The 115,387-nt window shown below is 41.1% G+C and overlaps 5 protein-coding genes across 5 annotated transcripts in view; 2 read left to right on the forward strand and 3 right to left on the reverse strand.

The window, feature by feature from the left end:
* DNMT3L (DNA methyltransferase 3 like) overlaps positions 1–315 on the forward strand; it is a gene marked incomplete at its 5' end in the record, with an annotated part of 25,503 nt that extends 25,188 nt beyond the window's left edge. The window contains one exon of the mRNA XM_083612019.1: positions 1–315. This exon is cut by the window's left edge and continues 563 nt beyond it.
* Positions 316–7,323: 7,008 nt separating this feature from the next.
* Positions 7,324–19,314, forward strand: ICOSLG (inducible T cell costimulator ligand). Its single transcript, XM_083612590.1, has 6 exons — positions 7,324–7,694; positions 10,928–10,965; positions 11,655–12,014; positions 12,954–13,220; positions 13,995–14,156; positions 16,686–19,314. The coding sequence occupies exons 1-6, from the start codon at positions 7,681–7,683 to the stop codon at positions 16,727–16,729; spliced, it is 885 nt and encodes a 294-aa protein (XP_083468716.1). The 5' UTR covers positions 7,324–7,680; the 3' UTR covers positions 16,730–19,314.
* Positions 19,315–26,853: 7,539 nt separating this feature from the next.
* GATD3 (glutamine amidotransferase class 1 domain containing 3) lies at positions 26,854–34,797 on the reverse strand. The gene is given in 9 exon segments (XM_083612600.1): positions 26,854–26,970; positions 27,595–28,116; positions 29,351–29,501; positions 30,650–30,742; positions 33,065–33,184; positions 33,574–33,687; positions 33,916–33,968; positions 34,503–34,653; positions 34,655–34,797. Coding segments are annotated over 8 exon segments (945 nt in total). The 5' UTR covers positions 34,792–34,797; the 3' UTR covers positions 26,854–26,970; positions 27,595–27,990.
* A 1,698-nt stretch (positions 34,798–36,495) lies between these two features.
* Positions 36,496–54,609, reverse strand: PWP2 (PWP2 small subunit processome component). The gene is made up of 21 exons (XM_083612543.1): positions 54,183–54,609; positions 53,002–53,114; positions 52,479–52,573; positions 52,122–52,221; positions 51,579–51,722; positions 50,301–50,436; positions 49,164–49,393; positions 48,288–48,431; positions 47,969–48,039; positions 46,755–46,891; positions 46,104–46,252; positions 45,573–45,720; positions 44,637–44,787; positions 43,715–43,895; positions 42,383–42,530; positions 41,857–41,965; positions 40,537–40,602; positions 39,387–39,605; positions 38,756–38,906; positions 38,382–38,456; positions 36,496–37,413 (listed from the first exon to the last, which is right to left on the reverse strand). Exons 1-21 carry the CDS (start codon positions 54,198–54,200, stop codon positions 37,266–37,268), a joined length of 2,733 nt encoding a protein of 910 aa, XP_083468669.1. The 5' UTR covers positions 54,201–54,609; the 3' UTR covers positions 36,496–37,265.
* Positions 54,610–56,909: 2,300 nt separating this feature from the next.
* On the reverse strand, positions 56,910–101,239 carry TRAPPC10 (trafficking protein particle complex subunit 10). The gene is made up of 23 exons (XM_083612511.1): positions 100,992–101,239; positions 84,927–85,008; positions 84,224–84,359; positions 83,673–83,869; positions 80,502–80,697; positions 79,961–80,072; positions 79,472–79,719; positions 78,572–78,718; positions 77,503–77,617; positions 76,585–76,661; positions 75,846–75,937; positions 73,663–73,803; positions 72,616–72,728; positions 70,677–71,191; positions 67,411–67,552; positions 65,914–66,072; positions 64,544–64,770; positions 63,938–64,038; positions 63,315–63,441; positions 62,076–62,246; positions 61,139–61,316; positions 60,598–60,792; positions 56,910–59,534 (listed from the first exon to the last, which is right to left on the reverse strand). The coding sequence occupies exons 1-23, from the start codon at positions 101,137–101,139 to the stop codon at positions 59,296–59,298; spliced, it is 3,858 nt and encodes a 1,285-aa protein (XP_083468637.1). The 5' UTR covers positions 101,140–101,239; the 3' UTR covers positions 56,910–59,295.
* Positions 101,240–115,387: the final 14,148 nt, after the last annotated feature.

The raw sequence follows: 115,387 nt of genomic DNA on the forward strand, positions 1-115,387 counted from the left end.
ATAATGTAGTGTACATATTTATGCTGTACATATTTAAATAATATTTAAATGCTAGAAATTCATGAATGGTGAGGAATTATCACAATTAATGGCTGCAAAATGTTCCATCAGGAGAATGAAAAAAATAAAATTTGCAGTGTTAAGAGAATCTTAAAAATTACTTGCTTTTGAGTATATTGTACTTGCTTATGCTTTCCAAAGGGTACTTTTAAAACAAATAAATGTTATTTTGTCATAAGAGAAATGCAATGTTAAATTTGATTTGTTCGCCCCCATTTAAAGAAACAATTTATAAAGTTCTTTATCTGAAATTCATATCACATGACAATCTTGATCTCTTTTATGTCTGAACCCCAATGAACCCCTAGTGGCTTAAAATGCAGCAAAGCTAATAGGTTTTAAAAATAAAATTGGTCGGCTTACAAAGTAAAAATAGCTTGGAAGCTGGAGCTAACCCACCATCCATTGTCAGTCTTGTTCACACATCACTAGCATTGCTTAAAAGAGTAAAATAAATTACACAGGAATCTCATTGGTACTGAAAAAACGGTTACCGTATTTTTCGCTCTATAAGACGCACCAGACCACAAGACGCACCTAGTTTTTGGAGGAGGAAAACAAGAAAAAAAATATTCTGAATCTCAGAAGCCAGAACAGCAAGAGGGATCACTGCGCAGTGAAAGCAGCAGTCCCTCTTACTGTTCTGGCTTCTGGGATAGCTGCGCAGCCTGCATTCGCTCCATAAGACGCGCACACATTTCCCTATACTTTTTAGGAGGGAAAAAGTGAGTCTTATAGAGCAAAAAATACGGTACTTCATATTCGCAAGGAGAGAGGAGGTTTCATGGCTGTCTCATGCAGGAGGAGGAGAAAGGGAGGATGATGGAGGAAGGGGTGGAGGTTAGGTGTTAAGTGGAAAACCACAACAGTGTATTTTCCCTGATGATCTGCTCGTCTCAAACCTGCCCTCTACTGACTGGAGTCCTGCAAAGTTGTTTATACCCAACATTTCTGTCCACTGAGTTTTATGTTCCTGTACACAGCAGAGAGAAGGCAGGGATGTCTTCACCCAATGTGTATTGCCTGATTTGTTTCCCTGCGCATTCAGCTCCCCCCTTGCACTCCTATTCAATGCAGCTGTCATCTGCACATGTGCAACAGCTGTCCCAAATATACACACCTCAACTTACCGGTAACCACAGCTTATCTTTCCAAATCAGATGGAAGCTGATTTGAGGAGAAACACTGGAAATGGGGAAATTTCTCAAGGAGCTACAAGAGACCTATGGATTGTGGTTAATGTAGTGTGTGTTCAGCTCAAACACCTGTGCTAGGGGCACACTGGAGCCACCATAAATGTTAATGTATACTACAGCTGTAGTGTCAGTTATTTGAATTAATAATTATATTCCAAAGCACAGTGCTGGGTTGAAAATGTGTATATCAAAACAGAGAGGTAATTAAAAAATGTATGTTTCTATAAAGGTTTCTGTTTACCAGAATTTTAATTTCCTGGAGGACCAAGCTGATCAACAACATCTTCATACCAGAATAATGTGTTCAGGGTTTTAATGTGCCACCACAGTAAGACACTGTGCAGATTTTTGTAGCATGGGGCAGGGGGCAGAAATCTGACCAGCACTGTCTGTCTATGTTTGGAGCAATTTCAAAACTTTTCAAAAAGTTATTTAAACTCTTTAATGTGTGAAATGATGGATACACATGCACTCATGCAGGTTGTTGGGTTTTTAAATTGTGAAATTTCCTTTGTAGGATAAAATTCAACTCAATTCTCCTACTGAAATCTGCCTAGATTCTAGATTATAAATCTGTTCTGTACATTCCAGGGCTCTGAACAAAGGTTTCAGGGTTGGTGAGTCATTTTCACAGGTTTTTAGGTATTTTATTGAATGCTATCCCAGACAAAGGGAAGGCCTAGGGCACGGGTGTCAAACACAAGGCCCGCGGGCCGAATCCGGCCCGCCAGACCTCATCATGTGGCCCGTGTAGCCGCCGCCGGCCTTCACCTTTTATTCTCGCTTCTTTTTTTTTGACACAAGAAAGCCGCCTCTTCAGCGCATGCGCGGCAACCTACAAGCCAGAGAACGTCTGCTCTCTAGCGGCACCGGCCGTTCTACACAGGGAACCTCCACTTTACATGCATTCAGGAAACCTCCACTTGTTTTTATATTGAGCGCATGCCATCCTGTGATGTGACAGATCCAACGGCTGCCTGAACAACCGGCCCTTTGAGGGTGACCAAACTGCTGATGCGGCCCCCGATGAATTTGAGTTTGACACCCCTGGCCTAGGGCAACTTTACCAGGAAACTGAGATATTAACAAGTTCAAGACTCTGACCAAGTATGTCTCAGGAGATCTACACTGTTCAAAAACTCATTCACAGATACCTTAGTCAAGTTAAAAGGAACTCAAGAGACATCATCCCACTCAAATCCAAATGCCAAAAATCTCTTCATGTTATCATTTAGTCATTCATATTGATATGTATAGAATTAGGGAATGCAACTGGAATGAAGACAATTATGGAATCTTGTTTTCCCCCTGCCTCAGTGATACCCCTCCCATCCTTTTGTACAATTATCCAGCTGTAAACCTTTAAATACCAGAACAAGAGCACAGCTATGGAAGCAGTAAGGGGGAAGAGTCTCCACAATAACTATTATATTACTCTTTTTGTTGCTGTTCCACCATAAATATAGTTGTGGTGAGATCAGAACTGAAGCCCCATTTGCTATCAGTGCATCATAAGAAAATATCTAAAAACTAAAATAACATTCTTCACCCTGACATGGCCTGTTGGGAACAAATAAACATTGACACAAGCACTCTCTCTACTTCTGCCAATGTGGGAACAACTTACAAGAGCTAGGTCATTTGTTAACTCTGTATCTGTGTTTAGTGATGGATATGGGTCAATAAATTGAAGCTGAATCTTTTTTTTATATAAGATGTTTTAAAGCTTTTTCATAATAAGATAAAATAAACTAATCTAAATAAAAGCAAAAACAGAGAGAGATAAAACAGTGTCCTTTCTCAAAGGTAGTTCTTAACCCTTGTATAACTAACACAGATTCAGCTTCAATCAATAAATTGAAGCTGAATCCTGATAAAACAGAGATATTGTTTTTCTCAAGTTCTCCAATCTGGGGATAGCTTGTTGTGGTATCATGATTAAAATGAATTGTGTTTCTCTTGTATGTAAGCATAATAATAATAATAATAATTTTGACAATATGTAGCAAAACCCATTAAATAAACTGGCTTGCTTTGAGTACCTTCTTATCTCCATAATGGGGTACTTCTTAAAACAACTGAATATGATGAAACTTCTTTTGTTTATTTTAAGGGATCTAAGGTTTCTTATATATTTTTAGCAGGCCTTCTCACTCCAATGTTAATGGTTCTAATGCATTTAAAATTCAGGACTTCTTTACTTAAGATTCAATTTGGTTTCCCTCAAGGCTAGCCACTTGTTTATTAGGAAAGTCCCCATTTGATGTCTTTAGGAGTTAATTTTTTGGGGAAATCAAATCTAAGCAGCAGCTGCATAATCTGTGAACATGCCAAAAAGCCTGGCAGGGGTTGTTTTTGTTGCTTAGCCTGTTTATAAGTTAAAATGTGAAATTTAAACAACGGGTGAAAGCTGAGAACACTAAAGTAGGAATCTGCATTTCTTAAGGATCGCTCAGTTGGTTAGACTGTGGTGCTGATAATGCCAAGGTTACAGGTTTGATCCCTGTACGGGACAGCTGCATATTCAAGTTGGACTAGATGATCCTCAAGGTCCCTTCTAGGGACAACAGAATGCCTAAACCTATTTTGTCATATGCTGGGCCAATAGTAAAATAGCCACACACATCTTCTGAATTCCATAGGTATGTTTCTGTTTTAACAAGGGCAACAGAAAGAAGAATAAGGACTTTTACTTATGTGTATTCTATATATTATGCTCAGGGTGTTTTAGAATGGAGGTTTTGAGATTTAGCAAACACAACACAGCTGTGATATTAAGGGTACCAAACACAGACACTTCCTTTCCAGTTTCCTGTGTTTGTGCTATGACTGAAGTTTGAAGAAGTTGCTTTCGGGAAGTACCCTGTGTATTGTAATAATGCCATTAAAAATATACAATTATATAAAATATACATAGTACAAGTGACATGTCTAATGGTGTGGGTTGTTAGTCCATATCTTATCTTCTAGAACCTAAATTCTCTTATAGCCTTTTGCGGAGAAATCCTGCTTATTTGAACTGTATTTTAATGAGTACTGCGAATGTATCCTGTCAGTTTGATAGGGGAAGTCTTCTGTCTTGTCAGGTGAAACTTTGTTTAACTGTCACGGGGGAATCTTAGCTGACAGCTAAGAAGCGGTAGGAGACAGAACTCTCAGTTTACAAAAGAAAAACTGTCTAGCTGGTGGTTGTAGGTGTAGAATGAAATAGCTGAGTCTGGGCTAGAGAGGCCTGAAGAAGTAAATATACAGTACAGTGGTACCTCAGGTTACATACGCTTCAGGTTACATACGCTTCAGGTTACAGACTCCGCTAACCCAGAAATAGTACCTTGGGTTAAGAACTTTGCTTCAGGATGAGAACAGAAATCATGCTCCGGTGGCGCAGCAGCAGGAGGAGGCCCCATTAGCTAAAGTGGTGCTTCAGGTTAAGAACAGTTTCAGGTTAAGAACGGACCTCCGGAACGAATTAAGTCCTTAACCTGAGGTACCACTGCATATGGCTAGTCTGTTGTGAGACAGTAACTGTTGGTTGGAGAGAGTCTGTGCTGGTTGGTGCTTTGTTTTCATGGTGGACAGTGGGAAAAGGTTCAAAGAAGGAGGAAGAACATCTGAGAGGAAGGCAGAGTGGCTTGTGAACCAAAGACTTTCTGGGGTTGCCAAATTACTTGGCTCAGGCTTAAGAGAGCCTAGAGAAGCAGTGGGAAGCAGTTTGGAATGCTAGGCAGGAAAGCCAGAGGAAGATTCCAGGACCATCAGGACAGCAAAAACTTCAGTAGGGATTGAAAAAGGCTTCAACAAGAGGCCTCAGTGAAATGTTGGCGAGGCTTAACTGGGGCAGAGTAAATACAACAGCAATCTAGAAAAATGCTTTTAATGAGGTTCCTCAAAGCTGCCTTGATTTTGTAAGAAGTGTAGTGTAACATAAGCTGTATTTAAGGAACAAGTTATAGTGTATATCCGTTTAAGGAGACAGTACTAAGCTATATTGCAATGGCTTTATACCACACCTACATCCCACAGTTTGCAGGGTTATTGTTAAGTTTAGGGTGCGAAGCATGTCAGTGATATTAAATGGTGGCAGTGGTAAGGACTGAGGAAAGCTGAAGTTGGGGTTTGTTAATTAAACAAGTAAGGAAATGACATCACCCTTTTCCCTTCACACTTTTAAGGTCATATTCTTTTAAATACTACAAAGTACATGTTTTAAAAAGAAGAAGAAAGGAACATACAGAATTACTGACTGAATTATCCGAGAGTGGGGGGAGATTCTGTTAAAACAATACACACCTCAACACCAAGTTTATTAGCTCTCTAATGTGAATTCCCCTTGTGACTGCGCCATTCATGGAGGAATAGCTGTTGGTTTGAAAGCTTATTTGGGAGCATGATTTTCACCTACAGAAAGTAACTCACAATGTTCTTACTTTATTATGAGCTTTCTTTGTACAAAATGATCATGTACACACCCAGAGACACACTCCCAAAAGGACCAATAAAGTTTTCTGTATTTGTTTATATGTTAGGGGTGAGTTGACTGAATCATTACAATGAGAAATCCAGGGATCAGTAGGTTCTATGGCTTATAGTTTAAAAATGATTTACTGGACTGATTTGAAACTTGATAGTGTAAGAGAGGCACATTTGTAGATGGCCTATGCTGAATTTGGGGCAGGAAAAAAAATAACTTATATGAATAAAACATTCTGCGAGTGACAGGTAGTATATATTTTTCTTTCATAGACCATGTCTGGATGATTTTTCTGGAAAGATTTATCTGATAGTACCGTTTCTTTTGGGAAACAGGTTGTTGACATAGATCGAGGGAAATGTCTGGTGTGTGCTTGTGAAAAATGTTTGCAGTTTTGATTAAAAAGGCATTGTTGTGGCCAGTGTTAACCAATGGGAATTCATAAGGGTGTTGTGTACACATGCTCTATATGAACCTGCTGCAAGGGAAGGTTCAGTAGAGGTTTAACTGAACCCAGTGGCTGAGTTATAGTCTTTCAGTTGGATGGAATGCCAACATCAGCAACTCCCTGCTCAGTGAGCAAAGGTGGCCGAGAGTTGAGGGAAGGCCAGAGAATGAAAATTAGAATTGGTATCTTTGGCAACCACCATCTTCCCCACTGAAGGCATTTTTGCTAGTTTTTCAATATATCTATGATGTGTACTCAGCATGGTGTTGAGTGTTCGACTATGTCCTGAGTGGTCAGGGTTCAAATCTCCACAGGACCAGCCACTGCCTGCTAGTCTCAGCCTTTACCTCACAGCGTTGCATACCCTTCAACATTTCTCCGATGAAAATAGGGACGTCCTAAGGAAAAGCAGGACATTCCAGGATCAAATCTGAAACCAGGGCAGCTTCTATAAATCTGGGACTGTCCCTGGAAAATAGGGACACTTAGAGGGTCTGGCTTTGTTGTGATGATGGGGAAAGGGTCGTATACAGTGGAACCTTGGTTCTCGAACAGCTTAGTTGACGAACAAATTGGTTCCCGAACACCGAAAACCTGCAAGTGTTCTGTTTTGGGAACGTTTTTGGAAGCTCCTGCAGCCAATCGGAAGCCACGCCTTGGTTTTTGAACAGTTTCAGGAGTCGAACGGATTAAGTTCGAGAACTAAGGTTCCACTGTACACCACCTTGAGCTCCTGGGAGGAAACATGGGGTACAAATGTCATAATAGATAAAACAGTAATATATTACTACTCTCTCTCTTTTGAACGCATTTTGTTTTCACCCAATGATGATTATTCGCATTTATTGAAATGCTGGATAAAAATCCCTCACAATGCAACCCTGCGTGTAAAGTAAAAGGTAAGTCTACTGATAGCTGGGTCTGTAGAGAATGAGACTCTTTAATACAGTATCAGCTTGGCTGGGTTCAAGCCCCACGTTGGGCAAGAAGATTCCTCGTGCTTCCTTCCTTCCCACTCTTCACTTCTGCGGTCCCTGGTGTCCCACTGAATACACGGAACTGACTCCTATCATGCAGATGGGAGCGAGCGCACCGAGGCCTCGAGGCTGAGCCAATGGCGCGCCCACTGTATAGGAAGGCGCGGCGTCACGGCACGTCACGCGCCGCCCGAGCGCCTATTTCAAGCGCCCGGCCTCGGGAATCCCCGCTTTCTTCCCTTCCTTTCCCTCCGCGGGAGGGAGAAGCCTCGGCGAGCTGCGGCGCGAGCTTTGCGGCCGGGAGTTTCCTCAAGGAAGCGGCTGCTCCGGAGAGCCACTGTGCCGCGCCCCTCGGGAGGCGTAGGCGGCCAGCCGCAGCGCGCCACCACCGGCTCTCCATTTGCGGCTGCAAGGCGTCTCCGCGGGGGAATTTCGGGGTCCGGAGATGGCGGCGCGAGGGGCGCCCCGCCGGCGGGTTTAGTTGCCCTCGCGCACTTTGCAGCTGAGGCCGCCGCCGCCGCCGCCACGATGGTGCCGAAAAGGTGAGTGGAGTCTCTAAGCAAAGTCTCGCACTTTGCACGCTCCTTCCTGGAGCTTCTCTCTCAGCTAGTCGTTGCTTTGCTTGCAGGCCAGGTGGAATAAATTTGCTTGCATACGATATTTAAACGCCGAGGCGATTTCCTACACTTGGATGTTGCGCTATTCTGTATGCGGGTCGCTGCTGCTGCTATTGTTATTATTAAAATGTTGCTTGCATTGATATGCTTTTAACAGCAATCAGGCACCGTTGCTGAAACTTAAGTATTACTAAATTGAATGGAAACAACCCTAGTGCAAGCTGGGGTGATCCAGGCTTCATTGATTAAATTGTTTTCGTCTCGAAGGAGCCTAGGGTAGCAAAGAGTAATGCAACCAAAAGTAAAGGCATGTTAACATTACTTTCTGGATATTTGTATTGAATGGCTGCTAGTCAGGACAGGGAAATGAAGCTGATATGCTAGTAGACAGAACTGATTTTTGACTACTTTGTAAGCCAGGCTTTTTTTTGAGAGAGAGAGAGACGGGTCCTGCTCAACTATCAGCTTAAACAACTGAAAAACATAACACAAATGGCTCATCTTTATTGATACTATGGCATTTTTGTAATGTAGTTACAGTTAGCTTGTTGGGATTCTTCTTTGTAAGTTTTGAAAGGTGACAAATAGAAACGTCACAATTGAATTTGTGACTCAAAACACTCTGGCGGTGTTAGCCCAGTGTTGTGGAAGTGGTTAGTGAAACTAACCACAACACAAGCAAACCTGAATACCAAGAGAATGAGACAGGAATAAATAGAACATGAATTGAGTAAACAAACACTTTGAAACAAATTCTGAAGGCTTTTATTTCTCAGTGGCTGGAAACCAGCTGTTCCTGACCATTGTTTGTGAAAGAGCAGGTATACTTCCTGATTCAGAACCAGTGCTTCAAATAAATATAATGCAATCGTGTTAGAAACAGTTGAATAATCTTGATTATTTTGGCAAAATAAGTGCTTAGGGTGGTGCTTTCTTGGCTTGACAGCACAACGTATGCTTCTGGACACATTAATTTTGCAACAGCATTGTCCCAGCATCACAATGCTGAAACAAATGCTTAGGATCACACACTAACAATAATCTATACTGCATTGTAGCTATCGCAGGGATGTTTCTGATACTGATTGACTAATTAACTTGAGTTGGTGTGAAATGGTTGACTGCAGCTCCCCACATGACTAATTGTCTGTCAGGGATTGAGGTGTGTAACCACCAGGGAAAGGCACCCTGGATATTTAGTTATTTTACTTATAAAAATATTTCTGTACAACTATTTCATAAAATATATCAAGGTGGTAATTTTTTAAAAGAAAGATGAACATGAGACATCGATTAACCATTGTGGAAAGGTGTATTCTTAATTGGCTGCATAGAAAAGTTTCCATCAGGCATTTAAAAGTTGAAACAGATGGCAATTACTGAATCTCTATTGGCAGAGTCTTCCACAATACAGGGATATAAGGACTATTGCCTCATTTCTAATGAAAAAGATGGAGCTATTTTCATAGCAGGCTTATTTTGAATGAAGTTTAGCAGTCACATCTATTAATACTGAAGAATCTGTGCATGCACACAAAGCTCATACCAATAACAAACTCAGCTGGTTTCTAAGGTGCTCCTGGAAGGGATTTTTTTATTTTGTTTCAATTACGGCAGACCAACACGGCTACCTACCTGTAACTAGATCTATTAATACTGCTATGTATATAGGTCTGTGTCACATGTAAAAAAATGAGGTTCCAACATTCATACCGGTATATTAAAAGTGCCATGGATAGCAAAGAATAGAGGTGATGCTGCTCCATACCAGTGAGTAAAATCACACAAAAAGCATTTGTTCTAAAATGGCTTAGTTTCTTTCCCCCGAACCTTCAAGAGGCAGAGGTGGAGCTAGCTGCTCTGGCACCCAGAGCGGCATACATGCTGTGCACCTGGGATGGGGCGAGCAGCCCATGGCGGGCTGCTTCCTGGGGGGGGGAGGGAGCTGCACCGCTTTGCCAGCAGCCTTCCTCCCTTCCCTCTTCCTTTTGACAGCTCGGGGAGGCTTCCCTCCCCCCAGGAAGCAGCCCGGGAGCAGGGGGGGGGGGACAACGGCGCACCATCTGCCCATGACTCCCAGCCCTCCCGCAAGCTGTCAAAAACAAAGAGGGAAAAGGGGAAGGCCGCGTCGGCAAGGTGGTGCAGCTCCGCCCCTTCCCCCAACGGCTTGGGGTAGGCTTGGGGGTTGCGGGAGGGCAGCATGCCAAATGTCACCCCCCCCCAGTAATTACACCCGGGGCGGACCACCCCCTTCCTCCGCCCCTGCTTCAAGGACAGCAAATTAATAAATATAAATACAGTCACAAAAGCACAAGCACACATGAGAGTTGGTGTAATGATTCAAAACATAGTCTGGACTGAAGTGAAACCATAGTCTGAACTGAAGAGAGCCACAATCTCCTGGCTTCAGGCCTTTCCCATAAGCAACACAGAGATAAAAATATTGACCTGCCTTCTTAGATTCATACAGTTGGAAGGGAAGTCAAAATGCTGTCTAGTTCAACCCCCAGGCACTAGCAAATGTGCCAAAAGAAAAAAAAACTTACAAAGGAGTCTTTCACCATCTAAGCAGCCTGTTCCACTGTCCCAACAGCTCATACCAACAGAGAATCCTTGTTGATGTTCAGTTAGCATTCCCTTTCTTGCAATTTGAACCTTTGGTTCTGGTCCTATCCTTTAGAGTAACATAAAACAAATTTCCATCACAGTTATTGGGTTATTGTGTACAAAAAGAAGAAATTCTGAAATAATATAGGAATACCAGTGAGGACTGCTGAGAAAAATTCTAAAGTTGCTATTATACAGTTTTTGTATCAATATTTGTTGTTTAGTTGTGTCTTACAAATTCTGAATATGTATTTAGTACAGTCATACCTCGGGCTGAATACGCTTCGAGTTGAGCGCATTCGAGTTGCACTCCGCGGTAACCCAGAAGTAACAGAGCGCGTTACTTCTGGGGTTCGCCACTTGCGCATGCGCAGACGCTCAAAATGACGTCATGCGCAGAAGCGACGAAAAGCAACGCGCGCAGACGTACCATCACTAGTTACGTTTGCTTCCAGATGCGAACGGGGCTCCGGAACTGATCCCATTCGTATCTAGAGGTACCACTGTAGTTTATAAAATTCTTGCCTCATAATGTTTTTATTTTGTTTCAGCTTTGGATTTATGATGTTCCTTTGGGTTCAGACAGCTGGTAAGTTATGAATGCATTGTTTGCTATGCTCAAATATAAAGCAAACCTTTAAATATGCTGATAATGCGGATGATCAGTCCTGTCTTTTCCCTAAAGTTCAGGGTGGACTGCAGATATGCAAAGCCACTTTAAAATATACAGATAACTAAATTAACATTTCAGGTAATAATCATAGTCTTAATACAATTCTCATAATGCTTTCTCTTACCCAGGAGAGCTGCCATGCTAGAATCTCCTGTTTATGTTTCCCCCTCAGAGAGGTTCTGTGTCTTTAGTATGTGCACTGCTGGAAGATAATCAACATACGCATTGCCATATTTGCATGTTAGGAAGAGCTGTATCTGTTCAATGCCTTGTGGCATGGAAGATGTGGCCATGGACTCTTGGAGAAGAGTCTGAGAAGACCCTGAGATTCAGTTAAGTTTCACTTGGACTCAGTTGCTGTGACATAGGTAGAAGGTAATCAACAAGAAATCAGTAATAATAAAGAGAAGTAGATGCCATGAGGGCGTTCCCCATTAGGCCATGGTCACCTTTCCATTAGAGTGTATAACATCAAGTGAACTCAAACTAGTGAATTAAGTTATTCTCTCCAGTGGGAATGAAAAGAAATGTGGCCCCAGTAAAACTGGATTTTAAGGAGACATTCGTAAAAAGCATGTGTTTAATTTCCCATTTTGTCTTTATAGCTAACATATCTGTCACTGGCATAATAGGAAGTACTGTTGAACTGAGATGCGATGAGTTAAATGGCACGTTCATCTTAAATAACTTTCGAGTAACATGGCGAAAAGAAGGGGAAATAAAGTGCTTTGTAGAAACCTATGATTCTGATGAAGATCTGACTTCATACCGCGAGAAAAACCAGTGTGCAGACTTCAGAGATAGGACTCGGTTTAAGGAGGAACTGAAGGAGGGCAAATTTACTCTGCAACTGTTAAGGATCAGTCCTAAAGATGAGTTCACATATACCTGTGTGGTACTGAAGAAGAATGAAGAAGGAAAATTTGAAGTACATAGAGAAGTAAAAACAAACCTCAAAGTGGCAGGTAAAGCAAATGTTTATAAACCATCAATGATAAATTCCTGTTCTTTTGCCAAACTTTGTGTATGTCAGAGAGTGGCATAGAAGAAAGGCGTGTTCAAGTGTGTTTCTGAGTTAACACGGGGAGCGGAGGAGCAATGGTGTTTTAAACAAGAAAATGTGCTTGGCACACCAGGGGCAATCCAGTCCATTGCCATGTCCTTTTTCTCCCACTCTGCATGGCTCCCTGAGCAAGGGTCATAGGAAACTGCCTTGGTCCATCTAGCTCAGTGCTGCCTACACTGGCTGGCAGCAGCTCTCCAGGGTTTCAAATAGGAATCTCTCACAACCCTACCTTGGAGATGCCTAGGACCTTCTGCATGCAGCAAAGCAGATGCTCTACCATGGAAGTAGGGCCTTTCCCCTGGCACTGCCGTGTCAGCACCCCTCCTGTTCATGGAGAGCTTTTCGCAGAGGAGAGCTAAAGGTGTGTAGACCGAAACCTCATTCACCCCAACAGCCCATGAGGTCACAGTCTATACTACAACGCTACTTCCAGTATTTCTGGTTCAACAGTAAGGCATCAACCTGGCAGTACAGTGGTACCTCGGGTTAAGTACTTAATTCATTCCAGAGGTTCATTCTTAACCTGAAACTCTTCTTAACCTTTAGCTAATGGGGCCTCCTGCTGCTGCTGCGCTTCTGGAGCACAATTTCTGTTCTCATCCTGAAGCAAAGTTCTTAACCTGAAGCACTATTTCTGGGTTAGCAGAGTCTGTAACCTGAAGCGTATGTAGTAACCTGAGGTACCACTGTACAAGTTACTTGTGTGTGCAAACAGGACCCTACTCCCACTGCATGTGTTAGTGTAATCCGAGGACTGAAAATCCTTCTCTCAACCTTTTATACTGACAACAGCTCCAGACTGTGTTAAAATATGTCACCCTTACTTCCCCCCCCCCAGCAAATTACAGCGCGCCAGTTCTAACTCACATGCTATCTGGAGAAGAAATGACGTTTAATTGCACTTCTAGCCACGGGTACCCACAACCAAAAGTTTATTGGGTAAATCATACTGACATCAGCCTCTTGAACTCAACTCAACAGTATACTAGAGCGCCTGACGGGACGATCAGTGTTTTCAGTATGTTAACAGTTAAAGCAGCCACTGCTATCAAGTTAGAGTGTACAATTGAGAATGAGCAGCTGCACCAAAATCTAACTGCCAGCAGTAAGTTGATGTTCTTCATTTTATCTCCTCTCAAATATTTTTCATGCATGGTGAAATATTTATAGCGAAGAACAAATTTGTCAAGTAAGCTAAAAAAAAAAACAACAACTACAGTGTAATTCATGTCCAGAACCCCAAAAAAACTTGACTTTCTGATCATTTGTCAGCTAGAACAAAAGCCTTTCGCCTCTTAAATAGAGAGGAAAGCTTCAAATTTAAATTCAGATGCAATAATAAATCATATGGGTTCTAGGGCAGGCTACTTAAAGCCTTCGAACAAATTATTGGCAGGTTAGCTCATATCAGAAGGTGACATTTGGCCCACCTACTCCTGCTGCATCTTGGCTGTTAAACAGACCTACCTTAAATCACAACAACTTTTGTTTCAATTCTGCTAGCTGAAATGCCGTTTTCAAAACTCAGCAGTTGTGAAGTCTGTTATCTGGCTGACCTTCAGGGAAATGGGAGCTGGATGAAAGGCTATAACTCAGCTGGGAGTGTATGTAACTTATTGACTTAGATATGCTTAAGGAAAATCTCTGGGTTATGACCAAAGTTTTCCATCCAGTGTGCAAATTATTAGGATAAAAGTTCCTTTTGCTAAAAGGTGATCCTTAAGTTTCATCGTATTTTAGTAAAATCCAGTTTTTGTGCATGTGTTGTAAAGCATAAAAACAGTTAAGATGTGCAGTTTATGTTGTTTGCAGACCTGTTCTGTCTGAGCCTTTTAAAAAAACCTCTCCTCCTTCTCTCCTTGGCGTTGTTTCTATTTAGTTGACACGAGCAGTCCTGAAAATAGCCCCTCGGTTGATAACAGCCCAAGTAAGACAAAAGGTGCAGTTCTGGCTTCTGTTGCAGCTGTCTCAATAGTCATTCTACTTATTTTGTACATCGGGTGGAAGAAAAGGAGGACTTCTGTTCTAATGACTTACACTGGTAAGTGAACAGTACACCCAATTTAACAAGCCCTAAGGAGTAGGAGTAGAGAAGCAGTGGTTCATCTCCCCCCCCCCAAGACTTCCAGAATGGTTAAACTAGCATTTCTGAGGCAGCAATACAGCTGATAGTTTGTGTAGACAACCAGAGTAGGTTGTCATGTAGAGGATACATCTTCACCCCCGGGTGCTGCCTGGGGAATCTCTTCCCATGATTACCAGTAAGGTTTGCCACAGTCCACATTTCAAGCACACACCAGGTTTAGCAAGGCTGAAGTGGACCCGCTGTTGAGATCACTGGAAGGGTATGTAGCATTATCTCCTTGAGTGGAGGAAGACAGCTGGTGGTGTTAGACTTTCTAATGAAGCGGGATCTATTTTAAGATCTGTTAGCATGCACCCTAGGCCTCAAACCACTTTCTACTTTCACTCCCACCTACTCTCCATTTGCATGCCTGCTTGTGAAAACTGAAATGATAGTGGCCCATCCTACAGCCACAGACTTAGGAAAACAGGCATGTGGAAGGGGAAACTGGGGAGATTAAAAGAAAGACGTGTTGTGCTGCACTTATTATAGTCCATTCTCAAAATATGGGGATACTTCAGAGTCGGCCTTCTCAAGGGAAGCCTGCCACATCTTATTTGTTGTCTCCGTTCATCCTGGCTTGCTCTGGTTGCTGGAACATGTAGGTTTCCCTTTTACAAATAGCCCTTGTTACAATAGGAGCTGAAGAACAAAGTGCTAACTTTGGACAACCTGTGGACAACGTATGGCAAATCTCCCAAAAGGAGGACCAGTTGTGTAATATGCACTTATCATGAAAAGCTACTGGCTAGAAATGCCTTTAGGCTTCCTTCTGTAAACTTCGTTGCTGCTGATGTAGAGCAGAGGTTGGGGAAGCTAGTGTCTTGCAGATGGTGATGGACTCCCATCAGCTTGAGCCAACATGACCAGTGGTTAAGGATGTTGTAGTCCAACAGCCACTGGAGGGGCACATGGGCCTCATCCCTAGTGTAGCCACTCTGCTTCTAACTCAGGATTCTACTAATGCATAATTCAGGATTCCCATTGGGTCAAAGACAATATGCTCCCCTCCCAAAAAGACTCTAGCCACACTTGTACTAAAGAGAACTAATAATGTCAATAAAGAGAGCCAATAATGTCACCGTGGCCAAGTATTCTTGGCTCCCATGCCATTCTTATTGATGTTTATGGCTCAGCTGTGGTTATTTGTTTCGCTGGAAGAATGGCTTCTGCCTCCAAAACATCATCTGGGTCTACCATATGCTAATTGTTACTTAAAACAATGTTGTCATATCAAAGCAATCAGAACAACATTGGCCATAGCAACTTACTCAAATAAGAAAACCACAAAATAAACGAAGCATAGAATCAGTCCCACATCTGCAGAGCATCTGATTAATCATAGATGCCTTCCAGGTCATATCCATCCGTAAATTCCTAAACTTGCTTGCCAACAAATGTTGGCAAGGGTAATGAGACACTCAGAGTTTGTAGACAGTAAACCTTCCATTCATCATGTTGGGGTTTTTCATCTTGTGCACTTTCATGTAATCCTGGCTCAAAAGACAGTTCCTTCTCTTGGTGTCAACTCAAATTAGACTAGCTGTTTCTCTGTAATTCCTATTTAAAATATGCCATTGAACTTCCTTCCCTTTGTGATGTCTTGAGTCCTTGTGTGCCATCTTGAAAGCAGTTTCAATGGTCCTCATTCTATTTAGAATACACAAGCACGTGTAATGCACCTCATTCCAAAAGTTCTATAAATCTTTTTTTCCTATCAATTGGTGTTCATAAAAATGAAGAATCAAACAACACAGTAGTCAGTAGAAAATGGTTCACTTAGCCCAGTAGTGTTTTCCTGAAGAATGCATACGTATTTCGGACCCCTAAACTGAAATTTTGTACTGATAAGAACATACATTTTAACTTGATGCAGAGCTCTGAGCATCTTGTAGCTCCCTTTACAATATTTTTGACATAAGAACTTGCATACTTTTCTGAGCTTGCTCATTTCTTTCTCTTGCAAATAAATGTTGGTCAGTGCTGCAACTGGGCTATTTCTAGCCAATGATTCCTCTTATAAGGATATTGTCCCTTGGCTTCCCACATTTTGGGAGCTCCATTGCTCTGAGCATTCAGAGTGCTTGGATGCTGTCATGTCCCAAAGGAAAGAAATTTAGGGTGGGTCCTAACCAGGGCTATTTTCAGCCAGAACTCAGTTCCAGCACCTCTCAGGTGGACACCGTTGCCATTATAAGAGAACAAGGGTGTTCATGGTGTGTTCCAGCACTGGTCCTAACAAACGAGACACCATTACCTTGATTTGTTAGCCCTTGTTGCTGTGACAGCTGTAGATGGGCAAGACAAGAGGCCTGGGGGGGGGCGGAAATGGAAATTCTCTGGCCGCACCAGGGTTTGATGTTTTAATCCTGTCCTACTACATAACATTTCTGTAATCTGACCCATATAACATTTGTATATTCTGTTGTGTGTGTTTTTTTAAAGCTCCTGCTGAAATAGGAAACACAAATTTTGGACTGCCAGAGTAATGTTGCCTGGAAACATTCCCACAGAGACTGATGGTTGTGAGTTATCTATCTGCAGCAGAGCATGGACTGGAGCAGAACACTTATGTACCGCCAGCAGCTTGCCATGTTTACCCTTCTACTGGTGAAAGGCATAATGCTACCTGGCCCACGTCTGATAGATAAAGGCTATGCTATAAAGTTAGTCCACGAAAAGAAACCCAGAAGGGGCACACTTCTTGGGCATAGCTCAGAACTGATTCTGTGGGGGGGAATCAACATACACCTTTGAGCTTTCCAAGGACTGCTTCACTTGTTAATGACATTTTGGTACTGAATAAATTCACGGAGGAGCATTTTGTCAATGGCTTAATGGAGCTTCTTTGTTCCACAGCAGCATATGCCAGTGACTAGAACTTTCATGCCTTGCTTTTCGGCTTCCTCGAAGCAAATGATTGGCCTCTTTTGGAAGCAGGCTGCCGGACTAGATGGACCTGATCCAGCAAAGGTGGTCATCTTCTGAAGTGTGGCGGCACTTCTGAGCCCAGTCTTCCAGTGGTGGTATAGAACGGAAGATTGACATGGAATCAGTCCCCCAACATTAGACCCAGAGGTCTGGTTGTATAGGACAGACACACAAGGACAGCTGTCTTTTTGGGGGGTATATGCCGTGGACACCACCTCCAGGTAGGTGGGCAGGTCTGTTAATCAGTTGGGAATATGATCCTCTACACCAGACATCACTTTGGGACCAAGTTAGGCCAGAGTTCTTATCTCAGTTTAATGGCTTCATCACAATCTGAATGTCAACATATGCATCTTACCTACGTGGGAACCATATTAACTGCAAGCTCTGCCACTGTTGAAGGCGAAGCAATCTTGGGCAAAAAATGAAAAGGCCTTGGGCTAATTATGATTGCTTTTCCCTGTTAGATACTTCAGCCAGTTAACAGTCGGCCCAGTTGTGTAACAATAGCAAATGGAATGTTTCAAATGCTGGCGTGTGAATGCATTACCATTTGCCAGAGCTTCTTCAAGAGCAGCTTTAGTGGACAGACATCTCATTTCAGTACAGCTGCAAAATCTAAACAAACCGAAGGCTGGGCTTCAGACATACAAGATTGCAAAGACAGGAACTTGTAAATCCTAGTTGTAATATTTCATCCCAAGTATTCTATGCATTTGCAGGGGAAGTGTGATGTGCATTTACAGGTTGAACATTGAAGGAGTACAGACAGCTCTGCTCTGTTCATGCTTCCTCGTGAACAGTGTATGCAGCAGAAGGAATGCAGGGCTCTGGATTTGTGCAAGTGTTCGTATGATTTACTGAGTTGTTGGCTTCATGTTGCCAGTGTGCTAAGTCCGAACTGGAAGATATGATGGCAAGGTAGGCATGTGGAGATAGCAGCACACAGCAAATGGTGATACGTGCATTAATATGGGGTTTTGGCGTGCTAAATCAAAATCTGTTTAGCTCCGTGACATCTGTGTTGATTGGCATGATAAAGTAGACAAATCTTGGGGCACATACTTTAAACAACATACTTTATCAATTCAATCATCATAGATACCAGAAAAGCAATGTAAATTACAGCCTTGATCAAACCAGAAGACTTGAATTGTTTATTAGAGAGCCAGTGGAATTCTATTGATGGTCTTGTTACAACTCAGTCCTAAATACTTGGGAAAGTATTCAATTATTTCCTAAGTAAGCATTGTTGAAAAACCTGCCTTAAAAGCACCATTCTGCATTTATACTCTGCAATTATTGTACATATCGTACAATAGATGAACTGAAAATTTTTATGAAGCTAATACTTTACTTAGTTAATCTCACAGGGATATCATCTATTTGACTTTACCAAAATATATTTTTTTATTTCTTTGTTTATAAATTCTGCAATGTGAATGTGAAACTTTGGTCTGTTTCTTCCCAAACAAATCATGTCCTGGTTGTTGTTTTGTTCTAGTGCACTGTGATAAAATGAGTTTTCACACTGTTCAACACATCAGTGGAAACTTCAGGTTTTACTTATCTCAATGCAGATAACTCATTTTCTCTCATCCCACCCTTCACCTCCTATTCCCTCACCGACAAAAGTCGGATACTTCCACTGCTACCAGCAAAGGAAAAACAAATTGGAATTTTCCAGTTATAAACACTTGTGCCCTGCGTGAAGCATTATCTTTCATTTCTTTAGAAGTTTCCTGAAGACTGATCTTTTAGTGCAGGATCTACCTGATGTATAAGATTGGACCTTGTACACAGTATTTTTGCATGGCATTTTAATTCTGTTTTTATCACATTGTTTCAGTGTTTGTATGTTTTATACTGTTGTACACTGCTTGGAGATCAAGCATGCACCTTCAATGTAATCTTTTTGGCGCCTACTAAAAACATTCTTGTTGTCTACCCTACTCAGATCCTTAGAAAGTTGAGGTAACTTTAATCTGTTTTAGTATTTAAACTTTTGTATGAAGTATGGCTGTGAATTTTTCTTGAACTTAATTGCTTTATCTTTTTGCAAGCTGCTTTGAGGCTTTTTACAATCATGGTGTGTAAATTTTATTAAATAAATGAATACATATTTTTTGAAAATGTTTTTAAACCAATGTAAGCTCAGTTTTACTTTTAACAAAGAGCCAGTTCCTAGATGATGATTCAATTTTATTATCCATCCTCCTACAGATGGTCTCAGGGTGGATTGCAACATTATACAGTGGTACCTCGGGATAAGTACTTAAATTTGTTCCGGAGGTCTGTTCTTAACCTGAAACTGTTCTTAACCTGAAGCACCACTTTAGCTAATGGGGCCTCCTGCTGCTGCTGCGCCGCCAGAGCATGATTTCTGTTCTCATCCTGAAGCAAAGTTCTTAACCCGAGGTACTATTTCTAGGTTAGTGGAGTCTGTAACCTGAAGCGTATGTAACCTGAAGCATATGTAACCCAAGGTACCACTGCAGCAATATAAAATGCAGCATTAAAAGCAGACTTAAAACACTACAATCACAACTAGCACAAGTTATACAGGGTTTTGGATTTGCAGTTCCTCTTTCAATGCCCCTACCCCCAGTTCATTAAAAACCCATCAAATGTTTAAATGAATTGCACCTGGCAACCACCTCCATCCAGTTGCAGCCTGTGCCATGGGTTACAACAGTGAAAACACAATCTTTAAAAAGCAGTTTAGAACAACTGAAAATTGCAGAAATAGGGTGGGTCCTAAAAAACAATAACTATAAAATGTCAAACTATAGAAGTCCTGCTTTTGCCCCCTAGGCAAACCAAGTGGCTATATCAGGAGTGGGGAATTATTTTCCGCCTGAGGGCTTGTGGGAGTTGCATGCCTGTGGTGGGCTGTGCTAGAGGCCAGAGTAGATGGAGCAAATGGGTGTGTCTTATTGCTCCACACAGCCAGCAGGCAGGAGGTTTCTACACACATATACCCTGACTCACTCCATATTTTTTCATTCAGCAAATGAAGGGGCCTGACCACAGTTCAAAGACACATTCCAAGAGAGCATGAGCAAGCCAGATAGAGGTTGCGGCCATGGAAGAGAGTCCCCAGAGCTTGTCAGAGAGGACTAGAGGGTTCACAGACAGAAAGTTTGATATTCCTGAGTTACTTGCATACCATGGTAAGTTGCATTTTAACCAACACTCATCTGCATTCCCTTGATTTTATATTCTAATTCAGTCAACCACTTCTTTTACTGTGTTCCACCCTCGGTGGTCAGAGATTCACTGGACTTCAGGTATAGGAGGAGATTTTATAGCCACTTGCTCAGTTTATTTCCTAGTTAAATGACAAAGAACTATTCACATTTTGGATCTTTAAGTCAATGATCTCAGAATATCCTCCCCCACCCCCAATATCCCCTCAAATTCTAGGTTTATGGGCTTCCCATAGACATTTGGATGTCCCCTTTGGGAACAGAATGAACCTTGGGCCTGATGTGGTGATCTTACCAGTACAGTTAAGGAAAGGAAAGGTTTCTCAAAAGTGTTTATTTTAATATTCTGTATCTCAAACGCTTTAAACACATTTCAGCTCCATTACTCTTAGGTGTCCGATGAATGCTAAACCTGGTACCAAGCCATTAGATTTATAAACATTGGGGAACAAAGCAATATTAAGAAAGAGGAGGCTCTGTCCATATTTCCTTAACACATATATGGTACATTTGCATATGCTGTTGACTAGGCTGAAAAATTGTACTTAAAACTTTTTAGGCAGATCAGAAAGGGGCTGGTTTTATTTTCAAACAGTAGTCTCTTTTACAATCACCACTTGTCCTGTTTTCTTCATAGTTCATGTAAAGTTTAATGTTGAATTCAACTAAATTTGAAGGCAAGTTCACGCAATCCACTGAAGTTGCCATACTTGAGGTTTTCTAAATGTCAATTCTTTCATCATGTGCTAATGGGTCTGCTCTCATTATTGCACATTTGTTTCACTCATGTCCAAGCCCACTTCTTCTTTTGTAGGTGACAGGCTGACACAAGCAAAATAAGTACATTACATGATGGTTTCACACACAAATGCCAAGCTGTTGGTCCATTGCTTATCAGGTTTGCCCATTGATTCAGGCTACCACTTGCCTGAAACTCAATCTAGTATATGCAGCAGATTCTTGAATCTAAAGTACACATCAATAACATGAGCAATGTGGATGTTGATTATAACAGAGTGCAATTATGAGTCATTGTAGTCTTTGATAAACACCCTTGGAATGTTTTGTGAATAGTTGCCTCCCATTTTTCTTTCTTGATACTTCATGAAGCCTTAGCCAGTGTGACTTTGCATATTATGCTTCACTTTGGAAATGTTTAGAGAAGAGAAGCTATAGTGAGGAATGAATGCTAGAAGTACTAGGTGGATTTTGCACTGGCAGTGCAATTGCCTGTCCTCATGCAGTGGATAAGGGGCATAAGTAAGCTTGCTGCAGGAAGGACAGGCTGTTAATGTTCTACCCCCTCTCTTTTAAAAACCGATCAGGATTGCACCTATGTACAAGAGGCAGGGATCACATAGCTCTGTTCCACTAGTCCTAGTTCTCATTTTCATAATATATTTTTAAAGGTAGTGTGTTCTTGAAAACATGCCTGTAACCACTGGATGAGGATAAATCAACCTGACTCAGTCCAGATAGGACAGAGTTTAGAGGGGCCTGCTGTAAATTGGCAAACTCTTACAATGTGTTACAGTGTCAGACAGGCACTCGTAGTTTGGTCTGGCTTGGCTTGCACTGCATGTGAGTTCATAATTTCTTCAGATAGCAGTCTAAGAGGAGATGGTTTGCCTCAACCTGGAAACTGTGTGAAACAAAGGTTCATACTTGAGAGCTAAAAATTTATCACATGGGAGTGCAGTACTGAAAGATGTTAATCAAGTTTCCATTTACCCTCCTAGGAAAGTCCCACCATGTTTCCCTACTCCTACTCTTTTGGCCCTGGTCTAAGAAGATATGAAACTATATTGTGCTGATCCTCTTTTTTAAAACTGACAGTATGTTGAGAAAATTTGAAGCAGTTACAAACTTTGGTTTCTGGAGGGTTAGTCATGTTAGTTTGTTACACTGAAAGCAACAGAGTCTCTTGGCACCTTAAAAACTAACAAATCTACTGTGGCCCAACCTTTCACATGAAACCTAATCAAATACAGTGATACCTTGGGTTACAGATGCTTCAGGTTACAGACTCCGCTAACCCAGAAATAGTACCTTGGGTTAAGAACTTTGCTTCAGGATGAGAACAGAAATCGGGCAGCAGCGGCGCAGCGCCAGCTGGAGGCCCCATTAGCTTAGCTAAAGTGGTGCTTCAGGTTAAGAACAGTTTCAGGTTAAGAACGGACCTCCGGAACGAATTAAGTTCTTAGCCCAAGGTACCACTATACACAAAAAAAGTTAAATTAAATTCTGTCTTCTGCAGAATAATTTGCTATCAAATTTCTTAAATGCTAAAGTTAATAAATCAATGGGGCATTTCTTCCCTATTCTTTTAAAGAAAGATACCATACCATTTGAGATAGATGGTCTTATTTTTATGCAAAAGGGGAATCTTTGCAATAATGAGAAAGAAACTCCGAGGGGGAAGCAAAGGGAATTTGGAGTGGGGGGCTGAGAGAGGAACTGGTTTTACTCCTACCAGCGTAAATGACACTAAGGAAACAGAATTTGATTTCCCTTTGTAAAAGGGAACTATCATATTCCTCAGCAGAGAGGAAATCTGTGTTTAAAAAATTAGGTCATGAGATGCCAGGAGTAACGTATTATTAGCACATACGTTTAACAAAAATGTTCTGAAAATTCCACTTGCAAGTTGCAACTTGGGGAGAGTCCTGGTAGTGCACCAGATGATATCCTTCATAGTTAAGAGCACCAGAAGCGTTTTCAATATAAAGACATTTTACAGCCCCCTCGCCATCTTTTTTGCACAGACCCCAAATGGTTGATGGGTTGTAAAGTGTACAATCAAGTGTGCAGCTTCAGTTAAAGATTTGCAGGTACTGGTGGGCATCATTTTACCTGTCATATTTCTTGGGCGCCATAACTTTCCCACAGGTCCTAATGAGGAAACATCTTTAGCATTGGTACTTAACGGTACAACTTGCCCCTACAGCTGTGCTCCCAGGCACTGACTTTACAATATTTTAGCTGTTATGGGGAGATATTTGTGTTTAGTAGTGTAGTGTTCTGTGCACTTAACCTGAGAAAAAACATAACAGATTGAACATAGTGGGACTAATTTCCAAATAAGCATGCAGAGGAGTACACTGCTATTACCATAATCCAAGGATGGGGAGAACCTACTGTGTTTCAAATATTGTTAGACTCCCATCAGCCCCAGCCCCAAAAGGCAAATGATGGGAGTCCAACTTCATCTGGAAGGTCTCGACTCAGCCAACCCTGCAGTAACAGGGTTACATATTTAGCAATGATCTTTAAAGTTAGATCTAAAGTTGCCCAATTTATTTAATGGTGACTAGCTAGTCTTTTATGTATTGTATGTGTATGGATTATTAATGTATTTGGATGACTTTGTATGATTTTATTGTTTAGGCTTATGCCAATAAAGGCTAATAACAATAGCAACATAAAACTCTTGATTTGTTAAGAAGCTCTATAGTATTTTTGGCTTTTTGCCAATTCTAATCTACAATGTTATTAGGTAGGAGTAGACTCTGTTGTCATGTGGTTTGAGCTAATCAGTATGTGCTTTCAAAAATTAAGCAATTGTTGAAAATGAATTACAGTAAGAAAAGGGCTTTGGCTTAGCCCACCACCACCATGTAGAACCTCAGTGACATAAGCAACTTACTTGACTATGTCCAGATAATATGGAATAAGATACATTTGACTACTTACTTGTGGTGACAGGTTGTCAAGACTGTTAAACAACATCTTCGCAGAGGCTACTTGACAGTGCATCCCAACAGGGCAGAGTAACCTAATTTCTGAGTAAGTAAGCACCAACCTTTGGTTTTGACTTTGTAGCTAAATATACTGTGAGTTTGGCGCAGTGGTGATTGCAGAAGAATTTTGAGTACATTTTGCTGCGGGTGGTTTGGTTCATGAGAGGTTCAGTCACTGGTTTGCACACAGCCTTCAGACTCTCCAGGTACCTTCCCGATACCAAACTTTAATAATTTCAGGGCACTTACCACACACCCAATCATGTTATGTTACACTGAATGAGACCATGCCTAGGCTGATTTCTCTGATTTCTCAAGGGTTATAGAGTGGAACCTTGGTTCCCGAACTTAATCCATTCTGAGAGTCTGTTCGATTCCCGAAACAGTTCGGGAACCAAGGCGTTGCTTCTGATTGGCTGCAGCAGCTTCCTGCAGCCAATCAGAAGCCGTGGAAGCAGTGCCGGGCGTTCGGCTTCCAAAGAACGTTCAAAAACCGGAACAACTGCTTCTGGTTTTTGTTCATCCAGGAGCCGGAACGTTCAGCTCCCAAGGCATTTGGTTGCTGAGGTTCCACTGTAATTGGTTTGAGGAAAGAGAAATTGACCCCAGCAAGTTATGTTTTTTTAAAAAGCTGTGTAAGCTGCTCAGCATCAGTGAGAATCATATATAACCAGAGATTATTGCATTCATGTTCTTAAGATTCACAGAACCAGAGGAAGCTATTTATCCATCTAGCCCAGTATTGCCTGTTCGGACTGGCAACAGCTGCTCTAGGGTCTCAGGTTTTCCCCAGCACCTGCTACCTGAGCCTTTTAAGTGGAGATGCCATGGGTGGAACTTTTCTGCCTAAGTAGCACATTGTACATGTATGTAATGGTGACTGAAAAGCCCGTTCTAACTAGGTCATGATGTAGCTGCTGCAGCCACCAACTATTTTCTAAGATGCATCACGTACGTGTATGTAAAAGGAGTTTAAACATGATATTCTACTTTGGAGATACTGGTCTCCTTGATTTGGACTCTGTCCATGTGTATATACAGTGGCACAGTGTGCAAGGTCTACCTGCTTACCAGCCAGTATCTGACTTTAAAGCATGGAAATCCCCAGAAAATTCCCTTAAGCCTGTTTGCCAAAAGTTCCTCCATGCAATGCACATGGGCAAGTCCCATTTTGTAAAAATTTCCTTTCCAGACAAATTATAATATCCTATATGGGAACAGTGCCAAGTTGTGGCATAAGCAGCTGAACTAGTGAAGAGTTTATCCACATAAAACTAATAAATTGCTGTGTCTTGAGCACTTTCACTTGATTGTGGATATTTCAGAAGTATAGGATCAGGTGCCTCAGTGGAGGAAATTCCTCTATGCCACAGTGGGACTCTAGAAATCCATCCCTCATCTAATAAGTATCATTTTCTTAGAATGGAGCCATTTGCACCATCTTGTGGATGTAATTATTGAGGGCAACTTCACATATTATGCGAAACTGTTTGCATACCAGTGTTATCCACAACAAACCTGTCAAGCGTGGACTTTGTTCATGTCTGCCATATGCACATGACACACAGCCTCGGTGGGCAACACTCCCTAGATACATGAAGGAACGGAGTTGTTTCCCACACATATACGGGAGTGGGGGAATACAGTATACAAACTTAGAGCACATTTATGCAACAATGCGTGGAACTGCTTTGACGAGTGCTTGAACTGGATATTAACAAAGGAAAGCGAGCTCACTATTTCCTGTGACATGTTTAACTATTACCTAACAGACACAGCAACAAATATTGCTTACTTCTTCTGTAGAGGAAAGATGCCAATTTGTTGAAAACACATTAAACTTAGCAGCAGCTCTGCTGGGAAAGGACTCCTATCTTGCAATGACAGCTGGAACCTCTCCCAAATAGGAGGCTGGGACTTAACTTACTCATGAGTAAGGATAATGACCTGCCACAGAAAATGAACAGGGTGGAATGCTTATTTACCATATTTTTTGCTCTATAAGACTCAACTTTTTCACTCCTAAAAAGTAAGGGGAAATGTGTGTGTGTCTTATGGAGTGAATGCAGGCTGCGCAGCTATCCCAGAAGCCAGAACAGCAAGAGGGACTGCTGTTTTCACTGCGCAGTGATCCCTCTTGCTGTTCTGGCTTCTGAGATTCAGAATATTTTTTTCCCCTTGTTTTCCTCCTCCAAAAACTAGGTGCGTCTTGTGGTCTGATAGAGTGAAAAATACGGTAATTGTGGTCAGGGCAGCATGTTTGGAAGGGAATATTAATCGTTAATGGAACTTTATGATCAGCAAACTGATGACTCCCAGTGGTTGCTGAACTTGTGGGTGGAAATACAAGAAGGCTAAACGAATCAGAGAAATAATCCTGTCCTTTTAAAGAACCAAACACATTTTTTTTAAACCATGATGTGACTGAAATCAGCTGGAAAAAAATGTTTCCTTCAAGAAGAAAAAAAAAATTAAGGCAGTAGTGCCACACCAGATACGATTGTATTAAAAGTCATTTCTGGTATATGGAACTTACTGGCAAAGTGAGCAAGATAGTGGTTATGGCAGGGCAAAAACAAAATGTACAATAGGAGACATCTTCTGTTTCCACAATAATCAGTCCAATTAATCATGAGACAAGATATTTGGCTGTCAAATTATGATTTACAGCTAACGTACTTGTTAACTTCAGCTAGCCCTGATAAAATAAACCATGGATTCATTCCAGCAAAATTGTGAGAACATTTATTTCCTTTATTTATTTTATATCATATAACTTAAACAAATCCTTTTTATTTTGTGGTTTCTTTAGTAGTTTTCTCCCCCAATTTCAGAACTCTTGATTACATGCTTTTAATTCCCCCAGTGAATACCTCAAATAGAGCTTCAACATAGCTCCCCCCTTCCCTGATACAGTGGCAAAGATGGGCAACTGCTTTCTGTTGCGCTGACAGTATCTTCTTAGTGCAAAGTGTCATCTTTTCAAAGAGACTCTCCATCCCTACTACTACTACAACAACAAAAGTGAGGTAAGAGTGCTGTCAGTAGAGCAGCCTTTCCTAGACTTGGGTCTCCAGTAGGACTACAGCTCCTGTTATCCACAGCCAGCACGGCAAATGATGAGAGATGATGGGGCTGTAGTGCAACAGCATGTGGGAACCTGAGGTTGAGGAAGGCTGTCAACCATGCAACATAATCTCCAGATTTCACTGCTGCAATGCAGGAGTGACCAAAGACATTTTGCTGACTCAGGAGAAGCGCAAGATGGTGGTGCCTCACCGTATTCCATGTAGAAAAGCCAGCCAGACTGGTAGTCAAATATTTTTTTGGCACTAGCAATGAGACAACATCCTCCATTGTACCTGAATGCAACAGGCTAGCTTTGAAGGCACAGAGCAGGCCATGTGGGGCACACACAGCTCTGTCATTCCCTGACCCCCAGCACTTGACCTAATTATGTCTGTCTCAATCTGCCTAATGATAATGTTCAGGTACACATTTTCAGAAGTAGGAATTTATTTGGAAACATATTTTATGCAATTAGAATAGTCTCTGAAAGGCTTGATAAGCAATTGGAAAGATTTGGAGAGGTTATGATGTAATCGTTTTTATTATTCCATTATCAATTCAGATTTGTTAAGCGGTGACCATCTCCAGAGTAAGTTGTCAAATGTAAGACGATGTGAAGACTGTTGCTGAAATACGGAGGGGATGCATGATTCAACCGGCCTGAGCTTCTTCAGTGATGAAAATTACACACGGCATTCCAATACAATCGTAAGCATTCTTAGAGGCAACTCCTGTGCTAGGTCGGCATTATAAGGGCCATACTTCCTAAAGTTATTGTCACTGCTATTATGGGTATCCACTTCATTTGCCTGTAAGCTTCAACACACTTTTTACCATGGCTCCAATGCCATCATAAATGTGATGCAATTCTGTTTCACACATAAAGGCTGGGGTAGTTACAACCTTGTGGTTTGCGTCCACATGGGCCTCATAGAAGACAGTTAAGGAAAACACAGGGACTAAGCCAAGTGACAGAATAAACAGGAATATGCCTTTCTGCCTCACAAGCCTTTATATAATTATACATAATGCGTGACTTTGCATAACTTTAGAATGAATGACAGAATGATTAAAGGGACAGCAGACTCCGCTCTTTACTGTAAACTTGGTGGCTTCATTCAGGAACAAACCTGGGTGAGCTATGTGGCACAGTCAGAAGGAGATCAGAAACTGCTTAGTTTTTAACTTAATTATGTCTGACTAGCGTTAATATTAACTAGCCCCGTCCCCAAAGTCACATGGCTCTTCCTGCCTCCTTCACATTAGGTCATAACTTTCCAAGTGGGATGCCTGCTCCATGCATGGATAGCATAACCCCGAGAGCTTCCAAAATGTTCCTTGCAGCTGTGCCAGGGAACAGTGCGTGAGCCTGAGGCTCACTTATTTAACACTAAGCCATAATTTAGTATTACATTGGAATGAGGCCACTTACATTGCTAGAAAGCTTTTCCTGGGTTTACAAATTTGTTTCGGGAAATTTAAAAAAAAAAATCAAAAGGCTAACACTGTAACTGAGAATGTGATCTAACTTATGTTCAGGAACTGTATAGAACAGTGCTGAGCAACTTGTGGATCTCAAGATACTGTTGGGACTCCAAACATCACCAGCTGGCACAGCCAATAGTTTGGGATGATGGGAATTATAGACCAGGGCATCTGGTATTCACATTTAAAACAGTCTCTTATGTTAGACTTTAGATAAAAAGTTTAATGATTTTCCTAAAGCAAATGTTATCCTACTTCCAAATTGAATATACTAAGGCTGAAATGCTAACCCTACTTTCCTGGGATTAAGACCCACTAACTTCATTAAGGCTTACTTCTGAGCAGACATGGTTAGTATTGTGCTATATCATAACTAATTATCAGGGTTTTAGAAACCCAAGGAAGATGGTCATGCAGTTTATCAGCTAATAAAAATATATCACAGAATGCTTTCCCGAAAGCTCTTCAATTCTGTACAAAAATGTACATCTCTGATGTCTTATCACACTTAACCTCCTAAACCCATATACACTTAAGGAGAAAGAAAACCTTGTTACTGGTTTCAGTGCAACTTGCTTCCAAACATGTGGCTCTTTGGGAGTAGCGGAGGGTGTGGAGAGGGGTGAGGAAAAGACACTTAAATTCAGCCTTCATCCAGAAAAAAGGATATTGTTACTTCTTTAATACGGTGTTTTCCACCCAGTGCTTTAATGGCCCCAGCAGTTCCAGCATAAGGCCACTTACCACCTTGTTCTTCTTCATGTCCCACAGTGACTTCAGTACCAGGAAGAACCTTTGCAGCCAAAACGGGTGAAATGCAGCACAGACTGAAAAAAAGGTGGACAGAAAACCTTCACTTAGGTTCCTCCATTGAGGATTTATTGTATTTACACCTCCCTGTTCCTTTGCTTATAAATATTTGGCACACCCTCAAAAATAAAAAAGATACTAAACTGAGTAAAATCCTTATTAATCATTACACAGCAATGGTAATTTCAGTCCAACAGAACCAGGAAAAGGCGGCAAGGGTGGAAAACAATCTCAACAAAATCCTAAAAGGAATAAGGTAACTTTAGACTTCTAAAACGCAGCTTAAAAAAAAAAAAAGGTAACAGCTCTTGGGAGAGGCAAAATAGTCCAGGGACAGGATTGCTGAACCTTTTCACCTCTCAAAATTATGCCTTCTCCAGCTGTTTCCTCACACACAGCTGATAACAGGGGGAGGACACTCTTGAGTGGAAAAAAACACCCAGAGGAGAAAGTGTTAGGCAGTTCCATCCCATGCCTCTTTTCTGTTCCTTGTGGCAGCTGCCCAGAATGCTTCTCCATAAGAAAAGGAAAGAAAACAAACACACACAGAGAGAAATCATTAGAAATTCTATGCTGGCTGTTGGAAGATAAAATCTGGTTGCTGGGAGAGCTCATAGGGCCTTAAACTGGAAAAGTTGTGGGCTGTTAGCAGGACAGAAAAACAGAAGCAGAAGTGACAAGGAGTGTGAAAGATAAGAAACATGAGTTTGAAGAAGGCCTGGAGGCAGAAGGAAGGAGGACAGGGAGACAAGAAGGAGGTGAGAACAGGGACCTCAAAGAAAAGTGGGTTGCTACAATGTCTGAAGGAAAGAAGAGGAAGAGAGAAAGGATTGACACTGGACTGGGGAGCATTGGTGTGCTGTACAGGTACAGAAACTAGCACACCTTTTGAGCCATGTCCTGCTTGTGGGATTTCCAAATGCTGCCACTGTGGGAAATGGGATGCCTTGCCCATCAGGGCTCCTCATTCGGCTGATCAGCTGAATAGGCCCTGCCCAAATTGTGATCCATTAGGCCGAAAGCAGCTAACCATCACCTACTGTGTGGACTGCCAATGCTTGACAACTTTGTTGTGCCAGGCAATCAGCCAGCCAAAACATTTGTGGCTGGTGGGCTGAAGGCAGGTCGGTAGTGAACAAATACTCCCATCTTATAACTTACACACCCAATGGGTTTCCCAGCTTTGTTGAAATCCTTTAGCACACGTTCAACTTCTCCATTCACTTTACAGTCTTTTCCATCCACTGCAAACGTAGACCTTAACACAAGAATGAAAGACCCATAAATTGTAATTTTACATTCCCAGAGGTACAACACGCTTTAAATAAGTAAAAGGCCCTTCCGTGTCTCTTGAAATGCAATTTAAACTACTCAAAGAAAGAGAGCAATCCCCATTTCCTTTCAACTTCTGCCCTAGCTCACTGGTAGAACATCATATTCACATGGAGAAAGCCGCAGGTGCAATCCCCAGCATCTCTAGATAAGGCTAGGAACCTCTCCATTCTTAAATTCTGGAGGTCTGCTACGAGTCAGTGTGGACAATGCTCTGACTCAATATAAGGCAGCCTCCAAGATTCCTCCCTTCAACCCCACCTAAAAAAATAGGGCTGTGAGGCAGGAATTATTTATTCATAAAAGCAATTAATATCCTCTGCCTTACTTCAATACAGAAGCCAAGACACTCCTTTGCTTCAGTACTGAAGAAAGAGGTCAATAAATATGGCCACTCCCTCCTCAGGAACACTAAATACAAGCTATATTTTTGATACCTGTTTTAGTGTTGGTGTAAACCAGAGGTGGCTAACCTATGGCCCCTGGAACGCTATTCAACTCCAGCTCCTATCAGTCCCAGCCAGCATGGTCAATAGTGAGGTATGATGGGAGCTGTAGTCCAGCGATATCCGGGGGACGACGATGACGACGACCTTGGTATACATGCACAGCCACCTTGGTATACATGCACAGCCGTCATATGAAGATTGTTAAAATCACCTGTCCTGCCGATCCATTTGCGTGCAGTGATTCACAGAGTTGACTGGGCAATTAAGTAAACACAAACTTCTTTCTATGAGTGTACATAATGGCCCACCACAGAGCAGTTTGAAATTTGGTTCTCAGATTTGTGCTGCTCAATTTCTTTGGCAGATGTACAGCTGGATAACAGCCAAGAGAAGGAAGCACTCCTTCCTTCAGACTTTAAGTAGTTTGCAAACATTTTCCAGAAATGCTACACGTAGAACCTATTGATCATTGTCTGAAATCTCCCCATTACACAGTCCCTCCCTGGTTGCTCCTCTGAGTCTTTTATAACCATTTTGCTCCAAGGTTCCAATCAATTAGTCACAGAGCAAGTGGCAAAGTTTTTGAATACAGCTATCCTTATTGGACCTCTTTAAGATTGCCTGATAGTTTAGTATTTTAAGTCTGCGTTTTTCATCTGTATCAACATGTATTTTTATTAATTTTATCAAGTGTAATTTTCAATTGTTAAAAAATATTTTAATAGTCTATTGACTGCTAGTAAAGAAAGTCAAGTTTAAACTCAGTGGGTGAGTTGGATCGCTTAAATGCAAAACAGATGCAAAGATGAAGCACTAAAAAAAATTCCCAAGGCAAAAGTTAAACAAGGCATCAGCACTATTTCTGTAATACATGAGAACCATTCTAGCACCGATGCTGCCAAGCCAGCTTGAAAACATATTCCTCTCAAGCAGCAATAATGCTATAAAGCTTCCTTGTTTATTTTCTTATTCCATTAGTGATCCACAGATTCAGCCTTAAAAGACCTCTTTAAAATATTTTGACTCCCCCCAAGGGAAAACAGGCATGCAAATAAGTAACAGATTGTTTCAGTCTTCAACAAATGCCTACAGCTGCAATCCATCATGCAGTTCCACTGATTTCAGTGGCCCTTAAACATAAATTGCAGCATGCCAAGAAAACACCACCAGGAAGAATAATTATTACTGCTTAATAATTATTGTACTTATACCATACTGTATACATCGTATGTTTAACATAGTTATCTGAGTGGCTCACAAATATAAAATGGCACATTAAACTAGTTTATAATATTTTTAATGTACCGTATTTTTCGCTCTATAACACGCACCCAACCATAACACGCACATAGTTTTTAGAGGAGGAAAATCCGTAGGCATGCCACCTGTAGGCATTCCCTCCATAACACGCACAGATATTTCCCCTTACTTTTTAGGAGGAAAAAAGTGAGTGTTATGGTGCAAAAATTCGGTATTTTATCTTTAATAGTTTCAGCATCAAGATTTCCATACAATGTGGCATAAAACTTAAGGCATTTTTAAAAAGAAAACTTTTGATTCTGTTTTTCAACATTAGACTGGGGCTTGATTTGGCTGTAAAAACGGTATGTGTATTCTTCTGGGGGATCAACAAACACACAACAATGAAAATATTTGTCCTTATGAAACAAGAAGCCTGAACGAACGCATCTGGAAAAATGGTATTTCTTAATGAACTATAACTTTCCTACAGCATCTCTTAAGAGAGGCTAATTATCTGGAATTTAACAATTGCAATAGCGTATAAATTCAGAACTCACAGATTTTTGGCCGCGCCGAAGCCTCCAGGAAATATCACAGCATCATGATCCTTTACAGTAAGTTTAGCCAAATCTGCAATTTTACCACGAGCGATCCTTGCCGATTCTGCTAAGACATTTCTTAAAGAAAAGAGGTATAAAGTGAAGAGCAAAAGTTGACTACATAGACATATAAGGAGCACTGCTATTAAAGGACCCCAGGAAAGAACAGCCTGAGATTGATAATTTAAAGTTACTGAACTTATTGGTAAAGTATTTAACAAAGTATAGTCATACTCAAATGGTTTGAGGGCAATATACAGAACTGTGATCCAAATACTGGGAACACTATTTACATATAACTGGGTGGGAGAGACAATCTAGAAAACTGAGGTTTAGATGAGACCAATTCAAATAGTGAGGGTAGCCAGCTTCCCACAGAGTATCAATAGATGTATGTGTATATGTGTGCACTGGATAAATATAAATCTAGATACATTCATGTAGCCTGTCTTAAAATTTGTTCTTACCTTGATTCACCCTCAGCTGGCTGTCCTTTGCTATGATCGATAACGTGCATCTGAGAAATATCTGGGGCATACATCTGAACACTGGCTCCTTCACGGCTCAAATGGACCAATATCCTACAAAATACATAGATATAGGAGATGAAGTAGCAAAATAAACAAAACATTAAACTGAAATTTACTTCATATCTTGGTAGAAACTAGGGGGAGGGGATAGGGTATGACTCTCCAAAATACTCAAGAAGCTATCTAAACAAAGAAATACTGCCTGCGTAATTGGACTGTTTATCAATTGATTCAACTGTTGATCATTTGGAGACCCAATGATTACACAAATACACTCACGCTGAGGCTTCATGGATTTCAGTACCATCATAAACACCACATCCTGATAAGACCTGCAAAAAGAAAATCAGTCTAGTGATTTCAACATCACATTTCTTTTCCCAGTTCACATACACAGAGGGAACAGTAGTTTCTTGTCCAACTCAGTTCAGTATTCCAAAAGTGACTCTGTTCATATGCTTTCCTTACTGCAGCATAAACTTTCATGGATGAAGTGTTACTCCTGAAGGTCCCACATAAGAACTCTTTGTTTCTATAGACTATCTAAACTCCCAGGGAACAATAGTAAACTGTATTAAGATTTCCTTCCCCAAACCTCTCAACCCCCCCCCCCCCAAAGTCAGTCACTGACTAGGGCACAGTAGTTTTGTTAATGCTCAACTGTCTGCAACGTTCTCCAAATTCCCCCATCTGTGCCAAATGCTTCACTCGGGACCCTTACATGAACCCGTAACAGAAGTCTGAACTGTTACTCTCCACTCCACTTTTCACTGCAGCTCTAGTAAGCCTTTACGAGCCTGGATATTGTTATATATTTCAGCATGAACACGGAATGTAAGGGGGCTTGCGCTATAAAATATAACTACCGTATAAACAAAGAAAGCCATTACTATACAGTACTGATCTGCGGCCGCAATTCTCGACACTACTGAACCCAGCGAAACTTGCTTCTGAGCTGTAATAATTTTACGTGTAGGGAATTGAGCAGAATTACGATAAGAGCCAAAGAAAGGAAGCAAAACCAAACGAGGTATCTATTTGGGGCAATGCCAGCATTCCTGAAGTGCGCGAGTGAAGGGCTGCAGTGCTCGGAGCTGCAGCTCGACCCCGAACAACTGCTTCCCTTCCAAGGACGCCAACTTTCCACTCCGCCATCTCTTTTTCCTTTAACAGCAAGGCAGGAGGAGGCAGTGCAGCACGTGCAGCTTTGCCCAGGGCTGCAGCTGCCGCCCAACCTGTTGCATTTCTGCCTGTGTGCCGCACAGCCGCCGAGGGGGTGGCAGGGAAAGGTGGTAGTAATTTTCCAAGCTCTCTCGCCTGTGGAGGAGCAGGAGCAGGAGAAGCAGCGGCCGCCGCCCCTTAGGGCGCAACGGGAAAGAAGGCGCTCATCCGCTCACACTCGGCTGGCAGCCGGACTCACCACAGCGACTCTGGCCCCGCGGAGACGCTGCGCCGAGCAATGAAACCCCGCGGCCGGGAGCCCCCTCAGCACCCGGAGCGACGAGAGGGGCGGCCTACAACCCGCTAACCTGGCGGCCAACATCCCCGCACCACTTCGCTTCGAAGGGAACGAGCCGCGGAACGAATGGGGAGGGAGTTATATACACGGCGACACCGGAGCGCTTAGCCCGTTGCACCGGCGTCAATGCGAGTGCGGCATGGGCCCAGGAGGAGCGCAGCAGCGCCACCCTCCGGCAAGGAGGCCTGTCCCGCCGCTGACGTCAGAGGGCTGAGCTCGCCAGGAGGGTCTGACTGAGTAGGTCACTGGGCGAACCGGCTCGGGCTGGCAGGCGCGGCCGGCGCTCTCAGTCGGCCAACGAGGCGCAGCCAACGGAGGGGGCGGCAGTTTTATACAGATTAGTTTCCGTTATCTCTTATAAATTCCTCATCGTATTTTGCTTTTATATTTTGAACGCATTTCCCCAAAGCTCCAACTTAAAATGCCGAGTTTTGATTCAGGCATTGAAAAACATTTCCCTTCAAACCAAATTGCCCCCTTTAGTTAAGGGAGAGGAGGAGTGGGAAAAGATCTGCCCCCCCCCCCAAAAAAGGGGGAAAGGTGGGTATCGCATAGTAATCTAAGAAAAATACATTTCAGCAGTGTCTTTCTTGGGAGCAAACATCCTCAATGGGTACAGGAAACTCAACACCTAATAACTCATTTGTTCTTTCATTCAACTGAAGTCCAATTCATACGACCCTTTTAAATGTTGAGATGTGAACAACCGCTCACTAAACCTACACCCACCCAGTTGGCATTGTTGCTGCATCCTATAGTTAAGGTTAAAGATGTGGTATAAGATATGTCATAGTGGAATAACTGCACCATCACTTCCCCCAGTTCACCAATCTCACCTGTTTCCAAGCATGATTCCAAGTGCTGGTGCTGACATTTAACATGCTATGTGGCTTAGGATCCAAGTAGCTAAAGAAACAACTCTGCCCACAATAACCTGCCCAGGAGAAAGGTTTGAAAAACCTACTGAAGTTAAAATATGCAGCTATTTCTATCTGCTGTTTCGTATGGCTGTTCTTACTGTACTTTTTCTTTGAAAAACAATGGAATTGTTTCGTGAACGATGGTATAGAGATCAATAAAAATAAATATTCCACACTCCCTACACCTAGCTAAAATCCTAGCAATCAACTAATAACACCAAAATACCATTTGGAAAGAACATTGTTCACTTTATCCTGCGATACACGATTCACATTCAGGCTACAACAGCTGAGCATTTGCTGTTGTTTAACGTAGGAGACCACCTTATTACATACAACACTTTCCCACATTTGAGTCAGGGTAATTTTCTAGTACTTCATAAAAGTAACTACATGCCTTAATGCACTCCAGACAATCTGTGAAGCTATGAACATGCCTTTATTACTAGACCATATTCTCATGTTGATATCTGTGAATACATCATGGATTATGAATAGCTGGAATCACTTGTGCATGGCCGGTTTCTAAAAATTGTCAACCAGTTATTTGGGCCATACAATGAGCTGCTTTGTAAGAAATATTTGCCTAGATATTCATTCAGTTGATCTCAGATCCCACCAGTCCTAGTATTTCTCTTTCCCCCATAAACAACTAATAGTTGAATTTTATATCAATGAAATTGTGCTAAAGGTCAATGGACCATTTGCAATATGACTGCAGCACTTTTACGCGTTTACCCTAAAGCCAGAAAAAAAGCCATGGCTAGGATCCATCCCCACTCACATTCCAATACTTCCATGCATGCCAGAAGTCTATGTTTTCTTCTGGTAGCACCCCATGTATTCTTGCAGGATGCCACTCTGAATGACTTCCCAATCCAGAAAGGGCTGTCAATGGAAGGAGGGAGCTTAAAAGTTCCTGTGCAGAAACAGAAGTCAACTGGTGGCAGATGGATCCTGCCCCTCCTCCTAGGCATCTAAAACGTTTGATGACATTGTCTTGCTTAAAATTTAGCAGTATCAAGAATTTACATGCTAGTTTAGAAACAGAGGACAAAAAGGAATAGCCTGCTTACTCCCAATCATGTTGCTGCATCACCTGTACAAAATATGCCTCTATGAGGGCTGCTCAGTTCTCAGTGAATACCACTGTTTAAATTACTTATGTATGAAAAAGCATTCTCAAAAGTTCATGGAAGTGCAGGCAATTCTTCCATGACAGAGTCATTATTGGAGTCTTCCAAATCTTCATTTTCAGACACTTCTGCTGTACGTTTCACACCCCTCTGTTGTGAAATGGCCATAATATATTTCATGTTATAACAGTTCCAGTCACAACTGTAGAGACAAAGACCATGGGGTGGGGGATTAGGTAGATTCAAAGCAGTGCATGTAAGAGCTTTCCTATGTTTATAAAAAGTAGCCAATAATCAGACCACTGTCAGCAACATACTACTTGCATTGGTTCACACATGCCACACTCATAGCTTAATTTCTCAAGGCAAACCTGAGAATGGCTCCAATGAAAAGTATTATGTTTGAGGCAATATGAAAGTTATGTCTGTGGATTTTAATTGATGATGCTTCATTGGCACACGCAACTAATTAACCACGATCTTTCTTACTAGCTGCTTCTGCAAGTAAACTCCATGTTGCAAGATGCTCTAATGTTGAAATAACAAACCATCAGATCTAACATATATGGTGACTCTCTGGCCTGCCAGACTTTCCCCAAGCCCTTTCGCCACCCCAGCTTCACTTTCTCCATGCTCTCCTGCTGATCAGTGCAGACCAGTGAGGAAGGAGCATTTTTCATCCCCACAAAGACACACCGGAAGGGTGGAATTAAGACAATGGGGGGAAAGACCTCTTCCTGAACTAATTGGAACAGGCTAGCTATCGGGGGCTGTTTGTTAAGGGTATGAGATTATGAGTCCGGTATGTACTGTGTGTTTGTGTATGTGTGTGAATGGGGAAAGCATGTGTGTGTTCAATGATGGAGTACAGTAGTATGCAGCCCCCAACTACCTTCCCCGCCCCTGAAGGAATTTGGTGCTGGGAACAAGAGGGGTCCTTAAGGCAACAGGAAGGTCAGTGAGTGAATGGCAAGGCACTTGACAGAACAAAATCACACAAAGCTAGAAGATCCCAGGTAAAATTCTCCCCAATACAATGCAGGATGTTAGGTGGAAGGAAGGGGAAAGGGAATTTTCATTAAGAAATGCTCAATATTCTAGTCAGAGTCATCTCTTTCTACTGGGAAGAGAAATTATTTGAAAGAGAATGCAACTGAACAAAATACGTACAGTTTGGAAACGTCTTCAAAGTGACGCTGAATGCTCTTCTGAAGGAATTGGATGGTGGGCAGCAGTTTCTCTGACCTGCAAAAGCACACAAAAAAGTTAACTCTTGGTTTGTAAAAATCATTCTGTACATTTTAAGAATGAAAAGGGCTAAATTCAAAACTTCAAAGTGTCAAAGAACTGAGACAGCTGTGAATGGTGACTTGCAATGAATTCAAATTCACAGTCTAAAGAATGATATTTAATTTTCTAAAGCTAAGCAGATCTGGGCCCAACCAGTTCTGACGGGAAACCACTCCAAATTTCTTAGATAGGGGCAGGATACCAGTATGTCTTATTCTCTCTCTTCCCACACCCTTATCCCCAAGGTCACTAACCTTGTTTTTAACTTGCATCCGTGTAACATAAGCAACTTCTGAGTCCAGAGTAGATAGAATTCCAAATGACGAGATGTCTCAAAGGAAGAGGCTAAAAATTCTAGCATTTTTTCTATATACACTTCTGGAAGCATTGAGGAGATTACTTCAACTGTGGTTTAAAAAATAACAAGTTATTAGTTTAAATCACATGTGCAAAATCTTAAGCCAAAAAAACCCAGTATATTCTATATGATTCATCACTAAGCTTTCCAGTTCCAAGTTGTTGTTTTTTAATTAAAAAAAGGTATCTCCAGGCAAAGGAAATCCAAATCAATAAGCTGCCATACTGCACGATGCTATTCTTTCCATATTTCCCCCTTTTTCTAGATTTCAGCCATGTTGGTCTGACGCAGATGAAATATAAGTTTGTTCTTAGTTAGTCTCTAAGGTGCTACTGCACTATATATATATATATATTTCCCCTCTTATTCTTGCACACATGTCAAGCACCTGAGATCATATGGGACTTCATATACTTTCCCTTCTCCCTAATATATAGACAAACCAAGTATTGGAGACATCTTATAACTTCAGGAAATCTAGCTTTCTGCAACCACCACATTAGACTGGCAACAGAATTCCAGCTTACTTTCATTGTATGGAACAGTTTCTAGGACCTCCTGAATCAGTTTCTTCTCATTCAGTCGAAAAGACATGACAATCGCCTTGTTGTACTCCTTCTGAGCCAGTACTTTACGAATACTGCTAGGGGTGATGTCAATTTCTAGGTCGTATGGATCAAAGACCAGACTAGAGTCCAAAGAATAGATAAGAAGACCTTCTGTGGTTGTTGCTGCCCAGCTTCGTCCTACAAGAGAAATATTGCTTGTGCTAGTTAAAATTGTTCATGTCTGGAAGGAGTAATATTGGAAAATTATATTAGACAGCTTTTATAAACCAAGATCTTGAAGAATAAATCTACGTGTACAAACAACTTTATTCTTAAACTGTACTGGCTGGCATAAAACACGTACTTTCCACTAGTCAAATCAAAGTGCAAATAAGTGACAAATATCTAGTAATTATGATTAGTTATGCTGTTCTAGGGGTGAACTAAGACAGCCATCTCATTCCAAAGCAAGTAATGGTGGGAACTGTAGTTTAATTCAATTCCCAGTTCCTTTAACAAACTACAGCTTCCGTGACACTTTGGGGGAAGCCCTGTGCTTTAAATGTGTGGTGTGACTCTACCCTGCCCCTGTCACTGCAGATCCTTGTTTCTTCAAGTTTCCTTCACTACTCCTTCCTGCTGCAAATGAAAGGCAGAGGTCTGATTGGTTGCCTCTCAATGCTGATGGCAAGAGATGGATGCGCAAAACAGCATATGAGGAGTGTTAGGGAAAAGACTTAAGGCAGAGGCACAGCATGGGGAGGGCCAGGGGCGAATGATTTTGAGGGAGCACAAGCACACAGGGATCCCCACATGTTTCATATAGGCATCAATTTTGTGTGGATACCTATCTGGACATTTGGAAGGCTTATTAACCTATGTTTAATTTAAGATTTACTTACTAATGGTGGTCTATCTTTCGTATTATTTGTATATGCCAGTTATCATTATTATTTTTCTCTTCCCTCTTTCTCTTCTTTTATTTCCTCTTTTTCCTTGTTCTTCTCATTAAATTCACACACACAAAAAATAGCAATTTTTAAAAAGACAGCCCCTTCATTTCTTTTAAACCACCACAACCTGATCCTAAAAGCAGCACCATTGCCAGTTCCATTCTAAAAGCACCCACCGGTAGGAGAGAAGCGGAGGCAGGTCACTCTTATTTCTGGTTTAAAGGATCGAGAACTCATGTCACCTGAAACCAAGTAAAAGACAAATTCAGTTAACTTCTTGTGTTAAATATTAATTTTGCATGTACAGTGGTACCTCTGGATGTGAACGGGATCCGTTCCAGAACCCCGTTCGCATCCTGAAGTGAATGTAACACACGACTTTGTGTCTGCGCGTGTCGCGTTTCACCGCTTCTGCGCATGACGTCATTATGAGTGTCTGCACATGCGTGAGCAGCGAAACCTGGAAGTAATGCATTCCATTGCTTCCAGGTTGCCATGGAGTGCAACCCAAAAATGCTTAACCTGAAGCGTATTCATCCCTTGGTATGACTGTACTAACCATGAGAATCCAAGTTAATTCCATTTAGTTAGCCGTCAGTATGGCAAGCCAGTTGCACTAGCATTTGTAAAAAATAAATAAAATATTTCTAAAAAGGTTTAAAACTGTTTGCCAGAGTTTAAACAGCATAGTAAAAACTACATTTTGGGCTGTGTCCAACACTGAAAGCTTCACACAACATACCTCCCTGCATGCAATGGAACTTCCTCTCACCTACCCACCAGTCCCCCCGACACACTCAAAATAAGTTTTTGGAGGGCTGGGGAACCCCTGGAGCAGCTTTTGCTGATGTACCAGAAAAAGAGAGGCAATGAAAGTCCTGTTGCACAAGTGGAACTCTGCTTGCGCAGTGCTGGATACAACCCATTTCCTTCCCTGTCATCACTGTCACTGAACACAGTACAGATTGTTGCAGTAATATCTAGGAATCTGCCTATCCTTCTGATTACAACGTTGGATGGGGCTGATGGGAGCGAAAACAGATTAAGACAGGTAAACTGCAAGAGAACACAGGAAAGAGGCAACAGGGACCACTTCACAAAACAGGGATGGATGTGAAAAAGCTGGTGGTGACCACAGTGCTGGAGGCACTGAATCCCTTCCCTAGAACCATCACGGAATGTGAAACTGATGGCTGCATCGACCGCAGCATTTTGAAATCTTAAATTCCAAGCGCCCATTCTCACACAATGGGTTTCACTCTTCAGGAGATGTCAAAAGAAGACAAAGTGCTATTAGCTGGACTCCCAGCTTAAAAAAAAGGTTTGATCACCGCTTTAGGAAGTAAAAGTGAGAAAGCATAAACAAAAGGCTTGCTTTGCATGCTCTCACCCTTTCCATTCCTCCCTGACTCAGCAAGGGAGCTTCCTAGCTCACAGAGTACCTGGCACACATGAAACAGCAGATAAGCTGAAAATTGTGAAATGGAAACAGATACCTCTTTTAACTCCCGGAAGAGGGATTGCAACATTATCATCATCCCCAGTTCCTTCATCTATTAATGCCATGCTACCAAATTCAGTCATTTTCCTGCGATCCAAGTACTCCTGTAAAATTGAAAAACAACAACAACATTGCAAAGCTTATATTCTTCAGGTAGAAGGCATGTGAATTCAGGTAAACTATTTGGAATTTCTATAATGTTTCAGAATATTTAAAGGGCTACAGCATTTGCTCAATCTCTATCCCTCCAAATCTAAGATGTGCCCATGCTTTCTGGATAAAAGTCACGCACTAAAAAGACAACATTGGTTCATACCAAAAATAGATTGGAATGTCATAACAAAATACTTTGGAGCACAGATTTGCATCACTTGGTCCAAAGACTGGATTCACTGACGAATTACAACTCAGGTTGGCACAGGGAAGCAGAAGCACAAACATACTTCAGTTTAATAGTGTCATATAGATCATACCCAAACATACACAACAAATAAGGGGGGGGGGGGAAATCAATCACTAACCTCCATTGCATCCAAAGACAAGTTGCAAGATATTTCAAATTTCTTAATAAGCATCTGTTCCTTGACATGATAAATGCAAACAAACTTTGACTGCCCTCCTGCTAGAATACACTGCCCATCAGCTGAGTAACAAAGAGTAGTAAAAGATCTGGGGAGGAAAACAAAGACATGTTAGATTTATGTTATAAGTCAGTCCCTTCCACCAAGAGAGATATTCTGGTTATGCTGCAGATAGATGTCTGTTGTGCTAAGAAATTAGGTCCTCCTTTCTCTACCCAACCATTCCAACCATCGCCATCTTAAAATCATTTTTTCATGAACTAAAGAGATTCAACACATAATAGAAAAAGGTCAGGATTGAAATAAACAATGTTGTGACAGCCTGAATACCATGGGGTTATTAATTATAGTAGAACCTTCTATTTTATTAGTGGGAGATTGAAAAAAAGAGAAAATACTCATATCGCCTGACATGTCCATCACGGTTTAAAAACCTACCTGCAATAAGTTCTTTCTTTGCAAAAATTATCTGAATAAGTTATCTGAAAACAGTCCTTCAAAACATATGCCAGCCATTCTCTTACTGCCTTTGCCTGCTAACATGGTAAGAGGGGTGCTGAATGAGCTCTAACAAATTGCAAGGTTACCTTTCACACAGCAACAAGTAAAACCTAAGACTGTGACTACAAGTCTGACTACAAGCTCATAGCTGATGGGAGCATTAAGTCAGATGCCCACATCTTAAGAAGTTATCAAAACCAGATACTAATACAATCACATATGCACACCTTTATCTGCAGTAAGGAGACACATTTAATTTACAAAAAGTCAATAGGACGCACAAGAGAGCTTTCAAAGGCAGCAAGCAATGCACAAGCGTCCTACTTCTCTATTAAAACTAGTCTAATAAAACTCAAGTTCACCAGATACACAGGTAGTTAATTCCAACAACTATATTAAGTATCCCTAATTCAAAGGAAGAGAGCTAATCCTTCCTAGAATACAGTCACCAATGGGTTAGATGACACTGGAGATCCCTCCCAACCCTGTGATCAAATAGTCAACCTACTTATGTAACAAGCAAATAGAAAGAGAACCTATCCAGTTGACGCTGACACAAAACCCCACACATACATGATAAAAAAGAATGTAAGTTTCACCACCACCCTTCCTCTCCCCTTCTCTCCATCCCTGACCTTATACTGTACTCAACACTAATGTCTCATAACAAATGTAACTGATCTGTAGAAAAGACTTTACAACCTGAAAAAAGAGACAAGGCATGTACTTCTGTAAACCAAGGGGGGAAATTATTTTTTTAAGTCTACCTACTTCCCCTTAGCAGATTGTTTGGCGGTTATTTTGTCCAGCTCTTTTCTGCCCATCTGAAGGTCATGTCGCCCCACAATTGATCCAGTCTGCGTAGCATTTTCATGGTCCCAGAAAGTGATCTGTCCATCCAAGGAAGCAACTGCAAGTTCATTGCCATCCGGACGAAAAGCAACAGCGAGCACTGGAAAAGGTAAGGGAGCAAAACCAAAGTCATGCCTTCCTGTATGTACATTTCAGCCACATTGCCCTCAGTTGTTAAAAACACACACACAGATAAACTCAATGAAACCAGATTCAGAATTTCCAGAAATCACACATGAACACACACGCTCAACACATAACATATCCATCATCACAAAGACTATATATAATGCTGTGCTGTATAAAGTCGTGCTGAAACATAATCATTTATCCTGGCATTTTTTTCATTTTCATTTTTTTCATTTCTGAACCTTTTGCAGTTTACATTTTACAGCAGGTACTGCTGACACCTGCTGTACCGGGTTGGTTGGTTTTTAATGCAAATGTATGTGTATTGCCAAGCTTTTATGCAATGGAGATTCAGTGACTGCATTTACTCATTTTAATATGAATCTTATAATGCTTGCTCATTGACTGTTTCTCATCTGATCCTTCAGCTTGTTATTATAGTATTTATTGCAGTTTATGGTGCGCTGCATGCTTTGCAACCCACCCTGGGAATGGGCAACAAAGAAGGGAGAGACAGAATTGCTTCAAGTAAATACAAGCAAACACAGATGTACTACCTGACAAATTAAGTTCCAGTTGTGAGGAAAAAGCTGCATTATATGCAAGCTTTCTTCCCAGAACCTAGGACCAATTGAAGCTTTAACCAGCCACCCAACATCACATGGAGAACATAGCTACCTGCATTCGCACAAGAGATTTCCAAGGGACTCACCATCCGAGTTCAGTGCCAGTGTTTCCTTGGTCCTCCAGCTATCCAGCATATCCCACAACCTGACTGTCTTATCCCAAGAGGCACTTGCTAAGACACACTTGACGGGATTAAAACACAGGCTACTGATGGGGCCTTCATGACCAGCTAAGACCTAATGGAGAAAAGCCAATTTGATTTATTTTATACATGTTGGTTTACACAGTATCTTATACAAGAAAAAAATAATCCACAGATGGAACAAAATGCATATAAAACGCATACAAAATGCAAAAATTGCACATCAGAGATACCATTACTGGGTTGCAATTCCCAACATTTAAAGTTACTATAGTATATGACTTTTGAGCCACATTTAAAATAAGCAAAGCACATGACCAGATCCTTCTAATGCACCACCAAATCAGAGCAAGGATCCAGGATCACAAGCAATAGGACTTTCAATACAGTAACACTAAAACAATCACCGTATCGCCATCACAGCTGTGGATCAGCATTGAGAGACATGACTATTTGGCAACAGATATCATTGCCAGATTCAGCATGGCAGCACACACAGAACAGCTAACCTACATGGGATACATCCTTATATTGAATGATCATAATGGGAGTGAAAATGATAGGCAGACCTCTCCACTTGCTCTACAAAGGATTCTGTTGGAGCTATGAAGACACAGGGAACACCAAGTGGGCACAGCTGTGCCGATCAATAGGGTTAGATGTTAGAAGCTGAATTTAGATGCAAAAACTGCACATTAGCTAGTAAGATAAATTAAAGATGTGCCTATTTTTAATCATATTTTTAATCACGCTCAACTCACTCAAATTCAATGATTCTTTTAAATCCTGCAAATATATACGGTCTCTGCTGTAAGGATGGAATCAGCCTCAATTAAAAGCAGTTTCAAAAGGTGTTGAGACAACCAAAACGTCTCTTACATCTAAGAGTCGCCCACTCTGCACTGACCACACAAATACTTCAAAGGAGTCCTGAGAACCAGCTGAAACAATCTCGCCACTGGAGTCCACAGCCAAGCAAGAGAATTGTGTTGGTCGTGGGGAAGTGAAGGTGCGGAAATTGCGGTACCTGTTTAAAACATGCAGGAATGTGATTTAAGGAAGAACTTTGGTGCCTGTATACTATTCTAGGTAAAAGTCCCTCAGTGATATCACAAAAAGTTTTGGAATATCCCAAGTGAACAACTGATTAGCTTAAATAAATTATATTTATACAACCAAAGCCTAGGCTTCTCCTCAATGGAGAAGCCTAGGCTTTGGTTGTTTCTGAAACTGGGTGCAATTTTTCTATTGGATACTTTCAAAATTATGAAATGCTCAATGGCACAAGAGGAGTGTACCACATATAACCAAACAACATTCTAGATATTAATATTCCCTCTGAATTCTCTGGTTTTCCACTCCAAGCTCAGGGAAGAGAGAATTTTGCTAGGGGGGGAAAGAATAATTTACCTGTGCAGATCAAAAGCTCGAACTGTCCCATCTAGGGAAGCACTCAGAATGACATATCCTGAAGCAGTAAATGTTACAGCAGATATACTGCTTGTATGTTCTGTAAAAGTTACAAAACAGAACCCACTGCTGGTGTTCCACACCTTCACCTGAAAAGAAAACAGAAAATGCTCCAGTAAGCTTCAGAAATATTCCTTTTCTGGGACTGACACAGTTAGCCACTGAAAGAACACTCCCGTACACCACACTTAGCAGAGCTAAACTTCCAGGAAAGTTAAGCAAGCCATTCAAAATCACACATGCAGAAGCCCAAGGACATGAATTTATCATTTTGTTGTCAGTTGGAAACATCACTGACAATATGATCTGGCCAGACATTACGAATCGCTACAGCCAACCAAGAACATGGTCAACTTCCATGTTACACAGCTTTGCTTCTGCTCCAAATATACACTAATGCCTTTTTTCTAAAAAACAATGCAAGCATCACCCATAGCAAACAGGAATGACAACATATCCAAAATAAATTAAGATTCCTAGCTCCTAGAAGCTTTAAGAGCTCCTTTCTTAGTATCTTTATAGTATATGCCCAGAAATTGCAGATTTTAGAGAGTTACAAACTCCATGCTCAATAACATGCGGCAGACTTACTTTCCCATCATCTCCGCCAGTGACTAAGTACTGCCCATCCGGAGAATATGCAAGAGAAACCATGCTGTTGAAATGGCCTTGCTGCTTTAGCACATAGGACTCGCTCTGCCATTCCCAAACCAGAAGCTGCCCCAGACCTGTAAGGATAATGACAAGTAGTTCAAACTCAAATACAACTAGTCAATGTATACATTTTCCTGCAGCACCAATACATAGAATACACCAACAAACACAAAGCTAAGTCTGTAAATTGCAGTTAATGAGTTCAGAAATATGGTGGGTGTAAGAACTGCACCAATCAAGACTGACCAAACTGGATTAGCATTTCACCGCTCTCAGGGTTCAAATGGATTCTTATTTTTTACACAAGCTTGTGCTTGCCCATATTCACAAGGACAACATGATGCATGAACTGGCAACGCAACACACATTGCCATGACCAAGCCTTATGAGGAGGAATGGTTGAGGAAGCTGGGTATGTTTAGCCTGGAAAAGAGGAGATATGATAGCCACCTTCAAATATCTAAAAGGCTGCCACATGGAAGATGAAGGAAGCTTGTTTTCTCCTGCTCCAGAGGCTAGGGCCCAAACCAATGTATTCAAGTAACAAGGAGATTCTGACTCAACCTGCTATTGTTCGTGATTTCATAACCCAGCTTGATAAAGAAATGGGTCCAACCTCCCTAATTTTGCCTGGATGTGATAACTTTCCAAAGTCTCTAAAGGAGCGATCATATGCACAAGAAGCTGGTGTAGGTTAAGAGAGCATGAAGTGAAACCTGATCCAAACACTGTCGAACAGAGGGGCTGCTGCTCTGCCTGAGCACAGCAAGCCTTTCAAGGTGTATTCTATGGCAGGGCATGCAACCAAACTGAATGGGCTCAGGATCCAGCCTTAGTCAGAGAGAGGGCTCTGGTCCTGCGCCTGCCATGACCTTTTTTTGGGAACTTACACCAGCTTGGCTTACCAGCTTCACCTCACCTGGCTGAACCTCGACTGAGCAAGGATAAGCAAGTTATGCTACGGTGTCTTCAACAGAGTCAGCATTGGGGACTTAACACCAGCAGAGCTGAAGATTTAAGCTTCTCATCCCAGCAGCCCCCAATTTATATCTAAAGGAATTTCCACAGATGAAGTGTGTCAAAGGGTTCTCTCAACATAACTGATTGTATAAACAGGCCCTCATTCAACTGTGTGTCTCATAGTTACGCACCTGCACACCCAAAAGCAATCCAGTCACCAGTACTGTTGATAGAAATAGATGCGATCCTTTGGTCCGAAATGCTAAGTAGCAAAAAGAAAGAAAGAAACTGCTTAAAGCGAAGCGAAGCATTTGGGTGCCCATGCTAAAATTTCAGACCCATATAAAATAATGCATTATTAAGTCATAAGAACCTGTAGATGAAGAAAGTACACTAATACCAGTATCACTCTGTCCAAGCTTATAAAGCAGAAATTGCTTTTAAAGGAAAAAAAGATTTGTTCTTTCTCTAGAACTACATTTCTCTATAATGAGCAATATCCATACTTACCTTAAAGAATGGATGAGATTGAATTCTGGAAGTTCATGGAGGTGAAAAATTCCAGACGCGAAGCCAGTGACTAGTAGGTGAATTTTCTTGTGGTAAGCTGCAGCTGTCAAGGTGTTAAAATCACCTTCTTTGTTGAAAAAGTATCTGAGAAAACAATTGAAATATGCTACTGACATGCGTTTAATGCACGGCATATTTACCACTCAATTAATTTCATAATACACCAGCAAAAGACCAATGGTACTCTGACATTTTGGACATGAAGTAAAAACAAGTGAAGAAAGGTAGCCATCTATTAAAAATCCAAGCAACATCCAACCCACCACTTTTTTTAAAAAAACAAAAAAAGATGCTATAAAAAAGTCAAAGGAAGAAACAATGTTGTGGTTAACACTGGATACCACCAGCAGTAGCTTCCACCTGCCCACGAACTGTCAGGCACCGTGGGGACTCGGCAGCAGAGCAATGCTTGCCCCCCACTGGTTAACCAGTGAATCAGGGGATAGAATTCCTCGGTATGGCATTTTTCTGTTCCACCTCTAACATGTCCACTTCAGATCCTGCCACATTGACAGGGGAAGTCTGAGCCTCTTTCTTATTAACTGGATGCTTGTTAAGGCAGTGTTGTCCACCACAAGGGAAAGTCTAAGTGCTTTCAGTTGAACATGCTTGGAGATTGTGGTGTGGGAAATCTTCACACTTTAGAAGGTTAGAATGCCATAATCCTAATCAATAGTCATGCCTGCAGCACATTCATAGTGTGACAATAAGACAGTCTAATGGAATTGTTTTGTTTTCATATACACTGGCTTTGACTACATGACCAAGCTCCTGGTTGCAACATATTCCTCCTTTTCTCTCTGGAAGATCACTTACTTGGCAGCACATGAGTATTTTACTCTCTTTCCCTTCTCTTTTTTCTTATGTGTGCTGGCTTTCCCATGGACCTCTTTGCCCTTCTGTTCTTCCATCAACTCTTCATCTAGGCCTTCTGCCAATTCTGCCTTGTCTTCAGTTTGATCTTTTGGGGGTCGAGCTTTCAAACCATCTAGTTCTGTATCACACTGCCAGACACACAAAGCCCCATCTCTGCTGACAGTGTACAACTGGAACACCAAAACATAATGGTTAACATCATTGCACGACTATAATGAGCCTTAAGCAGATGAGCTAAACAAACATTTGATGTCACTACGCTCAACGGAGAGTCGAAAGGATACTTAGCTCAAAAGACTGCAATTCTCTAAGAATAAAATGTTATCTCATGAAACTGTAAAACAGAATCTTGTAAGCTACTTGGACTTACAAGGGGGGAAATGACCACAGTTCAGCGAAAAAGCATCTCCCTTGCAACATAGTCATGCAGATCCCCAATTCAATCCCTCATGTCTCCAGATAGAGCTGTGAAAAGCTCCTGCCTAAAAGCCTGGAAACTCACTACCAGTCAGTATAGACAAGACTGAGCCCGATAGATAAATAGTTAGATTCAGTATGAGCCAGCTTCCTGTGTACCTAATTACAAAGACATTATCTTTCAATTTGAACTTATTTGAGAGAAAGCAAGCTTAGATGTGAGATGCCTAATAAACTGAATTTTTAGACAAAATATAAAGCCTTGTTGGGATCCTACTTTATTGTTATCTTACGTTTATTGTACACTATTGAGCTCCGCTGTATACATACATTCTAAATATAAACATTAATTAACAGCCAATGTCCAAAATCCATAACAGGCCCCTTCTGGACTTAGAAATATGGGAACATAATATATCTGAGGTGCTGATTGCTGGCTTATTTCTGGGCACCCAGGACATCAGTTCTGGGCACGTTTTTAAAGAACTGCCACTGCCCCCCCGATAAGCAATCTGCAGAAGACCCCTACAGTATGTAAACACCTTGAGGAAAGTAGGCTATACACAGCCTTTCATTGACTTGTGCCATATAATTATCCAAAAGCAAAGTACACTAACCATAAAAACCAATGCAATATATATATATATAAGAGGTACATACATCTAGACTGTTTCCTTCAAAAAAACAGGCAACAATTGCATCCTTATGACCTCCCAATGCATAATAAATCAGATTGGCCCATCGCTCTGCTCCAAACACCCACGTCGACATATCTTTGCTTCCTACTGCAAAACATCTAGAATAAAAGAATCGTGGTTAGAACATCTCAAAAACTACATCATAGTGGATATGTCAACAAGCAGTTTATACTGCTCAACTCTCTATTGAGAGTGAGAGGCCTTTGCAAAGATAGCAAGGAACGAAGAGACAGATTTGGATCCAAAGGTTCACTGCCACTGGAAGGAAATCATGGGATTCCAAACCACAGTTCCCAGTTCCCGCCATCTGAGTGGATAGTCTCTCCAGTTTAAACTGGGAAAAGGCATCTGGTCGATCCCTTACTGCTATTAGCCAAAGTGTGTACATGTGGATATACAAAACAGAGGCAATTGAAATAGATCAGTGGACACTTAATGATATTAGAAACTGATTTAAGTAAACTTTTATAGACAGTGAATTTGGAGAAATACATTATATTTATTTGAAAGAGGAGAAAATTAAGGAGTCATTTTTAATATATTTCAACAACCCTTTTTTAAAGAATGGAATAATTGTATGGAACGATGGAAATGATTGCATTACAAATATTAAGTTGGATTCAGAGATCCATGAGAGGATTTCTGTTCAATAAATGGGATGTTTCCAGGTCTAATTCACAGAAGAGTGGGGAAGGTGATTTTCATTGGTCCTTCTCTGCACATATACACCCCAACTACTCTGGAGGGTTGGGGAACCTCTGGAACAGTGTCAGAAGTGGCAGCAGAGAGCTGTAGGAGGAACAGATTAAAAAAAAGTGTGTCCCTCTTTATATTCAGGGAAGCTTGGGCTTGACTGCAACACCTTCTGTGTAGAGAAAGAATATTTCCATTTGCAGACAGGTTCTGCTGGACCCAACCCTCTATGCTTACTTTAATAAAAATTGTTTATTAACTCAGGAGTTAACAAAATCTCTATTAACGAATGAAAAATGTGGACAATGGAGAATCCTGAAACAATAACCTGAACTTTTAGCATTACTGTTAAGGGAATTTATGAGATGAGGCACTGCCTAAATACACTCTCCTAAAAAGAGCAATGCAAGATTTTCTTTTCTTTTCTTTTTGCAATGCAAGATTTTCAAAATTATCAGCAGATACAATCAACCCAAGTCGCATTGGCTTTCAATGTATTTGCTCATTTTCTATGTTGCCTTGGTAAACTGCATATATTAAAACTTACTTAGAATCATCTGTCCAATCAATGCATGTTGTTTCGTCATATGCACCATAGTAAGTTGTGTCAAGGACAAACGCATTAAATTCTCGCTTTTTTCCTGGGGCATGGTACATCAGAGCAACGTTCTCCTTTGTGACCACAAATTTCCTGTTTAACATAATATGAAAAATGAACTTAACATACATAATTATTCAGCAGAGAAATAAAAATGAACAAGATGACGCCAAGCGCATGTATTCGGATAATGCAGTAGAATTGTGCAGGTTTCCAAGGTTTATATATCTACACACATACATAAACATAAGCGAAAGTCTGTATTTACAGCTAGATAGTTATTTGTAATTATTTTGTCACCAGACACTTTTGTACAAGAAGCATATTGATTTGGGGTGTATAAAGGTGATCCAGTAAAAAAGGTCATGTTTCCTACTGTGTCTATTACTTCCCAACTCCTATGATAAGCAAAATTCATTTCAGCAACTGGTACGACTATCACTTATACATACAAAAAAAGAAATAAACACAAAACCAGGAAGTTTCTCTTACTTTCCATTTGGGGAAAAACAGACACTGTGCACAGGTTTCTGAAAATGGAACTGATGAATCACAGATTTACTGATCAAGCTGACAAGTAAGGCAGCTCCCTCTGTTGGAAAAAGAACAAATAGATTGAGCATCATTTATATTCAGCCCAATTTCAAACTCAAATTTCTAAATGAAATAAAAGAGTCATGTTATTCAAAGGACTATAATAAAAGCAAACAACATTTTTTGCCTTGATTGTAGAACATAATATATAAAAGATAGTTATACTTAAAATGAATCTAACTGTAACTTATATTTCTGTTAAAAATTTGTGATACTGATTGAATTCTTTTTCATTATATTAAAAATCTAAAATACCTTCATCAACTAATATAGCAAGATTTCCATCTGGAGAGAGTCCCACACATGCGACATTGTACTGGGTTGCCAGTGGTAATGTTTCAGACTTGTTACTGGGAGAGAAGAGAGTGAAAGAATCAATAAAACGTCCAAACAGTGACAGAACTGTATGCAAAATGCTAATCTGTTATACACCTCTGCCCAATCCAGGAAGTGTGAATTGCACATAGAAATACATTTCTGCACACAATACCATGTTTCTCAGGCCAGATTTCCTTTATGTCATCCCACATGTATGAAGAGGAGTGGGACATAGCTACATCCTTCCCAGTGTGAATGCAGTGTACTATTCATTAGCCCATTTTATAACTTTGATAATGGAGCACATTCTTTCACTATAGTGGAACAACAGAAGAGACCCAGAAACAGACCAAAGTAGCCCTTTTAACAGTCTGTGTTGTATGCAGAGGCTCAGTACCTCTAGTGATCATCTACTCTTTGAGAAAGCTCATTTATAAAGACAATGAAAGAAGATGCATACTTTTTCAAGTCAAAGACGGTAATTCTGTTTCCCACAGGACTAATCAGAGAGTTCCCATCTGGAGTGAAATTCAGGTTTCCATGTCGGTAGACTGTACCCAGCAAGTTGGAGAACTGAAAAGAGAGAGAAGCGAAGTGAATGCAGACTTAACCAGTAGTTGGTCTCTAAGGTGCTACTGGACAATTTTTTAATTTTTTTATATAAATACCTATGAAGTTTCAAATAGTACAAACCAGTGAGGGGATAAATTAAGAGGATAGATTGCAGAAGCAGCCAATGTGGGGCCCTCCAGATGTTGTTGGACTCCCATCAGCCCTTGACAACATGGTCAATGGTCAAGGATCACGAAAGTTGCAGTCCAACATCATCTGGAGATCACAGCATTGTCTACCTGAATAACGGATGGGATGAAAGAAGAGTATTTGACTTGTAGCCAACTCATTCTCCCAACCACAGGGAGGATGTGCACAGATGCGTCTATCTGTCAAGTAGGAGGAAAAGACGGGAGTTTTGCAAGGAAAAAAGGCAGCTGTGTATCTGAAGAAGTGTGCATGCACACGAAAGCTCATACCAAGAACTAACTTAGTTGGTCTTTAAGGTGCTACTGGAAGGGAAAAAAAATTTTTGTTTTAGCTAGGGGATAGAAAAGATGGTGCAAATGGAAGTCAACATTAATGTTCAGTTTCAACGATTTGTAGCATGCCAAGTACCAGAGTCAGCTAGTTAAGCAACACATAAAGATAGCAAATTTTGTGTGCATTTGTCAGATTATGAGCAAATGCGGATAGTCGGCAGTGGCGGAGGTCGGCAGGAGAGTTCCTGGCTTCCAAGAGGATTAAAGCTGGACACGCTACTCGAGCAATTTGGCAAGATAACGATTAAAAGGAGCAACAGGAAGGGAAAAGGAGGACAGGGATCACATACTCTCCAACATTTCTCCAGTGAAAACAGGGGCATCCTAAGGAAAAGTGGGACAGTCCGAGGTCAAATCAGAAACCTTATCTAAATCATGGACGCCCCTGGGAAACAGGGACGCTTGGAAGGTCTGGGATCAAGCGGCCGCCCAGAGGCTGGGCCCTCAAGAAACGGGCAGCGACGGGCTCCTCTTGCCAGACCAAGGGCTGCCCAAGCTCCGAGACCCCCGGCCAGAAAGGACGAAGCCCCCCGCCCTGTAAGCGAACCTTGTAAGCGAACTTCATCCCCGCGCAGATTCCGGCACTCGGTCGGCAAACACATGGGCAGCACGAGTCGGCCGGAAGAGCCGCTTCGTTTTGCTTCCGGGTTCAGAACATTTCCAGCGCGACCTATCTGCTCTCTTTCTCTCGCTCTCTCTGCCGGCTCCTGTTGCGTCACTCAGACAGGGAACCGAAAGCTCCCGGAGACTCGCACTCCGCGTTCCGAGCAACATTCCTCCCCTCCGCTGCCGCCCCAACCCGTGTATAATTTGGGTCGGTGGGGAGCAGCGAGGTGCAGCTCATTTAAAGGCTGCTTTCTTGAGCACTCTTTCTCGAGAGCCTGCCTCGAGTCATTATTTATTATGGTTTTTTTAATAAAAAATACGTTCTTTTTTCCATACAAGTAGGAGGGTGCTTGTTTCCTTACGCTTTTATAGCGGCAGGGCAGTGGAAGCAAAACCTGCGTTATGGCTGCAAGCTGTAAAAAGTAAAGTGAGCTTAAAATGCAAAAGCGCCCACGTGGCCAGGTTTACTGTTTTCCATCAGGATTGGCACGCGGTCTTTTGCTTTTATTTCAACGTGTCAGGAATGTAGCAGCTGTGCTAAGGATGAGGTAGAGATTGGGAGGGGTGTCGTTTTGTGGCTCGCAACTTAATGCACGTGGTCATCCGAAGGGCATAAGCTACTAAATCCGATGTCTAAAATTATCCAGCTGCCCCACTGGCGAGAGAGCCCAGATTTTGACTGCGGTTGTTAGAGCCAGACTAAGACGTCTTGCTGGCTGAAGCCGAGCAGCAAATGGCACTTTCTCACCCGCAAGCACGACATCTACTACTGGCGGAGTTATTTTAGCATCTGAAACCTTGCCCTTCTCGAAACCCCACGGAGAACCTCGGCTTCCCTGTCAGTAAAAATACAAGTTTTTAAAAATAATAATAAAAAAACTAGCAAATTTCTATCTATCCAAAATAAGCTGCTTCACTCTTGCCTATTAGTAAAGCCCGGAGAGGATAGCATCGCAGTCATTGCATGGGCACCACAGCCTATTACACCCTCTCCCATAAGGAGATGATGTACACACTATTTTAGCCCTTTTTAAACACAAAGGGTAATTTTTAAAATTAATACCAATATAGAAGTGGGTCCTGTGCAGAGTGTCATAATGACTGATACCTACATACATAATTTTATTTGTATGCCGCCTTTCCATAGCTAAAACCATGCTCAAGTTGGCTTAACATTTAAAAAATGTATACAGTATAACAAAAATAGTAACAAAGAATAAATAAGACACATCAAAAAGTACACAACTAAAGAGAACAGTTTACACATTAAATCATTAATCTAAAAATAAAGATACAAAAAAATAGTATCAGTAACACCAACAACCCCCCGCCCCTGCCTAAATAATACCCCAACCCAATAATGATGAGCTGTGTATCAGATGGAAAACTTTTGTGGATTCTTGAGAATGGAATCTCAATCCTGGATCAAGTACTGTTTTTAAAAAGGGTGCTCTTGGCACAGGTCAGAGGTAGCTAGCAAGATTTAGTTTATGAATTCCAGATTCCTACCATAGTCTGCTTTTCAATATGAACTAGATCAACCACCATTATACTGTCATTTTTATTTGTAGTGTACAACTAATTTTATCCAAAGTTAACATGTAAAACTGGAAGAAAAATTATCTTTAAAGTAAATTAGTCCCCAAATGCTTATTTGGGTTAAAAGTGAATCCCAGGTAAGAAAAGGTTGAAGACTTCTATTTTAAAAGAAACTTTCACACCAGTGTGAACTCTACTCCCCTCCCTGCACATTCCACTCTGCAGTACTTTTCCCAACAGTAACCATTCACAGTAGGTGGTGCTTCTGGAGAAAATCTTTCCTAGATCTGGGAGCTGAAGATCCATGTCAGGTGTAGCTCCAGAGAAACGATTCTGATGTACAATACTTCAACAAGCAGGCATTTAGCAGGTGGCTTTCTCCAAAAAGCATTGCCTTTTGAACCAGGATGTGGTAGTGCTGCTTTGGTTTGTCACCCAGTTCACAAAAGAGACTCATCATACTGCAAGAGTCAACATCATTTAAAGTAGTTGCCAGAATAAGCTGGTGCCAAGTTTCATCTGTAGTGACTCCTTAAACTAGGAACGACAATGTTTGCTTCCCAAAGCTCTGATACATACATAAATGCTACCCCAAATATACCAAGAAACATCAGGAGAACATGAGAGGATAAAACTTCCTGGTAGGATTAAAAAAAACAGTGAAGCTATAGTAGCGGCATGTGTTAAGCCTTGTGCACCACCATATAATTATCTTAAGGTATATTAGTACTCTTGCGGCTCAGCCTGGTCCTGCAAAATAAATTAACTGAGAGCCAACAGATGCTACTAATAGAAAAGCTGCCTGAAAATAACTGATCAGCTCAGCTTAGAGCCACTTAATACCTAGAAATCTCAAACCAAGGAACATATAAAGGAAAGCTGAATGTCAGAACTGTAAGCAACTTTTGTTTAAAATATTCAAGATTTTTATTCATTTTCCTACTGGTTGGCTTTTCTGGGGGGTTTTATTGACAGTTTATTCCCTAAGTTTCATGGCACCATTAAAATAAGAAATAAGACTGGGTAATTGTGTTTCTGAATATCCTTCCCCTACAGTTTGCTTTTCTCTGTTTAAATCCTCTGTGGAGTGTAACAGTCTTACAGAACTACAAGTAGGAAGTGTCACAAATGTCATTGTTGAACTTTAATGTCCATAGTAGGAGTTAATTTTTCCAGTCACAAATAAATCTGTGAAATTCACAAAAATTATACTCCTTTAACCCATCTGATAGTATTTACAAGCTTGACAGATATCTATAAATAGCATAATCCTTAATTTTTCAGATACACATATTGCAAATTGATTATTTACATCTTTACCCAGAAACCAATCCCCTTTCCATATACACATGTAGTCTCCTGAAGTAGTGATTAGACTATGGTTCTGCTGCATTTTAGTGAAGTCCATTTCAATGTAAGAATAAAATGTTACGGTGCTCTAAAACCAAACCAGAGAAAACACATCAACACTAACTGCTAATAAAATCATTTCTTGTGAAAGACCCAAAATCAAGGTATCAAGTTGTTCACCACATTCGAAATGTACTTTTAACATTCAAGCTGTTGTTCACAAGTATTCAATGTAGAAGGGCCATAACAAGTTTAAATACATTTTATCATTTAGATGCAAAATTGAAGTGTGTACATATCAATATTGTGTAGTCTCATTAATTCTTATAACTGAAAGAAGGTACAGAGGCAATTTTGTTGAAAAGCGTTTAGGGGGTTGCATACATTTTTCCCTAACTTAATTAAAGTAAATTAAACACAAAGAGACAGTCAGCCAACCTCCCATTGTAACTTCAAGAAAAGAAGTGCCCAAATACAAGAGTGTGTTTCTATTTCCAAAAAGAAAACTCAACTTACTTTAACTTTCAAAGCCAAGTACTGGCAAATTCATGAGAAACATGGGGCTTGCTTTTTGCTCCCTCTAAAAATAAAACCTCATTTGCTCTTAAGACATGAGAAAAGTAAATCAAGAATTAACAGATACACACAGTGTTGGAACACACATACCACACTTTTTCAGAATTCAAATTTGGTTTGCTACTGCCTCCTGCCTCAAAGATATTAAAAACCCATGGAAAGAACCAAGAATTATCAGTGTTCCTACAAAGCTTGTTCATACAATGAAGGCTGTTCCCCAAGAGGCTGCATATGCTGCAAGAAGAGAATTATTGTGTAAGCAGTAACAGGAGTGAACAGCAGCTAGGATTGTAGCCACAAGTTTTAAGGAAATGTGGTATGTACAAAAATACACAGTTTGAGAGCTGGAAAAAGTTATATGCACTAGACTTATTTACAAGCTTTGATTTTCACACCAATAAAAACACATTTATTTCGTCCTTGATTCCGGGAGCAAATTATACACAGACATTATATCAGTTAAGTTTAGTTTAGATTTTTTTTTAAAATAATCATTTGTACAATAAATTTACAACTGAAAGTAATCAGTTGGAATGGTGTAACTGCAGTTTGCTGGACCAGAAGAGGTTCAATAGTAGGACCTTAAATTTCCTCATAACCAGACTGGAAAAGCAGCCAAGTAATCCTTGGCTTTATTTGCTTCTTCTCAGATTACTTTAGAATAAGGTGCAAATATATATATAGTTATATGGCTCTGTAGTCAATAATAAGTTAACAGTAGTTGGGACAGGAGAAACAAATAAACTTTGGTTTTAAAAATATCAAGTGAAATATTGAATAAAAGCTATATAGTGAGACTCAATATAGTAACCTTAAATAATTTAAATATCAAACTTGGGGGAAAGCTTGCTCAGTGAAACTTTACTTCCAACTTAACCACTTATGTGCCACTTCATTACTTGCTTCCTGGTGTGTGTGTGTTTCCCCAGTGGGCTTAAGTAATGGCTCTCTATATGGTATGCATTCAAGAGTTTGAGTGGGCTAATAAGTTTCATATGTATCCCAAGGCACAAAAGAAGTTAAGTCCTCAAGAAAATATATACACATATTTAAAATCCTGTTGATAGCTGTAGGATTAAGAATTACTATACAGAAATTTGGATAGCTATCCTGGTCCAGGAAACCAAACAGTTGTGTGACTAGAAAGGCACACACACGTCAGTCATTAACAGCTACACTGCAAGGCTTATTGTATGTCAACCTGAAATTTTCTTTGAACAGAAATTTAATTACTCCCCCCGGAAAAAAATAGCAGTTCTGGAAGCTGCCGAAAATAAAGAGAAAACTGCAGTAAGTATCCTTTATTTCACCAGCAGGATGAGAGAGAGAGAGAGAGAGAGAGAGAGAGACCCCAAAATTCATTTTACACAAACACCCTAAAATAGCAATATAAACTAGCTGACACAAGCATCACTGTACATTTAAATTGATACAATTGTCTGATGCTTCCAGGGCCAGTAAGTGTTGAGTTGCCATAGGCCTCGTTAGCGTTAGAATGTTTCAAATGAAGAACAATCAGGTTATGATCCCTTAAAGTGCATTCATTTTCAAGTCTCATGTGCATGTCCATGCACATGTACAGAGAGCTGTCATGTGACATTGACCTCCAGAATGTGATCATCCTTGCTGGGAATGACAAGGATTTGCATGCCAGAGCTGGAGTTGAAGACCTGTCCGGGTGAAAACGATTGCAGCCGAGGCATTGGTAAACCTTTGTGTTCTGCACTGGCTGCTGAATGTATGCTGCCTCTGCTCTTTATGCTGCTGCTGTCAGCTTGATCATCCATATTCTTGTCCACAGAGAGATTATCGTTTTCGATCCAACTATCTGTTTAAAAAACAAAAATGCAAAACTTTATTCCATGTGCATTTATAGTATGAGCTATAATCAATTTAGGGTTCATCACCTAGAAGGAATCAGAAGTCACTGCATGACTTGTTCTTTACAGAAACACTTTTTAAAATCTGTGCTAAAATGACTGAAGAGAGCCCAAGGCTGGGCAGCTCATGCCATCAGCTCCTGAAAAAACTGCCATTGGCCTGAGAGTGCTCACTCGGGGCAGTCCCTTTTCCACCTCTCCACAGGCTACAGACTTGGGTGCCCAGAAGGGGAAGCAAAAAAGGCCAGGCCAGGCCAGGGAGTCCATGCCATCAACTCCTGGAAGGACAAAAGGTCTGAAACAATTCTGCTGTTTCGCTGTCCCTCGTTTTTGTTTTAGTGATTTACTGAGTGCCCTGGCATAAGGGCAGCATATAAACGCAGTAAATAAAGCATTGCAGCGAATGGGGAAGCCCTGGCACATATAGATTTCTGTGCACTTACTAGAACTCCCACAAGAGCAAGAAACTGTTAAATCATACTTCAAGTATCTGCCAGTGCCGCGCATAAGAGCGCTGAAAGCATTCCAAGGCAATGATTGCACATAATGTGTGTCATGCCATGCCATCAAGCTACAGGAGAAATGGGACTGCAAACGTTCTCTATCAGCAGCCGTCCCATCAAACGATGGGGGCAGACAGAAAAAAGGGGGTGGAAGTCCACAGCCTTTCCACTGACTGCTGAAAAACCAGCAATATGTGACTCCTCTTTCCCGTTCCAGCTGGTCATGAGAACTATAATTAAGTGTTAGTGCCTGTCTTCCTCATCTCTCCCAATACCTTTTCTTTTTGAATTGTGTCTTTTCAAATATAAGCCTGATACTATCTCATTACTGATATTCTGCAAGCCACCCTGGGAGACCCTTCTTGCTGAAAATCACGTGTCTTTCCAACTTTCTCAGCTGAAAAATTCTAGCACATTTTAAACATTCATGTAAGCACCTAAACAAACTGTTCAAGATTATCCGTGTTTCAGGCCTTTAAACAAAGCGTTGGAAGGAATACTTTCTTACCTGCATCGAGCTGCATAGAGTGAGCAGAGTAGTGCGGGAGGTATTTAAATAGCCTAACATCAGGAAAAGGGAGGTATCCAGCAAAGAGTGGCATGACTTCCATGTGCACTTTGTGGGTTGCCCGAACTGCAATTGGCATAGATATTACCCCTGAGCTCTTCCCACAGACTGCCCAGTTACTACTATTGTCTACAACTGAAACAAAAGAGAAAACACTATTAAAAGGAAACCGTTACTGAGACCCATTTTTCATTTTGAATACTGTATAAGCCACACTTATGGGGGAACTACAGAAAATGTCTGATGTAGTCCTTATACAAGCTTCATGAGATAGTCAGTGATGCCGTACAAACAAAATGATTTGAAGAAGATACATACACATATTTAAAATCCTGTTGATAGCTGTAAGATTAAGAATTACTATAGATTTAATTCAAGATAATTGGAGGGGGGTAAATTCTTTGGATATTAGAGCTACATACACTTTTGGGTGACCTGAGTGACTAAACCACACAAAATGCAGTCCAATTAGTATGCCTACCTTCATACATTAGCTTTGTTGTGCAGTAACCATCAGATTCTGTCAATGCTTCGTCTTTGTCCACATCCAGGAGGTCTGAAAGGCGGGTGATCGACACCTCCAGTGAGCACAACGAGCCTGTTTTACAATATTCTGCCCCCAATGGGGGGGAAATCTCAGCTTTCACATTATATAATGTCTGGCAGGAGCACAATGATATTCATGGTCATTATATACACAAGGTTAAACATTTCCACAATTAAACTGATTAGGAAATATAATCTATCAGCAAAATGAGATTGGCAGGGGAGGAGAAAGTCTGTCTTCTACTTTTCCATAAAAAATTGGACCAAGCCACAAAAGCTACGGCGAAAGCCTGAAAATCAACTCTGTATCGTAAAAACAAACAAGCCCAAATCGTATTGATGCTAAACAAGTACCAAACATTACATTCAACATGTGATGGCTTCCTAAAACATCATCATGTGGTAACTGCACCATACGGAGGTTGTAACATCTAGAATGGCTTGTCCCATGGGGCACTGCTGTCATGCGGAAATCTCTATGACACCACTAGCCACTATCCAGCAATGGCCCAGAAATGCCACAAGGTTGTGACAATCCACAGATAATCTGCTCTAAGCACTGCAGAAGCAGTAAGAGCCACTTGCCAAGCAGTGATCGAGTGCTCTCAATGTGGCAAGTGCCTGGCACAAACCAACCCTTCGAGTATTCCAGAATTACAATATGGAATTTTAAATTTTTACTCCTGTAAACCATTTTGAGATTGTGTGATAATGGCAAGCAGTATATGAATACTGATAAATAAATAAACATTTGAAAGCCCCACCCCCCCTCACTCCACAATCTTTTAATGTGTATTCCTTGAATCTGCCTGCTTCCACTCTGGAAAATCTCCAACCTATCTGATCTAGCTGTCAGCGTGGCAAAAACTTACAAAAAAGTTTTCCAGCTGGAATTCGTAAGTGTACGGCTTCAGAGACAGTGAGTGCTCTTCAGAAGGTGCTGAACAGAAGTTCACTGAAAACTGGCATTGCAAAGATGAGGGAAGTTCTTTTGTCCACTTCAGTTCCCATACAAAGAATACTGCTTGCTTAGTGTAGATATGCTGAAAGAGAGAGTTATGAGTTTGTCAATAGTCACTCTGGTGTTAGCTAACAAAGAACAGAATATACATACTTAAAAAAAAAAAATTCAATGGGGTGGACAGTGTGTTCGTCAACAGCACTGCATGCAGCAACCCCTTCCCTCAAGGCTGAATAGTTTGCTCAGAACCCTGGATCCCTCACATTGGTTTTACTTAAAACAAATGTCTAGCTCTTGTGGTTGGCTATGACAGCTAACTACACACAAGCAAAACTGTGTCTGTTTCAGCCCTCTTGGCTGATGCTGGGAGAAAGCAAACCACAAGGCTTGGCTTAGTGTTACAGCCAAACCCGAGATTGTGGTTTGCTTTGCTCCCAAATCACTATGTATGGCCAACAGTTGTTCTTGGATTATTGATTGTGGATTGCTGGAACCAAACAAACCATGATCCATGGTTCTGACATATTGCTAAGTCGCAGGCTGTGATTTGTTTTCTCCCAGCATGAGCTGGAAGGAGCAAGGAGAGGGAAGCAGGCATAATTCGGGTTGTGAACAGCAAAACTGGGGTTTATGCTGTGAGAATTCTGTGCATGAGTCTCCCTCCATCAATATGGCTGCAACCAACTGCTATTTGGTTTTCCTCTCACAGAACTATCTCCAGCAATTGCTATTCCACAATTTTTTTTGTGTGTGTGTAGGACTTGAAACCTGACTCCATTTTCTTTTCTCCTTTTTCTTTTGTATGGTGTTGAATATGACAAACCCCAGCTAACCAAAAATGGAAGAGAAAGTTTCTAACTCCTTCTCCTGGCCGTGCAGGAGCAAAATATGGAAGCAAAGTAGCATGTGAGCTAAGGAGGAAGCTAGGTTCATTTATGTTTTCCTAACAGTTTAGTGTGGCATTCAAACACAGTCAATGAGTTCTAATTAGCTGAGGTTCATAATGCTTTTTCTATAAACTTTTGGGGTCGGGGGAGGGGAACAGATGTGAGAAACAGATGTGATGTTTGTATATTCGTAACATGTATGAATATTGAATTATTTTAATAATAAAAATTTATTTATAAAAAAAGCAAGAAAGGAAACCTACCTGTTCAGCTTTGGAGTTTAGAGGATCAAGACTTAAATCTGTGCAGACGCCAGAACTTTTAAGACTACTGTCAGATAACTTAAAAGAGATATCTGACATGTTCTGCACGCAAACCTGTATGTATTTCCTAAAAATAAAAAGGAAAACATATTTTTAATATTGCAAATAGCCTACTTTGTCATGTATTGTATTGTTAGATCTATCTATCTATCTATCTATCTATCTATCTATCTATCTATCTATCATCTATCTATCTATCTATCTATCTATCATCTATCTGCTAAAGGCTTAAATAATAGAGAAAAAGAGCTCTACATATTCATAGCACTGTTTAATCATGCTAAAATTACATTTAAATTAAACAAACCACTATACTCCAAGTCTAGATTATGTTTTTATGTTAGTCTCCCATTGGAAAAGGTGAAATTAAAAAATACTCTACCATATCACTATCTATTTGTACTCTCAAGTAAGCAGGTATGGCATTGATTTATGAAGCACAAAAGAAGGGAGAAAACAGGCCAGGTGTTCAAAACTCCTTGCCCATTCATATTGTTGTAAACTGTAGCTGTAATAAGACATATCTTTATGATGAATTAAGAGAGAGACCTTGAGAAAGTTACCTTTTGCCTGCTGATAACAAGGAATGTTTGGCTGTAAAGGGTATACTGAATGTAAGTGCAATAATGGTGGAGTAAATTGACCATGGACAATCAATGGTTACCTGCAGGCAAGACAGAATAAAGTTATTCAGGTTATTATTGAAATTTTAATTTTTCTAATTTCAAATAGTTGCAATATTTCTTAAGAAGTGTACCCTTTATTGGGAGGGGAAATAAGAACATAAAACAAAATCAGAGTATTTTTTATACATTATTATTTTCTTGTATTTCTACAGTCACTGCACACCAGGCACATTTAATTTGCTTTAGAGCAAGGTAGCGCAAACAGGAATGAAGTTACAAAGAATCACCTTTTTTTCAGGAGGTGCTGTTTTGTGTATTTCAAGAACAAAAAACTGTGGTTAAAATGTGTTTTTGATGTAGCTTTTGTTCACAGAGGAAAATATATTTACATTTTACAATATTTTACTGCACAGCTTTCTTTTGTGGTCCCAAAGAACACAGCATTCCTCTAATATTCTGGGTGTGATAAATCAATTTATCATCTCAAAGGAAGTAAGTACTTTAACAGGGCTATAAAGTATTACATTATTCACGCCAACTTACTTTTTGGTCAATTGTAGCCATACGATTGCAAGACATCTCCTCTTTGCTTTTTTTCTGAAGCTCTTTGCTAACCACGTTCTCATTCTCCAGCACACTTACTGAGGTTGATGGTAAATACAAGACTTCGAGTTCAAAGGCAATCACATGATAAGCAGGAGCCACTGGTAAGCTGATGCTTGTGATTTTCTCAGACGACTGGATCATTAGAGATGCTTCCGATGCCTTTTCTACAATTGCATAAAAAATCAATTAAGCTATAATTAAGAATAATCACTTCACTCCAAACACATGGTATTCCTCAAAATAAAGTGTGGCATTGCCTCTAAACCAACAAACCACACTGGGTTTTACTGTGTGAGATAACTTTTGGGGACTCTCAGTAGGAATGAAGGGGAAAAAAGGAAACCACACAAGCCATGGTTTACCTTATACAGTTAACACAAATCATGGCTTGATATTTGTCTGAATTAACCCACTAGGTAACTTTTTGCAGGTGTTATAACATATTCATCTGATGCCCTTTCTTTGAGACAAACATGATCTCAAGACTTTGGCCACTGTACCAAAGTCATTATGCAATCCAGAGACTTACATGGACTGCACGCAACAGTTTGTTTAGTGGCTTCTCTTAAGCAGTTCTCTATAGCAGCATCCACAACTTGGTGCTCTTCAGATGTTTTGGACTACAAGTCCTATCCTATCTAGCCATTAGGCCATGCTGGCTGAGGATGATGGGAGCTGCAGTTCAGGATCATTCAGAAGACCAAATGTTTCCCAGTCCTGCACCACAAGAACTCCACTTGTGCAGAGTTGGATATATGCCACAATATTTAAAGTACTTTACCTATTTGGAAGCTCTCATAACAAATTCCCTTTCTTAAACACGGATGTTTACGCCATGGAACAGAAAGCTGCTAATAAAGAAGTGCTTAGAATGGTTTTGATGCACACTTCTGAATCATGGCTATGACTGTGAACAAAAAATTAGTTAGCACGGAGGGTGCTGAGATAGAGAAAGTTAATTTATATGGTAACCCTTGGGATAACAACTCTGCTCGGAATTGATAAAAGATTAAACTGCTTCCAAATATATTTTTCCTGCCATATGTTGTGCAGAGAATCAGAGAACTAAAACATCAGAAGCAGCTACTCTACATACTACATTGTACCAGGTTTCTTGAGGTTGTGATCAACAAAAGCTTAAACCTATTATAGGTAAAACAGATTTAAGAAGTAAATATAAAATTGGAGGCTATGCTCTTACACCTACAATCACCACCCAGCTCCTATGGCATTTCTATATCCTGGCTGCAGGAAGCCCTCTCTCATCAAAATACAAATATTAGTATAATAATACCAAAACTACATACCCTTTGTGTTTGAGTAAATCACAGCTTTACTCTCTGGATGGTACAAAATTGGCATGGCATCAGCATTACTTAGCTGGAGTGCATCTCCATTCTTTATGGTATAATGGCCAGTAGTCACTGTAAATTTTACCTTCTGAGGAATCCCAGCCAAAAGGCTGTCTGGAAAAAAAATGAAGTAGTGGTGAAGAGAAACAATTAATTCTGCTGTCTCAGAACAACCACAATGGCTACATATGGATGATTAAATCTTGGTTTATACACCAAGATTGCTCCTGCTTTGCCCTTCCCTTTGTGCAAGCAAAGGAAACGTGTGCTAGCCATTATGTCCAAACTGAGAATCTGTGGTTGATAGCTAGCCAGAAAGCCAAAATATGAAACCATGGTTGAAACTTGGCTTCCAGATCTTGGGCTTGGGTCCATGTGTCCTGTTTACATGCACAGATAGAGAAAATCTGCAGTGTTATAATAAAAGAAAAATAATAATGTGCTTGCAACAAGGCCTGGGAGCCACCGTCTCTCTTTAACATTCTACAGCTGCTTGGAGCAGCTAGCAACTAAACCACAGTATGCTCAATTGTGCTGTTGGACCCATGCATATGTTGGTTTGTAAATTGTGGACCAACCCACAAATCGGTATGCTGAACCATGTATGCTCTGATGGGCAGGGGAAAGGGTAGCTTCACTCCCAGTGGAAACAGGAATCCTCCAGCATCCCTCCTTTTTTGCATATTAATGATCAAAATAATTATGTGAAATGCAAACTTCACTTCCTCTAAGTAGGGAAAACCCTACACAGAATTTTCAAGTTGGTGGATTCAGCTGTGGAACAAGTTCCGCAGCAAGAGCCTTCACAGCTAAGGCTGTATTTCAGCATCTTCCTTGATTGAGAAGCTCTTCTAAGTAAATGAGACGTTCAATAGTTTCCTGCATTGGAAACAGCCAAAATGAACTCCCCAAAACTGAGGAAAGCCAGGCAAGACAAGGCACGCGTTCCACAATTTTTCACAACCTAGAATGTACTCAGATATTGCAACAGATATTGTAGGAAGTTACTTGGCAAGAACAGTGGCTCCAGCAGCAAAATCAATTAAAAGTTTCCCTTGGCCTCATTAAGTTAAAATATGTAATGTACATTTATTTCCAAAGCACCAGGTGCATGAATGTCTAATTACTCAAGATTTATCTAGCTGTTCTGCAAGGTTACGAGCAAACCATTTCCAATGGCAGCTAGCTGACAAACTTTATTAAAAAGCTATCTAGGGCTGCCCTTCAATAAAACTATCAAGGCAGTGCAAAAACACATTACACTGATATTAGATAGTGTATTTCAAAATCTTAAGCATTTGTATATTTGACTCTTGTTGCAAGCTAGTTACTGAGAATTTAGTCCTCCAAATTAGTTCATAAATTGCAGAACATATTTCAAACTGGAAAGTAGCTAATTTAGACACGTAGCAAGAGAAATTAACATGCATACTTTCAAACAAATTTACCTACCAGTACATGGCTCCACTTTTAGCTGTGGCTCCTGAGAGTAAACATCATACTGCACTATTGGGTAAATATGAGGAAGGGCAAACTGCATTTTGCCCACTGAAATGCATAACTGCCTGAGTGTGTATGTTCCAGGATCCTTGCCCTATGAGAAAATAAAAAACAATATTCTTTAGGGATCTCAGTTTTACCAGGTGATCTGACAGAACATTTCAAATTTCTGTAAATCACCTGGAGACATATGTAGAAGCCAGAATAACAATAATAACAACAATAATAATAATAACTTGTATACAGGAAAAAATATCATTAACATCTTTTCAACACCAGGTAAAAACTTTACTTTTGCTATTATGCTCTGCTGGGCCTTAAACAGGTCTGCTTTGAGTTAGTTATGATTTTCTTGGGCATATGTGTGTTGCTTTTCAAATTGTATTGAAATTGTCATTGGTTACTATTATCTCTGTACTTAATTCTTTTATTTATTTATTTTTTAAAATGTGGGTTTTTTATTCTGTGAGTACTTTGAGTCCCTTGGAGACTATTTTCACTAGGAAATATTGAATAAATGGTAATTACTATATTCTTAATATAAACATATAGTCATGCAAAACAGGCTACATTGCAATAATAAAAGTTTAGGGCTGCATAGTTGTATGAGCATGTGGTTGTTGGTATATCCAGATTTTGTATGTATAGAATGGTAAGTGTCCAAATAGCTTGAAGTGTGTTGTTATTAAGTTAATGTCTCCCCTACACTTATAATTGACTGCACCACATATGGACTCTTGCATAATAAATACACAGTCTTAAAATAGCAGGCTGAAAATCAAATTGGGGTATGTGTGAGAGAAAAAAACCATGTAACTTCAAGGTAATTCAACTGTAGTTTTATTTTTCTACTGGCACCCATTTATACAAAACGGGAGAGGGTTGATTATTTAATAACTTCAAAAATATTGAAGTGTGGTTTATTTAAGGATGCTGGTAAGCAGTTTGCTTTGTGGCACAAATTCATATATGTATTTATTTATTTTTACATCAAAGGTGACATAACTTCTAAAGCAACAATTGTTCTCAGCTATGCTGCTAAGCGATGTTTGCTTGTGGTATTTTCAGAACATCAGCCAACATTTGTGTTTACGGTTGCTGTAGAGCACTCTGTAGAAATACCACTTAAAACGTGTTCATGAACTTTGTGGTAATATATATTAATACAGAACTCATTTATTTGCAATTCCTGTCTGCCGCCAGAAGGTGGCTAGCCTGTAATTGAATGGTACTGCTGTTCAAATTACTGAAAGGTGTACCACTTGACCTACTACTGCCAAAGGCTATATGCATTTTGTCCCTTGGCCAAAAACTTTGGCTTGCTAGCACTGGCCTCTGATACGCGCAGTACATTTAGTCAATCTCGCTTGCAGAGAAGTTCTGAAACAGAAGAAGGGAACAACAAAGACCTGCACTTTGCGCTCCACAATGCTTGAAGAAAGGTTTCTGATACATCGTGGACATTGCTTGAGGATAGCGGAGCAGAGATTTCAGCTAATTGCACTCTTTCAAAATAAAGTTGCATGAATTCACAATAAAGCTAAAGAAGCACAATGCCTAAGCACTTCAAACCAGTCTAGTCTGTTATGGGAGGCATCTACCCACTTTTAATCCAACTCCAGTTGCTTTGCCATTGTTGCCTACTCTGCTTTGAGCATGAATGGCAGTGGCTTCAGGGCAACCAAGTATACTCTACTACACTGGCTGGGGAAAGCACATGTAGGCCATACATAGCCTAGTCCTATTTTAGACAAATTGGCTAATATATAGCAAGTGACTGACAAAAAGTGAGCAATCCACTACTCTTTCCTACTAAAAAAGCATGTACCTATGAAATTCAAGACACTGCAGTAATGAAACATTTGAACAGGCCCCTGATATTATTATTAAAATATTTGCAGGCCACTATGTCATTTAAAAATATGTATCAAAGTGGTTTACAGCACTGAAACAAAACTGTGTAATAAAAACCACACAACCACAGTTAAAAACAGACATCAATTAACCATTGTGGAAGGATGTGTTCATAACCGCCTGCATAGTCCTGGTGGGATAGAACAATATTCAGCAGGTCTTTCAAAGATGGCACAGGAGGTGCCTGCTGAATCTCTACTGGCAGAATATTCCACAGGACTGGGCTCACGACACTAAAGACTTGAATTCTTGTTGCAGTCTAATGAGCCTCACCAACTTGAGGAATGACCTCATTCCTACAGATGATCTCAGTTATGGAGCTGGGATATAAAGGTTCAGGTGATCCCTGGACCTAACTTGTTCAGGGCTTTGTAAATTATGATGACAACTTTGAACCAAGCTCAGTAGCAGATGGGCAGCCAGTGCAATGGTTTTAACAACGATATAACATGTTCTCCACCAGAAGCTCCTATCAGAAGTTGGGCTACTGCATTCTGCACCAACTGGAACGTCTGAACCAGACCCAAGGCCAGTCATCAAATGGTGCGCATTACAGTATCCAGCCTTGAGGTCAGCAATGCATGGACTACAGTGGTCAGGCTATCTCTGTACAGTAGAGTGGTACCTCGGGTTACATACGCTTCAGGTTACAGACTCTGCTAACACAGAAATAATACCTCAGGTTAAGAACTTTGCTTCAGGATGAGAACAGAAATCGCGCGGTGGCGGCAGGAGGCCCCATTAGCTAAAGTGGTGCTTCAGGTTAAGAACAGTTTCAGGTTAAGAACAGATCTCCAGAACGAATTAAGTTCTTAACCCAAGGTACCACTGTATTGACCATAGCTGGCAAACCGGACAAAGCTGAAGTGCAGGTTTTTTTGTGCTATTAAAAGTTTTAAAGGTACAAACTATTGTATGATCAAGAGACTGCTTATCACTTTAAACATCTTGCAAATTAATTCTCAGCAAGCTTGACTAAAGCCATTTTCTGCACACTGTTTTGACAATGAGCATGGTAGATTGAATGTTAATTCTAGCTAAGCAGCTCAAAGTTTTTAAACTTGAGAGAAGTGACAAGAACTGAAAATAATGTGTTAAAAGATATTTGGCTAAGAGTAATCCTGATTTTCTACAGATCCATGTCACAGAACCAGCCAGACATCCTGGCACAGCTAGAAGTCTTTCTTCTAAACAAGTCAAGGCCAGCCAGGCGCGAGAGGGGCTAAAAGCAAGAAGTAGCAGAGTTGCAAATTTCAGGCAAGGGAGCAATACCAGGTTACCGCTTGCCTTCCGTAAGAACATACCTGGGTTCTGAAAGTTATGTTATTGACCCCTGGTTCCAGTATTAAGTTGCTACATTTTAAAACATGGGCACCATCCTCCAGAGTTAGCCCTGTGGGTATTTCCAGAGAAGAGCTGCTCTCCTGCCTTCGCAACAGCATGTGCACATTTTTGCAGATGATGCCTGTTGTGTTCAAGGAATTATCCGAGGGGCTCCTTTCATACATCTCATACAACTCCAACATCGGCAAGCTACTTCTTGATAGAGAGAGACCTACAACCTCATTTGGAAAGCTGATAATACCATTGGAAGTCTTGTGTTTTGTGAGCCACTCAGCTGTCTTCCGGTAGCTATTTTTTTCAATGCTGAAATGGATATTAATAGCAATCTGATCCACTTTCACCGCGATGGGCATCTGATTTGCCAACGTCAGTTCAATAGACAGTGTTCCACCCACATGGACCACCGCATTAGGAGGGTCAAAATGCAGATTCTTCAGCTGTGCAAAGGAATGCATGGACAGTATAACTTTCTGATCTGTAAAGAAACATAAAATAAGATACATGTAAAACTCTATTGACCGTACGAGTGTAATCAAAGCAAAGTTACCATTCAGCTAATACCTAGTAACTCTAAGGAAGAGCATAAACTCTTGGTTTGTGAATCTCAGCACAACTTTAGGGGCACAGATTCATAAGCCTCAATGTATCTCCAGACTCAGAGTGGAAACATTTCTGGAGGTTCTGCAGTCATGGAATAATAGCATTGTAGACTTGGAAGGGAACCCCAAGAGTCACCTAACCCCCTGCAATGCAGGGATAATATTGATGGGCTCATCAAAAGTACTCTTTGTACAAAAGTACTCTTTGAATTCCAGCTGTAGTATATATATTGTGTTGTAACACACTAAGTTATACTCGGAATAAATACATTGAAATTAATAGACCTAAGTTGGCCATGTCCATGAATTTCAATGGGTCTACTCTGACTATCACTCATGCTGGATACAGCCCATCACTTTTGCTTAATTGTGTCAAAAAGACCAAATTCTGCAACCTAAACACATCTGGACAATATATTCTCCATAATATGCTATCTATATGCCTTGCATAATTTATTCTAATTGGCCTAATCCTGGGGAGAGACAAATAACTATGTAGAGTACTATGTAAACCCCATCTCCGAACTACTAGAAATCTAATTCAGCCACTCTCTCAGCTTCATTTTTAACACACTTTCAAGTACATCTTGCCTACCATATGGGCTAGAAACTTGTGCAATAAAAATGAAAGCTGAGATTTTCAGGAAACTAAACTCTGCAACCTAATTCTGCAAATGTTATGAGCTCTGTATAATCACACAATACCTAAAGTCACAGCATCCTTTTAGTAAATTTCTGAAGCTGTTAATTGAACAAAATAGTAGGCAGAAGAGGGCAGAAGCATGTAATAAAATGAAGGAACTAAAAAAAAAATGGAATCACCTATAGAAAGTTATTCCTTCAAAAAGGAGCAAGTTGAAATCTTACAAGAGGATGAAACTAATCTTGCTTTAAAAGCCATTCAAAACCAAAAGCCACTGGCTCAGGAGTGGTGAATCTTTCTCAGACTGGGGGCCACATTTCCTTCAGGGCAATACTCTGGCTAGTGCCCATGATGGGTAAAGACAGAGGCAAAAGAGCACAGAGCAATGAATATAATTTGTAAAATAGGCTAGTTTCATACTTTCACACACCATGCTAGCCTCCGGCAAGGCAAGGCAAGGGGCACTATCAAGAGTTCGAATACATATTCCAGCCAGGGAAAAACAAAACCTCAAGGAGGATCCAAGTTAGGTCTAGTGATCTGGGCAGAGTCCTGACTGCCAGACAGAGAGGCCTAAGGTTCCCCACTCTGCCCCTAACTTCTTAAGAAAGATAGCCTAGTTGAAGTTTCACAATAAGTCTCTCTTGAAAGTCTTACCTTCACCTTCTGAGGGCTGTTTGGCAAAATTTAGTATTTCTTGGCAATAGTGTTTGCGCTCTTCCTCCGTTAAGTGAGTATCAGCAGCTAAAAGACTGCTTGTTTGAAGATAGCTGGCACGAAGTTAAGGAAGTGTGGAGAAAGGAGTATACACACACACACAAATAATATGCTACCTTGATGCAACGACAAATACTTGATTCATGTTAAAGTTTTTTTAAAAAAAATAATCAGATAATCTCCGCACCTAATTCTACATTTAAAAACCAACCTGCTTAGTAATTATTTAATTGTAGTAATTATATCAACGATGACATCACATCCCCTCTGCAACTGGAACTCAGGAGTGTTGACTTAAAACTGGGAGGCTCATAAGGATTCCTCAAACTGTGAGGGAACTGTGACCAGTTTGGCTGCCCTTTCCTGAACTCTACAATATCCTTCTTGACTTGAGGTGAAGCAACCAGAATTATTCCTAACACGGAATTTGTCTTTTTAGCCACTGGTACACACTGGGTCAACACTTTCACCAAGCTACCAACCACGATCCCAAGTTCTCTTCCCTGGAGAGTCATTGCCAGTTCAGATCCTATTAGCATATACGTGACATTAGTGGTGTAATTCAACATAGTGCTAAGTGGGTTATGCGCAAGCAGAACAAAGTCTGCTCACGCAATAGGATTTCCTCCCCTCTAAACCTTATGGAAGTTCACCTAACTCTCCAGAGCAGATTTAGGGAGTGGAGGGAGAGAAGACCGGCTGAGTCAGTGGGCCACTTCCAAGGTAGTCTACTATCAAGTAGTATATAAGTATTAAGAAATAAACAATAAATAAAAGCGATGCCAGGGCCTTTATGGCGGTTATGTGCAAAGCCCAGCAGCTCCAACACCTAACCTCCGACGAAAAATGCAAGATTGATTTTGAAGAGTTTCCAGGGTTATTGGTGCAATCCTTGGGTGACAATACTGTGCACCTTCTGCTGTACTACCCACCCTCCCCAACAAAGCACATAGGTACCTAAGACATACCCTTTGCTTTGAAGGATACTTTTCCACTTGTCCCAGGTGTTTCTGGCATTCTGCTAGCTGCTTCCGTGTATGCGTAATAAGCAGTGCCCATCCCTCCGCAAGGTAGGTTTTCAATGCTCCTTGAAGGTAGACTTCAGCCTTTTGAGGACTCTTCTTTTTCCTTGGGAAAAGAGTCACAGACAGGGAGAGGGAAAGCAGTTTACAATTTTTTAAAAATGGAAACCTTTCCTCCGCTACAAACATGAAGTATAGATTAGGTAACTAATCACTGTACTCTTTTCGGCACCTGCTGAAAACATTCTTGCTTAGACAAACCTACCCAGAGGGTTAGAAAGCCAAGGTGATTTTAATCAATTTTAGTATTTAAACTTTTATATTTTTTAAGTATGGGTGTGAATTTTTCTCAATTTTATTGTTCTATCTTTTTGCAAACAGCATTGATTTTTTTTACAATCAAGAGGCATGTAAATTTTATACTGTAATAATGATAAATATATAGTAATAAAATAACTAATACCCTATTCAATATGCTTAGCATTCATTGCACATGGAATGGATTGTTAAAATACCTTGAAAGCTTTTAAGCTCATAGAGTCCTTGATAATATTAAGCTGTGTGCATATCTTGATAGAGCTACAGAGCATTTACCCCTTCCTTGTCTTAGATTCCATATCAGTGTACACACACATAAAGGAATGGGGGTTAGGGATCTAATTATCAGGATAGCTAATACAATTTTGAGCACATATTTTTGCTGTTGCAGCATAGAGAAGCTAACTGGTTAACCAAGCCATTTTTGTTTGTTTGTTTGTTTCCAATTATTTTTCAGAACATGTGCCTAAAACGTCTCTTAATTTCTAAGTGCATTATTTATTATTTATTTTATTAAATATATTTTCAGCCTGCTCTTTATCCGAAGATCTCAGAGTGATTTATATCTCCATTAAAACCGCAGTCAATAAAGCAAGCAGATAAAAGTCCATAAAATCAACATCAAACCCCAGAGATGGTTCTCATTGAAGAGAATGACTAAAATCACTGAAAGGCTCAGACAAACAGGAAATGTTTTCACTTGGCACAAAAATGTTAACAAGGTCAGTGCCAATCACACTTTGAGGGAGAAGGCATTCCACCATCCGGGAACCACCAATGATGAGGCCGAATCACCTATCCCCACATAATGCATCTCTCCTAATAGTGAGACTCTGAGATGGGCCTCCCCTCCAGATCAAAGAGACTGGGCAAGCTGGTAACAGCAGAAGCAATCCTTCACATACTTGGATCCCAAGTCATTTATGACTTTAAATTCAGCCTGGAAAAATACAGCCAGCCACTGAAGATCTTTTTGGGTTGGTTTTAATGCGATTCCCCATGGCTCCCCCAGACAATACCCTGGCAGCTGCATTCTGGCACTAATTGGAGTTTCTGGATCATTTGCATAGGCAGCCCCATGTAAACTGTGTTACAGTAGTTCAGATAGTAGGTTAGCTGAGCATGAGTAACTGCAGTTGAGTTACCTCTATGCGGAAACAGATGTAGCTGGCAAGATAGATGGAGTGGGAGAGGGTACTTCAAAACTCAGAATCCATCTCTGTTTCCTGTGACAGTGTTGAATCAGAGAACACTTCCAACTATATACCTACTACTTCAAAGGGAATGCAACCCTATCCAAATCAGGGAACCTATCTAGTTCCCAGGCCAAATATCTGTCTACCCACACAGCTTCTGCCTTCAAGATGCAGTCTTACTATAGTGGCCCTCATCCAGCCTGCTGCTGCTGTTGTTTATTGCCCACCCTTCCCCCTACAGCCTCCAGACACCAGCCCAATACCTTCCAGTCTCATCTTACTCCAGCAAGAAGTACTGCTGGATTTGTCAACAGCCTACACTGCTGACACCTTGCTTCCCTGATGTCCTCACCCAGCAGCTTCATATAGATACTGAAGAGCATGAGGGCAAAATGGAACCCTACAGGACCCCACAGCAGGCATCCCAAGTGGGACCTGTACATAGGAGTGGAATAACTGTAACAACGTATCAGAGACAATCCAGGAGGACATCATAGTTAACGGTATGAAAAGCTGAGATATCAAGGAGAATCAACAAGGATGCACTGCCACAGTCCCTCTCTGTCCCTCTCAACTAAACTTTCAGATTAAAAGTTTTGTTCCTTAAAAGGCAACCATTTAAAGTTTTCCTTACATATAAAATTCTGCCAGATCCTTTCCAACAAGCTTTGCTGAGCGAGATCTTCCAATGTTTTTGTACATTTCAATAGTGGCATGGGAAAGATCCTACATAAGATAAAAGAAAAGACAAGGGGCTTTAGGACAAGCTATCTTACAACAGTTCTTTGTTCCAAAACTTTATGTTTAATATATTCAGAAGCATATGTCCTATGGATTGAACACAAAGATCTTTTCCAAAGTTCCTTTGGGTTTTTTGTTTTTGTTTTTGCACTGTTGTAAGTTGTTGATTACTTATTGAAAGTTTAGAGGAAATCTGGCAAATATTTTAAAAAGCTAATTACACATACAAGAATTCCACCATTGTATTTACTCCATATAAACAAACATTTAACCAGCCTCCATATATTCAAATATGTTATGCTCGTTATCTTCATCAGCTATGTATTTTTGAAAGTCTATCCATTTGTTCTCTATAGGTTTGGACACCTATTGAGATATCACTATTAAACTCGCCACAAGGGTTCCCAAGGTGGGATAGTAGTTTTTGCCAACTTTTGGGTGCTGGCTGCCATTTTGAATCAAGACTTTGAAGATCCCTCCCGACACTGATGGTGAGTCTATACTATTTATTAAACTAGTATAGTATTCTGCTGCAAATATTGACTGAAGACTACACCCAATATATTATACACTCTATAATATTTTGTTCTCTTATTTAGAGTCTACATGCAGAATATATATAGCATACTTACTAAGTAGTGATTTTCAAAAGCTTCTACAGATGATAAGGCCTCTTTCAGTTTCTTATAAGGAGATTGTGCTGTATTGGCTTCAAAAATAAAATAGGACAGATGTAAGACTTCCGTTTTCAAAAGGCAACTAAAATTAATGCAGGAAGACACCACACTGCACTTTATCCTGTGCTATATTTTAAAGAACCAAGATATTAACATTAGGCGAGTCTGGGGTTTTCTATCTATGATTCAAACTCAAATGTGGGCTTTGATTTGCTCTTATTTCAGCACATCTAGCTGATATATCAAATATTCTGTCAGTGCAAAAAAATTAGTTCAGTTGGTTAGAGCATGGTGCTGAGAACACCAAGATTGCAGGTTCGATCCCTATACGGGATAGCTGTCTATTTCTGCATTGCAGGGGACTGGACTAGATGATCCTCAGGGTCCCCTCCAACTCTACAATTGTATTATTATTTATGTTAACAGGAACACAGTTCTACCCTTCTTTATTTTCAAAGGAAATAGTGATCTTTTAAATTTTCACTGTACAGCAAGACTAAAAGTGTCATTTAAAAAACAAGCAGCGGCTACACACAGTTATCCGAAGGGATAGTACATCAAACATATAACGAGAAACTCTAATTACCAGCATCATTATGCTATTTGACTACAGAGTTACAAACTTCCTGTCCACCACTCCAGTAAGTATAGCATAAAAGAATTTCTGTGGTATTCAAAAATGGTCCAGCTACATGCATTGTGGAGAAGATTAATCCCTTTTCAGTATGAACACTTCAGTAGCAAACTGTCTCTGAACATGGATAACTTTGGCAAATACTGAAGCAAACAATAGTTGTCCATCAAAAGCATGACTGACATCAAGAGAACTTATTGGGCCTTCACATAGTTTCATAAAACATTTTCTGTAAATACCTGTTTCAGGGCGTTCAGCTCCAAGTCCCGCTAGAAGATCAACTGTTCGATTAAGATCTTCTGAGTTGGGCCCATTTTCTGACACAAGTCCACATAGGTAACCCAGGGACTTCAACTGCAGAAATATAAAGTTCTGTCATTGTACTCCATGACAAGAGAAATATGAAAACACTGGCTACATTTTTAACTCCCAAGTCACACAAAGAATCTTGCAACACCTCACAAATTTATTTTGACAATCATAATGCCTCAATAACTGCTAAGTTTCTGTCTTTCCAGCAAATAACATCTATATTTCCAGAAAATAAATGTGAGCAACTGATAAGAGTGGGATAACAGATGAAAGAAACCATCTTAAACCTGACAGATTCATTTCAAACAGTGTTATAAGTCACACGTATGCATCGCCTCCCCAACACATCCGAAATCTTACAGGGCACCTGCAACAGAACTACCATACTGAGTTAGTCTGTTAGCTCTGAATTCTTTCCGAAACAGTAACCAACCAAATGCTTCACAGTATTTGTATAATCTGCATAATCATGTAAAATCCCATTCCCCTGTTTGCAACTGGTCATATCCCAACATGAAGTTTATCAGATGAAGGATCCAACTGCATCGTGTACATATAGGTCCTACACACATTGGACTGCAGACATGTACACCCCTATGCAAATACAATTGTCCAGTGTACAATGTGGAGAATAGACTGCCATGCTGAGCAGGTGGCCTGATCCCCTCACCCAATGTACCCATGAAAAACTACATTTGTATGCACATGCCAGGGTCTTGGGCGGGGGGGGTGGTGGAGAGAGATTGTCAGCTAGACTGATGCAAGAAGTACAAAAGTTCATTATCTGGGAATGTAGCTAGCCAAATGTATCCTGGTACAGTGTTTGGTTAAGAAGAAAAATGAGTGCACTGCCCTTACAAACATTTGTCTGATCCGTTAGAAGCAGAACTTCAGTATCATATTGGCCTATCTCTCATTAAACAAAAGTTGTACTGATTGTGACTATGAAACTTTTCCACTGACAGTTTGGCAACATGCATCACTCCCTTTGTTTACCTTTTCAGTGGCGTAACTCCATAAGCCGACTGTGTGGGAGACATTGGCGTCAATCTGAGACCGATCACAGCAACCTTCTATTCTCTGCAAAACCTCCAAGCAGCTCAAGAAGACCCAACAGTCCAAAGCGCCAGGAGGAACAGAGACCTAAAGAACAGCAGACACCGTTCAGACCCAACGTATATTCTTATAAGGCAAAAAATGTATAGATTAGTACTAACGGCTTTTAACGGGGGGTTGTGTGCAACACAAAGCCAGGTCTTGAGGGCAATCTATCATCTCCTGCCAAACACCACAAACTTCCACACAAACTAGCTAATCGCTTTCCAAAAGAGGCTCAAGTTCTTGCCACCCTAAACGACCCTTAAGCTCAGGGTTGGGAAGACTTCAGGTTTGCAGGATTTACTTTGGGTCTGTCTTTTTATTAGAACCCCAAGACCCAACAAAAAGAAGTCAGGTGCAAATAGTGTCAGGAGGCAATGTAAACTATGAGCAGACACTCGGCTGGGATCAGGAATTTGTTTTTAGTAACAGAATTGAGCTCACAGTTCTTTCACACACAAAAATCTACTCCTGGTTCCTACCTCCACCAGCATTTCTCATCATAATAGACTTTAAATTTTTTTATATTTTATCTATCTATCTATCTATCTATCTATCTATCTATCTATCATCTATCATCTATCTATCTATCTATCTTTTGGTTGTAGCTATCGTTAAATGATAAGGAGTATGAATCCTTGCTGACATACTTCAAATCACCCAGAAATCTACCCGCAGACCCCAATCTCTCTTTTGCCCACCCCTGTTTAGGTCACTCTATAATCCAGAGCAAAACAAGGAGCTAGGGAGGAAATTTAAGCATTAAATCACTTGACTGATTAATTTACATAAACTTACTTCAAGGAGCTTTAGCTCTTGCACACAGTTGTGGAGAAGTTCTAGCGCTCGCTGAGATACCTCCCATGGTCTCTGGAGAAAGATCAGCAATGTGCACTGGCGAGAAAAGAGGTAACTGCGCAGGTCTAACAGAGTGGCTTCCTGGTTCTGAATCAGTTCTCTTTTCTCCATGTCTATTGGCTTACGAAGAACCAGCCCATTCCAGCTTCGCACCGGTTGGCAGAAAAAAGTCAGCCAGTTTGCACCATCTATGCAAAACACAGTGAGAGGTAACGACACCTGGCACATTGAAGCAATGTGAATTAAGCTACACACATCCGTATTAAAGTTTTCTGTTGAATACACTTTTTATTACAGGGAAATAAAAAGTTTACACAATCAAGTGGATTATATGTAACCCTTGGATTGCTCGAATTTAATTCTGCAAAGCAAAAGTCATCAGATCTCTTCATGGAAATGCTCAATTACACTTCTGATTTAACTACTTACCACCAGCTCCAAAGTTGACAACATACTGGGAGAACAGGGCATCCAGCTCATCGTATTGCACAAGGGCATCCTCAAATTGCTGCAGCATTTCAAAGACAAAGGCCAATTCTTCCTTTTAATATATAAAGAAAAATATGTTAATACCGTGAAACAAAATGGAAGCAACAAAACAGTAGCAACAAAAAATGTACAGTACTTGGTATCTCCCCCGCCCCCCGCCTGGCAAAAATAACCGAAGACTACTCTTAGGAAATCAAGGGCCAATTTTTAAGAAAAGTCTTCACTCTTGAAAATGTGTTAATCGTGGTGGTACAAAGTGGGTACTGGTTGGCATCTTTAGATCCCTTTCCTATAAGCTCTGTGCAAGGTAGCTAAATTGACTCATGCAAGAAAAATGAAACACTGAAACAAAAACTTTTGCTCATGATTTTAGCTCTACGCAGTTTAAAGGAAACAGTTTAATGCAAACACATTGTTGGATGCAAGCAGTACAAGACTAGTTTTAAAAAGGTTTATTTTTCCACAGACTGCTTTACTATACCTGGACCATAAAATATTCACAAAAACTCCATCCTGGCTCCGTCCTCTTCTCCCTCAAAGTTCTCATGTCATCCTCAAATTTGCCAAGGTTTTTGGTAAAAGACATGAGAAGCAGGGTCCTGAGTTTTGTCAAGAAGGCATTCCAGGACTCCTGAGAGCGGGAAGAGTCTTTCAAGGGGTCAGATAGCACTACACATCTGTAAGGAGGAAAGAATCATAAAATCGTATAATCATACACGTTGGAAGGGACCCTGAGGATCATCTAGTCCAACCTCCTGCAATACAGGAATATGCAGCTGTCCCTTATGGGGGATCGAACCTGCGACCTTGATGTTATCAGCACCATGCTCTAACCAACTGAGCTAGATTAATTAAGATTTTGGTCAAGAGTGGACAAATCAAATGGGATACTAGACTTGCCAGGAGGTTACTTTCTTTTTAGCAAGAATAACAGGAAAAGGGTTTAGTTATATATCCCTTCAAACCAGCAGAGTCTCAAGGTGTTTTAAAATACCAAAAAAAAAATCTATAAAACAAAACAAATGTAAAAGATTAAAAAGTGCTCCTCCTAAGACAAAGTGGAGGGGCCAACAAGAGACATCCCATCTGTAGGGAAGAACCACCCAGTTTCAAGGTTTCAGTGTTGAAGGCTTTCACAAGCAAAAACCCAAGACAGATCACTTGCACTGAGGTGTTATAAAGTAAGGAAGTAAAGAAAAAGGACACAGAGTGCTTAGAAGAGGTTTGGTCAAAAGGAACTCCTCAGAGGTACCTAAATAATATCTGCATGCGGCATGATATGTGTGTGTGTGTACACACAACCTCTGTCCTCCTTCCAAAAATATCCCAATGTTAGTAAAATAGGCCAGCCTGTTATCCAGGGTATCCAACTTTCCATTCTGATTAAGCCAATAAGAGAGCAGGCAGCAAAGGAGCAGTGCCGCCTAAGGACACAACTTTAGCAATGGAGAGTGGAAATACGAGCTGCTTTAGTGCATCATTATTTCCTATCTAACTGCAAAAGTGTGAGGAGAAAGACAAGGCTGAGAAAATGGCGAGACCCAAGCAAACCTGGCCTCTATTGGCAGCTCAAAAGGGGCCCTGTTAATATTAGCAATCCCACCCTGCCCTGCATAGCAGCATTAGGACAAAAATAAATTTGAACAGCGCTGTATTGACATGCCCCATGGTGCACCAATGTTCACTTGAACAACAGGACTTACCCTCCCACCTTCCCATGCACCATCCCTAAATCTGCTCTGGAGGGTTGGGAGAGCGCCAGAACAGGAATCACTGCACTGGCCGAATGTTCTCCTTAGCACTATATTGGATTCCACCCACCCACCCCCGCTTCCCACCAAAAGGCAGAAGCCTCTTGAGTGGACATTTCTTGCTGGCCCTGCTTTCTTCCAGAGGAGGAATCACAGAATTCAAGTCCAACCCCCTGCAATGCAGGAATCTTTTGCCCCATGTGGGGCTCAAACCCATGACCCTGAGGTTCTTTAAGAGTCTCATGCTCTGCCAGCTGAGCTAGACTTAAATCTTTGCCACTTTGCTCTGTTCCTGGCTGAACAAGAATGCGTATTTTCATTTGGAAAGTTTTGTGAAAGTGGTCAAACTGGAAGAAAGTCAACAGGCTATTTTTTGTTTCAAAATATTCTGAAATATTTTCTTTCACCAGCCTATTTTGCAACACTCACCGGTTACAAAACCCTGTGGTTTCTTTCTATCAAATGATTTCTAAGCATGGACTTCATGGAACTTCAACTTTGTAACTTTGTGACTTACACCCTAAGAAACTATGTGATTTGTCAGAGAGTAACAACAAGAGCTATTTCCACTGCAAGTTAAGTGTATGTTTTAAAGGTAAGGTAAAGGGACCCCTGACCATTAGGTCCAGTCGTGGCTGACTCTGGGGTTGCAGCGCTCATCTCGCTCTATAGGCCAAGGGAGCCGACGTTTGTCCGCAGACAGCTTCTGGGTCATGTGGCCAGCATGACTGTATGTTTTATCCAAGTGCTAATTGGTCTGAGTTTTAAAGACAGGCTAGAGTACAAATGTACATATATAAATATAAAAGTGAGCTGCCTCTGCCTTATTTCCACCAATTCCCCACTTCCTCTTGTCCTACATGTCAGGCCTCTCCTGAGTGCCCCCTCAGGGAGCACTGAGGCTGCAGTAGAATAGTAGAAGCCATTTTGGCATATAAGCAACATAGGAATGAATGGATGAATGAACAAATGAACAAACAAACAAACGTATAACAGTGCAGGGAACTGTTTTGAGTGTTCTTGTGCAACTGCAGCACTGAATAATGCCTAGTATGGAATCCTCTCAACTAATGTGGTATGTCCAGGTTTCTAATAAGCCCTTGTATACATATTCTCACACTATATAGTTCTACAGCATGTGTTCCAAAAGTTACAAAATAAGTACAAACTAAAGGACCACTTCACATGTATTAGAATTATTCTTAAAATAAGCAAGCAAATTTTAAATCAGAGGTGTGGAACCTGTGGAGAGCCAAACGTTGCTTGATTACAACTTCAATCATCCCCAGCTACTGACTGAGGCTGACAGGAGTTGGAGCCCATGAATACCTGAAGAAGTATCAGATCGCTTGTAGAACAAGGTTATCTTTTACCCTCTCATAACTTACTAGGAAAAATTGATTTGTTGATAAATACTAGATGATATCATTTAGAAGAGACTCAAGAATAATAACAAATATTCTTTCTAAGAGCTGCCACAAAGATACAAAATTTAAGCCGTGTTTGACAGTATAACAATCTTAGTTATCTAGGATCTAAATTGTTTTTGTAAGCAAGCTGACAAGCACTAGACTTCTGTGATGTTGACAACATGCAAACATAATATCTGAAGCAGTCCCCCAGCATCTCTAATGGCAGGAACAGATCGAGCTCTGAAGCTTCTCTTTCCCACTACTTTTGGATATAACAAGGGTCTAACCTTACACTGCTAAGATACATTGTGGATTCCAACTCTCACCAGCCCCAAATAGTACACCCAATGGTCAGAAGGATGGGAGCTGCAGTCCTGCAACATGAAGAGGGCCCAAGATGCCCCACCCTTTTCTCAGATGGAAGACCATCAAAAGTTGTCCAGCTACAAATACAATAAATTAAAATTCTTAAGCTCCAGAATTACTTACCTGTCACTCTGCTTGTTACAGAAGTCATTTCTTATTTTATCTACTATAGATGTTCGGGGAAGGATGTTCGTTTTGTTTTTTTTCTTGGCATCACACTCTACCACTACAATTAACCAATCCATAGAGCTGTGAACTTTTAGGACATTCTGCCACTTGGTGATGTCATCTTTTACTGTAGCTTTGTATACTTCTGTGTCCTAAGGATATAAGAGATTAAAACACAACATCAGGTTTACTGAAACATACTTGAAATGCTTTTTCCTGGAATGCCAGGGGGTGGGGAGTTCTAAAACTATCAAACTGAATTGGGGGGGGGGACTCTAGTATTTTCACTTGACAGAACTCTCTGTAAAAGATTCTTCAACAGTTTACTTTAAATACACACTGTTAACACTAGTTTTGCTAACTAGATGAGGCATAATTTTAGTTGGCACAGAGTTCCCCTTGCCCCTGAGTTGAATAAGTTCACCCACAAACTATAAGAGAATGCAAAGCTAACTACAAATTACCTAGCTGTTAGTTCATGTTTTAAAACACACACCCATACTTACACAGCATTCTGTCCAATATATATGGAGAAAGGGAAATGTCAGAAGAGCTTTGTTCCCTTCTTTAGGTAGTAGTTCTTCTTTAAATTGTACAAAATTAGATTCCAGATGAATCATCTTAGGAGCACGCCCATAAGATCTGAATAGTATATAGAACACGGATATTACTACACACAGAACAAAGCTGAGAAAAAGAAAGCATGTAGGGCAAATATATTGGCTATGGTAAGATGGCAATACTCAGTTCAGAAATCCAGATGCAGTAGTACAACGTATTTAAAAATTGGGTAAACTTATCTTCTCTTACAAAAAGCAAACCTGAACTTACAGAAGTTTTTCATGGAAGACATTCCATTTTTTGTTTACCATGAATCTTATGAACAGTTAGAATAGGTGAATCCCTCATTTTCAAGTGATTTCTATTTACATTCTTCTATTATCTTAACACATATTCTATTCTGAAACAGGAATTATGTTTGCAGCATCCACCCAAAACTTTTAGCCAGAATAGTTCTACTTTTAAGACAATGAGACAGAACAAAGTAAAAGGCGCAACAATTAATTGCGAGCTACTTCACAGCTCTGAAAACTTGCAATGTCTATTCCTTCTTTCTAAACTCATCTCAAGTCTTGTCAAGAGACTGCTAGAGTGCATCACTGCACTGATTCCTTGCCCAATGCATATAATGAAGAAAAGTGGAACTACCTTCTCCATTCCATGGGATCTCTTGGGAGTTGCTGAGAAAGTGTTGGATACAGAGAACTGAAGAGATTCTGATCACCAGCACCTGAGAAACAAAAATATAAAATTCTGGTTATTGTGACTATTATCCATTTAAGTTCCAATTATTAGACATTTTTTACAGTATGCCTTAGCTATTGGCAGGTGTGGAACAAGAATCTAAAGGCAACATATATACATTAGGGGTTGTATTCAACATAGTTCTATGGTGAATGTCCCATCAATGTAAGGATTTCTCCTTGCATAATAGAACATTATCCCCTTCTCCTCCCACTGTGCTCCCTTAAATCTGTTCTGGCAGTCTCCCAACACCTCAGAGCAGATTTGGGGATGGCATTGAGGGCACGGGGAATCCCACTATGCCAATGCTGATTCCTGCCACACCGCAACTAAGTTCACATAGAAGAAACATCTCAATATTGGATAGGTCACTTCCTAGCTCAGAGAATGGTTCTTACTAGTCAGTTACCTGTATCTACAATCTATAATGTCTTTGTCCACCTGTTCCAAGCACTCCATTCTATCTCTCTCTTCCACCAGGTTGTCAGGGTTTGCCTCCTCTCAGCACTCCACAAAACTGAGTTTTTGTGGAGATGTTCAGGGGCTCTTTTACCCCTTAGGGCTTTTTCCCTGCATAATTTTTGTACTTGTGTGTAACTCTGAATTATTCCAAGTCTGTACTTCTCTCTTGCACGTAGATGGTGTGATTTTATCTACAAAAGCCTGAACACAGGAAGATTCAGTATTAATATATGAAGTAAAATCATAATCAGTTGATAACTGATATTTAATTGGCTGCACTAAAGGTTTTCTAAATCCTACCATGCCTATCATTTCAGAACATGCTAGATTTTGGCACAGGAAAAAATTACTGCAGCTTTGAGTTCTAATGGCGCAATTTGAATGTTTTTATTATTTAAAAAATCTGGGAAAAGTAATGGTAGAAAATGATCAGCTCTGTAATTTTTCAGTAGAAACTGTCCTTCCAACTACATTTTGCAGAGTACTTAAAACTGTAATAGCTTTTAAAACTTTGATTTGGAGGAAATGGATGCTGAATAGGAAAACTGTTTCTCATACCACATCATTTATGCTCTCCTTTTCCATCAGACTATGAGTCCAATGAAAATAAAATGCATGTGCAATAATCATCTCACTATTTCTTCAAATAAGTTTCTGTCAGGAGCAGCAACGTTCAGCTTACTGTCATCTTTGCAATTATCAAGTAAGAGCCATTGCCAACATGTTAGAAATTCTCCAAATCAGTGTACTTCAGACTCTCTGCCAATAAAAGATTCACGTTATGCCAGAATAATATTCTGCTCTGGCAATCCCTTGGATTTTTAAGAGCCCAGTCCCTTGGATTTTAAAGAGACTAGTCATTGTCCTTCTGCAAACAGTTGAGAATGCTGGGGCGGTCCTGCCACCAGGCCTTTTAAATCAGCTACTGCACAGGGTGTTTTAAATCTCTTTTACCTCTTAATTGTTTTACTCTCTGCTACCTGGGTTTTCAGCTACATCATATTTTATTGTTTTCGTTATTAATTTTTAATTTGGCTTATTCCCCAAAGTAAACTGCCCCAAGAATTCTGTTATAAGTACGCCTATAAATAGCGAACAATAATGAAGTCAGCTATTACAATAGTGCTCCAATACTGTAGTCTTTTCACAGGTAGGGGAGGGAAGGAGTAAAATACAGGGTTATGATGAGAAAACAAGGAAGAAAGCACAGAGCGGCTGTGTATCAGTTAAAGGGCAGATAGGATTACAAAGTTATTTTGCAAGGCTGGCAGATTAGGCTTTGGGAACAGAGGTTCATTAATGCTAAGTAAGGATTAACATAAAAGTTGTGGTCTTCCTGTAATAGTGGGAATGTGCACAAAGAGATATCTGAGTGATCAGTGGGATGTTCTAAACAAGGCAACCACAAAGCTGGAAAAGCAGGCAGTGGCACTTAGCATTTTGTCAGAAAAGAAGTGTAGCAATGTCGCCTAAGGCTGGGTTTGCAAACAACCTCTGTGTGAAACAAACCTCCAAAATTATGCATGTGGAATAAGCTACATAATTTATTCTATTGGCAGAGGCCAAGAAGGAGCTATGGGCTGGAAGGTTACAACTACACAACTTGGAGAACTAACTGCACAAACAGTTTTACACTAAATCCAAATGCCGTAGCAAAGAACACCAAGATGGAAAGCTTAAGGAAGACTAAACATCAGGTGCTGCATGTTTGACAACTGCTCCTACATTTTCTACTAAAAGTCCCATGACAAAAACACAAGTCAAAGATTGACACTTTGACACCACCTTTTGTTTACTTTCATTTTTTTCAGCTAAAATAATCCCCAAGTCATCTTCTAATAAATTAATGCATCTCAAATTTTCAAATAATGCACAATTTCCATTTTGGACTATCTCACAAGTTATTTGCGGATAATGGACGAAACTGTCAACTAAGGTTTTAAAATTATGTCCCGACCATCTCATTTAAAAAACATTACTAAACAGCATTAGACATATTCCCCAAGTGCATGGGGGACTTTTCCACAGAGTAATAAACTGCTGCATGTTCCCAATATGGGTTTGGAGGTCACCACGTGACACTTAAGGTCTTATGCAATCAAAGCTAGTTCCCTTTTGCTGTGAAGCAGCGAAGTGCTGGTATACAACCTATCAGCGTAACACACGTATGTGAGTGGTTCCTTGCTGGAACACATTACCTCTCAACATTTCCCTTGGACCCAGTTGCTATGGTCATCACCACTTACTGACAGGAGAGGATGTGAGATGCCTGGTTAGTTTCTTATTCTTGCTTGGGATGGTATCACTCCACCAACCCCGCCCCTCCTAAACCCACGGCAAACTTTGGCAAATGCCAGTTCTCTAGCTGGGCCCACCATCATTATTCCTACCACCATCAATATAGCTCAGTTCAGTAGTAGAGGGTACCAGAAGGGGTGCATGGTATAAATAAATTCACTAGCATTCCCATCTGAATTACACTCATTGAAAGCAGTGTTCGAAATCAGTCCGAAACCACTTTAAACCAAGTGAAGATGCCTGGGCATCAGGAGGTGCATGCCTGGGGACTGTTTTCACACATTAATAACCCATCCTGTAGAATTCTATCAGATATATTTTATCTGCACAATCAGAATGAATTTCTAAAACTCTTTTTCTGAGCAGCCTGAGCAGCAGTAGTCAGCATGAAGAAAAAAGGCAGGAATAGGCCAATATATATGTGGACTGTTCCTGGATCATTTGACTTTTCTCCTTTTAGTTCTCAAAATTCTTAACCTAGCTCAAGGTTGCCATTTGAACTAACCCGATGTTAAACTGATAATCAATCACAGTCAGTAAATCATTTGTAGAATACAACTTTATAGAGATATCTCGCCGAGAAATGGCAACTAGACATTCCGTTTTGGCAACTGTAACTGTTGTTTAACCATTTTGGTGCCTAGCTTATATATCCGAGTTTCTAACACTGGTATGCACAACAGGAGCAAAGAACCCTATGGTGTAGCTGCCTGGCTATTGCAGGGCTGATATGGAGAGAGCAATACAAATCTAGGAATCAACACTCAGCTGCTGCTGCTTCCCCACCTTAATTCCTTCTCCCTCCTTATTTTCAGACATCATGATATATTGCTGTATTACTTTAGCTATATTGCTATATAGCTGGTGATATATCATGATGTTGAAATCCTGATATTGCCAAGCCCTGGTGAGAATCAAAATGCTGGCAAGATGGTCTGATCCAGCAGGACTCTTAAAGCTGTTATGATACATCAAGTGTACTTTGCTCACGGTGCATACACTGGGAATCGGCTATAAATGTCAAGAAAACAGACATTTGCCCTACATTTTGATATGAGGACAAGACAATAACGAAACACACAAATTACTGTTCTGCAAACAGAAAAGTTTATTGCAGAAGGGAATGCAATCCAACGGATGCTCCCCATGGAGGAAAGGGAGGCAATTTTCTCCAATTCCCCCTATCAAACCCCCACATTATCTGACATACAGGGGATCCCCAAATCTCCAGAGCAGATTTTCAGGGAGAAGGAGGAATCAGCAAAAAAATCAGCTCCCCGCCTGCTTCCTCTAGCAGTAGGTTCCTGTAAGCAAATTACATTCACAGGAACTCTGGATGCGGGCCACTATGTGTTAGTCACCGGAGGAGGAGGGGAAGAGAAATCAGCAGTCAAATATATTTACATTTGCAACAGAACAGAAACAAGTAATAATATATAGCATAGTAGACAACTCCAAAGGTTGCTGAACTCCCACCTATCAGCCACAGGCTGCACAGCCAATGGTCAGCGATAATGGAAGCTGGAGTCCAACAGCATCTGGAGGGCACCACACTGTGCTAGCCGTCTTGTTATAGTTCAACCAGCAAGCCCAGGAAGCTCCCACCCTAGCAGGGAACGCTGCAATTGCTGCCGCCACCAACAAGCCACACATGCACTTCTTTGTTGTGTCTCAGGACTCAGGTGTGCCTGGGTTTGCAAGGCCTTCAACACAGCGGGTTTGAGACAGGTACGTAGATTAGAAGTTTTGTGGTGAAGTGGTAGCTAGGTCCTATGTTATTTGAAATTTGGTCATAATCAGGCTTGAGGATCAAGTCCCTAGCCTGTACAACCATGGCACTGGGGCATTCATTAGCTTTGCTGCCCCAGAATTCTCCAAAACGTAAACATCATAATCCTTCTGAACACACCAGGCTTTAGTGACCAGATTAAATTAGTATTTGATAGCTCTATACTGATATTTTAAATGTGTACTATTTTTGTATTTGGTTCTAATGGGAATTTATTTTATTCTGCTGCTTTTTGTGTTATATGACTGATTTTACCAATGCTTTTTATGAAAACTGTGTTGCTGTTTCATCTTAACGCTCTGTTAAGAAAAATGTTAGTCTGCAGACTAGCTTTAGGTTTCTTGTACTAGTTTTATGGTAAGTTTGTGCTACTAGCGTTTTCAATGATAAGATTAGATTTTCTTAAAGTGACTGTTATGTTTCAGGGCTGCAAGTTGCTTTAGATGCTCTTTGGCAGAGATGTGATTCATGAATGGATACATAAAACAGTACTGTCTGACCAAAATACCTGAAACAGAACTGGCTAGAAGTCTAAAAAAGATTTAACATTACTTTTAGGTATTTTCTCTTTATCTGAAAGCATTAAAGGAGGACATACATCATCAATTTCATTCTTGCACATTTGTAAAACTGATCACTGAGCAAGTGATTGTGAAGGCAATGTTGAAACACTACATGCAAAATATTTACATACATAGAATAATAAAAACGGCACAAACACTAGTTTACAGAAGAACAGACAGGAGCACTCCAAATGCAAAAATAAAAAATAAAAGCACTCAGTATTTATTACATTCCAAGAAATAGCTATTTTCTGTTGATTTCAACTATTGACATTATTGGTAGCAACAGATAAAAATAGAATTTTTAGCATTCCCCTGAAGAATTTCACAGCTCAACCTAAGAAGTTTACAACAACTTGGTATTTCACCTTTTCTGAACAGTCTGCAGAAGTGCAGCACGCAAAGGAGAAGCATTCCTCCACAGTCTCTTCTTATCACCCCTGTATACTTGAGTGTTCTATATTTGGCACTTTATATGTGCAATGTGAAAATCTCAAATGGGAATTTTGGTTTATAGAGGCCGTTTCAATTTCAATGTTAAGTCTATGGTTCCTGGACCAACCTTCTCTCATATAGTAGCTTAACAGCTAATTGTTGTCGCACATCAGATTAATAAGATTAATAAGAGAAATGTACCGTATTTTTCGCTCTATTGGACGCAGTTTTTCCCCTCCAAAAATTGAGAGGAAATGTGTATGCGTCCTATGGAGCGAATGCAGGCTTGTGCCATAGCCGCGTGCAACCCCTCCGGCAGGGAGAGGCTGCACGGGGCTATGGCTTCTTTAGCCCTGCGCAGCGTCTCCCGGCAAGGAGAGGCTGCACAGGCTAAAGGGGAAGCCAAAACAGCGAGCGGGATCCATCCCGCTCGCTGCCTTGCCTTCTTCCATAGCTGCGCGCAACCCCTCCGGCAAGGAGAGGCTGCACGGGGCTATGGATTCTTTAGCCCCACGCAGCCTCTCCCGAGAGGGAGAGGCTGCATGGGGCTAAAGGGGAAGCCAAAACAGCGAGCGGGATCCATCCCGCTCGCTGCCTTGCCTTCTTCCATAGCTGCGCGCAACCCCTCTGGCAGGGAGAGGTTCTGTGCAGCCTGTACGTTGCTCTTTGGGGCTGGGGGGGGAATGTTTTTTTTCTTGTTTCGCCCCTCCTAAAAACTGGGTGCGCCCTATGGTCCGGTGCGCCCTATGGTGCGAAAAATACGGTATATTCTCAGTTTCTAGGGACAAGATGTATAACTGGAGGTAATGGAGAAAAATCTTACACCGAACACGTGGGATACTCAAGGGTATTCTTGCACCAAATACATTTCTCAGAAGAAGAGCTCCTGAAAAGTAAGCCTGCAACTTATGCACATTTAACTTGTGTGCATTCAGCTCTATGTGCTTGGAAGAATTAAAAGAATTAAAAGTGGATTGGGAGTGGGTATCTGGGGGGAAAGACTTTGGCAATTATACCTGCCACTACATCCAATGTGTTTTGACTATATACAATTTTGGCTTTAGGCATGAATCCCAGAATATACCCCCTGTGTAAGTTGAGGCTTACTGCATTGCCACTGTAAAATAAATAGACTACCAGTAGTGTCATCTGTTACGCAGGGGCATGCCAGGATATGTGCCTAGCAGCCACTCTCCTGCCTCCTCCTGCTTATTGTAATTGGTCCTTTCAGAACAAATGATCTTATAATAAGTATGATGTGTGATGATGAAGAAGCAGCACCCCTACATAATAGGAGTGCTGGATGTTCTTCCTCCAGTATTCTGCACTGCTGGCATGTTCTGCAAGCAGTGCTCTGCTTCTGTTCATGGTATACTATCATTGCACGTGGCTTCTGCCTTTAAATATAAAATTTACCTATTTAGTATCAACTTTACTCCACTGGTGTAGTGAAGGCTGAGGATTGAAATTTTCAATTTAAAAATCCAGAGCACTCTAGGAGAAGCTAGGAACTGCCTATGGGATAACTTGTTCACAATATAGCAAGAGGCTTCTAGCATGAGGCCAACCATTGTTTAAAGGTTTTTTGAATGAACCAAGCATACAGTTTCGTTCTATTCACGTCCCCAAGCAAAGCAAATTCCAAAGAAGCAGTCTGTTCCTTTTGGATGATTACTGGAAACTTACATCTGTACAATTCGATTTATGTACATGGGAACAACTGAGCAGGTATTACAAGGCTGGAGAAGCAAGAAAAACAGCAGGAAATACTTGCCTCTGAGCTGCCACACCCTAAATCCCCCGAACTGCTTTTGCCAACCAGTGATCTCTTTTCAGCCTTTCAACTGGATCCAAAACTCAAAATGTCTGAGTTTTCAGATTTACTGCTCCACACAAGCTCACATTCAGTTGGCAAGTCAGTTTCATAGTCTCTTTACACTGTGAAAGTGGGCATGTGAACTTACCAAGCCAATGTTACGTGCTGACAATTAACTTTCATGGAAAGTCGTCAAATCATGCCAAATGTAAAGGAACGATTTGAACAACAGAACAGCATGGATCATCATCCCATTAACATTTAACCAAGCATTCCATTCCAGAGGGAATGTGCAAAATTATTGGATTCTTGTTCAGGTCTGCCGAAGATTCCATGAGTTGCCATGCCCTGCCCATCTCTTGGAGCAGCTGAGGTGGTTGACTATTTCTGCTAAGCTTTGTAAGTGATTTCAATTCTGTATTGTTTTATTCAATGTATTGCTATATACCTTTATGTCGTTAGTCACCCTGTGCTCCTGTTTGGAGGAGGATCATGATACAAAAACAGCATAATAAATTATAAATTAAGAAAGATGCATTTTTAAAAAATATTCTGTTTTACTAGCAGGTGATAAACTGACACACAGAAAATAACTCAGATAAATTTTCTCATAGGACACAACAAAGTTAATAAGACAAATCCAGCAGACACAGCATGGCTGTAACAGAATCAACATCCTGGGGTGCTCAAAAAGAATCCACTGTATGAGTTTATGTAATCAGAAATCAATGTTTTTGTGTCTGTAATTTTCCAACATCTAATATCTAAACAGGCCCACTAGGACAAATCTCTGCCTTTGCCAGCTTGCACAACTTGCTGAAAATCTGAGTTTTAAACTTTTGAACAGTACGCTAAGAGTAGATTCTAAGATTTTCTTCCAAGGGAGTGTTTTTGGAAAGACTCTCATGTGCAAACCCACAGGGAGGTAAAAGACCACATAGATTTTTCCAGCAAAGACTCACATGCAAGAAACAGCATTCCAGAAGCACTCCCAGTGAGAAAACATTACACTAGGTTCACACCAAACCGAAGAATTCAAATAGGCTAAAAATAATGTTGAGCTCGTACAATTTAGTAGTAGCATCTAGGAATTTGAAATATTTCTTCTGAATGTGTACTCAAAAATTACTGCTATAGTGGGTGGTAAATGAGCCTACCTACATTTAAAGCCAGCATTGTGCCTCTTTGTTTGGTCCTAACTTTCATTCATTTCAAAGCTGCCACATTTTAAGTTTCAGCCGCAGCTCTTCCAGTTCAGATACAGGACAGTGTTTGGTAGAACTGTTCATGATCCCATTGCTATCGTATAACCCCTTGAGTGGAATTTCAAAAGGGTTTCATTTATTTCTACTTTACCTTCAGTGCTAATCTGAGCTCGTACAATAAATTAACTTTCTGGACACCAATGGTTCAACTATTTAGTGAATGGCAAATAGCTTTGAACATAATTAAGAGATGAACCAATGGCCCAAAACCCCAAACAGAGCTAAAGTTTCTTCTCCTTAGTACAGGCAACTCCCACTTTGTGTGTGTTCAAGGCACGTGCAACTGCTGATGTGCACACCATTTTCAGTCCTGGGAGTGGGTGGAGGCGGAACGTACATGCACTATAACCCAGAATGCAACACCCATGAAAACGAGGATGCAATAATATGATTACTTGTGTCTTCCCTCCCCATTTTTTTTTCTTTTTACGTTACAATATATAAGGTTGTGCATCTTCAAGCACAGACTATACAGTGGTACCTCGGGTTAAGTACTTAATTCGTTCCAGAGGTCCGTTCTTAACCTGAAACTGTTCTTAACCTGAAGCACCACTTTAGCTAATGGGGCCTCCCGCTGCCGCCACGCTGCCGGAGCACGATTTCTGTTTTCATCCTAAAGCAAAGTTCTTAACCCGAGGTACTATTTCTGGGTTAGCGGAGTCTGTAACCTGAAGCGTACATAACCTGAAGTGTATGTAACCCGACGTACCACTGTATTGTTGTTTAACCTTAAGATTAAATAACAGAAATACATTCCTTCAGTTACCAGCTGGAATACAGCACACATGTCACTCTCTAGTGGCTTTCAAGCATTTTTGCTTCAGGTAAAATTTTCCATGCCAAAAAGTCTGCCGGACTGCCACACAACCCCTACACCAGGACAGCAGTCTCCTAGTGCAAGGGAAGAATTCCTGGCAAGGGCACTCGACAATTCTCTCCAAACTTCAGAGAACATGAGTTTCCAAGGAACACAATATCTTATGGGACCAAACATGCCCCAGTCCTCACTGAAATTTAATACACACACCTGAATGACTTATAACTCATAAACCTACAACAGAAGCAAACTGAAAAAAACACTAGACTTAGACCCAGGGAAAACATACATCAGCCAACCTGTGGAGTTGACTGAACACTTTTGTACTTTCAAATTACCCACAACAACCCTAGAAAATATTTGCATTCCTATTTAGTTATATTTCCACCTTCTCAAATTGTTGTTTCTCCCATTTGTGCATAAACATGAGTTACAGTTGTATTCCACTTCTCAATAAGTTTCATTCTCAGAAACTAACTGCATTCAGACACAATGCTGGCCACTGTTAACATGCTCAAGCATTTCTCATTTCCTTGAACAGAGAAACAAATCACAGAATGGCTGGCTTAGTGTTTTGTCCAAACCAACACTTGTGGTTTATTTCTCTTGATCTGAAGCCAAGGTTTGTTCTTAGCTTCCCAATTGTGGTTTGAGAGAAACAAACCACAAGTGCTGGTTGAGACTGGGCTGGTCACTGTGTGGTTTGTTCCCCCTCTTAACTAAGTGTGGAGCAAGATAGCACCAACATGCTGCCACCACTCACACACATTCTAATCTAACTAACTTCGACTAGTGTCAGCCTGCCAAATTTATTTGCTAAAAATTATACAAAAAACACAAACTATACTCATACATGTTTTAGCACAGGTGGCTTTGCCTTACATGCAAATGAAACCACTGACTCTTGACTACGAATGTTCACAAACAGTCACCAATGCTTATTTTCTTTTTTACTGCAAAATTAACATAGTTGCTCTTCTGGAATTTGTCGCTGTACACACTGTATTTGGAATTCACAATAACTAAACTGTTATCACTCAGAATTCACCAGAACATGCCACACTGTAGCAAACATATTTACAGAGTTCAGCATGCAACAGAAAAACATTAACTCCACTTACACAGCCAAACTAATGTTCTGATGGATCTAAACGGTTTTTGGTTACCAATTTTAGAACTTTTCAAATAATAAAATGCTACAAATACAGAACTTCTTTCTATAAAAAATTATATCCAAGGTGTTTGGTTTTATCAAACTAGCCGAAAGTGAACTGCAATATTTCTAACTTACATTTCTCAGTTTAAACAATGGGATAGCATGGACACAATCTAGAGCATGATATTAAAACAAGACAAATTTAGTTTAGCTCTTGCCGTAGGTACTCAGGAAAAAATATCACAGCATTGCACTTCCAACATGTATTTGTAATTCAGACAGATTACTTATAGTGAGAAACTTCACAAACCAAATAATTTTAATATTCTCAACAGATTAACAGTGCAACCTAGTCCTTCAGTTATACTGCCTACATGACAATGGAATTAATATGAAATCTCTTGTGCTGGCATTACTCCAAGTTACACCACCACTGTAAAGTTGTGATAGCATAAATGACATTCTGTGTTAGAAACTCAGTTATATAAGCTAAGTGCCAAATGGCACCTTGAACCTAGGTTACGGTCGCCACAACTGAATGTCTATTTGCCAGGGGGGTTGGATGACCCTCGCAGTCTCTTCCAACGCTACAATTCTATGATCTAAACTACATTGCTTGACTGTAGCTTGCTCTTACAAACAATTCACCTGTTCAAGTATGCAAGAAGGAGAAACACACACAGTGGAAATGGAAATGATATTACCTACAGACTAAGGCAGAGGTTTTTTAACTATGGTTTGTGAGTTCCATTTGGGTGGTCTGTGGAAAGTCAGCAGCACATTCAAATATATCTGTAGTCAGCCCTGCACTTACTTTCCTTGATGTGATTACGGAGGACTGTGTACGAATCAGCTGGATTGATAGAGATGTCAGTTGCCAACCTGGCATCTAGATACCTCCATGTAGTCGCAATTGGACCTACTCCAGTAGCAAAACATGCCTGGCAAACTTCGAACACTGGTGACATTACAATACTGTTAAGTCAGCACAGATTATGTGTCATAGTATAACAGGTAAAGATGAAGACATACTGGAGGAGGATCAGAGTAGTGGCCAGCTTAATCCCGAAGCTCAGGCACTGTTCCTGCATCCTCGTCTAGCGTAGTTAGACCTACAAAGCTAGTATAAATAAAAACATTCTCACTGGAGTGAATGGAGAGCCACATTATACTATCCTCTCTCACAATGTGAGTACTGTATAGGATACTCTTGGAATGGTCTATAGCCACAAGCAGTAAATATTTAAATGCTAGAGTAAACAAAGGTATACATCCCAACCTATTAAGATGAGTGGCATGGGCTATGTCTATGGATTTCAGAACTGTTAGCATACAAGAGGCTAAGGGGAACTTGGTGATGGGAACAGTGGTATAATGACACTATACAAAGAAAGTACTTTAGACAAAATAACAAACAGCCAAGGCTGACACCCAAGCATCCAGGAAAGAGCAAATGGATAACACTTATGATCTCAGACCTCTTACAGTTACTCCACTTCAGAACAGAAACAAACACTCACCAAAAACTCCAAGTTGCAACTAGAACTCCAAGGCAAAGCATGCTCACAGGTAAGAAACAGACTGCCAAAACCCTAGCCATCCTCCTTCAGTTCCCATAGTCACCCCAAGGAATGCAGAGAATTCCTATTGCCACAGATCACCTACTAATCCCCTTGCAATATGGAAAAATTGGGGTATACCAGCTGAAGAATCCCTGTCCTGTCTTAATCAACACAGCTCTGGCTCTCATTTGCATCTGCTGGTCCCAGGGAAGCAGTATAAGGTGTCTGGAAGTGTGATGGATGAGAGCAAGCTGTGATTAGACAGATGAACTGTGGGAATATAAATCTTCTGATCTAGGTGAAGTACAGGCAACTCCCCATTTGAACAGGAGATGCGTTCCAAGTCAATGCACAAGTCAGCCGTTGCGTTTAAGTCTGTTCTGCCCCTGCCCCACTCCGGGGTCGAAAGCAGCACACGCGTCAGCAGTCTCATGCAAAATGGTCGTTGCCTAAACATAACTAATCATGGATGGTACTGCACTCCTCCTGAAGGCCAAACATACAGCTTGGGAGTTCCTCTCAAATTCTATATTATCTATGGCAGTGCAGGTTGCATTGTTCCTAGGACAGCCTTTACCAGTTTCGTCTGATTTGGCAGTTGCACCTCTTCTACTAAAGTGGTTATTCCCTTTAAAGCCTAAATGGTTTGAGACCAGATTGTTTGAAGGACTACATATACAACCTCTAAAACTGGCCACAGAGCCCTTTATTGCAGACCCAGTCAAGATTAAACTTCACTGCTGTGAAACGCCACCTCATGGAATGAACCAACCCCTATTTGCCAGCTTCTTCAGCCTCTTTTAAATGGGCCATAAATACCTTTTTTATTTCAGTCTGCCTTCCATTGTTGATGTTGGTCCAAAGTTTTAAAACTGTTACTGCTCGGTGTTTTACTTTTGCTGACAGGTTCAAAGTTCACATCCCCTTCCCCCTTCAGTCTTATCTGAATATAATAACTATGGCAATTTGGAAAGATGAAAACTCTGGATGGAGTTATATTTGAGTGCCCCTCTCTTGCCAACAATTGACTTTCTTATAAAATGAATCATAAACTCTGGTGCCAAGAGTTAAAAGATGGTGAGATTTGAGAAGTATCCTGCTGGTCCAGGAAGTTACCCAAGTTCTGAAGCTGCGTTCTTCTACGCTTATGTAAAAAGTAGTTATAGCACAATCCTGTGCTCACTTAATTGGGAGTAAGCCCTATTAGACTCAATGTTCAATTAAAATCTCAAATTAAATGAGACTTATGAAAAATATTTTCAGAACCAAAGAACAAAGTGGTTAATACTTACTTCACAGAAAGCAGTGAAGTCCGATTTTCAATGTAATCGTATGCATGTTTACTCAGAAGTAAGTCCCAGTGACTTCAACAGAGCTTACATCTACAGAAGTGTGCATAAGATTGCAGCCTCCAACTATCAGTTTTACTATCATTAGTATACACCAGAAATGTGAAAAAGCAACCTTTTTAAAAGTGCTAAAATATATATTTATTAAAAGGTGATCTGCAATACAGTGGAGTGTAGATTAGCAAGTATCTGACAGAAACATAGATGTTGAACCTTATATCCATACTCAAGAAAACAATGCTTGCATGACATCATAAGAAATTACAACTGACAGTTGAATCCACAATCCATATAAACTTAAGAATGATGTGAGAGCTGGTGAAGTGAGCAGGGACATCCCTAAGATTACATGTTTCTAAGCCATACATTTCCCAGTTGGCATAAGGCACATGCATATAAAGACACACAATCTTCAATATGGGCACAATAATATCCTTACTTACCTTTCAGGGTCATTGCACAAAATGTTGTAATAGCACCTATGTAGTGTTTTGAACACCCTAGAATGTTTTATAAATGCTGATTTTATATATGCAAATTTCTTTTGTACATTTACACACATATATACAGTGGTACCTCGGGTTACATACACTTCAGGTTACATACGCTTCAGGTTACAGACTCGGCTAACCCAGAAATAGTACCTTGGGTTAAGAACTTTGCTTCAGGATGAGAACAGAAATCACGCTCCGGCGGCGGCGCAGCAGCAGGAGGCCCCATTAGCTAAAGTGGTGCTTCAGGTTAAGAACAGTTTCAGGTTAAGAACAGACCTCCAGAACGAATTAAGTACTTAACCCGAGGTACCACTGTAATGCTAATATATCTATAATAAATAACTAGATTGCTCTCTGCTAATAATTATATATTTATGTCAACTTCAACTGAACTAAAAAGGTAACAGGACCCCTGACCATTAGGTCCAGTCGTGACCAACTCTGGAGTTGATCACCTTTAATCTACTTTTCCCATAACAATCTGGTTCGACTCTTGAGTTAGATAATCTGGGGTTTGTATTCAACTAAGTTATGTTCAGAGTAGAACCACTGAAATTATTTAACATGACTAAGTTAGGCCATTCATTTCAGTGGGGTTACTCTGAATAAACTTAGCTGAAGCCCCCCTGTAGATGTTAACTGTTCAGTTGTTTTATGGAATTATTGTTTTTTTTAAAGGGGAAAAAAACACCACTATGTTTTTAGTACTGCAAAACATCTGGGTTAAGAGAGACATCACAGTACTAAAAAAAAACTTCTGCATGATCTTAAACACATCTACCAGAAAGTCAGTCACTTACTGGCCCATACCCAAATCAGTACGCGTCCCAATACACCCTGCACACATTATCACCACTCTTCTTATTTAACATAAGCAATATACAACTTAACTGCATATACCCTCAAACACATCATGTGAAGGAGAATACTGCTATCTTCCTCTTTATATTTGCAAAACTGAGGCTCAAGAACTGTGGCTTGATCAAAGGCCGCATCACATGGCCACACAGCCATGCTTTCATTGTTGTTTACTCTGAAGCATGTCCCCAAAGACACAGGCCTATTAACATCTCCTTACAACAATTTAACTTTGGGGTGGTTTTTTTAAATCAGGCTGAAAGGAAACAGCAGAAATTTTCTTTAACATACAATTTACATTGTTTATAGTATTTATTGCTACTTCTTTAACTATGCCACAGAGCAACCTAGTTAATTAGACACTTTAGACAGCTTCAAGCATTTCGCAGGGCCCCACCTAATTCATTAGGAGAGCAAGGACAATTAAGCCGCTGGCTAATATGTAACAGAAATATATACGAAATGTTTGTAGCTCCGAGCTCTCCACACCAAACAACTAAGACACACTACTTGCACCTGAGGTTTGAAAACCCAGCTTAGTCACAGACACAGCAACTTGAGCTGACTCCCCTTTTTCTCTCCTTACATTTGGGAGAATGGGGAGGGGAGAACAACCACCCAGTGCAAGGTGTGAAAGAAGCATAAAAATGCACGAGGGGTACCTGCACATCCATCCTGTCAACCGTCTGCACATACATTAAAACATGTGCAAACACCGCACATCCCAGACCATATCGGGATGCGGGGGGGAGCCCTGTCTCTTGGCTATCCAGTCCACATACGCTAAAGCTTCCCGTGGCCAGCAGCAGGACCCTTGGGTGCTCGAAGGTCTTCCATACACACGTGCAATCGCCGCCCATCTCAGAACACATGGGGGAAGGTGGGGTGTTGGGTTTTTTTTGGGGGGGGTGGATTTCCCTCTCCCTACTGCCGGCGTTTGCAGGAGGTCTTCCAGAAGCGGAGTTAAGAGAAAGGGCCCGCCAGAGGCGAACCCCACGGAGCCCAGCAGGAAAGCATCAAGTCCTCCCTCCCGGGGGTTTCGTTGTGGGGGGCGGCCCACCGCCCACCTGCCTGCCTTCCCCTCCTCGACTCCCGGGTCACTCACAGGTGACGATGGGCTTGTTCTCCATGGTGTAGATGACCGGCGGCGCCTCCACCTCCTCGTCGTCCTCCGCCAACACGCCTTCGCCGGCTGCTGCTGCTGGTGGTGCTGCTTCTGCTGCTGCCGCCGCCGCCGCCGGGGCGGGTTCCATGGGCGGACAGGGCGCTCAGCCCCGGCTCCGGCTCCCCCGCCCGCGCCGCGCCATGGACCCGCCGCCGCTACCGCCACACCTTCCCGGCGCGCCCTCTCCCCCTGCTGCTCTTCCTCCTCGCCGCCGCCGCCTCAAAAAGGGGGGGCGCCCTCCTTCTGCCCCTCCCCCCTCCCAAACCCCCAACTGGGCCCCCCCTCGCGCGCAGCCCCCACGGATGGAAGGCAAGTGCCAGGCTCATCCGCTTCCTGTATCGCCGGGACCCAGCATGACCGCTTCCGGCGGAGGAAGGAGCGGGGCGTTAAAGGGGAGGCTCGAGGTGGCGCGGCTGGCCTCCGAGAGGAATCGGAAGCTTTAAAGGGGAGGACAAAAGAAGGCGGAAGGAAGGAAGTGGCGGGTCGTGGGAGAAGCAGGCAGCCCTCTGAAGAGGGACGGGGGTGGGGGGAGCGAGCAGGGCTGTCCCGAGAAGAAAAAGTTGCCGCTGTGCGGGTTTATTTGTGCAGTCGTTCTCCCCAGTTAATATAAATGTGAACATAGGGCGTAGTGGCACAACAACAAAAGAAAATATTAAAACATTATAATAATAATATATTTAATCGCCATGACCATTTACTTAGATTTAACTGTTCTTGTAATATCACACAAAACAAAGTTAGTTGCATGTACATCATGCTTTACTGCTTTGTTGCTGCCGCCTTGCATATCTCTTCTTGACCCTCCAGATCCAGAAGACGGGGCCAGGCTCCTCCCTCCATCGACTGTCAGCCGGCATCAGCCTGCAGCAAAGGGAGAAAGAGAAGGGATGCAGAGCCGCTCAATTTGTGCTCCTAAAAGGCTATGAACTTCAGGTGCCTCCTGTCCTGGAGCTATTCTGTCCCAACTGGTCTTTTGAACTTGTAACTAAGAACATTAGCCAGCGTCCATGTATTTTCTCTTTCCACCCTGGTCCATTTTGCTTTTGTGCCGTGCCCTTCTAGATGAAGCTCAAGGGCAGGGACTGCCTCTTCTGTAGTAATTTGTTAGCTGTTCTGGGAGCCTCTTTTAAAGAACAGGATTAAAATGTAATAGTTCAGAACCTGCAATTTATAGTACATATTGGTTCATTCATATGATCAAGAGAAACGTGACTTCTGGCTCAGATGCATACTCTTAAGTGTTTGGGACAAAAAATGTTCCCCTGTATTCATTCATCGGCTGCAGTTCATAGAATTGTAGAATCCTATGCAATGCAGGAATCTCAGTTAAAGGATCCATGACAGATGGCCATCCAGCCACTGCTTTAAAACCTTAAAGGAAGGAGAGAGAGTCCACCACCTTCTGAGGGAGTTAAAGGGTTGCATGTGAGTTATCCAAAGATCCATTTGGCTGCTTCACTGAGTTCAACATATATGATTACAGTAAAGTTACCAAATTTTTTCCAGTGAATCCGGGGACACTTTTCAACTTCAATGGATCTTGTATGAGGACTGATTTGTAAATCCAGGGACTGTCCCCGAGAAACAGGGACGTCTGGTAACCTTAGATTACAGCTGAGACCTAAAGATAGAGTGCTTGGATTTAAGTAAGTTCCAGCATCCATGCTGCAATCCTATGCATAATTAATTACCTGGAAAAAAGGTCCATTGAATTTTCTCAGAAGTAAATACTGTATATATGTGTAGGATGAGACTGCATGGGTGATTATATTCAAGCACCCTGATCCAGTTGTTTGGCAGAACAAACTAAAGGCTACTGTTCTTTAAAAACTTATCCTCCTGTAGCTGCTGAACTAAACAAGATACTTTCAGAGTTTGTGTAAATATGCTGTTGATTGCTGCCCAATTTAGCAAGCAGTGCTTACGACTTGTAAGATCATAGCTCTGCTTAGTGTATGTTACCACTTCAAATAATCCTATCGGAGCTGTGCCTGATTAATTCAGAGCTGCTTCTATAAGAGGCATTTGAGAGTGTCTCTAGCAAACACGAGTAAATCAAAACAGAATAAACACACTACAGTTTCATTTTACTTCAAAGCACTAAGCATAATTACAAATATAATTTTATCACTTTACACGCTGAAATCAATTTTTCAATTACAGGACAGTTTGTGAATGGACAATTGGGAAGGTAGTCTATATGTTACATTGATAGTGTTATATAAATAATGACTCACTATGCAATTCCATTTACTGCTTTGTGTATGTAAACAATAATTTGCTTACATTGTGCATCATTCTTATTATGCTAGAACATATATAGCTTAATAAATATATTTGCTTGAAGTTTATTGACCATAAGGTAAAACATTCCATTATGCAAAATGAGAATTCAAATAGAATACTTAGAATCATTCAGATGTAGGGACAGAAAGATCAAAGGGTATCTACCACCAGCAAGATTTAAGCATAGCACATGGTCATCAGTCCAAGAAATAGCAACTAAATGCACCAATTTATAGCATCTTTTATAAGTTACAACAGCAAATAAAGACTAGACCAAGGCCTTTTCAGCACTGGCCCTGACCTGGTGGAACGCTCTGTCGCAGGAGACCAAGACCCTGTGGGATTTGACATCTTTCCGCAGGACCTGCAAGATGGAGCTGTTCTACCAGGCCTTTGGTCTGGACTCAGTCTGACCTCCCCTCTTTCTTCTTTTTTCAATGGAACCCCTTATATGGGATCCTGCATATAAATTTTCCCTCTGCCCTTTTGCTGGCCCATGTAGGACCAGCATGGATAGCTGGCCCTGATGAATATTTGATGTTTCCTTCCCTTAAGGTCTTGATTTATGGGCCGCCAGTAAAACGAGGCTGCATCTTAAGCTGCATTTTAAGCTGTATTTTAATTTATTTGTGATTTTGGTTTTTTTTAGCTGTATTTTAAATTTGGTGTTAGCCACCCTGAGCCCAGTCTTGGCTGGGGAGGGCGGGGTATAAATAAAAATAACATAAAAATAAAATTTATTATTATTATTATTATTATTATTAGGGTTACATATTGCGCTTTGATTGCATAACAAGTATCAAACCTTAACAAAGTCTAGGAATTCATTAAGGGCTCTAAGAGAACGAACTCATCTGAGCCATTACATAATGGGTAGTTGAATAAATAATGTTCAATATTCTCTATCTAGCTTTTGTATATTTTAAAGCAGGGTTGTAATTTTTCTTGATTTTACTGTTTTATCTTTTGTAAATTGCTTTGAGCGTGGGTGGGTGTTTTTACAATCAAAAGGTGTATAAAGATCATGAAATAATTAAAATAAACATCCTATTATGCTCAGAAGAGAGTGTGATGAGAGAGGGGGGAAAGATTGCATAGTCTGGAAGAGCTTATAAATAATTTTTTTTGGCATGGTGAACTGTAAGGCAACAAGGCCACCTAGAAAACAATTAGAACTCATTTTGATGTTATGCTGCAGGGACTTCTCCAAAAGGTAAGTCAATCTCTTCTAGATAATCATGTCAAATATGCTGAGATGTTTATAGGACAAGCATAATAGATAAAATAACCTTTTCATTTATTGCCCCTGTTGAAAACATTGGCCTGTTTAGGTAACCTGGTGTCAGGCATATGACTTGGATGGCATAAGTAGCATATTGTGGAAAGAGACTTTAATAAAAGGGAAGGCTGACTTGGGCATGAAGCAGTGCAGCAGTGTCACAAGGAAAGCACAAGAGTGTTCTTAAGAACTAATTCTCGGTAACTTCCAAAGAGGTCAAATCAGCTTCACTTCATGTTTCAGCATCACATCAAATATGAGCAACTACCTTCCCCACACAAAGGTCTTAAATTGTTTCTCAAAGAAGAAATGTAATTTGGGGGGAGTGCTAGTTCCTGGGAACTTGGTGGACACTAATAAAACCATTGAGAAGGGTTTTAAGCAAGAGCATGCAAGACCTGATATAAAAGGAAATGTATACACCCTCCGCAAGTAAGTATGCAGGTAAAAATCGTTTTTAAAAAGCTGAAAAGTAAACAGAATATTGTTATAGGATGGGGGGGCAGTCTGGATGTGCTCTGGCTGTGTCTACAGTGCTCTCTGTGGCACTTGCTTCCTCCATCTCTTGCTTGTTCTTCTCTCATTATTCAGGCTTCTACTCCTTCTGTCTGCTACCCATTTGCAGACTCCTAAATAGTCGAAGTCTCTTCCTTCTCCACAACTGACTTCCAATCGTTATGCCTTCCAGCTGCCTTTGATCTCCTTAGCCACCCCATCTGAGTACTCTGCAACTGAGCTTCTGGGTCATTCTCAACCATTTGCAGAGGCTGAACAGGCAAAGCTCTCACCTTCTTATGTGTGAACTTAAGAGTCTTCATAAGCTCACATCGGAGGTCGCCATTTCCCCCTTCAAGGCTCCCCGTAATCTGATGGCATGACCTATTCAGTCTCTGGTTCTGCAGCTCCGTTTGCTGCTCAATAATGCTTCTGCTGTTCAAGACTGCTTTTAAGCTACTCCATCATCTGTGTTTGGTGCTCTGCTTGCTGCTGTATCTTCAATGCTTTTAAGCTGCTGGAACATCAAGTTGATCTGTTCCAGGAGTATTGCTGTTTCTCTCACCTTAGCTCAGGCACAGCTTGCTCACAGTTCCTGTTCCAAGAAACACAATCCTACTTCTAACATCAGTATTACACATCCCTCAGTCTCTGAGCAGTGGGAGACTTCAGAGGTTGTCGGCCGGGGCCATCCCACCCATGAGGCCGGGGCTGTTCCACCCATGAGGTGAATTGAGGTAGCCACCTTGGCTGGTGGAAGCCCAAAAGGTGCCCCCTCATGGGTGCCTTGCCTGCCCTGCCACCACCACCACCACCACCACCACCACCACTGGTGGAGAAGTGGTGCCAGAAACAGAAACAGGTCATTGAAATCTTATGAAATCTCACCAAGATTGCATGAGATTTCAGTGAACTCTTGAGAGAACTTGCTGGGTATAGCCACACAACCAAATAAGGGAGGCCGCGGAGACACTGAAGTGTGGCATTGTTATGTACTGAGTTGAATAGGATCCAAACTGCAGCAGTCTGATTGGTCCTAGAACAATAGGATCCAAAAGGCAGCAGCCTGATTGGTCCTAGAACAATAGGATTCAGAATGCAGCAGTCTGATTGGTCCTAGAACAATGCAGCAGTATGATTGGTTGGCAGGAACCACCCAATCATGCTCCAGATAGCAGTGAATCCACAACCTGATTGGCTTACAGTAGAATTCCGGAATTAGCCAATCATGTGCAGCCCATTGTGTAAATAATGTATATAAAGCAGATGCTTTGAGGGGACTTTCATTCATTCCTCCTCACCACTATGAGCTGAATAAAGAGCATGAAATCACTTTGCGACTCTGAGTATATTTCAGGCATGTTTCTGTTTCACCTCAGGCGGTGAAATGGAACAGGACATTTCGCCCTGGTGCCAGCACACCACAGGTTGGGTTTCCTTAGAAAGAAGGTGGCTTGATGGGAGACGAAAGGCGAACTGGTTAAATCAGCTATGATACATTGGGTGAGAGATACAGGGCATAAAATAGAATTGAGTAAATGAGAGAAATTGTGGGGTGGGCAGGAAGATCTGCCCCTTCTTCTGGAAGCACCACTAGCTAGTAGTTTCTATGGCAACACACCTGTACTTGGCAAACCCTTTAGCCATGCAGAGATGCTTAAAAGACTTTGCTAAGGCATTAACCCAGGAAAGAGCCTGGTTCGACCACTTCAGCAGTTCCTTCTACAGCCAGGGGTAGTGTCAAAGCATTAGCTTGTAGACCAGGCTCCAAATCCCCACTTGGCCATGAAGCCAGAGGCGGAAGAAGGGGGGTGGAAGCAGGCTCCCCAGGTGTCACCACTGAGGAGGGGTGACAAAATGGCGGGCGGCACTCACCACGGGGCCTGCAGCATGCCTGAGCCACACGTCTCTTCTGGGAGTGACGCAGTGGCTTGGGCGCCCGCAGGCTCCGCACTCCCCAAATGGTCCACCCGCTGCGTCCCCCTCAGCTGTAAGGGCAGCTGAGTGGGAGGAGGCAGGCAGACTCCTCCAGGCCCCACAGGCGGCTAACTCCACCCCCGCAGGAGGTTGGCCCCGCCTCAGGCATGCCACCCCAGGCACCCAATCGGCTTGCTCCGCTGTTGTATGAAGCTCCATGGTGACCTTGGTTCAGTCACCAATTCTGAGTTTAGCCTACCTCACATGGTTGTTGGGGTGAGGGTTGGGAAACCACTTAGGAAGGAAAATTGAACGGAGTAGGTCGAGGGCATGGCTAACAGATTGGGACAGTAAACAGGAGGCCCTGCATGCACTGTAACATTTTATTACAGGTCCCTCCTTATGTAAGCATATATTATCAGTTTGTGAGGAAAGGAGGCAAACTTTAGGAGAAAGGTTTGGATGGGAAGACATGATTCTGCTGTGTTTTTAGATATTAAAATGCTGCCAAGGAGCATTTTAGTTTGAGCTTGTTTATTGATCTTGCGTTGAGAACGACCCAGGCCTTCATAATAAATTATGAATAAAATCATTATGCAAAACAAATACAATCTCATCTTTTAAATAATAATTCTACCCTCAGAAAGCTGAGCAGATATGTTGCTGCAGCTTTCAGATAAAAAGGGGAAAGAAGAGGAGCATGTGGAAAATACCTAAAAAGCACAATCTGTTAAGCACAAATTTGTTTCCTCTCACGTTGCCTCAGCTGAGTTAAGATCAAAGAAGGTTGCTATGACTAAAAATCATATATCCCTATGAGCATTTGTTCTGTTTCTTATTCTGCTCAGGGTTCCTGTGGTCTATTTTCTGGGCTGCTGTAACTGTCTTCTGCTTGCCAACCTCTTTGTGGTCTGTGAGAAGTCAACAGTGAAGAAGAAAAATTAAAGCCACACATGCAAACCTCGTGGTCTTAAACACACTGAGCTGAACAGTGTGCTCTTCTGTTAGTCATTTCAACTTCCACATCTTAAAAGGTTTCTATAGCCAAATTGGGAGATCAGTCTGTAGCAGTATGCAGCTTCAGCAAAAGAATTGGAAATGAAGATGCGATTGAGGTGGCTATTGATATGCACCCTGAAAGACTCCATAATTAAAATAATTCTACCTCTCATTACTGTAGTGATAACAGATGCATTGCTTTCACAGGTGACATAGGAATATGGGAAGCTACCTTATAACAAGTCAGATCAATGGTCTGTCTAGCTCAGTTTTGTCTACATTGGCCTGGTTCATACATAACACTAAACCATGGTTTATTAAACTGTGCCTTAGCATCATGTGTGAAACTAGCTCAGCAGCTTAGCTACAGTTATTAACATTCAAGATTGAACAACCAATGGTCTTAGCAATCTGTCTCACACGAAGAGGCCTCAGTTTGCCCCAATTGACCCTCACTCTGTGGCTTTGGAGCAACATTAACACCTTTCACCACCACTCTTCAACTCATCCAGGCTCTCAACCTGAGCAGCATGAATTGTTGCCCACAAGCATCCACAGAAATGGATCTACCACACCTTTTCCACAGCAGCAAAAGAGCAAAAGAAAGAAAGAGAAAGGAGGTAGCAGCAATAAGCTGCACCTGGTGTTTCTCTCCACTTCTTGGTCCCCCTGACAAAACTCATGGGCCTCAACATCAGCAGGACAGTGAGGGAGTGATTGGCAGGCAGATTGTTGGCTTCTCCCATCTCTCTCTTCCTTAGCTGCCAGTGCAAACAGCGCCTAGCACCCTCTTGTACCAATACATAGCTGTATATGTGATACAGGAGCATAAGGGATAAGAGCTTCCATTTGTATCAAGCACCTCATGCCTACATACTGCTTTTAGACACTCAGGCAGGGAGTCCTGAGGGCAGGGTTAGCATCAGAGGTTGAGGCCACTCCCCCATCCATGTATTTAGTGTGCACATAGAGAAAACTTCAGAGCAAGGGTTAGGTTTCCTGGTCCGCTGTGGGATCTACACAGTGTACTGAAGATATAAATAGTTAACTATTTCTTTTATTTTATTAAAAGTTCTACTAATCCTATGCATGACCCAAAACTAAGGATGTGAATCCTACATCCTTCCAGATGGTGTTGTCCTACTACAACTCCCCTAATCCCTGGCCATTGTCCATGCTGGCTGGATCTGATGGGAGTTGTGGTCCAACAACACCTAGCAATCCACAAACTCCACAAGCAATCTACAAATCTCCAGGCACTGCAACTATCTCTTTTAAAGAAGGGCATCCCAGATTTACAGAAACCGCCCTGGCCTTCAAATCCCAATCCTGAATGTCTCATTTTGGATCCTGTGCTCTGGCTGAAAGATGGAACCCCTCTTCTTCCTCCTTCCAGAAGCTGTGCTAGCTTCCAGAAATGAAGCATTGCTTCCAGAAGTACGTCGGAGGAGGTGGTGAGCGAAGGTGTGTAAGGGGCCCTCAGTGGGGTGGGGGTGGGGAGTGGTGAGCTCTGAGGGAGGGAGCTGATAGCCGATAAGGGGCGGGGCCTGGGTGAGGGGGCGGGGCCTCCATCAAGGTCATATACTGATTTGTCTCGCTAGGATGTTGGAGGGTATGCCATCTCTGGCATTTAAAATAACACCTGTGGTATACAATCAGGAGGAACTGCAACATATCAAAGAGAGAAGATCTTAAAAGCCATGAAGTACAGAAAGCTTTTAACTGAGGCATCATAAGCTAAGTAGCAATGTGCTGTTAGTCCATCACGGAGGAGCCTATAACAGGGAAAAGCCTGTCCTGGCTGTACATCTGCTGTTAATGTTCCTGAGGAAGGAGGACCTCCACAGAAGCATTGTTCTCCTCAAATGGAGCCCAATATTTCTTGGACTGTGTTTAACAGCAAAAATAAGCATGTCACATCATGACTGGGCATCCCTGGCCTTACAAAGAAATGTTCTCTGTGTGTAGAGGGTCAGGGGGTTGGATGTGTAAAGAGGAAGTGGCATTCTATTTTCCTACCTAAACTTTCTACCTGGGCACCAACAGCTGCTTAGAACTTCCTATGTAACAACTAGCAGTAGATCAGCAGGTGATATTGCATAGTTTGTTATCGCCATCTATCGGTCTAGGCATGCAATGGCCTCTGAAGTTTAGATCATGGCAGTAGAAGGGAAGGGGGAGGAGAACACTTTTTTAAAAAAAACAAAATTGTAAAATATTTCCTGCATACCCTAAAAGGTTCAAGTGCAGTCCAGAATAGCGTGTACATGGCAGTCACCCCAAACCGGGCAGAGGCAGCAGCTCGCATGAGTGGAGCTCCGTTGAATGTTCAAGGTACCTCTGCTTGATTTGGAAAGATTTCCTTTCCACTTTTCTGCCATTCCCCATGTCACCAGCCCCTGCTATTCAGGACTCCCCCAGAGGCTTGGGAGTGGGGAGAGACAGGAGAGATTTGTGGTGTGAGAAGGTCTTCCACTCCTGTACCTTTGCTTCTTTCCTGGTGCATAGATCTGCTCTATGGGAGACAGTCGGGTTACCCATTCCGGATGGAGTTGCACTCTCTTTGAATGAGCAAGTGCATGGCTTGGGGGTAGATACATATTTGACATCAGAGGTCCAGGTGCCCCCTGTGGCTAGGAGGGACTTTTATCAGCTCCACCTGGTTGGCAAGCTGGAGTTGTTCCTGGACAGAGATAGTCTGACAACTGCAGTTCTTGTGTTGGTAATATCAAGGCTGGATTTCTGCAATGTAGGGCTGCCCTTGGTTTTGGCTTTGAAGCGTCATCTGGTGCAGAGTATGGTGACCAGGCTGCTGGTGAAGGCAGCTGGCTAGCAATATGTGACACCATTGTTAAAATATCTGCATTTGCTGTCCGTCTACTACTGAACCAGGTTCATGGTCCTTGTATTAATTTACAAAGCCCTGAGCAACTTTGGTCCAAGCTTGAGCACAGAGATCAACTGCTGAAGCCTTGTTGGCCATTCTGCAAGCTGACAAGGCTTGTTTGACAAAAACAAGAAACTAAGCCTTTAATGTCATTGGCCCAGTCCTGTGGAAGACACTGCCAGTAGCAGACTGTGCCAACTTTTAAATGCCTGCTGAAAACCTTTCTATGCAGGCTTATGCAGGTGATTAAGAATACAGTACATCTCTCCCTAAGAGTTAGCTGATTTCTGATCTTAACGTTTTTATATTGTTTCCATCGCATTTTTGTCTGTAAAAGAAAGAGAACTCTGTTGCATATGTCAGGTTTTGCGCTGTTGCGATTAGAAAGAATGTCTTCTCTGAGACCATGAATCTGGAAGAGACGGCTGACATTTGTGAAGAAGACAATGGACCTTATCATTGCAAAGGAAAGTGAGCATGAGTGCATCTAAGAAGACAACTAGATGACTAATGTAAATTGTTTTCTGGGGGTGTTCATGGGGTTGAAGATGGATCTTGTCTCCATGCAGGTTTTTTTAAAATGATGTTTGCAAGTTTCTGTGTGCTTTGAGATGCAATTCGGGTTCCCAGGTGCACTATATAAAATAAAGCTCTGCGTTCCCCAGTCACCCTTATGGGTAACTCAAAAACAGTTTTAACTCCCCATCCCCCCCTTTTTGCAAAAGATTATCAAATTTGCAGGCATCAGGTGGATTAAGCCTACTAAATTGCAGGTTCAAGGGAATGATAAAAGGGACTTGCAAATAAAAGAGACAACAATATCCTTTTAGGCCACCTTCAACAATCTATTTGAGTTTCATACTTTCAAGAGCGGGGTTCTTTTTCCTATTTTAAAATAACATATGGGCAAGTGTTGTGTATTCTTGCTTGTACTTAAAACAAAACACATTCGCAGCTTTACACTGGTCACTTTAGCTTTCCCAGTGCTTGTTTGTGTTGGGAGAGTATGACATCCAACTTGCAATGCAGAGCTGTGGAGGATTTTTGTTTTCAAGCAGGCAGGGGACAATTGATTAAAAAACAAAGTATTATTTTTTATGTTGTTAAATGAAGCTTTAAACTTAAAAAAAACCCTCTACTGCTCTGTTCCAACCACAATAATCCAGAGCTCCTCTAGCGCTCTGTAGGCAGAATTGAGAAAGCCTCACTTCTTGCCAAGCCCACAGACCTGGAGTAGAGAGAAGTGAGAGACATGGAAAACATAGATATATACTGTATAGAACAGAATACAGAAAAACAGAGTGGCAGCGCAACAAGGAGCTTTGTGGAGTCTTGATCAGACTCATGGTGCTTTGTTGACATCACAGTTTGTCCCAGGGAATGGTAAAAATCAGCCCTGATACAGAGCAGTTGCAAATCCCTAATACTTACCCTCATATATTCTTGTTGTTTAGTGTAGAATAGTGGTAAAGAGGCTGAGCTATGAAACAGAAATTATCTAATATTGGCCTCTGCTATGAACTCACCAAATGGCCTTCATCTCATCAGCATGTTTCAGCTCCAGCCCCTTGGATGTACGATATAGACATGATGATAAAATTGATCCAATTTTACAAGTAAGTCGAAAGGATTGCAGAGTGTATTCCAAGGTGGCAATCCTATGCACACTTACCATGCAGTAAGTCCCACCGAACTCAGTGGGTCTTACTTCTGAGTAGACATGCCTAGGATTGCACTGTAAAAATGCTAAGGAGTACGAGGTGCATATTTTTTTCCTGCTTGCCTCCCATTATGAGGGCTTCTTTTAACAAGGGTGGGATTACAAAGGGAACAATGGAAAGTAAAAATCCAGCGAATGCGATCAAACAATAACGTAACGGGAACTGCTGCAGCTTTCTGTTCTCATTAGTTACTTCCAGTGAGAATTGCAGATCTTGAACAAATGTGATTTATTGAAATTACATTCTTTGGAATTTAAAGCACGGTTGTCATTTGACGAATACAAATTTAAAATAAAAACATTGATAATGTAGTTTTGGCAGCTGCTGAAAATTGCACAACAAACATTATTGAAAAGATCTTATACCAACATAAGGCTTATGCTTCAAAACACAATGTGGAAAATGTTTCCTCTTTGCGTCAGCAAGTACTGCAGTAATAGAGAGAGAGCACTTTGTCCTGGAAACTTGGAGACCATGCCCAATTTCTCTAATATCTGCTGGGATTCTGAAAACCTAGGGTGAGCTAGGTTTGATCCAGCAAGGCACTTCTTATATTCTGAAGCAAGAGTGCACTCTCGGGATTGCAGGTTACTTGTGGCTCGTCTGTTTCAAATAATGGCATGTCCTCTTGCTGTAACGCATTATTAGGGGGTCACGGGAATCCTAGTAAGCAGATCCCTCAAGACTGAAGTCATCCCAAGCCCTGTTGTAAGGTGCTGGGCAATGGGACACCCAGCTTTCTAGTTGTTAAGTAATGGGGTGAATCATTAGTTCTTACCGCATCAAACTGACATTGGCTCTGTGGCTCTGCAAGTGTAGCTAGACTACAACTCCCATCAACTCCAACTATTGCCCATGCTGGCTGTGGCTGATGGGAGTCGTAGGTGTTCTCCAAGGCTTTGGACATTGCTTCTTCCTACACCATTCCCCTTCTTTATCTACAGGTGTCTTGAGATCACGTTCTACCCTTTGCCTACCTTACAGAACACAGTGCAATAGAGGAGCTAGTCAAAACAGCACATCCTGGGTATGAGAGAAGACAGGTGTGATTCTTTCCCTTTGTGGGAGTACCATTGAGTTCAAAGGGGCTTACTCCCAAGGAAGTGGATCTAGGATTGCAGCCCTAATTGCGCAGTACAGCACTAATTGCTTATTTAAATGATTTGTTTTTAAATGTAACGGTTTGTTCTTAGTACCATCAAAAGAAATAAAAGGTCAATAAAAGAATGAGGAAGTTGTAACGTGTCAGTTGTTGCTTTGCTATCAGATACACCCCTACTTGCAAGCTGGTTTCTAAAACTCTACAACAAAAGGAAAGGGAAATAGGAGAAGGGAGAGTTGAAAGGCTATGGGAAGATTTAGATATGTTTTAAAGGATGAGAAAGAACCTCAGGATTCAATTCTAGAATTTGGCTGCAGCCAGTGTAAAGAGCCCAGTGAGTCAAAGTGTAGTAAGGCTAGAGTCTTGGCCTAGGACTAGAGAAAACTGAGTTCTAATCCCTATGCCTCCATGAAGCTCATTAGGGTCACACCCACACAATACAGTCAAAGCACTATTATACCACTTTAATAGTCATAGCTTTCCCCAAAGCATTCTGGGAACTGAAGTTTGTTAAGGATTCGAACCGCTGACCTTCTGATCAGCAAGTCCTAGACTCTGTGGTTTAACCCACAGCGCCACCAGCGTCCCTCTTAAAAGTGGTATAGTCGTGCTTTAAACATATGGTGTGGATGTGGCTTAGGTGACCTTGAGCCAGTTACTCTCAGCTTAAATCTCTGCACTGGGGAGAAGCAGTGTTTGTTGCCCTGAGCTCCTTCAGTGAAGAGTGGGATAAAAATGAAATAATTAAAACTAACGGAAAGGAGAAAAGGAAGCAATTCTAGGTTTAGGAAGACTGGCAACAATAAATGAATAAGGGAATGGTGAGAAACAAAGAAGAGAGGGTGGAAGAATAGTATGGGAAGCTTTATTTTTAAGAAGCAAAAGCTTTAAAGCTTAAGAGAAGAGAAAGAGAGCAAAATGGAAGGGGAAAGAAGAGGAAACCAGAGGCTGAAGAGACTACAGGAGCTGAAGAGGCTGAAGAGACTACAGGAGCAGCAGCATGAGGAATGGAAACAGGATGCAAATCAGAGGAAGACCAACAAAAGCACACAGAGTGGTGGAACAAACCATGCCTTTCGGCCACCACCGTGTGAGCGACCGGAAAACTATTTGGCAAGACCAAACCAAAAATGTTGTATTCTTGCTGCTCAGTACATTTTTTGGTGGGGCAATTTTACCTCTTAGCTTGGGAGCTAATAGCAGGTAGGAAGCAGATTGGACTGAATGCCAACACCAGACCAGGAAGCAGCCCTGATCTGCCACAAAATCCCACTGGCTGCAGGCTGGCATCTATGTAAATTGGAAGTATCATGAAAATGGAGCAAATGCCGATGTTCTGTCATTGAAAACAAAACAGGAGTTGGCAAGAAACGTAATGCGCCCTACACATTCTGGGCTACTGCTCTTCGTCCAGAGCAATTTCAGGCAAGATACAATTAAATCAGACTAATTACTCCAGTCCCATGAATTTCAAGGCGAACTAACTTAGCTTGGAGCAAATGCAACTTATAGGTAAGGCCCATTAAAAACAACACAATTTTGGAGCACCTAATGGCAGAATGGCTTGCAGCAAACGGCACAGATCCAAACAACTGTGTGGGTTGTTTGGTATGGTCCCTGGTGGAAGAATAAGGTTAAATGTGTTTCTTG

This window comes from Podarcis filfolensis (assembly GCF_964270895.1).
Source record: "Podarcis filfolensis genome assembly, chromosome: 4".
Classification (NCBI taxonomy): domain Eukaryota; kingdom Metazoa; phylum Chordata; class Lepidosauria; order Squamata; family Lacertidae; genus Podarcis; species Podarcis filfolensis.

Bases quoted from the DNA above. Each gene is read 5' to 3' on its own strand.
- PWP2 (XM_083612543.1), bottom strand. The intron at 52,574-53,001 runs GTATGCATCTTC...CTTCTCTCCCAG, and splicing joins ACCGTCTTTGACTTGAAAAA to TAACAAGTCTGAAACATTAC. The intron at 37,414-38,381 runs GTACGTATTTTG...TTGTCTCTACAG, and splicing joins TTTGAAGACGTTTCCAAACT to TTGTGACTGGAACTGTTATA.
- ICOSLG (XM_083612590.1), top strand. The intron at 12,015-12,953 runs GTAAAGCAAATG...CCCCCCCCCCAG, and splicing joins AACAAACCTCAAAGTGGCAG to CAAATTACAGCGCGCCAGTT. The intron at 14,157-16,685 runs GTAAGTGAACAG...GTTTTTTTAAAG, and splicing joins TGTTCTAATGACTTACACTG to CTCCTGCTGAAATAGGAAAC.
- TRAPPC10 (XM_083612511.1), bottom strand. From the start codon at position 101,139: ATGGAACCCGCCCCGGCGGCGGCGGCGGCAGCAGCAGAAGCAGCACCA. The intron at 79,720-79,960 runs GTAAGTAGTTAA...TGTTTTGCATAG, and splicing joins TGTCAACTTTGGAGCTGGTG to ATGGTGCAAACTGGCTGACT. The intron at 67,553-70,676 runs GTATGTTCTTAC...ATTTTCTCATAG, and splicing joins ACATAACTTTCAGAACCCAG to GGCAAGGATCCTGGAACATA.